General features: G+C 31.0%; 19 protein-coding genes and 1 non-coding gene across 29 annotated transcripts in view; 10 read left to right on the forward strand and 10 right to left on the reverse strand.

The window, feature by feature from the left end:
- The first annotated feature begins 1,202 nt into the window (after positions 1–1,202).
- On the forward strand, positions 1,203–2,472 carry LOC106757422 (late embryogenesis abundant protein At3g53040). Its single transcript, XM_014640091.2, has 2 exons — positions 1,203–1,993; positions 2,079–2,472. The coding sequence occupies exons 1-2, from the start codon at positions 1,295–1,297 to the stop codon at positions 2,298–2,300; spliced, it is 921 nt and encodes a 306-aa protein (XP_014495577.1). The 5' UTR covers positions 1,203–1,294; the 3' UTR covers positions 2,301–2,472.
- A 1,344-nt stretch (positions 2,473–3,816) lies between these two features.
- LOC106757412 (sulfite exporter TauE/SafE family protein 4) lies at positions 3,817–8,299 on the forward strand. Its single transcript, XM_014640081.2, has 13 exons — positions 3,817–4,651; positions 4,765–5,064; positions 5,145–5,304; positions 5,420–5,620; positions 5,749–5,810; positions 5,896–5,944; positions 6,154–6,209; positions 6,305–6,391; positions 6,477–6,527; positions 6,637–6,876; positions 6,964–7,057; positions 7,361–7,501; positions 7,594–8,299. Exons 2-13 carry the CDS (start codon positions 4,906–4,908, stop codon positions 7,674–7,676), a joined length of 1,383 nt encoding a protein of 460 aa, XP_014495567.1. The 5' UTR covers positions 3,817–4,651; positions 4,765–4,905; the 3' UTR covers positions 7,677–8,299.
- Positions 8,300–9,949: 1,650 nt separating this feature from the next.
- LOC106757111 (60S ribosomal protein L24) lies at positions 9,950–11,959 on the forward strand. Its single transcript, XM_014639697.2, has 5 exons — positions 9,950–10,077; positions 10,596–10,671; positions 10,827–10,928; positions 11,167–11,315; positions 11,627–11,959. The coding sequence occupies exons 1-5, from the start codon at positions 10,067–10,069 to the stop codon at positions 11,781–11,783; spliced, it is 495 nt and encodes a 164-aa protein (XP_014495183.1). The 5' UTR covers positions 9,950–10,066; the 3' UTR covers positions 11,784–11,959.
- A 3,142-nt stretch (positions 11,960–15,101) lies between these two features.
- Positions 15,102–17,213, reverse strand: LOC106757542 (homeobox-leucine zipper protein ATHB-22). The gene is made up of 3 exons (XM_014640211.2): positions 16,890–17,213; positions 16,079–16,401; positions 15,102–15,718 (listed from the first exon to the last, which is right to left on the reverse strand). The coding sequence occupies exons 1-3, from the start codon at positions 16,978–16,980 to the stop codon at positions 15,473–15,475; spliced, it is 660 nt and encodes a 219-aa protein (XP_014495697.1). The 5' UTR covers positions 16,981–17,213; the 3' UTR covers positions 15,102–15,472.
- Positions 17,214–24,584: 7,371 nt separating this feature from the next.
- LOC106757970 (F-box protein PP2-A15) lies at positions 24,585–30,123 on the reverse strand. 3 transcript variants are annotated; one of them, XM_014640841.2, is made up of 4 exons: positions 30,019–30,123; positions 29,591–29,933; positions 29,393–29,511; positions 24,585–25,718 (listed from the first exon to the last, which is right to left on the reverse strand). In XM_014640841.2, exons 2-4 carry the CDS (start codon positions 29,894–29,896, stop codon positions 25,256–25,258), a joined length of 888 nt encoding a protein of 295 aa, XP_014496327.1. In that variant the 5' UTR covers positions 29,897–29,933; positions 30,019–30,123; the 3' UTR covers positions 24,585–25,255. The 3 variants fall into 3 exon arrangements, with proteins under 3 accessions (XP_014496327.1, XP_022634972.1, XP_022634973.1); XM_022779251.1 differs by lacking the exon at positions 30,019–30,123 and having other exon boundaries at positions 29,591–30,011; XM_022779252.1 differs by lacking the exon at positions 30,019–30,123 and having other exon boundaries at positions 29,664–29,934.
- Positions 30,124–35,011: 4,888 nt separating this feature from the next.
- On the forward strand, positions 35,012–36,987 carry LOC106757480. The gene has a single exon (XM_014640153.2). It carries the CDS (start codon positions 35,414–35,416, stop codon positions 36,758–36,760), a length of 1,347 nt encoding a protein of 448 aa, XP_014495639.1. The 5' UTR covers positions 35,012–35,413; the 3' UTR covers positions 36,761–36,987.
- Positions 36,988–37,131: 144 nt separating this feature from the next.
- On the reverse strand, positions 37,132–37,204 carry TRNAR-UCU. Its single transcript has one exon. It is a non-coding gene; the product is annotated as a tRNA-Arg (tRNA).
- A 549-nt stretch (positions 37,205–37,753) lies between these two features.
- On the reverse strand, positions 37,754–46,126 carry LOC106757083 (pyruvate kinase 1, cytosolic). Of its 3 annotated transcripts, XM_014639668.2 has the most exons (17): positions 45,938–46,125; positions 45,728–45,824; positions 45,508–45,605; positions 45,088–45,243; positions 44,433–44,510; positions 44,047–44,178; positions 43,846–43,926; positions 43,649–43,720; positions 43,424–43,513; positions 42,542–42,686; positions 41,491–41,579; positions 40,299–40,394; positions 39,890–39,957; positions 39,575–39,674; positions 38,921–38,965; positions 38,512–38,571; positions 37,754–38,196 (listed from the first exon to the last, which is right to left on the reverse strand). In XM_014639668.2, the coding sequence occupies exons 1-17, from the start codon at positions 46,004–46,006 to the stop codon at positions 38,044–38,046; spliced, it is 1,629 nt and encodes a 542-aa protein (XP_014495154.1). In that variant the 5' UTR covers positions 46,007–46,125; the 3' UTR covers positions 37,754–38,043. The 3 variants fall into 3 exon arrangements, with proteins under 3 accessions (XP_014495154.1, XP_014495155.1, XP_022634974.1); XM_014639669.2 differs by lacking the exon at positions 38,921–38,965 and having other exon boundaries at positions 45,938–46,119; XM_022779253.1 differs by lacking the exons at positions 37,754–38,196; positions 38,512–38,571 and adding an exon at positions 38,716–38,736 and having other exon boundaries at positions 45,938–46,126.
- A 3,832-nt stretch (positions 46,127–49,958) lies between these two features.
- On the reverse strand, positions 49,959–52,476 carry LOC106757903 (leucine-rich repeat receptor-like protein kinase PXC1). The gene is made up of 2 exons (XM_014640758.2): positions 50,886–52,476; positions 49,959–50,810 (listed from the first exon to the last, which is right to left on the reverse strand). Exons 1-2 carry the CDS (start codon positions 52,249–52,251, stop codon positions 50,128–50,130), a joined length of 2,049 nt encoding a protein of 682 aa, XP_014496244.1. The 5' UTR covers positions 52,252–52,476; the 3' UTR covers positions 49,959–50,127.
- A 3,706-nt stretch (positions 52,477–56,182) lies between these two features.
- Positions 56,183–58,022, reverse strand: LOC106757543 (homeobox-leucine zipper protein ATHB-22-like). The gene is made up of 3 exons (XM_014640212.2): positions 57,666–58,022; positions 56,810–57,132; positions 56,183–56,428 (listed from the first exon to the last, which is right to left on the reverse strand). The coding sequence occupies exons 1-3, from the start codon at positions 57,799–57,801 to the stop codon at positions 56,183–56,185; spliced, it is 705 nt and encodes a 234-aa protein (XP_014495698.2). The 5' UTR covers positions 57,802–58,022.
- Positions 58,023–63,911: 5,889 nt separating this feature from the next.
- LOC106756727 (peptidyl-prolyl cis-trans isomerase CYP71) lies at positions 63,912–67,789 on the forward strand. 4 transcript variants are annotated; one of them, XM_022779255.1, is made up of 8 exons: positions 63,913–64,097; positions 64,191–64,284; positions 64,370–64,838; positions 65,041–65,173; positions 66,267–66,329; positions 66,498–66,647; positions 66,903–66,957; positions 67,593–67,789. In XM_022779255.1, exons 3-7 carry the CDS (start codon positions 64,576–64,578, stop codon positions 66,933–66,935), a joined length of 642 nt encoding a protein of 213 aa, XP_022634976.1. In that variant the 5' UTR covers positions 63,913–64,097; positions 64,191–64,284; positions 64,370–64,575; the 3' UTR covers positions 66,936–66,957; positions 67,593–67,789. The 4 variants fall into 4 exon arrangements, with proteins under 4 accessions (XP_014494759.1, XP_022634977.1, XP_022634976.1 ...); XM_022779254.1 differs by lacking the exon at positions 66,903–66,957; XM_014639273.2 differs by lacking the exons at positions 66,267–66,329; positions 66,903–66,957 and having other exon boundaries at positions 63,912–64,097.
- An 8,737-nt stretch (positions 67,790–76,526) lies between these two features.
- On the forward strand, positions 76,527–78,315 carry LOC106757430 (cytochrome P450 76A2). Its single transcript, XM_014640100.2, has 2 exons — positions 76,527–77,467; positions 77,555–78,315. Exons 1-2 carry the CDS (start codon positions 76,571–76,573, stop codon positions 78,191–78,193), a joined length of 1,536 nt encoding a protein of 511 aa, XP_014495586.1. The 5' UTR covers positions 76,527–76,570; the 3' UTR covers positions 78,194–78,315.
- A 3,639-nt stretch (positions 78,316–81,954) lies between these two features.
- Positions 81,955–84,535, reverse strand: LOC106757125. Of its 2 annotated transcripts, none has more exons than XM_014639715.2 (2): positions 84,222–84,535; positions 81,955–83,833 (listed from the first exon to the last, which is right to left on the reverse strand). In XM_014639715.2, the coding sequence occupies exon 2, from the start codon at positions 83,787–83,789 to the stop codon at positions 82,089–82,091; it is 1,701 nt and encodes a 566-aa protein (XP_014495201.1). In that variant the 5' UTR covers positions 83,790–83,833; positions 84,222–84,535; the 3' UTR covers positions 81,955–82,088. The 2 variants fall into 2 exon arrangements, with proteins under 2 accessions (XP_014495201.1, XP_014495200.1); XM_014639714.2 differs by having other exon boundaries at positions 81,955–83,857; positions 84,222–84,534.
- A 2,658-nt stretch (positions 84,536–87,193) lies between these two features.
- Positions 87,194–87,822, forward strand: LOC106757514. The gene has a single exon (XM_014640186.2). It carries the CDS (start codon positions 87,246–87,248, stop codon positions 87,684–87,686), a length of 441 nt encoding a protein of 146 aa, XP_014495672.1. The 5' UTR covers positions 87,194–87,245; the 3' UTR covers positions 87,687–87,822.
- A 3,200-nt stretch (positions 87,823–91,022) lies between these two features.
- LOC106756931 (probable C-terminal domain small phosphatase) lies at positions 91,023–95,416 on the reverse strand. The gene is made up of 5 exons (XM_022779257.1): positions 95,108–95,416; positions 91,830–91,955; positions 91,631–91,712; positions 91,475–91,541; positions 91,023–91,376 (listed from the first exon to the last, which is right to left on the reverse strand). Exons 2-5 carry the CDS (start codon positions 91,951–91,953, stop codon positions 91,176–91,178), a joined length of 474 nt encoding a protein of 157 aa, XP_022634978.1. The 5' UTR covers positions 91,954–91,955; positions 95,108–95,416; the 3' UTR covers positions 91,023–91,175.
- Positions 95,417–96,361: 945 nt separating this feature from the next.
- LOC106756932 lies at positions 96,362–97,607 on the reverse strand. The gene is made up of 6 exons (XM_014639530.2): positions 97,388–97,607; positions 97,187–97,268; positions 97,040–97,106; positions 96,780–96,950; positions 96,640–96,700; positions 96,362–96,566 (listed from the first exon to the last, which is right to left on the reverse strand). Exons 1-6 carry the CDS (start codon positions 97,605–97,607, stop codon positions 96,388–96,390), a joined length of 780 nt encoding a protein of 259 aa, XP_014495016.1. The 3' UTR covers positions 96,362–96,387.
- Positions 97,608–114,999: 17,392 nt separating this feature from the next.
- On the forward strand, positions 115,000–120,126 carry LOC106757716 (glucomannan 4-beta-mannosyltransferase 9). The gene is made up of 9 exons (XM_014640475.2): positions 115,000–115,905; positions 116,024–116,122; positions 116,288–116,540; positions 118,088–118,198; positions 118,359–118,495; positions 118,643–118,756; positions 118,855–119,054; positions 119,170–119,364; positions 119,465–120,126. Exons 1-9 carry the CDS (start codon positions 115,576–115,578, stop codon positions 119,625–119,627), a joined length of 1,602 nt encoding a protein of 533 aa, XP_014495961.1. The 5' UTR covers positions 115,000–115,575; the 3' UTR covers positions 119,628–120,126.
- A 6,498-nt stretch (positions 120,127–126,624) lies between these two features.
- LOC106756835 (pentatricopeptide repeat-containing protein At5g12100, mitochondrial) lies at positions 126,625–130,331 on the forward strand. 2 transcript variants are annotated; one of them, XM_014639436.2, is made up of 2 exons: positions 126,625–129,336; positions 129,750–130,331. In XM_014639436.2, the coding sequence occupies exon 1, from the start codon at positions 126,784–126,786 to the stop codon at positions 129,118–129,120; it is 2,337 nt and encodes a 778-aa protein (XP_014494922.1). In that variant the 5' UTR covers positions 126,625–126,783; the 3' UTR covers positions 129,121–129,336; positions 129,750–130,331. The 2 variants fall into 2 exon arrangements, with proteins under 2 accessions (XP_014494922.1, XP_014494923.1); XM_014639437.2 differs by having other exon boundaries at positions 129,755–130,331.
- Positions 130,332–130,973: 642 nt separating this feature from the next.
- LOC106757122 (peroxiredoxin-2E, chloroplastic) lies at positions 130,974–131,959 on the reverse strand. Its single transcript, XM_014639711.2, has one exon. It carries the CDS (start codon positions 131,884–131,886, stop codon positions 131,236–131,238), a length of 651 nt encoding a protein of 216 aa, XP_014495197.1. The 5' UTR covers positions 131,887–131,959; the 3' UTR covers positions 130,974–131,235.
- Positions 131,960–137,297: 5,338 nt separating this feature from the next.
- LOC106757892 (enolase) overlaps positions 137,298–138,212 on the forward strand; it is a 4,920-nt gene continuing 4,005 nt past the window's right edge. Inside the window, exons 1-2 of the mRNA XM_014640744.2 lie at positions 137,298–137,458; positions 137,726–137,789. Of these exons, the coding sequence (XP_014496230.1) occupies positions 137,393–137,458; positions 137,726–137,789 (130 nt within the window). The 5' untranslated portion in view covers positions 137,298–137,392. The remainder of the gene's footprint in view (positions 137,459–137,725; positions 137,790–138,212) is intronic.

Here is a 138,212-nt window from a genome sequence, read left to right on the forward strand (position 1 = left end):
TTCATCTTTATAAGAATTTTTTTATTATTAATGAAAGTTTATTGATAGAAATAAATTTGTTGGTAACGTAAAATTTGAATAAATGATGAAAACATGTATCAATAAATTCCGTATGTAAGATAGAAAAGACGAAAACTAAAAAATTAATAATACATACAAATACATATAACTAAAACTTAAAATTAATTTTTATTCGAAAATATTTGAATCATTAAAATTTGATTTCGTTAAATATTAATTTATACAATAACATAGTTATAACTGTTTGCACACATTATAGTTTAAATTATATTATTTATTAAGATATTAAAATTAAATAAGAATTATTTAAATATATTTAAAATAATAATTATGATTTTAAGATCTTATATAAGTTTTCTATAATATAAAAGATAGTAATGTAAATAAAATAAAAATTTGTATAATTTATTTAAATAACATTCAATAATAATATAACAAACTGTTATTTAAATAATGTCATATTTTATTACTATTTAGTTTGTTATTGTATTACATCCAATATAAGATCGGATAAACAACTTAAGTCTATATAAAGTTTAGCATAACTAAATTACAGTATTTAATGAAACCTGCTTATGTGGCTTGAGGTGTTCTACTATAACCGCTCAATAATAATAAATAAGTTGTGAAATATAATCCATCTAAATTCCTCAACTTTGAGATTTAACTTTACAAAAGATGGTGGAGAAAAATTTCAGGAATGTCAGCAAATTAGAAGAATTAGTTTAAAAGAATAAATATTCAACCAGGACAAAAATTCCTAAAATGAAACATCATTGTAACTGTTAATTTATACATTTAATGTTACACTTCACCTTAACAAGCTTAGTTAATTATTATTGTTAAAATTTAACATAATCATTTATTTTATAAGTAAATTTTATTATACAAAAAATAATTAATTAAAAGCAAATAGGCACAAAGAGTGGGAAATGGCGTGGTCTCGAGAGAGTCCTACATGAGTCAAAGAAGACTAGCTCAGCGGACGCCACGTTGCTGAACACGTGTCAATCTTTGATAGATATGAAGGTAGGAGATGGTTCGAAAGATATATATACATGTCATTAGCGAGTAGCATCATAGGCTACGTGTCACACTTCCATGTCTCCTTTCTCTCCACGCGTCGCTCTCCTCCTCAACGTTTTGCTCTTCGAAACCTTATATATATCTTCAAGCATGCTTGTTCATTCATCAACCTTCAAGTTCATTCAAAAACAACTCACAACCAGCTCTAACACTCGAGACAACATCGTACAATCAACCCATAAGATCGATGGCGTCGGGACAGCAATTCAAGGGAGACAGAGCGGAGGCAGCGGCCAAACTTGCAGCCAAAGACATCGGCGATATCAACAGAGCGAACGAGCGCAACGACAACTACGACCTTCATTCCGAGGCCAACTTTAAGCAAGCACGAGCAGAAGCAGCTGCGAAGCTCGCCGCAAAGGATCTGGAGGATGTTAACAGAATGAGGGACAACAATGCCACCACATTCAAAGAGCAGCAGCACTACGGCGAGAACAGACCCGGTGTGATAGGGTCCATGTTCAGAGCCGCTAAGGAAGCGGTGGTTGGGAAGCCTCGAGATGCGGTTGAGACCTCGCCAGGGGTTTATGATTCCAACAGAGAGAGGATAACGAAGGAGCAAGGTGGGTCGAAGATGGGGGAATATGCAGATTATGCGACCCAGAAGGCGAAGGAAACGAAGGATGCAACGGTGCAGAAGGCTGGGGAGTACACGGACTTTGCGACTCAGAAAGCAAAAGAAAGCAAGGACTATGCGGTGGATAAGGCAAAGGAAGCTAAAGATGCTACGGTGCAGAAAGCTTCAGAGTACAAGGATTATACTGCTGAGAAGGCTAAGGAAGGGAAGGACAGTGCAACGGGGAAGCTTGGGGAGTTGAAGGACTCTGCTGCTGATGCTGCTAAAAGAGCTATGGGATACTTCACAGGCACCAGAGACGAAACAAAGGTTAACTTCAACTTGCAAGACTTTTTCTGTTGAGTTATTGATTTGGTTCCTATTTATTTATTGTTTCTTCCTTTTCCTTGAACAGGTAGGTGGAACGGCGGAGGATACCAGGCGAAGAACCCAAGAGGTGAGGGTGCAGGATAAGGACTATGGAACGGGGCATGGAGGAGAGAAGGTGGTTATAAAAATGGAAGAGTCTCGCCCGGGAGCGGTGGCGGATGCTATGAAAGCGGCGGAGAGGGCCTTGGGCGGCGAGATGGAGGAAGAAGGTATCCTTCGTGTGGAGCGTCGTAGGGAGAAAATGTGAACACGTGTGTGTGTGTGTTATGGATGAAGTATAATAGTATTAGCAATAATAATGTGCTTTGTAATAAAAGATATTTGTAGTTGTTGTGGTGAAGCATCCCTCTAGCTTTCATTCCTATAGTACATATACATACATTTAAATAAAAAGTTTGGATCACTTTTCATTTTAATAATGTGTGTGTTGTAACTATATATACATCCTTGAAAATTAAAAACTTATTTAATAACTTCTACTTTTATTTTCATTTCTTTTTTTCCCCTCTCCTCACCCACTCTTACTCTTAGACTGTGTTTACTTGGGGTGATCGGAGGTGATTGGGGGAGAATGATTGAGTGAATTTGAGGATAATATGTATTTACTTGGGGTGATCGGAGGTGATTGGGGGAGAATGATTGAGTGAATTTGAGGATAATATTTTTTGTTGTTTATTTGAGTAAATTTGGAGGTGATTGGGGGGAGTGATTGAGTGAATTTGAGGATAATATTTTTTGTTGTTTATTTGAGTAAATTTGGAGGTAAACGAAAGTAGATTTTGAAGTAAATTTTTTTAATTTGTCATATAAACTAAATTTTACACCAATTCTCACAAAATTTATTTTAAAATTCACTCTTGTTTATCTCCAAATTCACTCAAATAAACAGCAAAAAAAATTATTCTCAAATCCAATCACTCTCCCCACTCCTGTCAGCCTCAAGTGAACACACCCTTAGTGAATACCATCTCAACTTTCATTATCATTACATTCACTCGAATTTTAATTTAAAGATTTTCTTACGGAGAAAAATAAGGAAAAAAGTTATATTCATCTTTTAAGTATGTGAATCAAATTTGATTTTTTTTTTTGAAAAAAAATATTAAGATTTCCAACGTCAATCGGTTTAACATTATTCCACTTCAAATATACACACTTAACAACTATTTCTATTTAGATTTATTACAACTATTTAAAAACTATATTTTACTTACGTATATATAATAAAAATTCAAATTTATGCATTTTTATGAATATTTTAATATTTATTATTATTATATTAATAAAAGGTTTGAATGATTGCCTTTTGGAAATGATGTGTGATATAACTATTCTTAACATTCATTCCACTTTGGACAATATTTAATTTCTTTGTATTATTTTTTTATAACAAATTATGAATTATAGATAATTTTTATTTATTTGGTTAGTTTTGAAAGAATCAAATAAAACAGTAAAAGAAAAAAAAAAGATATAAAAAGAGATTTTAAAAAAACATTTAAATTTGAAAGGTAAATGTGGGAAAAAAAAATCTCCTATGATACTGATATGAAAGCAAGTGAACTACAAACAAATTTATTCTACTTTTAATTTATTCTATGTGATTCAGTTCTATATCATATTTTATATTTACAGATCAAGGAGATCTTTCTAGACTTCCAAAGATTTTCAAAATAAGAATTGAATATATTTTTTGAATTTAAGAACTTATATTACTAAATTTAAATTTTAAGCATGGTGATTTAATATATAAATAAGAGTTAACTTTTAGTCTCTAAACTTCTTTAAAAAAATAGTAGATATATTAAACTGCATTACATTAATTCAAATGTTAATATTTCTTTCCTAACAGCCTATCCATATTTCTCTCTTCTTTTTCCTACAAAATAGAGCTTTTAGCTTTTAGGCTAACGAGTCATACTCGCACAAACAGACTTACATTATATTGATTTAAGTGATATTAGATTAAATATCTTTTATAAAAAATAAATTAAACTTTCTTACCAAAAAATAACTCACATTATCTTGATTTAAGTGATATTAGATTAAAATATCTGTTATAAAAAATAAATTAAATTTTACTACCAAAAAACTCATTAAAATTAACCAGCTAAAATATCTAACAAGAACTATTCATCAAAATTAATATACTATAGTAAAGGTTAGCCTTTTTAATTTGGATAAATTCTTTAAAAGAAAAATAGAGAATAATTATTGTAGAGCTGAATCTAATCAAACTTAAGCCAATCACAATTGTCAGTGAGGAATTGCACCCCGTCACTGTTTGGTTGGTGAAGCGGAACATCAATAGTTGAAGCGCAGTATCACGTGCCTGAGGTTCACATTAGGTGAACGTGAATGATAAAAGTAGTTAAATATTATGGATTGTAAAATTATAATTTATTAAAATTTTATATACGATAAACCTTTATCGTATATATAATCCACGTCCTTTCATAAAGAAGAGAAGATGTTGATGGTTAAACATTCTTTTTGCTATAAATGATCAGAAGTGCCATGATTAGAAAGTTTGGCATTGCACTCAACATACTATTTTATCTATGTAACGATTATTTGTTCAAACAAAGCACGTACCATGTATGTTTTTGTGTAGTTTTGTTAATCAATACAGTTCCATTAGTAGCAATTATTAACATTTTTAAGAGACAAAAATAGCAAAAGAGCAATGATGTCTGTCATGTTTTCTGCAGTTGTGTAGTTTTGGTGGAGAACGCCCTAGGACGCAAGCCACAACGTGATTATCTAATATCTATAGATGTATATGCATCTATCTATCTCCTTCAAGGTTGTTTATCTTTTGGGTTACCAAAATCTTGCGTTGGCCGCCATCAATGTCCACCAAACTCTTCCTTATCTATCTCCTATCCTCTTTCTCTGCCGTCGCTCTTTTCTTTGCGCTGTTCCTCGCCGGAATCTCCGACTTCAAACATGATGCGTCATTGTCTCCTCCCTCTCTCAATCATGGATCCGAAAACGACAAAGTTTGGCCTGTGTGTCACACCTTCATCTCTTCTCTGTCACGCTATCGTTGTGGGAAAAAAGACTAATGCTTTCTTTGTTGGGGGTGCAGGAATTGAAGCCGGGGTGGAGAGTTGCGTTGGCCACGGTTATTGGGTTTCTTGGATCAGCTTTTGGAACCGTTGGAGGGGTAGGTGGGGGAGGCATTTTCGTTCCCATGCTCACTCTTATTGTGGGTTTTGATACCAAGTCTGCTGCTGCTCTCTCTAAATGTAATAAAGCTCTCTCTTTTATTCTTTCACGTTGTGACATGTGAGAACGTCCACAGACTTAGGTTTTTTGGTTCTTGTTTTGTGACCGAGTGTGATATTGTTCACTTTTTTTCAGGTATGATAATGGGGGCGTCAACAGCATCTGTTTGGTATAACCTGAGAGTGCCTCATCCAACCAAAGAGGTGCCTATAATAGACTATGATCTGGGACTTATTTTTCAGCCCATGCTCATGCTTGGTATAACTGTTGGTGTAGCGCTCAGTGTTGTCTTCCCCTACTGGCTCATCACTGTCCTTATCATTATTCTCTTCATTGGTCTCTCTCTCATGTCATTTATTTTAGCAGAAAAGTTTACTTATAAAACAAACCCTGCTTTGGATGAATCAGTTCTTCGTTGGTCTCTGCTGATAAATGGTGAAAAATGTTCTTTTACCTTTTGACAGGTACCTCTTCAAGGTCTTTCTTTAAGGGAACTCAGATGTGGAGGGAAGAGACTCTTCTAAAGGTAAAGTTTCATCACTTGAGATAGCGGTTCTTCAACGGAATCATTTAACAGAGGCAAACGTAATGTTTGTGTTTGCTAATTGCAGAAAGAAATGGCCAGGCAAAAGGCAACTTTCGTTAATTCTCACGGGGAACGTAAGTAAAGATTATATACATATATATATACTTTAAACCATTTCTTTACTAAGAACAAAAAGCACTTTATTTGGGATTTACTAATTCAACCATTTTCAAATTAATCAGTACATAAAAGTTATAAAATTTTGAAATAAGAAATAGTTTTTCTGTCAAGCGTGCCCTGCGAATATAGTTCTTAAAATGAAGATATTTCATTTTATGCGCAGTTCTAGTTGATACAGAATATGAGCAGTTGATTCCTAAAGAAGAGAAGTCACCAATGGTATGCAAAGTCTCAGTTTTTCATCGAGTCATAGTAGGTGATGAGGAGAAACCTGACTTTTTTTTTTTTGTTCTCTCCCTTGAACAACACCTCAGCAAATTTTTTGTTTCAATCTCAAGTGGAAAAGGATTTTGGTACTAATGGTCGTGTGGGTTTCTTTCCTACTACTTCAAGTCATCAAGGCAAGTCCTCCTCTCTCCAATTCACATCACAAATCTGTTCACTTATTATTTCTTTGTTATAAGTCTATTTATTGTGGGTCTGCAGAATACAGTAGAGGTCTGCAGTGAATGGTATTGGGTGCTTTTCAGCTTACAGGTACAATGGGAGCATCAATTCCACTAGCACAACTTGTTACTTAACTTACTACTATGCAGTGGGGTCAAATCAAACGTATTGACATGCACCTTTCTTCTTTCTGTTTCAGTTTCCTATTGCACTTTTGGTATTTGGCTATGAAGCAGCGAAGTTGTACAGGGATTACAAAGAGAGAATGAGCACAGGAAACCTGGAATACATTTGTGAGGCATCAATTGAATGGACTGTTCTGCACATTTTATTTTGTGCGCTATGTGGCATTTTGGGAGGAACTGTGGGAGGCCTACTTGGTTCTGGAGGTGGATTCATTTTGGGCCCTCTGCTCATCGAGATTGGTGTCATCCCCCAGGTAAGTTGCATATGCAAGAGACAGTTTGATTGACAATAATGTTGAAGCAACTTAACTTCCAAAGACGTGTTCTTGTTCAAATTACAGGTTGCTAGTGCAACAGCAACATTTGTGATGATGTTTTCATCATCTTTGTCTGTGGTGGAATTCTACCTTCTCAAGAGGTTTCCCATTCCTTTTGGTAATTTTCATAATATTTTCAAGCTTACATCTCTTTGCAATCTGTCTTGCCTTTAAATTGTCACTCCCTACCATTTAAGAGTTTAAGTGACAGGTTCATGTGGAAACAAACAGGCAAAGATGGCTACATATTGTGTTCCACCATATGCTATGTTTACTATCCATTTTTCACTTGGCTTCCTTTTCAAAAAGGCTTCTTTTTCACTAGGGCCTTAGAGCTTGAACACATACTAAAATAACACCCTGTGGTGAAAATGATCTGATCTGCTCCATGCTTATTGCATTTGTCACATTTCTTTTGTAGCGTTATACCTCACTGCAGTGTCTGTCCTGGCTGGCTTTTGGGGACAGTATTTTGTAAGGAAATTGATGGAAGTTCTCGAGAGAGCTTCAATCATTGTATTCATCCTCTCAGGGGTCATTTTTGCTAGCGCTCTCACCATGGGTAAAGCTATTCAAATCCAAAGACATTTGCTGATTTATGTATATGGTTTATGCGCCAATGTTCAACTATATGTTTGAGCCATTTCCTTTCAGGTGTGGTTGGTATTGACAAGAGCATTAAAATGATCCAAGACCGTGAGTTCATGGGTTTTTTAGACTTCTGCAGCAGTCAGTGATTCATGTAGTGTACAGCAGGTGGCAAACGAAGACAACATTGTGGAGTGTGTAAAAAATGGTTGGAAATTGAGGATAGGACTATAGAGAGTCATGAATGTTGGTCACCGACAAGGAGATCCTTCCTCTTCAAGTATCAAATAATGGTAGCTTGCCCTCCCTTGTGTGAAACAATGATTGTAGTTGAATGTTAGCTACTGGCTAACACTCTTCTCATTGCAGTGCAACATTTGTTTGATATGTATATTTTTTAAGTTTCTGTTGAGCCTCCATTCAGTTCTAGACTCAGTGTGAGAAAAGCTTGTGTATTCAGGGTACGACAACAACTTTCAGGAATGTTGGTCAATGTTTGGTTGACCATCGGAAGTTCCTTTCCTGTGTAATAAATAAGGCTATTAAAGGGAAGAAAATCAGTTTGTGGTTGAGTTGTTATGCGACTGACTGATGGCAAAACATGAAGGATTTTTTATTTCTTTTGCATCGGATCTTCACATGTCCATTGGATTGTTTAAGGTTGAAAGGTTTGCTTCTGAGCGAGTAGTTCAAAGAATGTCTCTGTACTTGCTTGTATAAAAAAGTTATTATTTGATCGCTGTAAATCAATTGAATACAATTTATCGCAAAACAACTATTATCTTTCTAGCGTTTGGTATGCCCATCTGGTCAACTTCGAAACACCAATCATCAACTCAATTATCTAACTCCAAAATTAATGATTTTTTGGATTGAGTTTATTTGGACTGGAGTTCCTATAGACCGATTACTTTTGGTTGACTATTCTAAGTTGAGTTATTCTAGATCAACCATTTTTAGTCTAGTTTATTTGGTCAACCATTTTTGGCCACCTACTCTAGAAAGTCCCTTTAGTTCAACTAGATCAACTTTTTGAATATATCACTTGTGATTGACCATCTTAACTAAATAATATGGTCGACAAGTTATAAAATGGTCAGATTAACGATGATAATGACAAATCCATATGTTACTACCAACTAAAGTATGATTGAACTGTGATTAGGTTGAGAAAAAAAAAAACTCATAACAACTAATATAAATAAAGCTTTAAGGTATGACTTTCATATATATATATATATATATATATATATATATATATATATATATATATATATATATATATATATATCACTATATTAATACTATGCCAATCGATCATTTATTGAATTTAGATGGAGATGCCTTTTACAAATACTTTCTGATAGAATTAAAAGATTCAATCCAACATTCAAACAACACAAACAAACAAACTATACTTAATGTTAGAAACCGATCACAAGTCTTAGACATACATCCCAAAACAATATTGATTTGAGGTTAAGGTTTTGTTTAGTCCATGAGTGTTTGATTGTTTTGTAATTTTCTTAAAAGGTAGGGTTAAATTAATTATTTAGTCCATTGAATCATAATCCTATTTTTTGAACATTTGTAGTAGGACATTTGGAGTCAATATTCTTTCTAAAAGAAAGTTTAAGCATATTTAAAATCTTAAAATGACCAATCTAGTAATGAAGTGTTTAGATAGTTGGTATAAGTTTTGAAGTTTCAATTTTACTCTTATTATTATAAAAAAAAAATCAAGTGGGAATGATTTAATTGTTGGAATGTCATGCTATATAACTATGCAAAAATAAATAAATTAAAAACATCATTATAATCCATGCATAATAATAAGTAGTACAAAGGTTAATTTAGTATTTGAATTTACTATTATTTGATTTAATTTATTTAGATTTGATTAAATTGATTCAGGTTAAACATTCATTATATCTAAATCGAGAAACATCTCTGTAAATTAAATTTTTAAACTTATTTTAATAAAGCTAATTGAGGTTAATTTTTAAGGTAAAAGTAATTTGATTTTAATCTCATTTCTAATCACCATAATATGCTTAAATAAAGTTTTTTAACTAATCAAAACACGATACTTGAAATCATGTCCTTCTGCACCGCATTTGTTCTGAAGATTCTAAACCCTTTAGAACAATATCAATTATTCAGCCATTCGGTGGTACAATTTTGTATGCTGGAACAGTTCAATCAACACGCGTAATTTTCTTTTAATATTGGAACTTTTGGTTTTAAAAAAAAAACAGATTTCAATCTAATTAAAATCCTCCCGCGATAAGTTTTGCCTCTTTTATTAATTGTTTTATTTCATTTTAAAAAATATTTATTTTTTATTCATTATCTCCTTTCTTCTTCTTATATGGGCTCATTGGCGAAGCCCAAATGATAATTAGGATTCTTATGGACCAGGCTATTTAATTTGGGCCCAGGAGTGCATTTATATGGTTTTATATTCGGAGTATAGAGAGATTCAGGGAGAATTAGGTTTTAGGGTTTACACTGAGCAGCCACACCTGAAGCAGCAGCCATGGTCCTCAAGTGAGTTTTCATGAACACTTTCTTCTTTTTCCTTTAGCTCCTTTTGTAGGATCTCATAGCAGTTGCTTTCTTCTATAATTATTGGGTTCGGATGCATACACTTATCTGTACTCTAAAATCGTTGTTTGTTGTAGTTTATCTCGTTTTTAATCTCGTTGTTCGTTGTTTGCGTCGAAAATTAATTCCACAATATGTATATCACCATCATTCTCTGCTTACTGACTTCAATTCAATTCCTCAACCGCGTCTCTGGAATAGTTTTGCATCTGCTTCTTTAATCTGAGTTTCTGTTTGAAATCTTCTGACTTTTAGAGACATCGATAGGTTTTGAAAACATGGCGGAGAATGTGTTTTTTTTTTTTTTAAGCTTCTGAAAAAGTTCAGGCGCATAAGTCTTGTAGATTGCTGAACATAGTTTCAGCTAAACTATTCAGTGTCTTACGCATTATGTTTGATCTATGGATAATTATTTTTCATAGAGGACAATGAGTTATTAATGTTTTGTATTCCTGTATCAGAACTGAACTATGCAGATTCAGTGGTGCCAAGATTTACCCAGGAAAAGGCATTAGATTTGTTCGCGGTGATTCTCAGGTGACATATAATGTCTTGTTGAATTTAGGGTCCATTTATCACATTATTTAAATCTTGTCCTGTTTGATGCAACTTAATGGTTATTAGTTGTGACGGTTTTTGTTTGTCATTAGTTATGATATTGAAAAGAGGGTATTTGTTTGTGGAATCTACAGGTTTTCCTCTTTGCCAATTCCAAATGCAAGAGGTATTTCCACAACCGCTTGAAGCCATCAAAGCTTACCTGGACTGCAATGTACAGGAAGCAACACAAGAAGGTATTTTTTTAATTTAAATGTCTGAAAGATGCAACAATTAATGTGTATAGAGATAAAATGAGAATTTCCATTGGCATTGAAGAACCGGTCTAGGAATGAAAATGTTGCTTTTTTACCGAATTCGGTCGTCCGATTTTGCCTAGTGCATAGTTATTCGAATTTCACATAAAAACAGATTACGCATTCCTCAGTTGCTGCATGCATTTGATTCAATTACTTGTGTGAATGGGATGTGTAGGACATTGCTCAAGAAGCTGTGAAGAAGAGAAGACGTGCTGCCAAGAAGCCTTACTCTAGGTCCATTGTCGGTGCCACTTTGGAAGTTATCCAGAAGAAGAGAACTGAGAAGCCAGAAGTTAGAGACGCAGCTAGGGAAGCTGCCCTTCGGTGTGTTTTTGTTAATTCCTGCCCCTTCATTCCGTTAGATATGTGCATATTTAATAACATTTTTAGTCATTCATTTTCTGATCAACTATTATAATTACGCTTTACTCTCTGTTCACCACTCGCTTTAGAAAAGCTTAATCCTCTTAATAATTTCCTGCCTTATTTCTAGTGTTATGAACTTTTTTTTTTTTTATTTATTTTACTCACTTGCTTGAATCCGTAGTTCTGCTTCAGAGCCTTGCATTTTAAGAGCTCTTTTATTTTCAAACGTGGATTACACATGCATCTGAATCTTGGATGTTGTGGTGCAGTGAAATTAAGGAGAGGATCAAGAAGACAAAGGATGAGAAGAAGGCTAAGAAAGCCGAAGTTGCAGCTAAGTCACAAAAAGCAGGAGGTAAAGGAAATGTTTCCAAGGGTGCTATGCCTAAAGGTCCCAAACTCGGTGGTGGAGGCGGGAAGCGCTGAGCTTTTAAGTTTTGTTCCTATTTTTGCTACAATTAAAATAGTGTTGTTTTCAAACTTCTGTACCGTACTGATATTTAATTTGCATGATTAATCTTTTATTTTACTGTTTAATTAAACCTGTTTTGGAGCTTCAGAAAGTACCTAGTTATTGAATGCATTCCGCTTCCGCCTCCTTATTCACGTTATTCGTCGTTTAACCAGCTGTTTTTATTGGTTCTTTTTTGGTTTCTGAATTTGACCTAGATGGGGGACGCCCAATGACGTGGCTACTCATGTTTTGCAATTATGTTCATTATAGAATCTTCCAATTGTTTTCACCATGCACAGTGCCCGATTTGCATTGTAGGCTTGCATTACCATACCAAATTTTGATTCGAAGCAACTATTTCTTATCTATTTAACTCCTATTCATTCAATCTAGTATATGGTTAAAAGGTTGTTAGAAAACAACTATCTTAAGACATTACAATCCAATCCTGATATGGGTACAGAAAACTCCCATTTCAACATTGTTGTCGATAATTCCTACATGTTTCTTGCCTTTCATTTGATTAGTTCGTATAAGCTCTTTTACATTTCTTTTAATTTGTAAGATTCTCCGAGTTAACTGATTAAGAGTTCATTTTTAAACTCGAGGTAACAATTAGAACTCTTTTCAATCAAGGTTTGACATGAAAATTGAATAGAATTCCACTTAAATTTCCTTTTTGTTTTCTTGACGGGCTATCCTGGTATTGCGATGGACTATAATTTTCAGATTGTCTTTTCATGGGTTATGTTATGGGTTTATCTCTGCATTATCATTCTCACAATAGATACTTTTAGGGAATTACTTCCTACACCCATCATTTTTCTACCTGTACCCTAACACTTAAGGAATACAAGAACAGTTCCGGAAAATTTTTAACGGACAGCAATCACCCACTTTTATTACTGAAAAAAAAAAATCGGTAGGATTTTTTATGGGTGGATAAAGAACTGTGATAGAGTGCAGGAAGCAACACCCGTAATTTTATAATTGGATCAAGTTAGGGATCAATTTTAAAGATCATAAAATACTGAATCAAGAATTTTGTATTTGTAATAATTATAAAATGAGTGGAATAAAAGATAAAAGATTAACCTCCATATGGTGTACATTCATTATAAATCTCCGAAATTTATGTTTAAACCAATATGTCAGATGTAACATTCAAATATTACGGTTTTTGAAATCTTCATAACCATCACCAATCTTGTGATAATATGAAGAATCAATTATTAATATATTTATAAATGGGGACCAAATCTGATTTATTAAACAAGTTGAAATAATAAATAGTTCTTTTTTTTTTTTTTGTTAAAGGTCTCAACTAAGTTTTCTCTCCTACCTCACATGGAGTAAACATTAATTAGACTTCACTTATTTATCCTATTCTAGTTCTTTATTAGGTTATTCGAGATTCACTTTAAACAAACGTCCAAATGCTGGTCTATTTATTAATCAATTTTATTGATAGATCTAAATACATTACACTTTATTAATAAATTTAACTTTTAAGAAATGTTTTATATTTTTTTTAAATATATAACTAGTTTTAAACTTGGGTATATACGAATTGATATTTATTTATGTGTTTATTGAAAGAGATTTAGGGGTTGAAAATAATTATTATTATTTTCAAGTTTATACTTAAATTTTATATAAAACCAATGTGAAAAATAATTTATAAGTTTAAAAAGTCAATATGTCTATATAAGACTTTGTATAAAATATAAAGAATAAAGCATGTGTAAAAATATAAGATAGATTTTAAAAATACAAAGGGTGCATGTAAAAATATATAGAATAGACTCTCTACAAATATAAAATAGTATTTAAAGAGATTGGTCTAATGTGTATTATTAAATTTATCTAATTATTATATTGATAAATTCATATAATATGTTTTTAGACTTATCTAATTAATATTTAAACATACTGATCTAATATATATTATTAAATCCGTCTAATTAGTATATAAACATACTTTTCTAATATATATGATAAGACTCGTCTAATAAAAGAATAATAGTCATCTATTATTCATTAACTGACTCATCTAATATATATATATATATATATATATATATATATATATATATATATATATATATATATATATTTATTTAGACTGATATAGTTAAACTAAATTAAATATAATAATGTATACAAACTCACTTCAATATGTAACTTCATTATGTGCTGAGCAACTTTTCTTGAATTGCAGAATTCCATTATTTAATATTAAATTCAAAACTGCTACTTGTAATTGCAATTTCTGACTCGAGGCTGAAGAGAAAATGAAAATGTTCTTTTTTACATGCGCAAAAGTTGTGAACTAATAATATTTAGGGATATTTTGTTAATCCAAAAAGTTAATTTCAATAAACTTAGTTGTTTCCTATATAGAAAAATGATAGGATATTAAGATCTTTGATTATTTAATATATTTAATTTTTCTTAATTACTAAACATAGTTTAAAGCACATAAAATAGTCATTTAATTTTATTGTGTAAAAAATTCATTTAGATCTGAATTAAACTAATTTAAAAATTTAAAATAATGAATTTATAAATATTAAATTTATAAATTTTTATATTACATGTTTTTTTTTCTTTTAATGTATAACTTAAATTCATACTTAATTTCTACCAATTATTTATTTCATTTTAATAATTAATATATATATATATATATATATATATATATATATATATATAATATTTAGTAATTATAACAAAAATTAGTCTAAATTTAATTAGAATTAATATAATATTATCACATTTTGACTAAATTTCATGTTTCTTTTATTATTGTGTTTAAAACTTTATCACAATATACTACATACTGTTTTATTAAATGTTGTAAGTTTATTTTCTAAGAAATTAACAAAATTAATAATTAGATTATAGTCAATAAATATATTAAATTATTTATTATATTTTATTTAATAATATAATAATAGATATGATATAAAAATATTAATTTAAGTATAATAAAATTATAAAATATTAAACTATCTAATAAAAGATATAATTATATATATAAATAAATGATATTGTTTATAAAAATTAATTAAAGTCTCGTCTAAGCATCAAACCTATCTTATAACTTTATCTTTGTAACTCGAGAAAGAATTTAATCACTGAAGCTTTTTTTAGACAGGAAACCTCCTAAAATAAAAAATTTCAAGAATGGAGTAAGATTAATTTATAGACCATGAATCAAATTATCATGCAGTGATTGATAGTCAATAAATTACTCTTCTTCCTTACCAAACTGATCTGGTCTGAAGGGAGAATCCGAATTTGTCAATCTGACTACAAATGAAACCTCCAATATAAAAGTAAAATAAAAAATAATGATTTGGGACCACTAAACTACGTGGTAAGTATGATAGATAAAGTGGTAGCCACAGAAGTAAGTAGGTATAGTACGTAATAATAAGACTTTATGCAAGTCAATTAATTACTTGAAACTAAACTACAAGTTAAATTACGCATGCCCTGCTGCTTAGGTGTTTCAGGAGTCATAACTACAACCAGACATGTCTGCACAGATCCTAATGTCATTCAGACAAAGGTTATATCATCTTCTACGTAACAACACTAATACTAATGTTCGTACTTTTGGAACATTAACTATGGATAAATTATATTATGATAGCTAATAAGGCATAACAGGCCACTGGCAGAAAGGCACTGAAACAGTGTTATAATCCTCCACGCTGAAAGAGCAAAAACCCTCATCTGCGACCTGCTCAATGTTACTCTTTCCCTGTGCCTTGTTCGAACCCCTTAGACCCTCTGAAGTGCTTTCTACCGTTTCTATTCCTGATATTTCTTCATAACCACCCAATCTTTGCTTCCCAAAACCTTCCTCTTTACTTAGCATTGCCTTCAACTTCACAACCTGAACCAACCAAAAGCAAAACATTATTTGAAGTTTCTTTTCATACTTTTGCTGAACAAGACACGCTTCTTTTGTCTCAAAAACATTGCATGACGTAAATAGTAATGCAGTTAACATATAACATATACAGTTTCATATTTCTATCACCCCGGGTGTCTTTCATGGCACAAACCCTAATCTTAGAGATGAAAACCAAGGCAGGAGACAGATAGCCACTATATTCAAACTTGAAATGAAGAGAGATGTTTGAATGTATGATATGTGGTTTGCAGTTACATGAAGAGACACAAGGATATGTGTAAAAGCAACTAAACATTTATAATGCGTGTGGGAGTGTGTGAAAGTGAAGTTGGAAGATACCTCTTCTTGAAGCATTTGCTTTTCGTTGGAGATGACATCATATTGGTGCTTGAGAACATCGTATAAGTGCTCAAGCTGCTTGGTTTTCCACCTCGTACGTCTATTTTGGAACCAAACAGCGATTTGACGAGGCTGAAGGCCTAGCTCCCTCGAAAGTTTCATCTTCCTTTCAGGGTCTAACTTTATCTCCTCCTGGAAGCTCCTCTCCAATAACTCTAACTGGTTGCTTGTTAACCGCTTCTTCTTCTCTTTGCTTCCGTTGTACATTGCCGGAATAGAACCTTCTCCTGTCTCCAACAATGTCGCCTGTTTCACTTCCACTCCTGAACATATGCAACACAAAGGGTTACGTTTGAAAAGCAGCAAGGTATTTGAAGATCTGGTGGTAATACCTATTTACGCTTCTTAGTATTACAAAGTCGTGCCTCTAATACACGAAGGAAAGCATTTTAGCTAGGGTTAACCTGTTTTACGATAAAAAACATAAGTATTCTATCTTTGAAAATATTAAAATAAACATTTAGACTGTCGGATTGATCTTTTAGAGGTTGTCCTAGCTGAATATGCTTTTGCCAGTGTTTCCTATGCTAAGTATCTTCAGAAAAGCAAGAAAATGGGACAATTACTTGAAATTCAAGTTACTAATACAAAACTCAGAAATATTGAAATGGGGTGGTTGCAAAATATAGGCTGATTCTTGGAAGCTATTAACTGAGTCACGCACATATATATAGAAGCTAACTGCATTTGAAAATCGTAAAGCAAAGGAAGTAGAAAAGAAATGCAAGTTGAGATTTTGTTGGTGTTTAACCTGGATAAGGGTTGTTGTTGTTGTAGTTGTAGAAGAAGCTTAAGGTGTCTGGGTGAGGAAGAAATGGTTTTGTGGTGTAATGCCAATCCATATCTTTTTAGAGATCTCTCTTTCCATTGAATTCCATCTGCCAAACGATCTCTTATATGGGTTGATGGGTTTACTGTATATGAGGATTGACTTGGACCACGTAGGCCGATAGAAAAATGTGTGTAGGAAGTTTAGCTAAGGCAGTGAGGTGTTGCACGATCGTTCTGACTTGTTATTATGAGAAGCAAAAGGCTGTTTATTCCTTTCTCTTTTTGGGTGCCAGCTAATTAATCTTTAATTTTTCAATGCTTCTAGCTAATAAATTTCATTATGAAAATAAGATCCAGAGCATTTATTTCATCACTAGCTCCTTTTAAATAAAAGTTAACTTTAAGAGAGTTGGAGAGAAAATATAGAGTTGTAGCTATCCGGGGCTATAGAGAGTGTTACGCGCACCGAAGGAAGGTTAATTAGAGTGACATTTGTAAATTGTAAGTGTGAGGTTGTTCTTCTTTCCTTTTGAGAGCAACAGTGTCTTGTGTTAAGGTGGAAACTAAGGGAAGGGACAACGCTTGTCAGAAAAAGGTGTGAAAAGGGGGAACCGTGTGTTGAGTTGGCCACTGAGTAGCCTTCATGATATCACTCTTATACCATTTCTTTTACAATAACTCTTGTATGTTTGAATGTCATAAGATAAATCATGTGATGTAATATATAAGTCCAAATAATATTACTAAAATTGATTATGAAAGCACGTGATTACTCAAAATCCGTAGATTGAGTTTATTTGTGTTTGCAAGGACCGGTTGAGTTTTCAAGATAATTTAATTCTTTGTTTTCTTCTTCTCACAAGGTTGTCAATGATATGTTAGATAATAAATTTCTCTCATTCCTTTAATATTGGACGATGATAATTCATGCACAATATTTTTTTCTGGACAAATATTTACTTTCATTGGATGTTGACTTACAAAAGACACTTTGATGTTGAAATGGGAATTTTTTCTCTGAAAGTGTAAAGTAATTCAATTATGAAAAAAAGTGTCCATTACCTCGAAATTAAACTTGTATTTATAGGGTTTAAAAGAATATGACCTATTAGTTTACCTCTTAATGATTATTAATGCCAACATTAATCACTCATCAATAGTAGTTACCATATTGATTACGCATTAACTCTACTCAACTGCTGTCGTATCCGATCGGCTGTGAAGTTCTTTTCTGTATCCTGGTCCATTCAACTTAACACACAATCATACCCGATCGGTCAACTCTTATCCTATAATAACACATGTATTTCGATGTTTAATTCAGAATTGATTAACATACTCAAATATTAAATACAATAATTATGTAACTAATTATTTTATTTAGACTTTTTATTTATACAAATTATAAAGAGTTTTTATTTACTGTCGGCCTAATTATAATCCACTCACACAGTAATTATTATTACTAGATTAATTTGTATTAATCTTCTTTGATGATTTTAACTATGTCAACTATATCACTGCTTGATAATTCTATTGACCAATCAGCTCTCAAAAGAACTCATCATCGAAGTACAATTTCTAAGCTCTAATATTAGTTAGATTAGATTTGATTCCAAAAATTGATATCGGCCAAATCAATTTCTATTATCCTGGTCAGACCCATACTGTATAGTTTGTTTATTCTTTAATTTAGTTATATCACAATAAAAAATTTTAGATCTCAACACGTAACAATGTTGGGTTGATTTAGTCTATAAGAAGATTAGTTAACTAATATGAGATATAATGTCACTTTTAATCTAATATATTGGTGAATCTTTCTAATTATATATTATTTAACTTGTTTGTTTTGATGTTACTTTCAATTATAATTTGTCACAATCTATAAGTCTATTAAACATTAGGAACTCTCTTTCAAAATACAAGTATTCTATACACATGTTTCTTATTGTATAACACTCCTTGCTTAGGGTACCGATTGTTATAATATCAAGAAAATACAAGAACAAATGAAAACACTTTTATCAAACAAGATTATTCACAAGATAATATATAATAGATAGAAAAAAATGAAGTTTAAACTAAAAAACATTTAATGCATATATTAGACGGTCTCTGTAAACAAATACACTATTTCATTGAGTCATTTTTCGTATTCAATGTACTCATTATTTAAATATTTCTTAAATTATTGAGTCTCTTTGTCAAACTCACTTTCATAATAACCTTACTAACATAAATATCCCCAATTTTGAAATAATATCTTTAGTTCTATACTGATATTAATACTTACATTATGAATCAGATAAGTCAACTCCTTCTGTCAATGTAGAGTGTCCCAGTATTAAGTATTGGTGAAAATATTTTATATACAATTAGTTGGTCAATTAAACACGGATCTCATAGATAAGTAAAGCTACCATTAAAGTTAGTAATATTTAAAATCTAGTGTTATAACGAATTCATAATAAGGTTTTTACTAATTCTGCGACACCTTAATTAGGAAGTAGGTGATTAATTTAATATATTAGCTAGAGATGAAAAAATTAGGTGCTTAGTTTGACATAAAACACGCATTCCAACAAACCAATAATACTTTGTCTTAATAAATTCTTATTAAAATAAACAAATGAGGCATGAATACGATATGACGAATGAATTGATGCAGTGAATAATGCAGAAAGAGATTTAACAGAGGGAAACAACTGAATTGATTTCCGAAATTGTCACACCGACGATGACAAAGAAGCTGTCATAACCTCTACTGCACCATTAAATAACACAACCTGGGCTCATTCTGTTCATTCAACCTCATTTCCCTTTTTCCTTAATTATGTTTCCTGCACTGTGCAACACAGCACAGCTTCTTTTTTTTTTTTTCTCTCTCTCTCAAAAAACCCATTTAAAAAAAAAAAAACAAAAAAACCATACATAATCATTTCACTCCAAGTCTAAACCTAATTTATTCGACTCTTCAAAACAAAATTTTGAACTTGAATGAGTTATTTTATGTGTCGTTATTTAGAGTTGTTTGGATTTTGGGAGCACTAACTAGTCAAAAAACTGATGAAGGGTTCCAAAACGAGGGGAAGCCCTTTGGTTTTCCTTTGTGCCCAAAAGATGGTGAAAGTGACCATGGTCATAGATACCATAGTGTGTGTGACAAAGGTGGTCGTTGAATAGATTAATGTTCCAACTTGATGAACTAAGTTAGTTTATTGATTCATGCACCATGATAACAACACTACATACTTTCAATATCAGTTCTGTTTTGACGTACTCATACGGTACGTCCAAAATAATGAAACACTGGCGTATTCGTATATTTCCACGCTTCGAATGCTTTTTATTACTCCATCAACAGGTGCTGCAACATCTTCTTCATCATTTTTATTTTGCATATTATATATATATTTTTTTTAATTTCATTTGGTTTATATGTCTTGTCTCCTTCTATCATTTTGCTTGTTACACTTTCACTTCTTGGTATCTCTCATTCTCATCTCCACACCAAAAAGTGCATAATATTTAATGTGGCCTTTTTTCTTCTCATAATTTTGCAGTTTCTGTTGCTCTTATTCTCTTGTGCTATCTGCTCGAAACCTAGAGAAAAGGATTTGGTTGCATGGATGAATGATGTGGCGTAAGATGAGTGGCTTGCATGAGAATGAAAGGCTTAGAATAGGTTAAAATGTCAACTTTGTTACAAGAAATTAAAAACCTGCACTATTCTCCACCTACATTGTGTATAAACTTTAGTTTGCATTGTAAAGATTAAAGAATGTGAGATAAGATAGTGATAAATAGCCTTATTTTTGTTGCATGCATATCGAAGTTGAGCATTACTAGATATAAAAGAAGCAAAGATTAGCTGTTGAAGTTAAGTTCTTGGAGCTACTAGATAATTGAACAGTACTAAGAATTTTTTTATAGGAAAGGTAATTATAAAATACGATAGTAGGTAATAACTCTGGGACCAAAAAAAACGGATTATAGCTGTGAAAAAACCAGGGCTATGATGAGTAAGGGAATTTAAAATTTTCTGCAAGAAAATCCAGGATGTGATGCTCTCTATAGCTATGTTGGTGCTGTCATGGAAGGAATTCATTAAGAAGTGAGAAGATTTTTGAACGGTTGTTTTTCTGTATTGATGATTTTATGTTATATTTGTGTTCTTTAAATGTTTTGCACGTACAGTACCTGTATAGGTTGATGAAGCGTTGCTTTATATAAGAAGATAGTTGGAGAGTTAAGTTTTGTGGCGACGAGTATTGTTTTTGTGGGCTTGAGGACAATGAATGAATAACAAAATACTAATTACTCTTCAAAGGGAGACAAATGTAGGTAAAATATCTGATCCCAACTTAACTCCATCACCCAACTTCTTCAGCTTATTAAAGCTCTTTCCTCTCCTTTATATATATATTCTTCCTATTTCCATCTCAAAACATCTTCCACAAACCATTCTTCTAACTATATAAAAAATAATAAAAACCATAAAAAGCTAGGCATACCTAGAAGATAGGTAGAGAGTGGTCCTCTGTGTGCATGCCTGATGAACAACTCCATACACACATTTGAAGCTATAGCTACTTATGCAGAAGAGATTTGAAAGTATTAATTAAAGTGTTGGCTTACGACATAGTTTGGGTTTGATGATGTTTGCGTGGTCCTGAACAAGCGTTGATGATATTGTAAATGCATGTGAACTTTGTTCACTGAGGGAAAAATTTGTCACTATATGTAACCCTAAGAAATAGTTTTGAAAGATTGAAACAGAAGCAAAAGGTAACTACTATCTGTGACTCTACGCAAACGGCGCCGAACATATGGCCATGGACCATTGCGTGGGTGGGTACTTTTTCTTAGCTTCACCTCATAACACACTGCATAGAGATTCTATAGCTATACAAGAGCTTGCTTCCTCTCATATATACATGATTCTACACAGAGTTCTAATAATCAAAGACTAATGTTATGAAACAATGACAAAAATAGGTAGAAAAAGAAGCTACACACATGTTCTTACTATTTTGCCTTTTGCAGTATGACATGAGAAACGAGAAACCTAATAATTGTAGTATAAAAAATTCTTCTCCACCATCACACTATGTATATCTGTTTGTTTCTGTGGATTCACCCAAAACACGGGTTATCTTATCAGTTTCAGATTCAATTTATTTTCCTGTTGCTTCCATCTCATTCTCTGCTCAACCAATGCAACTCTTTTCTTACTTAACACTTGCTTCGTCTGTATTATTCGTTTGTCTGAATTTATTTTTAACAAAATATTCGAAAGGAATCAATCATAAACTACGTATACATTGTCAAAAAGTTGTTTAAAAGAATTCTTAAAGAAACTTTTTCCTATCTATTATTTAAATAGGATCATGATATTTTAAAAACTTTTTTTAACAACTTTTTTACAACATGACACGTGTCACCATTTTATTGGCATATTTAAATTCATTTTCGAAAAAGTATTTGAAACAGACTAATCACAAACTATCACAATACCACATATGTGTTGTCAAAAAATAGTCGTTAAAATAATTTTTTCAATTCAAATATGATACTACTCCCCTAAGAAATAAATTTCTTATATACTTTAAAAATAAAAACGAATAAATAAATACAGTAAAATGATTTTATAAGTAAAAATTAACTTTTTCATAAATTAAAAATAAAAATTTAAAGAAATTACAAAAATAACTTGTATAAACTAAAATGAAACATAAACTAATTTTTAGCTTGTTAGTTTTTTCTCTCTTAAAATACTTTTAAACAAATTTGTCTAATTATACCTTTTCATTTATTGTTAAAAAAAGTTAAGTATTTCTTTAGTAAACATATGGATTTAAACATATTATAAGTAAGTATTATAATTAGCTTATTATTTTTAAAGTTAAATATGTCTTTATCGTTAATGTGAAATTACAATTTCTTTGTATATTTAAAAAATTATATTTTGGTCTTCATATTTTAAAAATGAGTGAGTATAATCCTCTTAATCTAAATGTGTTAAAGTCTTTTTTATGTGTTGGACTAGTTAAAATGTATCATGTATCATATGGTGTGAATAATTAAAATATCATTTCAAAATATTATTTAACCAGTTAACAAAATTTACCACACAATTTGATTAAAAATATTATATTTATTTATTTTTAAAATTTAAAAAACAAATTATATCAAAGTTTAATATGAAAATGAATTTCAAATTAATACTAAAGTTTAAAAATTAAAATCATATTCAACATTTTCTTTAATAATAAATGTAATGTTTTAAACTAACATATGCTTAATGGGAAGAACGGATATCGCTTATTTTATATTTCCTGTAGCATAATACTTCCTCCCTTCTCTTCTTAAAAGTTGTTTAAGATTTAAAAAAAAAAAGTATTCATAGGTTTTTAAAATCTAAGAAAATATTATTTTTTTTAGCTTATCTTTTTCATTGTATGTGAATTAACAATATAAGTGATAAAAAATAATTAATTTTATTTTGAAATTTAAAATCAAAAGTAAAAAAAAAGTTATTTTTCAAAAACACTGCATTAAAATATCGTTTTTCTTAAATTAATTTTTTAAGGATATCTTATGAAAGATAAATAATAAGTTTATTTTATATAGAACTCAGACACAAGTCAAGTCAGTAAATATCATGTATCAATAATTTAAAAAAAAAAATGATATATATAACTGATATTACAAGTATAATTACATTTTGCTACTTTAAAACGCCTAGAGTAAACTTTTAAGTCATACAATTTTTTTGAAAAGTTGTAGGGCATTTATAAAACCTATTGTGTTTGGTTAATCCTTAAATTTAGCAATTATTACTCCTTAAATCTAGGAAATGCATGAAGTTTATTTAAGGTGAAGCTTGTTTAACACAATCACTTTGATCTAAAATTTAAGCCTTTTAAAACATGCTCTTAAATAAAACTAAAATAATTAAACAAAAAAAAAAGGGTGGAATTCGTTTAGACGTTTTGAACTTTATCGTATAAAAACCCACCTGTTTAACTCTTATATGGACATAAAATTTCAAGAACTTAAGATACATTAAACTTGAATAATTTTTATTTTAAATATTTTATTTAAACAAAAAAATATATATTTATTACACTTTTTAATTTAAACAAATAATTTTAAATATTAAAGAGTATTTAAAAATTTAATTTAATCATTCAAAATATTAATAATATTTTCACCCAAAATTATTTGTAGCTGATCTCGATTGCAATTATTTCAACTCACATCTATCAAAATTATTTTTTTCAAAGTTGTTGGTAAAAGTCAACTTTTTGATCGATCAAAAATTATCAAATAACGTCTCAAATTTCGTAAAACACATTTTTCAAGCTATAAATTCACATGTCCAAACATTTATTATAAATTATAGTTTTTATATAAATAAATCTAATTGAGCAAGTTTTTCATCTTAAATCAGTAAAAATAATCAAAATCGTGCCAAGAAATCACAAGGACAATATTAAGTCAAATTTGAGTTAATGGAATAGTATAAAAGGAGCAAGACAAATTTAGGGAAAATATGAAGGACCAAAAATAATTTAAGATCGATTTAGAAACACACCAGAGTAAGACATTTTCGTTTATTATTTTATCAGAACTTAAGTATTTGTAGTAAGGTAAAACAAATCACTACTAAGAGAATGGGTATATTATTTACTTGTGAATTGTGGTAAAGGTAAGTGGGAATTTAAATAGTGAAACATCAGTTCTGCTTCTTAACATTGCACTTAATAAGATACACCTAAATTTTCCAAGTGTATAAAAATTTGTGTCAATACCTGATCGAAGGCACAATAATATGAGGAGAGGAAAATCTACTACAGCATCACAATTAAGTTCCAGACAGAACAGACCAGCCAAAGCAAGTGTTAGCGAAGTTTGTTTTCCTGTTCCTGTATTCATCTCATCTGACAAAGGCAGAAAGCATAGAGTGGACAGACACAGAAACGGTGATTACATAAAAACTATAGAATGGGTAAAATGTGTTTTTATCCCGGTAGAATTTCTAAAATTCAGTTTTAGTTTCTCTAAATTTTTTGTCAGTTTTTTCTCCCTCTAATTTTGAAATACACCTTTCTTTCCTCCAAATGCTATCTAAGCTAACTTTTTTTCGTCCATAAAGCGTTATTTAAATCATTTGGAGAACTAATAATGTGCATTTTAAAACCAGAGAAACTAACAAAAGAATTAAGAAGAACTAAAATTAAACTTCAAAAATTTTAGACAGACTGAATATATATTTGACCCCTTCGTACCGTGCATACCAACTACCAAAAATTTTAAAAATAAATTCCTACTGTGTGGTTATTTCAGAATTCCGCTTCTGGTGCGCTCTCTCAAATGACTAGGTATAATAAATACAGAATCTACACAAAGCCCACCTTTAGAGTGTGTACAGTCAATCTGTTTCATGGAGAATCTTACTTTGGTTGTAGGTTCTGATCCCCTGACAATAAACTCACCCACCTTGTAATCTACCCAATGTCCGCACTTTTGGTTGCCGTGTGCATCATCAGGTTCAGCTTCATGCAGGCAGCACTCGAATGAAGCTCGCTGACCATCCATGGTTGACAACTCAAATTTCACTGGTTTTATGTCCCAGCCATGGGTGTGTTCATAGTTGCGCACACGTCGCCCAAGCCTCTTTGAAAATCGTCCAAGGTGAAGCCTAAAGGATAGAGTATAAATATCAGCAGGAAATGGGAAGCTGACCTCCCCGTCCACTTCAAACCACCATATTTGCTGCAAATATGCTACAGTGTTGAACCTGAAATAAACAAACAGCAGAACTGTAATGCAATCCTCAGAAAAAGGAGCTGACAGATTAAACAAAGCAGCTTCAGTATCAGGATTAAGAGTGCTACAATTTGCAGAAAGCACAAATAAGCAGAAAGTTGACATAATGTAACCAGAAGTACATTAAGAATTACACGTCCAATTATTCATGTCTAGTAACAGGTTCTGCAGACCAACCAAAACCACCTATTCATGTTTTATTCCTAGGTCGGGTCAGTTTGGTTGAATTAGGTTGACTATTTTATGGATCAGTACGCTCAAGGCTACAAAATAAGATCAACCAATCTAAGCTGAACCAAATTGCAAAACATGATTGAAAGTTAAAACGTTATTCCTAGACACATATAACTAAGGTAGAATCGCACTCCTCTCCTTAAAAAATTAACGAGTTATGTTTTCTATTTTAATGTGAACAGGCATTTAAAGAACAACTTTTCCCGTGTATGACTCATGGCATAATTGCCAGGCAGTTTTGAATGTTTTACTATTATCTTTGGCACCTTCTGTGTTTTTTGGGTAAAATCATAACAAAAAAAAAGTTAGAGCATTCAATACTTCGTTTCATTATCTAGCATGTAAAATTGATAATGGGGTTGAAATTAATTGTCAGTATTCATAGGAGGATTGTTCGTAGTTGTTCATCATCACTAAAGGTCTGTTCTTATTAAAATAGACTAATCTTAGAATTTGAGCTAAGTACTTAACCCTCAAAATCAATTGTAAGGTAGGGACTAAGTCAACTTTACAAGCACAACATCCGTTATAACTGCAGTTGATATAGGATTTCAACCAGCTTAGAGCCAACATCCCATTGGTTGTATACTTTGATGTTTCACTAAACATTTCTAATAGGCCGCAATAAGACAGCTTAGAAGTAACTGCAATCAAGGCAGGCTAGGGATGATCACAATGAAGACTGACTTCAAAAAACTAAATCACAAAAATTATTGTGTAGGTGACAGGAGTGTAATTTTTAATTTAGAGGTGAGAATAATGCTCTTCATCTCTCAAGAAGCATAGTTCAACCAATTAGAATAGCAAATTCATGCTCTTCATTCACTTTTAATACATGCACAAGTAAATAGACAAGTCTAATGTGAAAATATGAAAAATGCTTTCACACAAAGCGCTCTCTCCAACCAAAATACATACATACATACATACATATATATGTGTGTGTGTGTGTTGGACCAAGATATTTTGCTCTTCAGAGGAGGAAATTTAGCTGAGGATACCTCTGCTTACTTGCCTGGACAATACAATATAGTAGTAGGGCTACCAAGTAGTACATACTCTATACCATAGTTAATATTTGGGTCATACAAGAATACAAACCAATTAAATCATTTAACATCACGGGGTCATTTGATGTGGGTGGCAGGTATTCCCTCCTGCTCCTGCCTTGGGCTGGAGGGGGCTACTCTAGATTGATCATTTGATCCAATTAGTATTTTCATAAAATCTTGAAAATTTGTACATATTTAAATTCAAAAATTGAACATGTAGCACCTAAAAATTAAACACTCACGTTACTAATAAGGTTTGCAACTTCTAGAAGATGTACTGGACAGAAAGGCCACATAGCTTATGGAATGTTAAACCAAAACCAATACAAAAATAAACAAGCTTATATTTGAATTTAATGAACATGGCAATAGTCTAAGATAAGATTTTAATATATTCTAGACACCAAAACATTGTGATATTCTAGCCTCATTGATGATCATCTACATTACTGGTCAATACACTAAGATAAGATGTAAAGATATTAACTTGATTGGAAGAAAAGCCATATCTAGAAATGCCCAGAAATATCCATCCACAATGGTTATTTTAGGACATTGGAAAGCACGTACTCTTCAAATTAATCAGAGGGGTATTTCCCAATGAACACTTAGGCAGCCAAGTGCTAGCAAACGCAAAAGCTTAACTTTGAAAACCAAATAATACAACTTAATAAGGAAAATAACATGATCTGTATGTATGTATGCTGTTGATGACTTCCGTACAAACTAAAGTGATACAAAATCACTGACTTCCCATTCCTTTACTAAGAGTACAGGTAAGTTACTGTTCCTTCCTATTCACCTTTACCCAAAAATGAAATAGCATACATAGTTGATCTAAGGGTCGCATAAAAAGGTAAAAATGTCTAACACCTACCACCAAATTACCCCCATTCACCGAATAATGTTGGAAAAGCAAAACAATAATCATATCGTTGCTTATTATGATAACAAAACACATTTTGACTTACAACTTCAGTTCAGCATTCTGAACAAGGCCACCTTTAACATACATTCGATGGTTGATATAGGCATGTAAAATATTATAACAACAAAGCAAACACGATATTTTTTCTATTAGATCAATGAATTTGCATCACTGGAAGTTAAAATAATGAATCAAAATAGCACCAGTGCCATACCATCCATCATCACCTATTTTCCAGCCTTCAACCACAACCATTAGCATCACCTTGTCATGCAAGGATCAACTCCAACAACCACTACATCCTCTAAGCATTTTCTTTTTCTCTGCTACAGTCGTTGTGTCCTCTATGCACTTTTACTCTCTGGCATTCATCATGCCACCTGACCATTTTTAACAAGCTTAACTCGTGTGATAATGTGTTGACAGAATGTGTTGAAGATTGATTGTCACTTAGATAAGGAGAAAGTCATGCCCGTGAAATACCTATTAGATTTGTTATAATTTACTTTGTTAGCTTCGGCGACCAAATAACTGACTTGTTTACTAAGTCTCTGAAGGAGGCATGTGCTGACGACATTTGTAGCAAGCTTGTCTTGTATGATACATATGCTCTAACTTGAGGGGAGTGTTAGAGATATGATTTGATTGTATTAAATAAGGAGACATGATATTAATTGATAGGGAAATATCTGACCAAATATTTCTCATTATTAGATACTGATTTTGTTCTTTATTATCGTACCTCTTCTTATTTATAAATAAGAATATTCATGTGTGTCATTCAATAAACAAAATTCATTTTATTCCTTCTGGGTTTCTCTCTTCGTGGTAACATCGTCGGGAACCTGTTCGTCACTAATCCTTTCAACAACAGGTTAGTTAGTTAATTAATTATAGTCAGATAGGAGTTGCTTATAGATAAGAGGAATCGAGATAGAAAAGAGTTATCTTTGGGTTGGGGAAGTCTTTGGGAGAGATCCAGGTTTCTCGAATACCTAGAGTGAACATTGTTTTCCATCAATCAATAACATTTTCGTCTACAGTCTGACCCAGTTTCTATCACTTTTCAATCCTCTTGTTTTTGTCCAAACCCGGTCCAACAACCATGCACAAACTAAAACATGTTTTCTTCTAGTACATGTCCCATTGAAGCCTCACAGAAGCGTACAAACAACATTCAATAATCCAGAGAAGCATTCCGTCTTGCTGCATGCTCAGTAGAAGCATGTATAGCATGGGTTTTTAAAACTCCAACCTCAAATAGCAGCAGAAATATGATTTCTCTACAGTTGCCCCAAGTTCTCACATCATTTTAAGACCAAAATAGACACTGTCATAAATCAAAGTCACGCACAACTAACCTAACCGTACATCACCACAACTCACAACAAAACATAATTTAAGAAAAAATGCAGGTTCTGAGAATCTAACCTAGATTCTTCAGTAGGAACCCAAGTCCAGTATCTACGGTCATCAATTCCAGTAATAGACATCGCCTTCGCCGAAATTGACATGCAAACCCTTCCCGTGACCCTGTCCAGCCACACTTCCTGCAAAACCATAATCCGTCAACTAATCTCCAACGATCAATCAGGCAACTCAGTGACACAAAAAAAAAGCGCGCCGCACTTTGTTGCCGTCGTCGAACGGCACTGGCCGAGAGAGCAGCGCGAAAATGTCCTTCTTGGAGAGATTCCGGTACCTCTCGGGAGGCATCAAATCGAGCAGATCTTGGTAGTTGGTAGGCAGCTTCGTTTGCCAGACGGAATCGGCAGAGGCAGCGCCGCGAAAAGAGCGGTTGAGGCGCGCTAGGTTGCATATCTCCGGCGGAGTGAGGTGGAGGAAAACGCGGGCGACGCAATTCTCCGGGATGTCGCCGAGGCCCGGAGCAGCGGCCGAACCGTTGCTTCCTAGGTTCGACAGCGAGGCCCCCATTCCCTCCCGATCACCCGTTCTTTCCTTTCATTCAAACCTGGCCGAAGAACGGAAGAGACAATGGCAGAGTGAGTGCGGAATTATAGAATTGAATTGAAGTGAAAGGTGAGTTGGAGAATTACCTTGGAAATAGGAATTATGGGATTTCTATGTTTGGGTTCTGATGAGAATTTTCCCTCACGGGTTCAGATTCGATACAATACAATCTCTGTTTCCCCTCCACCACTTCTTTAATTCTCCATACCAATTTTACTACACAATAAATAAACAAAACAAAAACATTTAATTCTTAATTATAAATATTTAAACTATATTTAGAATTAATCGTATTACTTAATTACAGCTTTTGTTCACCCAAGTATTTTATACATCAATTATATACCAATTCATGCTTTAACAGTAATTGATCACTCGGCTACTGGTTAAAGAAATAGTATTAATTACTCAATAAATTCGATTACATTCTTTTTATCTTTGATTTTGAAATAAGTTTAAAATTAATAAAATCTTAATTTCGATTCAATTTCAACCCTTTTTTTTTAATGGATATTTACATTAAGAATGATCACGTTGAACAGACCTAAATACCAGTGGAACACTTCACCCATTCCTCACACGGTTCTACAGTACAAGTTAGTTTATCAATAACAATAAATTAAGAATTAAAGAAAGTGTTTTTCACGTTCACTTTTTCAACTCGTAAAATTGAGAATAAACTTCCACGGTTTATTTCACAACTTAAAGAAACTAATACATATCATTTTTCAGTATATTAGGGTAAGTTGATCACTTTAAACTTTATTTCTTTTTACTAAATATTTAAATTCAAAATTTTATATTATTTCTTTAATTTTATTTTCATCAATAAATATATTTTTTGTTTTTGACCTAAGGGATGAGGCATTAGGTTGATGAACCAATATTATGGTTAAGAGATATATTATATCGTTGACTATCTTTTCCTTATTCCATATTACTATTCTGTATTAATTTTAAATTAAAGTTATTAATACTATAAATAATGGATCCATTACATTAAAGTTTAAATATTTGAGAAGCAAGTTCTATGAACATGTTATAATTTTGAGAATGATAATTTTAAACGTAATAGAATAAACGTTTTAATATTAATTTGATTTTTATTTTCCTGAAATTTCCTCGATATTCAGTTATAATAAATTTCTTTTCAATTTCATCATAATTTTCGTGAATGTTTTTAAATTTAATCTTTTTTAATATAGTTTATATAATTAATAGACAAAGTTGATCTCATATTTTTTTTTTAATTTTTTAAAAAATGTTCTCATGTCAATCTAGCATTATGTCATGTGATAACAATAGTATTATGTATTATCGTAGTGTTACGTATTAATATCTTATATTCAATTTTAATTTAGTCGATTAATTTTATTCAGTTCAATCTTAATTTTAATTTTTTTAACGAAACAATTTTATTTTAGATAAATTTAACTTTTATATAAATATCATACTAGTATTTTTATTAAAATTCACATTTTTATTAAATATTTTTAATTTAAGATTAGAGTTAATTTAAAAGTAGAATGAAAATTTTAGAATTAAAACCAACACCATTTGTTTTAAATTTTAAGAGGTTCAAAATCATATAAAATATTAAAAATTAAACCACTATTAAATAAAAATGTCATGTAACATTGTATTAATCGATTATAAAATAAAATTGCAAAATTTATATATATTTTTATCTTTTGTAAAAATTACAATTTTTATTTTTTTCTTTGTTTCTTATCATAATAATAATAACAATAATTACAATGATTAATTTTAGTTCATATTTAATATTTTATGTGATTTTTAACATCTTAACATTTTAAACTAATAGTTTTGGTCCTTTCTCTTAAAATTTTTGTTTTAATTTTAAATCAATTGTAACGATAAATAAAAAATATTTAATAAAAGTATGAATTTAAATTAATATAAAAATTAAATTTGGTTTTAATTAGAGAGAAATCAAATTGATCTTTAAGAAAAATAAGACTGGATTAAATAAAAATAAGAAATAAAATTGAATATAAGATATTAACACATTATTATATTTATATGACACTGATGTTGTTCCGTGACGATAATGAATTAGTAAAAGTACATTTGTTAAATTAAAAAAAAAATCACAAACTAACAGGTCGCATACATTGTTCACTATTACATAATTTTCAAACGATTTTTAAAAAAATGATTAAATTAAATAAATTGACAAAAATTAGATTCTAATAAAAAAAATAGGACTGAACAAACTCAATTAAAATAAGAATCGAATTAATATTAAAAATTAACTTAAATAATAAATTAAATATGCAAAAATAATCAAGCATGTATCTTGAAAATTATTTTATCTAATGAAATTGAATATTCCATTCTTGAAAATACAATATAATGATTGAACAAAATAACAACAACAAAAAATTAGTATAATTAAGGTTATGATGAAGGAATAAATTAAATGAAATTTAAGTAAATCTAGTGAATACTAAATAAATTAAATAGTCGAGAAAATGAAACAAAATTAAGGGTTAATACGGAAGATAAGTTTTTAATATACTAAGAGTTGATACTGTTAAACACATGAAATTAAGAATTAGACTTTTTCATGTGAAAATTACACAATATATAAAAATATTAAATGAGTGAAAATAATGAAATATATATTAAAGTCTATTTTATTTAAGGAAAGTAATATTTGTATTCTTTTACATGTGACATACCATTTGAGTGAATAATCAAATGAGATGTAATCAAAGTTATAATAAGAAGAAAAATATATAATGAAAATGAGTGAATAATAAATTGTAAATATTAATATGACATAATAATTAAAAGACACAATGAATTATAATATAACAAAAGGATTAAAACTAAAACGAAAGCTAAAGTGATGAACTTAGACTATTTTAGTAATCTAAAATAAGAGCAAGCATACCTATACCTATAATATTCGAAGATTCCAACATAAAAAAATGCGATAGATTAAGACAATACTTAAATATATAAAGTTTATTTCCATATCTTAAAACTTTTCGTCAAAAATGTATCAATATAAAACTACTATGTTTAAAAATATTTCTAAATATAAAAATATTACATGAAATTTTTGTGTCACAAATGTAAAAAAAATAAACTACTATATTAGATTCTTTAAAAACTATATATCAAACTCATTTTTCATCCATGACAATGTAGTGGTATTATTATAAATAAGTGTCTTCAGGGTTAAAAATTCAATATAAGTTGAAATTCTCGATTTGATTAAAAGTTAATAAGATAAATATCATATAAGTATAAAAATCTTTAAATCATCTTAAATTTATAAAAAGGCAATAAAGTTGTGTTTAAAACTGAAAATAATTTATATTTTAGGATGACCAAACTGATTCAAACAAAGAAGACTATATAATTTTATAAATCAAAATTAAAATAAATCTTTCTTTTACTAGATGAAAATGTAGTTGTAATATTACTCTTATATTTATTATTATTGTCATTTCTCTTCCATCTTTTTAACTTTTTACTCCTGAATGCTTGCACATCAAAGATGATTTTTTTTATCCTAGTAAAGAAAAACTGTGAATTTGATATATTCAAAAGAAAATATTATTTTAACAATTTTTTTATAATTTTTTATAATAACTCGTGATGCGTTTCAAATATAAAAAAAATAATATACATCGTTAAAAACGAAAATTATATGATGATCCATTATAAAGAAACTTGCCAATTGGAATTAATAAAGAAGAAAAGATAGCAATTGGATAAACTGAGAACCACAAAACCAGCGGCACCGTGTCGTGGTGCGCAACGGTGCTGTTATTCGACCACGAATCTTAAAAAAAACAAGTTGAAAACTCAAGCTAGAGAGAGATATACATTTTTTAATAAAAAAAATATTTTTAACAACTCTTTTTTCACAACCTTTTTACAATGCATACCTGACAATTTGTGATTGGTTCGTTTAAAATACTTTTTTAAAATAAATTTAAATATATCAATAAAATAGTAACACGTGTCTTGTTATAAAAAAAAGTTGTTAAAAAAAAGTTGCTATGATTGTCTTTTTTTAATGCTAGAGGAAATAATATTTATATATGATGTATATATACACATTTTCTAAGCTTTTTCCCCCACTAGTAAAGTTATAAATTACTTTTTAAAGTTGCATTAGTAACAATGTTTAGTCTTTATATATTCAGAACCTTCCGTTAACTTTATAACAAATATTAATTACTTTAATATTTTTATGGAATGATATAAAAAATATATTCTTATCTTAATTTCCTATTAATTGACAATGTTTTTTTTTTGTATACTTATATATTAAACTCTGGAACTAATTTGAAAAATTGTATAACCAAACATGAGAATTTGAAATTTTATGTTAACTTCTAATTTCGGGAAGGGTTGTAGACTTAATAACACATTTAGATTTTTAACTATTATAATGGAATAATTTTGGTCTTTTAGACTTTAATTAAACCATTTTTAATCTTTCACCTATCATAAGATTGTTCAGTTTAGATTGTTTAGAATTTTTTCTATTAAATATTGAATAAATTTTATTGTCACCTAAATGATACCAGGATTGATGTCTTGCTTGATAAAGTTTAAATATATTTTTTTATCATTTATAACTATAATGTAAAAAAAAATATAATTAAATTATATCAATAGGTATAAATTATAAAGTTAATAATATTATCAAAGGAATAGTTTCATGTTTTTGTGAGCAAATATATATTACATTATAAACTTAATGAGAAAAAAGCAAAAAGGAAAAATAATTAAACTAAAATAAATGATTGAAGATGTTATTCATTGTGATGACAGAAGAAAAAGTATTTATAAAGTAAAATTGAGAAAAATAATGTTTGAGAGTTGTGTTAGATCTCTGAGTAGACTAATAATAAGCAAAAGCACTTATGCAGCCCATTTGGCACAAAACCTGTGGGTTATGTTTTTCAAAGCAGAAACAAAACCATGGGCAGTTTTCTCTCACTGCTGTAGCATAACCAGCTGCTTCACCCTTTGTATTTTATCTCTATTATCTTATTACCATATGCTACATGCTATAATCTATATATCCATCATTCTCTTTCTTCCTTCTACCCACCCATGCTTCTGCATAATCATCTTTCCTACAATATCATCTCAGCCCTTTTTCCTTTTTCCTTTTCCTCTTCACCATTGACTTCTCCATAGTCTTTCAAAATGCTCAGGAAAAATAACATGCACCAGGTCTTCGTCGAACCACATTTCATCTCATTTTCCACACGCCAAGCGACTTATTGGTAAGGTGATGAACGATGTTAATTACACTACGTCGATCTAACTATTTCTCAAAACCTGAGTCCTTTAGTCAAATTGCCTTTCACCCCTTTTGAATTTTGAATTGTTCTAACTCCAATTTCATTGTGAATTTCCACAAATATTAAGTGGGATTGGTGATTTTCGTAAATATCGGCGAAGTGTGTATATATTGAGGAGTTGATGGAACCCAATGCATTAGGGGGTGGAATATTTCCTAACATAAGTAGTGGTTTGATAGGAGTAGAAAACCTTCAAAACCAGCAAAACCCTCCACACCCTTTGCACCACCCCCAAATGGTTTCCTATGCTTCTCACCATGACACTGACACACATCAGCAACACCCACCTCAATCAATCAAACATGGCTACAACTATTCCGCGGGGAAAACCAACAAGTTACAAATCACACTCAGTGATGAAGATGAGCCCGGGTTCACGGCAGAAGACTCCGGTGATCCCAAGAGAAAAATGTCTCCATGGCATAGAATGAAGTGGACTGACACCATGGTAAGGCTCTTAATAATGGCTGTTTATTACATTGGAGACGAGGCTGGTTCAGAAGGCGCTGATCCCACTAAGAAGAAAGCCACGGGGTTGCTGCAGAAGAAAGGGAAATGGAAATCGGTGTCAAGGGGCATGATGGAAAAGGGGTACTATGTGTCTCCCCAACAATGCGAAGACAAATTCAACGACTTGAACAAGAGGTACAAGAGGGTCAACGACATTCTGGGCAAGGGCACAGCTTGTCGGGTGGTGGAGAACCAAACATTGTTGGACACCATGGATCTGTCCCCAAAAATGAAGGAGGAAGTTCGAAAACTGCTCAACTCCAAGCACTTGTTCTTCAGGGAAATGTGTACCTACCACAACAGTTGTGGCCACAACAACAACTGTGGCACTTCGAACGTGCAACAATCAAGTGAGGCTCAACCACAACATCAGCATCAACATCAACAGCAGCGGTGTTTGCATTCATCGGAGAACGGGGTGGGGGGTCTGAGAATGTTGAAAGAGGATGAGGACGAGGATATTGAGGAGGAGGATTCGGAGGATTTTTCTGATGAGGAGGAAGAGGAATCGGGAGAAGGAGCGTCAAGGGGTATGGATGAGGATGAGAATGATGTGATGAGGAAGAGAGCGAGAAAAGGAGGGTTTGGTGGGTTGTCATCATCATCATCGATATCATCACAGGCGATGATGCAGCAATTGAATGGGGAAGTGAGCGGTGTGTTGCAAGATGTGGGGAAGAGTGCATGGGAGAAAAAGCATTGGATGAAGAAGAGGGTGGTGCAGTTGGAGGAGCAGCAGGTGAGTTATCAAATGCAGGCGTTTGAATTGGAAAAGCAACGGTTGAAGTGGGCGAGGTTTAGCAGCAAGAAGGAGAGGGAAATGGAGAGAGATAAGCTTCAGAATGAACGGAGGAGGCTGGAAATAGAGAGAATGGTCTTGCTAATTCGCCAGAAGGAGCTTGAATTGGTTAATGTTCATCAACAGCATCAGCATCAGCAGCAGCATTCTTCTACCTAGAATTGATAAAATTACTGTGTAAATTTTATGTATGGTAGTTGAAATTAGTATAAGAGCATATGTAGACTTGGAGATTCTTCATTTTCTGTGGTAATCATTCCAAGTAATTTCGAAACATGTAGTATGCTTGCTTGTTTGTAGACAATTTTTGCATTCTTGTTTTTCTGTTTTGAATAAAGTTTCCACTCACATCTGAGTTTTGAGGGAGAAAATTAAACTTCTATAAACTGAAGTTGTTCATTGAAAAAAAAAAAAAAAGAAATGGGAAGAGAAGGAGAAAGCAACGTGTTATTAAGCATTCTGCCAGTTATGGCTCATGTGCTTGAAAAAAAAGTTTTAAAAATAAAAAGAAAATGAATTGAACTATGACACACGCCCGGTGGGACTCGAACCCACAATCGCTTGATTAGAAGTCAAGCGCCTTATCCATTAGGCCACGAGCGCTTATTGGTATAACAATTGGATTGCTGTAAATTAATAATTATGAATTTAACTTTCACCAATGCAACAGTTTAACGATTCAGATATTCTTCAGGCTAATGTTTTTTAAATTGAATCATTAAATGTTTAAAGATAGTAATTCATAACTTAAAACATATTGTCCCTCGTCAAAAGCAATGATTTTGCACATTTGAGAATATTGCACAATGTATTATTAAGATGAAAACCAACGTAAATTCTAGGTAGATGAAAATTTAAATTAATACCAAATGTCTTCTAAGATTAAAAAGTACATAATAAAGGTAGGTCTGGAATAACTACGAGATTAAATTATTTCGATAATCAATTATGAATAGATTTTGTTTGTATGGATAAGTTTATTGAAAACTATTTTAAGATGATCAATTTCGTTTGATGCAATAGATTAACTTTTGTATAAGAAAATGAGGAGGTGTAGTGTTGAAAAAAGAATTAGTTATAATTTACATATTTAAGGTGTGAAAAAAAAAACAGTTCATTGACGATTTTAGAAACAAGAGTTTAAGAACATACTTCAGGGGTAAAATAGTTGATGATTAGATTCATTCACACTGCTGACAACAGTAAGACAACTACTCTTCCTTTCAAATTGTCTTTTGAGTAAAACTTCCTCTGATTTTTAACTATGACAGACTATCGTATATAACTATTCTAACATTCAGCTTCAATCACAAAAATATAAACTAGTCAGCAAACCCGGTGGAGACAACTCAAAAGGTGGAAGCTGAATGATCTGCCACTGCCAAAATCTTAGTAGACCAAAAAAACAAAACGCTTGTACTGTAGTTAGATCAATGCAACACTTAATCTTCAAGCTCGATAATCTTAACCACAGATGAATCACCAACTTTCTGGCAAACAACTACACGATCGTGCGACTTTATAACCCCAGCTGTTTTTCCATGATCAAGGGCAACCTTTAGAATAGACTCGCTTGAGGCACTAGTTGACTCGGCCTGCAGGCAGAGAGTATTAGATCAAGTCTGGTAAGTCTCCGATCATTAAATGATGGGGTCATTGTAAATCAGTATGTATCACACCGTAGCCATGAAGTTGACTACTACATGGAAATACCTAATGGAAACTACCAGGACTCAAGGAGCTCGGGAGTCGCGATGCATTGAATTGAAGGTAAACAGAAATACCCAACCCCGATACTACAGATACTTCTAAGCTTGATCAAAATTCAGCAGTCAATTCCATTTCCTTCCCCCAAAAGAACAATGCATAATAATAATAATGCAAATAGAGTCGTGAAACAATTGACTTACAGGATGTCGAGGATCGGCAAGTATGGGAAAGAGACATCTTACAATAAGTGATTGCCTAGCCTGTGCCAACAAATTGAATTATAAGTTGGTAAACAAAGATATTTGAATATGACACTATAAATCCTGGTAAATATAAGCTTCCAATCATTATACGGAACAAATGTGTCCAGACCCAGGTCAATACAGCATCGTCTTCAAAAGTAAGTCAGTACGTACTGTTCATGGCTGTATTTCCAGTACAAAGGATACAGTACAATTAATTACGGCTGAGGAAATTGGAGTAACATTAGATGGTTTTATAAATGATGTGTAAAAAATGTCTAATACATAAAAAATCGAGAATACTTACAGTAAAACAAGATTGCAAAAAATAATAAATATATATAGTAGGGAGAAGTAAATTAATTACATTAACTGTAAATAGGCTTTCCCACAAATGAGTTGGCAGTTGGTCCTGGAAACGGCCAGGAATAAAATGTTCTTAGCAAAGCAAAGCATAAGAGAAATGATTTATTTAATGGCTACAATTTAATTAGAAGTAGTCATATATGTATCTAAGGGGTCAACTAGTTCCCCGTGATCTCTTGATTCGAGAGCCAATCCCCGCCACTCAATAATTTCTTAGAGAAAATTATTGGATCAACACATTAATTATAAAATAACTAATTTTATGCAGTGCTTGCACATATGAATTCAGAAAAGTTAAACAAAAATCATTTTTCGATCTAATTCATGGTTTTCGTTTGCTTGAAAATGAAAAACATTAAATTTTAATACATTTCAATAGAGCAAAAAATGAATTTGGATTATATGAACAAGATATTTAACAAAACACGTTATTCGTTAATCATTAGTGTGATGCCGAGTTTTACTAAAAAAAGAATGTCCTAACTCAATTACATTAGCAAATCACATCCTTAAAAATAGGCAATGTAGTTTAGCAAAGCTATACCGAAAATCATATCAATAATATAATCCCGACTGTGTGTAAACCGGAAAAGAGGATGTCTACCCGATCCACGTACACCAAACAAGAATAAGATGCAAACACAAAATATCTAACCTCAAAAGCTCCGCTAAAGCTCCATTTCAGCTGATTTGTCTTGAGTCGGGGGATCACAACAGAGAGAACTGGCATGGTTGGCCTATATTTTGCTATCAATCTAAAAAGTGCATAAACCCTATTAGAAAAGCCTCAAAGATTAATCTAAAAACTGCATCAACACAAGTAGAAATGCAGGGCAGAAAAATTGATTTTGATATTATTTCATTCATAACATTAATTTTCCAAGGATTGAATCTAATTTAGAAGTTGGGTAGTTTATCTCTCCAGGATATTATATCAACATTCACAACAAATTATTCATCAAGACAGTACCTTGCGGCCCTTCCAGATGAAGTGAAGCAAATAATAACAGAAGCTTTCACCTTAATAGCTGCCCGTACCTAAAAAGTATGATTTGCATATAGGTTTCAAAGATGAAATAAAAACAACCACTAGTACAAGAAAACAAGATCCGTAGACAAACTATACGTTTCCAACGTAGAGAGGTAATCACTAGCAAGAAGAAACTAAAAACTGGCCCACAGCACAAGGCTACCTCTATTGAGGGGTCAGGGATAGTCAGATGCATGCAGCCTTACTCCGTGAGCAGAAGCTGATATTGCAACAAAAATCCATGACCACCATGTCATGGGACAGTAATCTTATTGTTGTACGATGTCTCCCTATTCCATGCACTGGGACCACATATAATAAATAAGAGGAAAGATTGAGATGAAATTACCGCAGAAGAGGCAATAGATTCCAAGTGGGACATGGGTTCTCCAACATATTTGACAGTTTTCTTAAAATAAAGGTCTTGATTAAAAACTTTCTCGGCCTGAAATAGAAGATGGAGATCTCAGTGTCAGCATTTTGAATGACATTTCAAACACGAGATCATTTGATGAGTCAAATCAACTCTCACAACAAAGGATTCACATTCACAACTAATGCCACACAGATATTCTTTAAAATATTCTTTTAAAACCACCATAAGACAGAAAAAATGCTAGGAGAAATTGGAATTCGGAAAAATAAAATTAGTGACAACAACATACTTTCCATCATTTGGTAGAAAGCTTTATCTAAATGAAGTCAATAGTACAGAAAATTACAGAGATCTTGATATTAAGGTAAAGAAAAGTGGTGAGAATAACGTAGTTGTCAGATTTTCATACTCTTGCAGAAAACTTTATTAAAAATAAATCATACAGTTCACATTAGTAAATGAAATGAAAAAAATTAAAATACTACATGCAGCCAATGGTCTTATCAAACTACTTTGAAAGATTTCAAAGTTTCACTCAGCTAGTTTTTCATGACAAATGGATGAACATGGAAAGATAAAAAGAAATTAGATATCTGGCTAATCTCAGGTCAAGCACACTATGGTATCTTCATCTGGTTACATGCCAGAAAATTAAATTTTAATTTTTATGTAATAGTATCTTCAGCCATAAAGCACACACACATGTAAAAATTGGTAATGGAAGCACTAAAAACTAGATCGAGCAAGAGAGGATATTTGGTAATAGCAATTTGTAGTCAAACAATTAAGAGAGTAGACTAACTACTATACAACCAAAAAGACCAAAAACAATTTGTAGTTAAACAATTAAGAGATATTTGGTAATAGCAATGATAATAAGTCAAATACAGCAGTTCCGGAGATCTCAATGAGTGTCTTGAACAATATTTAGATGCAGCCCAGGAATTCCCCCAATCATGCAATTGCAAAATCAGAAGTAATTGAATTACTGAAGTTGTCAAACCACAACACCATAGTATACCAATTCCAAATTATTTAGGCAACAGATTTCACAATACACAGAACAGAAGAATTTCATCAGAAATGTTCCATAACATACAAAATTAACTTATTAGAGCAAATTTTAAGCATCAAACGAAATTAAAGGGCAATGAAGTGCACTTACTTCTGCACAAATTCTGCCAACTGTAGAAATAGTCTCAACAGGGTATAACCCACGTAAAGTCTCAGCACCTAGTAGTATTGCATCACTCCCTGTATATTTATTAGAACAGTTCAACAAATACCCAACAAATGATTCTAGCAAAAACATGCAGAACAAACACTAAAAAAATTCAATGTGCACAATCAAAATCAGAAAATATAATCAAGGGATAAAAATTTATTGAAGTTCCGTAACGCAACCAATATCAAAAGCACAGCAAGATGCACAGTTATATATAGTCACCGTCACCAATGAAATAATGACTAAATTATTGAAGCAGGTCTAAATCTGAAAATGAAGATAGCAGTAATTCAAGTCTTTGATAGTCATCTGCAGAAGTTTTGAAGTTACCATGCAAATCAAGGTCGATGACTCCCTAGAGACAACTTCAAGGCTCAAGCACACAGATAAGCACTAACAGGAGATAAATGACATCAGTGAAATAATAAAATAGTGCCATAATTTCCTCTTTCCATATAAACACTCTCCTCTCTTGGAACCCTCTCACTGTTATCAATGGTGGAAGACCAAATTTCATCATATAAACATGCAATTGTGGCCTAAAGCACTGTCAGAATGAACCTCCATTCACAAACCAAAAACACGATGTTATGGCGTAATGGCAGCACTACGATGGTTATTTAACAACATTGAGCCCCTCGTCACACTTTGCTTTGTGTTGATCACAGAAGATATGGCCATTTCTCCACTTCTTACACAAGCACAACAGACCTGTTGCTGGTTGAATTTCACTATTTTACAATACCCAGAAAATTTCAATGTAAATCATCTTAACTATCAATCTCTTAAATCTACAATATTCTAGACCATTGCACCTCCAATGGCTACTTAAATGAGAACTTTGGGGGTTTAAACATTTGGTTATGACTATTCTAATATGAAAATTTTAAGCTATATATAAATATAAACTTAATAAGAAGATATAAATTTCCTGGACATCCTACTAGTCACCACCGCCCTAACTAGCAGGATCATGTGACAGGTGACTTACCATCTAAAACAGCATTGGCAACATCAGTGGCTTCTGCACGAGTTGGTCTTAAGTTGTCAGTCATGCTATCCACAACGCGTGTAAGCACAGCAGGTTTCCCAGCCATATTACACTTGTAAAGGGCTGATTTTTGAAAGAAAAATACCTACAGAAGCACATAGTAGTTGATTAACACCTCTGCAATGGTCTGTCTATGAATTATGATCGACATTACAAGCATTGAAATTAATTAACAGTTCAATACACTGACTCGGGTCAAACATCCCATTCCATTCCAAAAGATATATTCCCTTTCTCAGCAAAAGTCTCGTTTATTTCTTTGCTCAAAGTTTGTGGTTTTAATAGCAAACCCCACTCACTCATTAACTATCGAAACATTCAATTAGACTTATAAACAGATGAAGACTCAAAATATCAGCGTTATATACGTTTATGGTTCAAAAAGAGACATTTGGAACATTTACAAAAACTTGGTAAACTGTGTTGCTTTGAAAACAAAATCTAGTTAAGTTATTAGAAAAAAGGTACTCGGGAAAATTCTTAATTCCATAATCAAATATAATATAAGACTCCATAGTCGGGATATATATCTACTACCTAAAACTTGTTCGAACCAAACAAGTACCAACCCCATCCATTAAAAGAAAAGTGGGCCAGATGATCCAGGAAACAAAAAATCGATTCAAGCATTTAAATAAAAAACATCATTTCAAAAGAGACCAAGAACAAAAAGTAGAATTGGAACTATTTTGTCTATTATCAGCTCTTACTCAAACATTTTGAAGCATATACTTCTTTCAATTCATTGTTAATACAAATCTATAACACACAAGTAGAGCTCTATAGTCCATTATTAAAATTCAGTTTAACAAATAATCTAACCTTCTCTGGGGGAAGATCAATGCCCAAATTCCCACGGGAAAGAATAATACCATCTGCTTCTTGTAGAATTTCATCAAAATGGGTCAATCCCTAGAAAACAATATAGGTGTGATATGCTTTTCAATCAGAACTCTGACAGGAATTTAATTTACAAAAAAAAAAAAAAAAAAAAAAAAAAAAAAAAAAACTAAACTTTGCAGTAAATTATGAAAAATTGAAGTTCACCTCAACATTTTCAATCTTTGCAAATATATGAGTCTGCCTTAGATCTCCTAAATTAGAAAGGAATTCACGGGCCTGCATTTCAAGCACACAAGAGTTTTTTAATAGAAAACCTGAAACAGCTTTAGAAAAATTAATTAAATGACCAATTATGAACTCCAAAAAACTAAACAAAGCAAAGAATGTGGAAGACAAATTACCTGGCGAACATCTTCAGCATGCCTAGTATATGACAATGATAGAAAATCAATTTTGTTTTTTACTCCCCAGGTGCTTATAACCTGCAAGGAAAACAAAATAGCCCAAAACTTTTAAAAATCCTATATTTAGGCACATGCAAACTATAGATAATTGATGGTAAGTGACTCGTTCAAACATGCAAGTAAAAAGGTAGAAATTACCTCCTTGTCTTTATCTGTGAGGGTAGGCAACTCAATATGAACCTGAGAGGCATGCAAAGTGAACAATGACCCTGCTAATGTTGCCGAATTCTTTATAGTACAAACAACGTCTTGACCTGTAACTTCGGACACCTGCATAATTTCAGCATAACTACTAAACATGCATGTAGGACTTCAGCTCTTCCTACTTAAGTCAGCCTATGCCATTGCCATAGATTTTTGAAAATATCAACGAAGTTTTAACTTCAGTTATATGAACAAGATCACAATATAACTAACACAAATGGTTAACAAAGATTAAAAAAATATAAGAACCCGCACAATAACAAAAACAAAAAGGGGCTTATTAGAATTTTTTTTTTTTTTCTTTTGTAACCAACTCATACCTCTAGCCATACAGAAGTAGTTTCACTGCCCGTGAACAAGTATTGACCAACAAAAATTGTGTCACCCTTCTTCATTGACTGTGAACAATCCAAACAAGATTAGGGTTTACCAATTCAAGCGTTGCATTAGGAAAAATGGAAATGAGTCCACACAATAAATGAGTTGCAATAATCATGTAGCGAATAGAGTAACAAATTACAATTCGATCAAGGGCCCTCCAAAGAAAAATCATGCAAATGCAATTTACTACTTATAAGTTCTAACGCCATAAGCAAGAGCAAAATTGCTAACACTGGCAAGAAGGTATAATAGACTCCAAATCAAATACTATCACATGCAATGAAGAGTAAAAATGACTAAACTAAACCACCGAGGTTAATATTCCGAGAAAATATGTAGAAGAAAAGCAAGTCTTAATTAAAATCCTAACTCGGTCTCACAATCAAGTTGTAAGATGAAAGTTGTTTTCCACTTAAATTATTTTGGTCTTATGACTAGCCATGTAGAACTAAACCACCAACAGCCTTGAGACAGCCATTTGGAAATGCCAAAAGAGGCCAAAATTAAGGGGGCTAGGGTTGATCAGAACCAAGACACTTTCCAATAGTAAGTCGATCACAGAATATCACGACAAGACTGAAAAGTCTAATGAACCTTTGCCAGCCCATCATAATTGATAGGCAGTATCTGTGAAGATGCTTCTTGTCCCCGGTCAGGAGTCAGAACAACCTGAGCATCAGCCTGTAGCGAGATAGATTTCTCACTTTTGTTAACAACCTGCATCTCTGCTCCCACAGTGTCCAACATTACCTGTTAAAGACAACAATAGAGTAACCAACCAAAACTCAGCACCCTTTCCATTACATTAACAAATTCAGCAAAAAGCCTAAACAATAGAAATGCATGCATGAATCCCCCACGCACTCAGCAAACTCTTAATCCCAACGGAACGGACAACAAAGATGTGAAACACAAGGGTTTCGTTGGTAACTTCTAACCTAAGCAATCAAACATTTTGAGAACGTCTGAACCAAAAAATGTATCAAGCAAAAAAAATGAAAAAGAAAAACTCACAGCACAGAGTTTCTTAGTAGATTTGATAGCGGTTTTCAAATTCTCCAAAGTCTCTTGGTGATATTCAGGATAGCCCCAAGAGAAGTCGAAACGAGCCACTACAGCAGAAAAATAGAAAAAAATATCCAACAACAAATAAGCGCGCAGGAAACGGTGGAGAATCAGAAAAAGGAGAGAAATATTAGAACAACAACAAAGCAAAAAGAAGAAAAATACACACCTGACATTCCAGCTTTAAGACAAGCAGAAATAACCTCGACCGATCGAGATTTGGGACCGAGCGTTCCAACAATCTTTGTCATTGCGGGAAAGAAACTCTGAAAACGCAAAATAAATTTAAAAAACAAACTAATAACAGAAATGAAAAAAGAACGTCGAAAAATAATAATAATAATAAGACGAAGAAAAAGAAGAAGAAGAAGTTACTGACGGCCTTAGATGGTTCGAGAATGGAAACCATACGAATGGGTTCCTCGAGAAGTAAGTGACTGGAATGCATCTTCGCTTCTTTTCCACGCACACAGAGTCAGACAGAGAGGGGAGAAGATGAAGTTGTATGAGCACAAGAAGCTGCACTCTTATAATGCCTTTTTAAACCGCTTTTTTGTTTGTAGCTCTTTCTGGTAAATAAATCGTTGTCCTTAGTCCAAGGAAGAAAAAACTGAGAGGCCACGATGACCTTTAGTAAAACAAATTTACCCTATTATAAATTTTAATTATTTTCGATAGAAAAATAAATTAATTTAAATTTATTATTTTCCCATCTTTATTAGGTGCAGCACATGGTATTCAACTTAGGAGTGCGCTAAAGCTGCAATTTCGAAATTAAATCAATTTTACCAAGCTCTTTACATTATAAATAAATAAGATAATATAAAATTAAATTCAAACAAAAGCGTTAATTTTTCCAACAAATGCAGTGTGATTAAATTTTTATTTTTTTTACTTGGAAATATACGATGCAGCAGATCTTATAAAATGGACATGTTAATTTAATTAGATAAAAAATTCGAAGGCCCAGCTTTTTACAGTGGCCCATTTGATTCTTAATTAAATGTCAAATTCTGTGGGTGGTGCTTTACCACTCATGACTTCATTTAACTCTTTGTAAAGCAAATTACTCTGATAAAAATTTCACTTTAAATTCGACCCTTTTTATAAAATAAAATAAAATAAAAAATCTCATAACAACATAACAAAAACTTATAAAAATATTTTCTAAAAATGTGTATTTTGAAAACATTTTCCAAGTATCTCAATATTACATTATTCTAAAAAAGGTTTCATACCTAGTTAATATAGTTTCTTAAGTGCTTTTCATCATCACTTTAACTTTTGTAATGTAGGCATGATTTTATTTTAGACTTTTGATATTTTAACGAATAACATGTCTAAAGCCTTTTGTACCAAAAATGGTTTGGCAGAAACTTCTAGAATACTTGGCAAGATAGGAAAACTTAAAGTGTGGTAGTGGTTAAGGTCATAGAAATAATTAATGATGTATTAGTTGGCCTTAACAATTACCGTAGCATGCTTTATGCAGGACCATTAACAATGGAAGTTTGGGTTCAAACCTTCAAATTATCATTTACATATTAGGTTATATAATTAATATTGGTCCAAAGAGAACAGGATTCTAATTTAATAATAATGAAGGAGGGAGGTTAAAAAGGAAATTACCAGACAGTCAAACCTAACAGCCGAAATTGTTATGTAAAAAAAAATATTAAAATTGTTTGCATACTAAACTTCTATATTTTTAATAATTTGTTCAGTAGTTTTATTTATTTTTCGACGATATTGTACTTGTAATGTTTACTTCATAATACATAATTTAATATTATTTGCTTATATTTTTAAACAAGAAAGGATAAAAATAGTCTAAATATTAAATAAATTTTGTATTATAATTTGTGAATATATTGGAGGAGTGAAGGATATAGTCACGGTTTTTGTGTTATGTGTGTAATATATTGGTGGAGTGGAGGGATATAACCACGGTTTTTATTTATGTGTGTGTAATATATTAGTGGAGTAAAGAGATATAGTCACGTTTTTTTATGTTAAGTTATGTGTGTAATATATATATATATATATATATATATATATATATATATATATATATATATATATATATATGGGTTTGTTAAGACGCGTACGCCTGTTTTTTGGTTGGTACGTTTTAACAATGTGTACCGGATTATAGTAGACAAAAATACCCTCATTTATCATGGATTATAAGTTTTAAGGTCAAGGATATTTAAATAATTTTCATTCTAAAAAAAAAAACCCTTAAACTCTTACTCACCTCCGTCATTCATTTCTCTGTCATCCTACTGTTGTCCCAATTGGAAAAAAAAATCAGAAACTCTTGCCTAACCCTAATCCACCTTCCTCACTTGTCCAATTTGTTTCTCTCTCGTCTCCATACTCTCCCTCAGCCACACGCAACAACCCGTGACATCGTAATTTGTTGTTCTTGTTCGGTTCGTTCATTTGAAGGATGTGTTATATATTTTCCCTTCTTCTTATTATTAAATTTCATTTTTAAATTAAATCATGTAAATAAAANCTTCATAAATCAATTAAATTTTCATACATTATTTACACATTTACACCACATTTCATTATATTTGAAAAGAACAACATATTTCCCTCTATTGTCCTTTTCCCTTTACACAAAGTTTTTCTTTTTCCTTTCTCGTATGGGATACATGATGTAAGATTACAACCTAGAATTGAAAGAATTGTACTCCTAGGAAGCTCTTCTATAACTATTTCTTTAATTTCCTTATGTCCCTTCTTTATCATTGAATCAACTTTTAGAAGCGTTTAGAATAAATTTTAACCACTGTGCAAGATAAAAAACAGTAAAATCATTTTTTACCTTTGAGATTTGGAAAGAGTAACATAAAGTGAAAAAGTTTATATTCATTTTATACACATTAATAAATATAAAATGATTATAAAAGAGTAAAATTTTTCAATTTTTAAAATATCTCTAATTCAAATTACCACCACCATCTTCAATTGGGTTGAGATGAGAGAAAAAATGTTGGAGTGATAGACAGAGAAAATGTTGAGACGAGAGAGAAAATATTTCTGATGACAAAGGGTTTTTGATTTTTTTTTTAATTGTGGCAAGAATAGGGATGACAGAGAAAATGTTGAAGTGAGACAGATGAAAGAGAAAGGGTTGAGAGGAAAGAGGGAGGTGAGTAAGGGTTTGGGAGTTTCTTTTTTTTAATATCCTTGACCTTAAAACTTAGAATCGATGATAAATGAAGGTATTTTTGTCTACTATAATCCAGTATACATTATTAAAACGTACCAACTGACAAACAGGTACGCGTGTTAACAAACTCCATTAGGTGTGTTTTTATGTTAAATTAGGTGTGTTTTTAAATGATTGAATAATATGTTTTCGAGCCTTTTACTTTTATTGGTGGGATGTTCTCAAAAGATTATATAATATTTAAATCAGGTTAAAGTTTTTTTATCAAATAGTAAATCATTATTAATGTGTTATTTATAAATTTACCTAATTGGTTATGGCTCATTCGAGTGAGTGTGTCTATATATATGTTCTTAAAGAATTGAATGTAATTAACAAAAATGTCTTTTCTCCACATTATATGGTATTTATCATTCAAGTGTCCTCCTTTTACTTCGGGATGCCTGCAAAAGATTATCTCAAATCAGCACTTAGTTAAAGCTCTCTCGTCAAATCTCAACTAATGCCAAAACTGAATAGTAAAATATACACTACTTATAGTTTTACCTCTTTGATCATGAGTCCATTTGAATGAGTATTAACCTAGACTCAATGGTCAACTACTGGAGTACCCTCAATAGACAATAAAAGATCAGTACGCGAAGCTTTGTATTTGGCATTCAACATAATCCTTCTTCGAAGCATCTCGGAATTTTCGTGTTAATAACAAGCTATCCAATAACAGGAAATTGATACAAACTTCAATTAGATAGATCTTCAGTTATATATAATACACTAGTCTTTAGTCTACTTTTCATGCTTTAGAAGATATGTAAAAAATAATAATACTCTACTTGTAACTAATACGAGACATTGATGTTAACATTCAGTAATAAGAATGCTTTTGAATTTGAGAGGAATTTTACAAGAAAAAAATTGTTATATTTGTAAAAAGAATTTTGTTAATAATTTTTTTTAATAATTGTGATAGTTTGATACTTTTAATTTTTATTACATCTTTAAATTATAATTCTATAAACTATTATTTTATTATAACATTTTATTGATATTTGTTATTATCATTATATGATATAATATTGTATTAATAATAGTGGTGAGTATAGATAAAAAGGGGTGTAAAATTATTATTATTTTTTATTTCAATAGGCCCAGTGGGATGATACTAGCAGCTCTGCTTAGGAGGGGGCATAGTTTAGGAGAACCCAAAAAGACAGTGTACACAAAGGCGTTCATGGCCATTGATTAATTAATTTAAGAGAATTAACAACAGCAATTAACAGCATTTAACAAAGAAAGCAAGAATTAAGAAACACAAGAGAGAGACGATAAACTAAAAATGATGAGGAGCATGCATGACACAATCATAACAAAGAACGCTGTTACGATTAAGCAAGGCCATCTTCGGTGGTGGGGAGCGACGGCGAAAGCGAATTGCGTGACCGTGCCTCATCATAATCCTCTCCCAGAGGAGACTGTTCCACCCTCAGATCCTCAACCATCTTCACAACTTCCATCATACTCGGCCTCTTCTCCGGTTGCGCCGCCACGCACGCCACTCCCACGTGCAACATCGCCACCAGCTCCTCCTCGATGTTCTTGTACCGCAACAGCTCCTCGTCGAACACCTCAGCGGTCCATTCCTCCTTCACCACCGAACGAACCCACTTCGGAAGATCCACCTCACCCTCATCCTCCACGCGTGGACGCGCCGCGGAACTAGGGTACTGAGTCGACGGCGCCCTTCCAGTCAACACCTCCAATACCAACACCCCGAAAGCGTACACGTCAGCCTCCTGCGACAGCCTCTTCACTTCAACCTGTTCCGGCGCTCTGTACCCTCCCAACCGCGCGATCGCGTGAGCCGGATTCAACAGCAGCGATAACCCGAAGTCGGAAATCAATGCGACGCCGTTTTTGTCGAGAAGCACGTTGGAGGATTTGACGTTCCCGTGGGGTATCTTGGACGCGTTGTACTCTGCATGAATCCTAGCCAACCCTCTGGCCGCACCTAACACCAAGCTTATTCTCGTTGTCCAATCCAATGGAATCCTTCCAGGTCCACGGTTACCTATATCATTAACATCGAATCGTTAAATTTCAACTAACCCTAATAAAGTACAGTATATTAGAGGAATAAACTAACCATGAAGAAGAGCATGCAAGCTTCCATTGGGGAGATAATCATACACAAGAAGCTTTTCTTCCTTGGCATAGTAATAGGCTCGGAGTCTGACAATGTTGGGGTGTTTGAGCTTCCCTACAACGTCCATGTACTGTTCAAACTCGTTTCTCTCGCAGGGGTTTGCGTCTTTCAGTCTCTTCACTGCGACGGTGCAGCCATCGTCGAGCACCGCTCTGTAAACCGTTCCCAAGCACCCTTTTCCCAGCATCTCCGCCGATGCTCGAAGCAGATCCTCCAACTCAAACTGGTTCCTCCTATCGAAAAACACCAGCTTGCTACGTTCCGTCTCAGTGTTCGTCCCATCGCTATCTCTATCGAAATTCCCACCATTTCCATACACCTTCTTCTCGCTCCCAGAACTACTCCCACTCTTCCTTTTCCCACTCTCGCTCCCCACCGCCGACCCATAGCCTCCCCCTCCCCTCGCGCAGCAGTGCGCCACCACGAATGAAATCACCACCAGCACCGCCACGCAAACCGCCACCACAATGGCCACAATGACACCCGCCCTCAGACCTTTCTTCTTCGGAGTGTCAGAGAGAGTCACACTGCTTGTTTGAGGGAACGAGCTCGGTTTTGAAGGAACGGTTATTGTGGTCTCCGTGTCTGGTTCGATTTCGGAACATTTGGGCAACGGATTGGACCCACATAAAGCGTGGTTTCCGGAGAAGCTAGCGTTGCCGAATTTTGAAAGCATGGAATCGGGAACGTGGCCACGAAGTTCATTGTTGGTTACGTTGAGTTGGGTGAGGTTGAGGAGGGAAGCGGAGATGTCGGGGACGTGGCCAGAGAGGGCGTTGTTCTGCAACCGAAGAGTGAGAAGGTGGGTTAGTTTGGCGACTTGGTTGGGGATTGGGCCGCGGATGTTGTTGTCGGAGATGTCAAGGCGGAGAAGGAGGCGGAGGGAGGATATCTGCCGCGGAATCTCGCCGGAGAAGTCATTGTGGGAGAGATAGAGGAGTTCGAGGGAGGTGCAGTTTAAGAGGGGGTAAAGGGTACCGTTTAAGCGGTTTTCGTGGAGGTCGAGGAAGCGGAGGTACACTAGTGAGGAGAGAGAATCAATTGGACCACGGAGGTTGAGGGAAGGGAGGGAGAGGCCCACCACTCTGCCGTTTGGGGAGCACTCGACGCCGAGCCACGCGGCGGAGCAGGCGTCGGCTCCGGTCCAGTTGGAGAGAAGATTGCCGTGGGTGTCGGTTTGGAGGCGGAATTGGGTAAGGGCGAGTGTATCATTTTGCCATGCAGTCTCTGCAACACAGAAGATGGTGAAGGCCAATGCCAATGGCAACAATGGCAGTGACAGGTTTATGGAAGAAGGGTGTTTCATGTTATGGTGTGGGAAGGGAGAAAGAATGGCTATGTTGTTGTTTTTAATTTGAAAAGAAGGGTGGGATTTCAGATGGAGTGAGAAGGAAAACGTGGCATGATTGGAGAGAGCGAGTGATTGAAGAAAAGTGTTGCAGTGTTATTATAAGTCCCTGAGAGGTAATTAGGACTAATGTGATGATTAAAGTTTGTGGGATTTGGAAAGGGTGGTACCGTTTATGATTGCTGTTGTCGCTTACTCACAATATATGGAGGGTGTTACTAATTAATGCTTTTTTCTTTTGCTTGCCTTATTACGCTAAAGAGAAGAAGAAAACATGGTTCCTTTGCAGACAAATGTACAATGTTAATAGTGATGATAAATAATGGAAATGATGCAACTAATAATGTTTCAATTTGTTGAGTTACTATGGAAGGGTAAAAGGAGTTCAGTGTTGCCAATCATCCTCTGCTACTTTTATTCTGTTTTATTCTCCTTTTCCTTCTCAAGAATTGACTTCCTCAGTTTTTACACAAGGTTTGTTGAAGTGTGGACCATTGTGTGTTGACAATGGATGCAGTTAACGTGTGGAACTTTAAAAGGATTCATCCCTCTCATGATAATTTCTTAAATATGTTTTTTATCGGATAAACAGAGTTTAATACGAGAGATGTTCTTTAATTTCCTTGAATGAGTAAAAAGTGTTACTAACATAATTAATTTTATATATGTATGTACAAACAGAAGAAAGTGTTCATTATTTGGTTTGGTCACAGCTCATACTTTTTCCATGTTGAGGAGAAAAGAAGGGTCCTCTGCTTTAAGTCATAAACAAGCAAAGTTTTTCTCACATCACACCCTCGAGTCAGGCATAGAATTGAATGATAAAGATGAAAATGCGAGGGACATGACTGGAATTAAAGCTTTAGTTTCACGACAAAAGTTGACCAAGCTAGTCAAAACACACCAAATATAGTACACCACTTGTTCCAATCACTTTGATATTTGAAATTGTCGGTTCCTACAACAGTACAAACCCAGCCCAACCAATTACTTCTTTTTCTTTCTGTTTCCATTTTTTTTATAATCTGATTACTTTTCATTTATCAGCTTTATACTTCTTATTATAGCAGAAAATTGCTGACACAAGTTAATCAATTGGAATCTTCGCAAATAACTCTTATGTATAATTATAGAATTTGCAGTGAAGAAATTTGAAGAAAGGCAAAAAGCATATTTAAGCTTTACTTGTATTTTCATTTTGTAATTTGATGATTGAGGATATAAGACGATGGTGTGATGGGTAAATGGCACATGGGTGGGGGCAATGGATGGTACACTGTTATTGCTTCCCATCTCCATTGGAAACCTTCGGAAGAGTTTCCACCATTCTGCTAATGTAAGTTGTCCCAAAAAGTGAGGGAATTATTTCAGCTTTTCTCTCTTTCACTCTTCATTACCCTCTAAAGCAAAAGCCTTCAAAAAGAAGAGAGTTTGAAGCCGAGATTGGCGCTCCAAATTTAAAAGTACTCTTAACATTTTCTTATTTAACACACCTTTTCTATTAGTTTATCATTGGAAAATGGGGCAAATAACAGAATCTGAAATTTAACAACTTTCACTCTAGATAAAAAAGGCAAAGCTTAAATTTTAGTCTGCAGGATCTCTTTTAGCATTTTGGCCACAGTATTTTGCAGTATACATATACATACACATGCATATACTTCTACTGTGGGAATAGAGACCCCAAAAACCGTGTCAGATTGTAAGGATTATCGATTTACATATAAAATTGGAAGGATGTTTAGAACATAATTTTTTCAATTTTTATTTGATAAAATAATTTTAATTTTATCTTAATTCTTAAATATTTGGGCTTCTATTTTTTTCCCATCTTTCTACCTACGTCTTTTGCCCTGTTCCAAAGAAAGTGTTAGTGATACAGGTACCACGTTTGGCCATGGATTTGGAAAAGGAGCAAGTAAACAAAGATGGAAGACATGGCGACAATATCATAGTATTTGTGACAGGCGTGCAACAACATATACAGACAAAGACAAAGGTGCGCAATTGGATAATGATACTTTTACAATATTTAAACATGATCTCTCATTTCTGTGTCATTTTGTGATTGATTCATAGTGGTGTTTATGATTATTATTATTGATTGTGAACTAATTTTGGACCAATTATACATAAATCATGTTTAAATATTATGAAAAAAATGTTGTGTAAATATCTTTGTAGAATTTTATTATCTTTTTGCGAAGGTAACGTTTAGTATGGGAGTTATGAACCTTGCTAAAGAAATTTTTTTGAAATGTCTAATCAACCCACCAAGTATTACCTATAATGTTTACAATAAGGTTATAAATCATTATTCTAGAATTTAAAGTAGAGTAATCATTTTTTTCACACATCAAACATATTTTCTTCAAAAGAGACTAATTAAGAAGATATATTTGTTGGAGAATAAAATAATAATTAATTATCATTATGACTTCTTTTTTTTTACTTCAGTGTGAATTACTCATCGTTAAAAATACTGATTTTATTGTAGAAGGCTTGGACTAATTCCAGATAATAATGTTTTTCATGAGTGATAAAATCAACAGACCAATATTTGTCAAAAGATTGAAGCATTCAAAATTTTGATCCTCAGGAAAAATCTAAATCAACATATTTCGGTTGAATAATGTCAGTCAAAAAATTTGGAACTCAAGACCCTTTTGTTACCAAAGTTACTATCATTTGAGCTACCACATTTCATTGTATTACCATTTTTATAATATTTAACTGTATTCTTCACGTTTCAACCCATAAAATATTACTACTAATAACAACAATAATAATAAGACTATTATTTACTATTTATAAATATTTTGTATGGTTTTAGATTTAGTATATTAAAGGTAGTATCATATATTTTTATAAAACCAACTTATATCTCATTCATAATAAATATGTAAAAACTGAGTTATATTGATAAAAAGTAGTATTTAAGGAATATTATTTACTAGAAGTTAATATAACTCTAAAAGTAGATTCAATTAATTGGTTTTTTTTTTTTAATTTTAGTTAACTTTCAAAGGTCATTTCAATATATGAGACAATATCACTTTTCAATAATAACCACATTTTACAGGAGAAAATTCAATTCCTACCATTTTCCTTTTGAAAAAAAAAAAAACTTATGGGATCTTCGTAAACATTTTCATGAAAATAAAAGGAAAATGAAATATTTTCTTATTAATTAAAACAAATTTATAAACGAGTTAAAGAATTTTTCTTCTGGAAAAAATTAATACGAAAACGTTTTTGATTAGTTTATATATAAAAAAGAGTTTCACCTATAAAGATTATTTTGTTTCTTTCTTTCTTAAAATATTGTTTTAAAAATTATTAAAAATATATTTTAAGTTGCTAACCTGCAAGTGACGTTAGTTATAACTTACTATACATGCTTTGCAGTATATGATTGAATTATATTCAGGTTCATGTCCATAATCTTTTTACACCAATAAAAAGATATATCGCATTAACATTTATGATTAATAAGCATTTAATCACTATTATATCCAAGCAATGCTATTTATTTGCAGCTAATTTTTCATATTAAAATAAGATAAAAAAATAATGATTTGTGACCAGCAACTTCGTCACTCTAAACTACGTGGTAAGGTAAGTATGATAGATAGAGTGGTAGCCATAGAAGTAAGTAGGTATAGTAGGTGATAATAAGACTTTATGCAACTCAATTAATTACTTGAAACTACACTACAAGTTAAATTACGCATGCCCTGATTAGGTGTTTCAGGAGTCATAACTACAACCAGACATGTTTGCACAGATCCTAATGTCATTCAGACAAAGGTTATATCATCTTCTACGTAACAACACTAATACTAATGTTCGTACTTTTGGAACATTAACTATGGATAAATTATAATAGCTAATAAGGCACAACAGGCCACTGGCAGAAAGGCACTGAAACAGTGTTATAATCCTCCACGCTGAAAGAGCAAAAGCCCTCATCTGCGACCTGCTCAATGTTACTCTTTCCCTGTGCCTTGTTGGAACCCCTTAGACCCTCTGAAGTGCTTTCTACTGTTTCTACTCCTGATATTTCTGGATAACCTCCCAATCTTTGCTTCCCAAAACCTTGCTCTTTACTTAGCATTGCCTTCAACTTCACAACCTGAACCAACCAAATGCATATTCATGTTCACAGCCAAAAGAAAAACATTATTTGAAGTTTCTTTTCATACTTTTGCTGAACAAGACACACTTCGTTTGTCTGAAAAACATTGCATGACGTAAAATAGCAATGCAGTTAACATATAACATTTACAGTTTCATATTTCTATCACCCCGGGTGTCTTTCATGGCACAAACCCTAATATTAGAGATGAAAACCAAGGCAGGAGATAGATAGCCACTATATTCAAACTTGAAATGAAGAGAGATGTTTGAATGTATGATATATGGTTTGCAGTTACATGAAGAGACACAAAGATACGTGTGAAAGCAACTAAACATTATGCGTGTGGGAGTGTGTGAAAGTGAAGTTGGAAGATACCTCTTCTTGAAGCTTCTGCTTTTCGTTGGAGATGACATCATATTGGTGCTTGAGAGCATCGTATAAGTGCTCAAGCTGCTTGGTTTTCCACCTCGTACGTCTATTTTGGAACCAAACAGCGATTTGGCGAGGCTGAAGGCCTAGCTCCCTCGAAAGTTTCATCTTCTTTTCAGGGTCTAACTTTATTTCCTCCTGGAAGCTCCTCTCCAATATTTCTAACTGGTTGCTTGTTAACCGCTTCTTCTTCTCTTTGCTTCCGTTGTACATTGCCGGAATAGAACCTTCTCCTCTCTCCAACAATGTCGCTTGTTTCACTTCCACTCCTGAACATATGCAACACAAAGGGTTACGTTGGAAAAGCAGCAAGGTGTTTGAAGATCTGGTGCTAAATAACCATTTACACTTCTTAGTATTACAACTCCCGTCTCTAATACATGAACGAAAGCATTTTAGCTAGGGTTATAACATGTTTTACGATAAAAATAACATAAATATTGTATCTTTGAAAATATAAGTATAACATAAACATTAAGGCTGTCGGATTGATCTTTTAGAGGTTGTCCTGGCTGAACATACCAACTTAACTAGTGCAGCTTTCAAATATATGCTTTTGCCAATGTTTCTCCTATGCTTATAAGTGTCTTCAGAAAAGCAAGAAAATGTGGGACAATTACTTGGGATTCAAGTTAGTAATACAAAACTCAGAAATATTGAAATGGGGTGATTGCAAAATATAGGCTGATTCTGGGTAGCTATCATTGAGTCATACACATATATAGAAGCTAACTGCATTTGAAAATCGTAAAGCAAAGGAAGTAGAAAAGAAATGCAAGTTGAGATTTTGTTGGTGTTGAACCTGGACAAGGGTTGTTGTTGTAGTTGTAGAAGAAGCTTAAGGTGTCTGGGTGAGGAAGAAATGGTTTTGTGGTGTAATGCCAATCCATATCTTTATACAGCTTTAGGGCTAGGTCTCTCTTTCCATTGAATTCCATCTGCCAAACGATCTCTTATAGAGTGATTCTTCCTACACCTCACTCGTATCTTCCTGCACCTCCTTTGTCAGATAATCATTAAGTCTTACTTTTTTTAGTCACTAAATAATTAGAAGAGATCATCCATTCCTCTCTCCTTATTGATATTTTCAGACCCTGCACCCCCCTTTTTCTTCTCTCTTCTCTGAGTGCTTCTCCTCCTCTCCTTCATTTGCTTCTTACAGTCTCTTTTTCTCTTTCGTTGATTCTGAGTTTCGTACAGTTTGTATGTGATAGCCTTAACTTGAAACTGTGGTTAAGAACATAGTGTTTGAACTGTAGTTAGATAACTTGTGACACTTGAAAACGCAGTTAAAAGTTCACCGCAGTTGAAAATGCGCTTTAGCAATTGGAAATGCAGTAACCGCAGCTTGAATTGCGGTTCATTTCCACCGCAGCTTGAATTGCGGTTCATTCCCACCGCAGCTTGAATTGCGGTTCATTCCCACCGCAGTTTGAAGTGCGGTTCATATTCCCACCGCCACTTGAACTGCGGTTCATTCCCACCGCAACTTGAATTGCGGTTCATTTCCTACATGTATTTCCTTTCTATTTTGAAAATTTTTTCACTGTTAGAGTATCATTTTCTTCACTGTTTCTTTGTTTAAGAGAGTTTCGAAAATATTAATGGAGTAAAAATATCACATTAATTTTATATCATAATTTAATATAATAAACAATTAACATTTATAATAAATAACCAAATTATTATTTAATTCTCAAAAAGTTATATAATATTCTTAAATATTTAACGTTAATTTTACGCAGTTCCATAAAAAATAATTATATTTCCCTCCCAACCCCACCAAACAAATGAGACCAAGAAAAAGAATGAGAAGAAAAAAAATAAGTATTTTTAAATTTATTATTCTAAAAGAAATAAAAAGAGGACCTAAATTTTTTTCTAAAGCTGGTGCACAAGTAAAACATATGGACCAATTAAAGAAAGTCCTTTATATACATTTAAAAAAGTGGATAGAATATAGGTAAAACCACAACTCGAACAGCGGTGGAAATGAACCGCAATTCAAGCGGCGGTGGAAATGAANCGCAACTCAAGCTGCGGTTCCTGCATTTCCAATTGCAACCAATTATAAAGCGCATTTTCAATTTGCAGTGAGCTTTTAACTACGTTTTCAAGTGAGGCTAGTTATCTAATTATACTTCCAACACTATGTTCTTAATCACACTTCCAAGTTAAGGCTGCAAGTAGCACATACAAGCAGAATATACAAATATCACATACAAACTTACGGAATACAGAATCAATGGAAGAGAAGAAAAGAATGTGAGAAGCAAATGAAAGAGAGGAGGAGAAGCACTCAGAGAAGAGAGAAGAAAAAAGGAGGTGTAGGGTTTGAAAATATTAATAAGGAGAAAGGAATGGATGATCTCTTTTAATTATTTAATAACTAAAAAAAAGTAACACTTAATGATTACCTGACAAAGGAGGTGCAGGAAGAGATGAATGAGGTGCAGGAAGAATTACTCTCTCTTATATATGGGTTGATGGGTTCACTGTATATGAGGATTGACTTGGACCACGTAGGCCGATAGAAAAAGGTGTGTAGGAAGTTTAGCTAAGGCAGTGAGGTGTTGAACGATCGTTCTGACTTTTGTTATTATGAGAGGCAAAAGGCTGTTTATTCCTTTCTCTTTTTGGGTGCCAGCAAATTAATCTTTAATTTTTTAATGCTTCTAGCTAATAAATTTCATTTATGAAAATAACACCCTGAGCATTTATTTCATCACTTACTCCTTCTAAATCAAAGTTAATTAACTTTAAGAGAGTTGCAGAGAAAATATAGAGTTGTAGCTATCCGGGGCTATAGAGAGTGCTACGCGCACCCAAGGAAGGTTAATTAGAGTAACATTTGTAAATTGTAAGTGTGATGTTCTTCCTTCCTTTTTGAGAGCAGCAATGTCTTGTGTTAAGGTGGAAAATGAAGGAAGGGACCACGCTTGTCAGGAAAAGGTGTGAAAAGGGGGAACCGTGTATTGAGTTGGCAACTGAATAGCCTTCATGATACCGTTTCAAAATACCAATAACTCTTGTAGGTTTGAATGTGATAAGATACATCATCTGATGTAATATATAAGTCCAAATAATAATACTAAAATTAATTATAAAACCACGTAATTACTCAATATCCGTATATTGAGTTTTGTTTGTGTTTGTAAGATAATTTAATTCTTTGTTTCCTTCTCCACACTTAGCTATCAGGTTATATATGATATGTTCAGTCTAATACGTCTCCAATGTTACCTATAAAACATATTTTTAAACATATTTTGATGTTTAAGTTAGAATTAATCTCCACACCCATCAGATATATTAATACAACCATTAATATATAATGAATTATCTAACTTGAATCTCTTATTTATTTATACAGACTGTAATGAATTTTTATTTATTATTAATCTAATTTCGATTCACTCATACATTAATTACAATTAATTATTCGACAGGTTTGTATTAATCTCTTTGATGATTTTAATTATGTCATCTATCTTATCAATCGATAATTCTATTGACCAGTCGACTTTCAAAAGGATTCCTCTTCAAGATACAATGAACTTTCTAAGTTGTGATCTCAGCAAGAGTTATGTTAGATTGGATTTGATTCCAAAAATTGATATCAACCGGACCAGTGTCTATTATCCTGGTTAGACCATACTATATAATTTGTTTATTCTTTAATTTAGTTATATCACAAAATAAAATTTTTTAAATCTCAGCACATACCAATGTTGGTTTGTTTTAGTCTATAAGAAGATTAGTTAACTTATATGAGATATAATGTCACTTCTAATATAATGTATTTGTGAATCTTTCTATTTATATATTATTTATCTTGTTATTGTAGTGTAACTTTCAATTAATGTGTCACAATCTATAACTCTATTAAACATTAGGAACTCTCTTTCAAAATATTCTATCCACATGTTTCTTATTGTATATATATAACACTCTTGCTTATTAGGTGCTGAGTTTGACATAAAACGCATTCCGACAAACCAACAATACTTTGTCTTAATAAATTCTTGTTAAAATAAACAAAATGAGGCATGAATACGATATGACGAATGAATTGATGCAGTGAATAATGCAGAAAGAGATTTAGCAGAAGGAAACGACTGAATTGAATTCCGAAATTGCCACACGGACGATGAAAAAGAAGCTGCCATTAAAAGGGCAAGTGAAGGACGATAAATAAAACAACCTGGGCTCATTCTGTTCATTCAACCTCATTTCCCTCTTTCCTTAATTATGTTTCCTGCACTGTTCAACGCTGCACAGCTTTTTTTTTTTTCCTGTCTCTCAAATTTATTCGACTCTTCAAAACCGAATTTTGAACTTCAATGAATTTATTTTCTGTGTCGTTATTTTGAGTTATGTAGAACTGTTTGGATTTTCCTTTGTGCCCAAAAGATGGTGAAAATGACCATGGTCATCGATACCATAGTGTGTGACAAAGGTGGTTGTTGAATAGATTAATGTTCCAACTAATTAACTAATTTAATTTATTGATTCATGCACCATGATAACAACACTACATACTTTTCAATATCTGTTCTGTTCTGACGTACTGATACGGTACGTCCCAAAAATAATGAAACAGTGTCGTATTCGTATATCTCCAGGCTTCGAATGCTTTTTATTACTCCATCAACAGGTGCTGCAACATCTTCTTCATCATTTTTATTTTGCATAATATTTTTTTTTTCATTTCATTTGGTTTATATGTCTTGTCTCCTTCTATCATTTTGCTTGTCACACTTTCACTTCTTTGTATTCTCGTTTCCACACCAAAAAGTGCATAACATTTTTCAAATAATTTTGCAGTTTCTGTTGGCCTTCTCTTGTCTTATGTGCTCGAAACCTAGAGAAAAGGATTTGGTTGCATGGATGAATGATGTGGCGTAAGATGAGTCGCTTGCATGACAATGAAAGGCTTAGAATAGGTTAAAATGTCAACTTTGTTACAAGTCATTAAAAACCTGCACTATTCTCCGCCTACATTGTGTGTAAACTTTAGTTTGCATAGTAAAGATTACAGAATGTGAGATTACTAGAGGTATTTGGTAATTGATTATCAGTGGCATTTTCACATGATTTTTTTAAAAAACTTAGTTACTGTTTTAATGAATATGGATTAAATCATTTTCTAGGTTTCTATTTTTGTTTTGTAGTCTCAAATGGATCCTTTCTTTATTTTTGTTGTAAATTGGATTTTTATTTATAAAAAATTGATGTAATTGGACATTTACCATTAAAAATATGTTGATATGGCATGTTAATGTGTTTTTTTTAAATGATGTGATATCAGTGACGTGGATTTTTTATAAAAAAATGGGAAATACGTTTTAATCCACTTTAATAGAGACAAAAACAACGATGTTGTGTTCATTCTCTTCTGTGTTTGCGCATCTTAATTCTCTCTTCACTCTAGGTTAGGGTCTCTTGACCTCTCTTCTCAATCTCTACAACCTTCTCCGACTTCACCTCTCCCCTCAACCACTTGTGACAAAAGTTAAAATAAATTATTAACATTTTTGAAAATTTGTGCGCTTCAAAATAAAATTGCGATTTGGTAGATGAAATCATATTTGCAATTTTTTATGGGTCTCTAATAATAGTTAGATACTTGATTTATCAAATATGGATGATGATTTATTCATTAAGATCATGGTATGACATGGAGGACAATGGTGGTTTGATGGTGATGAAGATTGTGGTATGACATAAAGACGAACTCGCAATCTACGGTGATTCTGGTTGAAGGCATAAAGAAGGAGATGCAGGTGCGATGTTATGGGATTTGTGTTTTTAACATTGTTGGCATGGTGATTAGTACAGAGGAGGCCATAGATGCGGTGGCTCACGATTTTGCTATAGTTCTTGGAGTTGTTCGAACAAATAGTGACATAGCAAAATAGGATAGTATGACTCCTTCTACGATTAGATATCATAGATCTCTTTATGACTACAACTTGTACAAAACTCTCACCTCGATATGTAGATATACTTGTGTTTTTGTCATTTCTATAACAAACAAATTCAAACTAAGATTAAAACCAACACATATAACAAATATCTAAGTTTTTTAATAAATAAATAAACAAACAAAACAAAACATAAACTCTAAATCATAACAAATAATTAAAGCCTAAACTCTAAACAAAAACACACAAAATAAGTAAAATTAAAAAATAAAACAAAATAAAACAATAAAAAATAATAAAAGAAAATTAAAAATCAAAAATAAATATATATATATATATATATATATATATATATATATATATATATAATTTTCAAATATAATATATTTATCAAATTTCAAAATTTGATTTATAATTTATTATATTTAAGTATAATATCGGATTTCAAATTTCAATTAAAAAGTAATTAAAGTTTAAAATCTGATTAAAGAATTAACTAGATTTAGTGAATTTTTTAATCACATTTTAAAATTTGACATTGAATCAAAGTTCAATAAATTTCTTTATCGAATTTGAAGATGTGGTAAACTTTTCAATTGAATATCCAATACAATCTTTAACTGAATTTTAAATTTTTTAATATACTTCTTAGCATCATTGCTACGATTTTGAAAATCAAATATTCATTTCCAAATTCGGAGCTATCGTGAGCTTACGGATTTAGTTTCAACATTAAACAAAATTATTATAATTTATTATATTATTTCATTGTATTTTTAATTGAAATTCAATAATAATTAAGTTTCTGCTTAAATTTTTAATTACTAGTTGGAATTGTTATTAGTATAATTGATGATTAATAATATATAAGTAAATAATGTATAAAATCTATTAATATTTCTGTAAGCAATTAATATCTCAAATAATCTCACTATAAAAAAAAGTTTATTTAGAGGGAGTTATTTAGCAGAGGTTATAAAAAACCCCTCAAGTTGACATGATCTAAGATGAGTACCTTCTATTATCTAATTGACAAGTTGACATGATCTAAGATGAGTACCTTCTATTATCTAATTGACAATAATAACGGGGGGTTTTAATATTTTTTTAAAGAGGTTTATAACCTCTTCAAATAATAATGCATTTTTTACATCTTTTCTCTCTTAAAATTTCACCTAAAAGTTCCCCCCCTTCCTCCAAAATGTTTCACTTAAATTTTTTACGCTCCATCTTTCCCCCCAAACCTCTTCCCCTCTCTCAAAATTTCAGACTCCTCGTTCGTCCCTCTCAAAGCTATCGTTCTCCTCGTTCGTCTCCTTTCTTTCTTCGTTGTCATTTTCTCTTCTAATGCATTTCTTTCATTTCTCCTTTCTATTGTTCATCTTCCATTTCTCTTTCAGATTTGCAGTCGTAGAACCCTAGGCAGACGGAGCGGCGGTTGTGTGGACCAGCAGAAAAGTCGGAGCTCCCAGTCATATGTTGGAATGACATCAGGTTCATACGTTCGTTCATTTTATATTTCTTTTCTCTTTTTATTGATGTGAGATTAGGGTTTCGGAAATGACTCAGAACAAAACAGGAATGGGCTCAGAACTGATTTTCAGAGGGCATGAGGCCTAGCCCGTCGACGACGCCTACTCGCCGTCACTCGCCCGATTCACTACATGCTCCGTGAGCAGCCTATCTGAATAAGGNTTACAAACAGTCACTCCAATTCCTTCTGTAATACTAACTTTCTGTTTTATTACTTTTCCTTCATTGTTCGCTAATACATGAGGTGGCTAGATGGTGCCCCTTTTCCCTTATTTGTTTACATCTTCCATATGTTTAATTGTTAATCTACACACCAATAAAGTTAGTCGNATACTTGGAAAGGTGGAGAATAATGATAGGTTCTTAAGAATAGCTTTATATCAAGGTGATCGGAGTAGAAAAAGAGTAAGAAAGATTCCTTCAGCAGCTGCAAATGTTAATGAGAGTAAGGAGCCTTTGACAGATCCCACTCTCCTGTGTTGTGCCTTTAAAAAGCACAGGATATATTTATTCAGGTAACATTGTACACTCTACTGACCATTTGACCTCTGTTATGAAATACAAAGTCATATAGTTTTTCTATTTGATATCATATACGGATATTTTGTTGGTTGTGTTTTTTACCTTGGTACATCTTTTTAAAGTATGTCATCATTAGTAGTATCTCATGCAAATGAAAGTCACGATATCTAAGTCCTGAAATCTACCATGTATCAGTCGAAGAGAACCGGAGGAGCCTGAAGATGCAACTAAAGGAAGAGATGTGTTCAATGAAAAACCTCCTGCTGATGAACTTTTGGCANTTTCAGACATTGGAAAGTCAGTTACAACGTCACTTCCTGACAATGTGGTGAGTTATCTTTGTTTGCCTTTAAAAGGTAGGTTGAGAATTGACACTTATGTTCTAAAAGCTTACCTTTCTTATGTTATTGAAGGGGTTTGGTTCTTCAAGTCGTAATNTTAATGGAATAATTAATTCCTATTCCTATGTTTTTTTTTTGTATTTGAATTATATTGTTCTGTGTAAGAGATGGAGTTAGTAGAGAAGCTATGCAGAAGGAAAAAGGAAATAAGAGCCAAGGATAGAAAATAAGTTATCTGCAAGAAATTAAAAAAATAGGACCTATCCTTATTTAGTTGTCTCTGTATGTTTGCGAATACCTAAAACAACTTTGTACAGATATGTTCTCTTCTTTTTCTGATGTAATTATGTTTATAACGGTTCTGGTATTTCATCATATGGCTAATTGTGGTTACATCAATATATATGTCTAATCCTTAAATAAGTGGGTTGATGTATGGTGAAGTGCATAGTGGAGTAGTGCTTATAGGTTAGTTAAACCAAATTTGAAGGCTGTCAAGCTCTGTACAGTTTGAAATNGGTTGTTTTTAATTGGATTCATGTAGGTTTTGTTTGATTCGTGATNTTTAGATGTTTAAATCGAGCATGTTAATGGTTGTATCGAGNTGTTGATACTTGGAATCATGTTATTTAGAGTTTGACCAGTAATGTTTTAAGTTGAATCCATGTTGATGTTAAAATTGAATCTGTGATGTTTTTAAGGTGAATTCGTGTTGTTAAAGATTTTTATAACTTCGTAAATCATAATTCGTGTTTTTAAGATTTTTTTTTATAACTTTTACACAATAAACTCATGTTTTTCTTTATAGAGAAAGGTATAAATCCTATAAAACTAATTGATAGATGAAAATTATGAAATGAAGTTTCTACTAAAAAATTCAGTAACCCTGGAAACAGAATAAAAAAACAAAGCCCTCGTTTAATTTGTTTGCAACAAAGTTGTTTTCGACTCAGATATATTATATATCAAGTTTCTTCTAATAATTATGAATATGTGAACGTCATTAATAATCATATGTTAATATCATTAAATATTTTTGATATTGCTAGTTTTATTTTCTTACAAATCTTATAGTTATAGAAGGTTCTCTATATTACCACTTGGCGACGAAATCATCTTCACATGAATCGGAACAGGGTCAAGGTATGCTGTTAATTTTGATCTAATTGTTATCCTTTATGGTTTTGTAAAATACAGAAAAATCAATAGGGTGGCCAATATTCAATAATATTTTTGTTTTTCTTCCTTCAGTACGTTTTCTTTTCTCATNTATTTTCTTTTCACTCATTCCCCCTTTCCTTTAAATTGCAGATTATTGAAACATGCCTTGTATCCATTTTAACGTCAGTGATTTCGTTTGGCTTGCCACCTCTAAGAAAATGTANTCNTTGTCCTGAATCTGATCCTGCATCTGGTANTGAATGTCCTCGACCTCCTGGAATGTATTGGAATTATGTAAATGTAAGAGCCTTCTTCTTCTATAGTGTTTCTTTGATGTGCTTTATCTTCATATTTATTTTGTTTTTACTGAATTTTAATTATCTATATCCTAATCTTCACATTTATTTTCACTTTATTTCTCATCTATTTGAATACCTTTTTTGCTTACACTCTATTGATCTTATTGGGCTGTAAAGTATTTATTATTATTTGTGCAATTTTCTGTTGTTGCTTTCATCTCTAAATTGTACTAATGTGTTGTGTTGTGCACGGCAGAGGCAGAAGTACTTACAGCTCCACCAAGATTAGTATATAACAACTTGATTTTGAGGTAAACATAGACCCTTTACAGCTGCATTTCGTCCTTGAGGCAATTCCTTTCTCGTACCAGTGTCTCGAAATATTTCTCTGCTATGAGAATGTTGGTGGGACTTGGATTTCCATCCCAAGGACCCTTTTAAGGATGATGGCATGCCAGATTTCATTTATTTAATGTTTTTAAGCCTTTCTTTTTCACTTAATTAGTGGTATTGTTTAAGATTTCCCTGCATGTGCACACTTCATAATACACTTTTCCACCATTCTAATTGTTGACCTTGCTAAAAGCTCCTTCATGTTAAAACTCTCCCTCCCATTTTGCCTCCTTTATCAAACATTCAAACTTGCTTTTCCTCTTGTTTTTGGTGCTATGAATCTATGCAGTAAGCAATTTAAAATCTACCAAATGGTGATCCTTTCCTATGTAAGTGATTTACTTCTATTAGATTTACTTTTACCCAAGTTGTGTTGTTGGGTATTTGATGCTTTAATATGTTAACATGTGAATTTTGTTGCCTTAACTTTGTGTTTTCATTATTGAATAATGACTTTTAAAACTGAATTTTATTTGATTATTTTTTTATATATTTAAAAAATGTGAGTACATGTAATTGAGTTTATTTTATTAATTTTTTTATATTATTTCAGCAAGCTCGTGATGCAAATGAGTCAGAGTCTCCTTTGGGTACAAGACAATGATATGAAGGAAGTAACATTTAGAAAGTTTATGATATTGTTTTAGGATAAAACTATACCTAGTTTATTATGAATTGAGTAACATTTCTTTCTTTGTAACTACTTCTGTGATGAGATTACATTTTGTAATGAGATTACATTGACTTCTAGTCTATCTTGATGTGACTATANAATTGTTTCTCAATTTATTTTTCTAAATTTCTTTTTAATTAGGGGCTTTTGTTGTATGGTATCATTTTTTATTCAAACGAATCATATTTGTTTGGTATTTAATAATTTTAAAAAGAAATTAAATTTATTTAATTTTGAAATTGAAAAAAAAAGAAGCTAATGGAAATAGATAGTTATTATATATTTTAATCATCAACAAACAAAAAATAATATTATATATTTTAATAATCATCAAACAAAAAAGTGACAAAATAAATATAAAGGAGGTTAAAAACCCCCTCTATTAAACCCCCTCAAAATAATAGTCAGTAATAGAGGAGGTTTTTACCCTCCGCAGAAAAACCCCTGCAAATTGAATGTGATACCAGGGGGCGAAAAAAACCCCCGCAGATAGTTTGTGGCGACTCAAACTGCGGGGGTTTGAAAAACCCCCGGAATTCATTTAGCGGAGGGTAAAAACCCCCGCAAATCGAAAAAAAAAACCCCTCTAAATAAGCTTTTTTTTGTAGTGTCTATTGTAATGCGATATTTTGTGTAATGTAGAAAAGGGTTGTTGTGGTGCATGTGTAAGAAAAGGAAATGTTCACATATCGAAATTGTAGACTGACATATCGAAAGTGTAGATTGACCTGTAGGATGATTTCCTTTTTTAGTTAAATGAGATAATGTATTTTTTGAATTTTTACGTAAATTAAAGAGAAGGGATATGTGTAAAAAATTTGCAATTTGTGTTTTCCAATTTATTACATTTATAGATTTAGACTAAATATATAAAATTAAATAAAAAAATAAATTACTTTTTAATTAAACACCTTTTTATCTTAATTCATATTTATTTTATTAAAATTAAATTGAAGCTATTATTACAATTTATCATATTATTAAATAAAATTATAATAGTTAAGTTTATGTTTGAATCATTAACTATTAGTTGGAATTATTTATTATTAAAAATAATATATAAATTAATAATGTATATAATCTATAAAATAGTTACATAAGTAATTAATATATCGTGTAATCTATTATAATGCAATATTTTGAGTAATGTATAAAAAGATTGTTGTGGTGCCACGTGTAAAAAAATAGATCGTACGCAATTAATATCCTGTGCAATCTACTATAATGCAATATCTTGAGTAATGTATACAAAGATTGTCGTGGTGCCAAGTCTAAAATTAAATTTATAACAATTAATATTAAATTAAAACTATTATAACAGTTTATTATATTATTACTTGAAATTCTGTAAAGGTCTGAAAAATTATAAAGTCATTGGGCCTTATATGGAAGCAGCTAGGCTCATAAACTAAGGATACCTTAGCCTTAGAAGGGGGCTTTTTCAGAAATCAAATTTTTCATAAGCCAGTTTTCCTTTCTCTCTCTAGAAACCCTTTTTCCCTAAATTCTTCCTGCCTTCTCTCTAGATTTCCAGCTAATTGAACCGTTCAATCTTGGATTTGAAGGTGCTCAAGCGTTCACCACACCGAAAACTTCCTTTTGATCCGATTATATTTTCGATTGGATCAGTAAGTAATTTTCTCCTGGCGCCTGCGACGGCGACGGCGAAGGATGATCGGTGGTCGACGGCGAGGGAGAAGACGGAGGGCGAATGAGGACTCGAACGGGTGACGACGACGGGGAAGGGTTTCGTTGCTCCATCTTTCAAATGTCAATGCCTTCTCTTCTTTGCTCTGCAAGATTTCGATTTCCAGCTTCATCCCATTCTTGGCAACTTAGGGAATGCCTTTTTCGGGCTGCAGACAACTAGGAGCGTTCTTCTTTTTATTCCTGTTTAAAGCTTAGCTCTAAGAGCTTATTCCTCCACCATTTTGGTGATATATAGATACTGTAAATTTCTGTGCTGCATAAAGTTGTTGTGAGAGCGTCTCTTGTGAATTGTACTGTGAGAAACCAAGGTAAGGGGAGCTAGTTATATTTCTTTGAATTATTTATATATTATGTATGTATGGTGAATTTTATTTTGGTGTGTTGTTTTGGAAAATGATGAAAAATTAGTATGCTTAATCTATGATGGCTTGTCAAGTAGTGATTTTATTGAATTAAATGGTTGTAGATTGGATTGTTATGAGTTGTTTGGAAGTAGAAAATTCTATTCTAGTACTGTTAAAAGGGGGAATCAATTTCTGGAGTAGTNCTTTATGGAGTAGTTCATGGTGGTGTTGATTGGGTTTCATTAAGTATGGGAAAGTAAAAATTTTAAACTGTGTAAATGATGCAAGTTTTAAGAAAGAAATAGAAAATAAAAGAAAAAAAAAATGGGAGAAGGTGGGCCGTGAGAGGAGGGGAGATTTATGTTTCTAGAGTTGAAAAGAAGAGGAGGAATTTCCAGGGAGTTAGGTTTTAGAAAATTTAATATTTGGAAGGCTTTAATGGATTGGATGTAGATTAAGTTAATATAATATATTATGTAATATATATAAGAAAGAGAGATTTTCGGATCTTAATATTAATATAATATATATATATATAGATAATAAGATAGGACTTACGTAAGTTTATGTCTAATATTATTTATTATAATAATAATTTGAAGTTTGGTTGCAGAGATGTTGGGTTCATAGTTTATTATTTATTTAAAAAAAAATTGTTGTATTGATTAGAAAATGAAGATTGATAAATAATATATTATATTTTATATTATATCTAATGATTATTTTTTTTATTATGATTCTTGTATATTATATAATAATATATAACTTTTATACAAAATATATATATGTATATTAAAATTTTTAATTGAACATTAAACTTTTAGTTAGAGTATTTGTTATTTCTGTTAGCCATAACAGTCACGAGTTGGTATGAAAGGGTAGAATCAGAGTAGGGGTTCTGGTTCCTTTTTGTTTGTTCCTCATTTTATGGTTGATCAAATGATAGTTACTTGGTTTATGGAGCATGGTTTAATATAAGGCCTTGTCTTTAGAACTTTAACATGTGTATTGATTTTAATCTAAAGTATGGGAGTTCGAAAGCAAAGAGGTATGATTTCCAGGTTGTTCATGGTATGTTTCAAAGTACATTATAATTCGAGTTAGTAAGTGTGATTCAAAGTTTCAAATCTCTTGGTGAGATTCTTAGTGTTTTAAAATGAAAGTAGGGGCTCAGCCTTGGGAGTCATTCTGACGCTTCAATGGTCAATCAAACTCACTTAGAGAGGTTGAACCATGTGGTGAGAAGTAGCAGGAGGTCCTTAGTCTTGGGGGCTCCCAGTATGCCTCAAGGCGTGGAACGGACTAACCTCGTGAGTGTGGCAGGGTGGGGAACCCAAGTTACATAAGTCACCACGGGTGCAAGACTCGCCATAGCCCGACTCTCATTTTAAAGTCCGGACGAGTCAAGTCTAGAAATTGCATGGTTAAGTGATATTTCTGAATCTGTTTGATATAAGTTGTTCTTGTATGTTACATGTTTAATACAATTGTACGAATTTATATAATTAGCTCACCCTTACCTTTGTTGTTGGTGTTTATGTATGTTGTTTGATTCCCTGTTGCAATGATCATCCATTCCCGGATGTGAGACGTCTCCGTTGAGAATGCTTTGGAGGAGAACCACGACACTGCTGCTGCTTAGTTCCTTAGGATTTTTTTTAAAAACTGTTAAATTTTATTTGAACTCTGATGTATTTTGACAAACTTTAGTATCTTCCCACGTGTTTTAAATTTCTTCTAAATTTCCTGGATTACTGCAATCCTAACTTAAGTACCTTGACACTCTAACTGCTTTATTATATCATCTATGGTGACGTCTTGATTTTTGTATACATGTATGTTATAAAATAGGGATGTCACAAATTCAATAATCATTAGTTTTTTAAATTATTAATTATTAGTTGAAAATATTATTCAATAATTAATAATGTATAAATTAATAGTATAAATTTTATTAAATATTTACTTACATAATTAATATCTCATGTAATATATTGGGAATTCAAGTATAGATTTAAATCATAAAAAAGAAAAACCTAAACATTAATTAATAAATATGAAGATCTTATTGTTTTATTGTTTTTATTGAGAAGAGTATCAATCTCTTATATATGTTAGACTTAAAATTTATTTTCTAATATAATATAATTTAATATTATGTGTCGTGTGAGAAAAAAGGTGTTAAAATTATACACTATAATAATAAGATTGAGTTTTTCTTTTAGTTAAGTAAAAAAAATTTCTTTTTTTAAACTTCAAGTGAACTAAAAAGTGTTATATGTCAAAAATTTGTTATTTTAATTTTGTAATTTATTTCATTTATAGAATTAGACTAAATATATAACATTAAATCAATGCTTAAATTAATTATTTTATCATTTAGACTAAATATATTTTATATCATTAAATCTCCATCTTGTGTTGGGATCGTTGTTTCACCATGGGTATCAGCATGCGAAAGCTTCAGCCCTTGCTTGCTGCGCCTAAATTAATAGCATCTTCCTCTTCCATCTTTAATGATTAATACATAATAAAGATCTGCTATTTCTTTATTTTGAAATAAAACATATCACATGGTTGATGTGTAATTGAAATGTTTAAGTTTAGAAGATGTCTGACTGCAATTCTAGTGTAAGAATAAATACAAAATATAATTAGTTTTTCGCACTGTGAAGATAATTCTACTTTCACGTATTCTATTAATAATTTTTTTTATTTTCTGTCATTGTTATCGTGAGATTTTCTTTTACTCTTTTAACTAAAATTTTCTTTTAATTTATAGAGTGCAATATCTCATATGTTTGTGAATTTTATTTTTTTTTTCATTTAAGAGATTAAAATGTTTTTATTTTTATTTAGATATTTTGTCATTTAACTTTTATCATCAACTGTTTGTGATTGTTATTTTTGTTTTTTATTAGATTGTATATTACTTGTTTGTATTGTGTTTGTTTATGATATTTAATAATATTAACAATTATGCAAGTGTAAACTTTTATTAAAAAGGAGAGTATATAATAAAATCCGCATTAGTGATTTTATGATGGCGAGTTTGTAATGAGTTTATTAGGAAAATGTATAAATTAAAGACTCTAGACGATTCTGAGAGCAGATTTCGAAAAGAATAAAGAGAAGAGGTCTAGGAGCATAGAGCAAAAGTCGAGAATAAAGGATGAAAATTTAAAGTTTATGGAAGAGTTTCGGATAAACTTAAATTGTAGGGTTTTACTAATAATTTTGTTTAAATCTTATTTTATTAGTTTTTGGTCTAGTAATATTTAGTTTGATTTAATAGACATAAAATAAGGATGATAGTTATGATTTTTTGTTTATGTAGGTAGAATATTATTTTATGAAATTTTATTTTTAAGTGAGTTGATATTTTATTGTCAGCTTTTGTTATTTGTATTTGACCTAAGACCCGATTTGTATCTATTTAAAAGTTGTCAAGGTTTAATGAAAATTATCCACAATAAATTGGAGAGTAAAATTATTTATGTGAGTAAATGTTTTTTAACACTTTCTTTTTTTATAGAACGAACAAAGAAAATAAGTTTTATAAAAGCACGACTTTGTTTTTGAAGAAGTCATCATATCTATGAACGACTTGAAGTATGGAAGTAAAGTCATCTAAGAATATAATGACTTTTGTATAAATTAAAATTTGAACTAAAGTGATCGTCTCTTGCGTTAAGTTTTGTTATAAATATTTGTTTCAAAATTCAATTACCAAAAAGAAAAATAATAATAAGGGAATTAGAGTAGCGGTGACAAAAATTGATAAGACCCAAAAAGTCAACTCTGCAAAAAAAAAAAAGGCATGTTGCTCACACTGTGCTCTCAGAAAAAAAAAAAGATGTATATGCTTAAAGGATATGATCTGTTGTTAACTAAAAACAAAGGCCCATTTTATGTTTACTATATTTGAAACGTTATGACATTGTGAGAATGTAATTATGATATTTTTAATCCAGCATCATGCTTAATTTCAATCTACCAATGCTTAATTTTACAGTATCATGTTGTTATTTTACGACAATGAGCTCCAGTCCCAACACTGAAACATAGCGTCATTCTTAATTTTACTTTTGTTTCTCAATGTAGGATTGAGACATGATCTCAGTCCAAATTCTTCAAACAATCTTTAACTTCTTGTCTTCAGTTGTCATTAATCCAACGTTGTTCAAAAGACACTCGTAAAAAAATATTTCAATATTAAAATCAGTTTAAATTTGACATTTTAAATATTTAATATGTATTAAATGTGAATTTGTTTGAATTTGTTTCAATAATTAAAATATTTCAATAATTTTTTTTAATAATTTTGTGAATCTGTTTGAGTTTATTTTTAAAAAAATATTTAAAACACATCAATCTCAAACTAACACGTATGTGTTGTCAAAAAATTATAAAAAAAGTTAAAATTATTTAGGCGTCCCTATTTTGGTAAGGTATTTTCAATTTGGTCCCTTTCTTTTAAACCTTCCTAATTGAGTCCTTATAAGTGTTAATTTCAGACAAATTAGCCTCTGCCGTTAAGAATCGTTAACGGTGCTAAAACTGTGCAGGGATGGGTAGATGACGTGGTTAAACGTGCACAATTTTAACACTTCAAAAGGAGAATTTTAACTACGTCATTTACTCACCTCAGGTACAGTTTTGACACCGTTAATAATTTTTAATGGCAGGAGCTAATTTGTTTCAAATTAATACTTATAAGGACTCAATTAGAAAAAATTAAAAGAAAGGGATCAAATGAAAATAGGACCTAAACGGTTTTAACCTAAAAAAATTGTTAAAAGAATTTTTAAAAAAGTTATAATATAACTGGAGGCATCTGCCAGCCTACCATGTTGTGAAACGGATTCTATGGTCCAGTTTGTTTCTAAAACACGATCAACTTAATCTGATCCATTTTTGATTGACCACTGATTGGATTAAAACGATATCCTAAATAAAAGAATACTGAATATTTGAATCTAAAACTCCATGTCTCATGTTGATGATAACATTCTACAAAAGAAGGAAACAGTGAAAAGTCTAAAGCCTCACCGTCACTATCACCATACTTTCTTTGATGAAACTTTTATAACAATACGAATACTTGATAAATGGACAAACAAGCGAGAACTGAAAAACGATAATGAAAAATTATATAATAAAGCCAAAATGAATTTCGTTAAATTCAAATGAAACGCCATTTCCAAAATAATCCAACCTTATATATATTATGGGAAAAAACTGACATTCTTTTAACAAAGTCTTTTAATAATATTATATTTAATTGATATTTTAATTTAATGTCTTAATTAATATTTTAATTTAATGTCTTAGTTAATATTATAATTTAATGTCTTAATTATTATAACTATCATTACTCTTTTCATTAATTCTTATTAATGAGAAAGAGTAAATAAAATGTTTTATAACCCTTCATCTCAAAGACTTTATTATAAGGATAATTATATTAATGTCAGTAACGTTTTTAGAGATATTATCTTTTATTATTATTTACTTTTTTTTCCTTTAGTAATACAAAAGTTAATTTTTGTTAATATTATTTTACTCTTATAAACATGGTCAAATAGTAATCAGATGACGTCAAATAATTTTTTTCCTTTAATAATAAAAGGTTAATACTGTATACAGAAAAAACTTAAAAAAGAGAGTTTAAATAAAGTTTAAAAACTTTTCAGTGTTTAATTTTCTATACAAGGATTATTAAACACGTGAAACAATATTTGAAAAAAAGAAACATTAAGAAAAATTGTTTTTATAGTAGTTTATTTTTAACTGAGTTAAATTCAATTCTCTTTTAAACGTTTATAAACGAGTTTAACTATTCTTATATATAACTAACTCAACTACGAATATAATAACTCATAGTATGAATTAGTCTATCTGATTAGACATCTAATTTTACTGAGTTAATCTTATAAATGATTATGAAAAAAATAACAGAAGTTTTATAGATTACCAGAATAGAATATTAACTCTTGTATGCAATATAATTTTCCTTTTTTATCCTCTTCATTCTTTTTATATAGATTTCTTTTTTGAAGATTGTTTCTCAGAATTTTTGACTTTCTAATAAAGATATGTAACCTTTTCTAGGTCAGAAGCTATTCCGCATCTTAAGAAAAAATTGACACGTCAATATCAAATTGGTGTAAAATTTTGGTATAGGACCTCTGCCAATTTCAGTGCTGCAGTAAAAGTAATGCGTCACTTTCTTCTCAATCAATACTTCACCTGTATAATTACTGAGTAAATTTTATAATTAAAAAAAAAAAGAATAAAAAATAAATAAAAATAATATTAAATAATTATAAATAATTTAAGTATATTCAATAATTTTTTTTTTCAAGTTATCACATAATATCAACTAAAAAAATATACAGAAATCCACTATCAAGGCACAACAATATACAGAGGCTTACCTATGTAATCTGGGAAGGAAACAATCACAATCCTGAAGCCTTAGTTTTGTATTAATTAGCAGTATCCACATCAGTTACCCCTTTCAAATTGCAACTCCCGGATTTATCTTTATTGTTACTCTCTTCCTTATGACATTAGGATCCACAGATGTAATGTAATATATATATATATATATATATATATATATATATATATATATATATATATAAAGAATAAATTTTGTATTTTTTCTAAAAAGAAATAAAATAATAATAATCAAATGCATATAAAAAAATATATGTCTTTCAAAATATTATATATATGTAGGAGGAGTAGAGACCAGAAACAGAGAACCTCCATCAGACAAATTGGTTCCTAGAAAGCATGGCGTTGACTTCAGAATATTTTTCACTCTTTCTCCTCCTACTCCTGTCTGTTCTGTTTATCTTCCTCCTCCGTCGCAAAACCGCAGCAAGAAACCGCCGTCTTCCGCCAGGACCACCGGGATGGCCCATATTCGGAAACATGTTTCAGCTCGGAGACATGCCTCACCGCACCCTCACCGAACTAAGGGCCAAACACGGCCCCGTTTTGTGGCTCCAAATCGGAGCCATGAAAACCATGGTTATTCTCTCAGCCGAAGCCGCCGCCGTGTTCTTCAAGCATCACGACCACGCCTTCGCAGACCGCACCATAACCGAAACCATGCGCGTCCACAACTACAACAAATCCTCCTTGGCCTTAGCCCCTTACGGCCCCTACTGGCGCCTCATGCGGCGCCTCGTCACCGTGGACATGCTGGTTGCGAAACGCATAAACGAAACCGCTCCAGTGCGGCGGAAGTGCGTAAACGACATGATAACATGGTTGACCAAAGAGGCTGAGAAGGTGAAAGAGGGTGATGGAGTCCACGTGGCGCGGTTCGTGTTCCTGATGTCGTTCAACCTCTTAGGGAACCTGATGCTGTCGCGGGACCTTTTCGACCCTGACTCGGAAGACGGGTCTGAGTTTTTTGCTGCGATGATGGGTTTGATGGAGTGGTCAGGGCACGCTAACGTCGCCGACATGTTCCCGTGGTTGAGGCGGCTGGACCCGCAAGGTTTGAGGAGGAAGATGAATCGAGACATGAGCAAAGCTCTGGAAATCGCGTCGAAGTTCGTGAAACAGCGTTTGGAAGATAAAAAAACAAGGGACTTCTTAGATGTGTTGATTGACTTTCAAAGCAGCAACAGTGAAGAAGCACTCAAAATAACAGACAAAGACCTCAACATTTTCATTTTGGTACAAAATATACAAATATTTTATTTCAGCATTTTATATATGTATAGATGATGGTGGTAGTAAGCAGTGTTATTAAACAATGTACAGGAAATATTCTTGGCTGGGTCAGAAACAACAAGCAGCACAATTGAATGGACGATGATGGAGCTTCTGCGCAACCCGGAGTGGCTGGAGAAGGTGAAAAGCGAGCTTGATCGGGTGGTTGGGCGTGAAAGAAAGTTTGAAGAGAGTGACATAGACAACCTTCCTTACCTACAAGCCGTGATTAAGGAAACACTTCGATTGCACCCTCCCATTCCGTTTCTTGTTCCTCGGAAGGCTATCGAGAACACAAAGTTCATGGGATACGACATTCCGAAAGACACCCAGGTTTTGGTGAATGCCTGGGCAATAGGGAGAGACCCGAGTGTCTGGGAGCAACCCCTTGAGTTCAAACCCCAACGGTTTGTCGATGATTGCAAGAACATTGATTACAAGGGAACTAATTTTGGGTTGATTCCTTTCGGAAGTGGACGAAGAATGTGTGCAGGTGTGCCCCTAGCGCACAGAATTCTTCATCTTGTGTTGGGATCATTGCTTCACGAATTTGACTGGAAACTTGAGAGTCATGTCACACCCTCCACCTTGGATACCAGGGAAAGGCTCGGTATCACCATGCGAAAGCTTCAACCTTTGCTTGCTGTGCCTAAATTAATTTCCTCTTCCTCTTCCACCATTAATCATTAATTAATACCTACTAAATACAAAATATAATTAGTTTTTCACACTATGACAATAATTGTACTTCCACCCTATTCTATTCATAAGATTTTCCTTTACTCATTAAACCACATTGTAGTAATATGATCCTTATGGATGTGTGTATTTTATATTAAAATTTATTACACATTTGTTTCATTTTTATTTAAATAATTTGTCATTTAATTTTTTTCAAAAAATTAATTATGTGATTGTTATTTTTTTTTCTTTCCATCTTCAATTTATCGATTAAATTGTTTGTTCTCCCTAATTTATTTAAAATTCGTTAATGAATTCATACTTAAATAGAGAATGAGTGTATTGACTGACTAATTTGAGAAAATTAAAAACTAAAAATATTATTACTACTTCAGTTCATTGATGAACTCATACTTAAATAAAGAATGAGTGGGTCGAATTACCAATTTGAGAAAATTAAAAAAATAAAAACATAATTTTTGAATCTCATACTAGAATCAATAATATTAAGATAAAAAGAAAAAAAAAATATTTTACATATTTAAATAAAGAAAAATATTTTACTAAATTCAAATAAAGATACCAGAATTTATAAATTAATTAAAACTTAACGAAGTTTCTTTTTTATGAATGGATGTCTTTGTTTGCTAATTTCATATCATAGGAAAGTTAAGTTAACTCAACATTTTCAAAATTGATACAATATTTTTTCAATTTATTTTTCCCTAACATTTTAATTTTATTTGAATAAAATAAAATAAAAATAAAAACAGACATGTTTTCATGATATGAAAACTGTTCAAACAACATCTCAAGATAATAAATAGGCCGATATAATATACACAAAGGAATTCTATATTCAAATCTTGTTCACATGAGTGGGTTATGTTATCACTAACAATCTTATCAAAATTTATGGATCTAACATTTTTCATTTAATTTTGAATCTACATCAAAATGTCTTAATATGTTTTGCAATCCTAGGTTTTTTTTTTTTCTTTTCATATCAGATCTTTAATGACATTCTTGCCTCTTTATTTATTATATATTATTTAATTTTCTATTTTACCAAGCTTAGATTCCTAAAAAATTATTAGAAAGATATTCTCCTTACTATTCCATTGATCTCTTAATTGTTTGATTTTTTATATTAGTTAAATGTTCATAACCTATTTCATGCCTCTTAATAAATTCACGTCATAAACTACTCTATAACTATAATATTTTTTAATTAGCAAAGATGCTTGTAATATTTTTTCAATAAAAGATTACGATCATATATTTTTATTATTAAAAATTATTTTTCATTCAAATTGACGGTGCCCAAGTCAAATATAATCTTGTTTAAAAGTCATGTGTTAAATGATGTTCCTATTATAGGGTTGCTTCAAAGAATGGGATCTCAATTTTTTAAGTGCTTCATTGCGAAAGACCATCGCTTATCTCTAAATTCAATAATTGTTCTTGCCTATGCAAAGAAGAATATTCATTATTTTCTTCCACGAAGAAAGGAAATAATCTTAAAATACTGTCACGGCATACATATATGTATATACAAAAGATGCCATTTTGAGGAACTAGTGTACCAATTGCTTCGAGATGTGGTTTAATTGAATTAAAATTAAAATTAAAGATTCAAACTCTGAGCAAAGACAACCCACTTAGGGTTGGAAATGGAATCTCCTGTAAAACATTGGACCTGGTTCCTCATATCCTTTTCATATTATGTGAGATTTAATTGTTATTTTTATTGCTGTTTGATTAGTCTATACTCATGGAAATGTGTGCATAGATCCAAGTTATAAGTGGACTATAAATATTTCAATGTATATGTCGCTTATTTTCATTGGCCTTGGTGTAAGTTCTCTTTGAAAAAAAAAAAAAGATAATGATATTTAGATAACAGTTTTTTTTGACAACATTTGAACATCATTTACGTGTTTTTATATGATTGGTTCACGGTGTTGTTTATGATTATTATTATTGATTTTTGAATCAATTACAGAATAACAGATATATAATGTTTAAATGTTGTAAAAAAAATATTCTGTAAGTACCATTATTCGAAAAAAATAAATTTCACTTTTACCATATTTTGATTGTTATGGACTCTTATAATTTTAAACTTGTACCATACGTCTGCATGGTTAACCACGGACAAAGGATTAAAACGTATTATTTCAACTAGTCGAACAAATCTAGAGAGTCCTAAATATAACTTATAATTAATTGGACAGGTCAATGAGACGACCGACCGACTACTGCAATTAAGATTGTACTAATTGGAATCTTGTCTATAAACCTATAAATACAAGTATAAAATAAATATTTAGATTTATTGTAAAGTAAATACATTGCTATGATAATTAATTCACTGAATTATTGATTTAAACTTTTTGACAAGTACTATCCGTACTGTTTAGAGTTGAGATATGAAGAACTTAGTTACCCACCCACAAAAGAGTACTGTTTCCTTAAATTTTATGATATGATTTTGTCAAAATTTAAATGACAATACTTATTATAACATATTTTTAATTCTTGTGATAAAATTCAAAGTACAAAAATCTTATACATTCTTATACGATTATTTAAAATTTCTAAGAAAAAAAATATATGGCAAAAATAGTCTTCTAAAATCTCAATTTTGCTGTGATGTATTTTAAAACAATTTTTTTTGGTGCATATCAATATTTAGTTTATTTCCCCCGACATGGATTGATGGTTTTTGAAAACATCATACCAATATATTATAAATGGAGCAATGAAATTGATGGTATCTAAGAAATTATTTATGAAATATGATGTAAAAAAGAACAAGATTTCAACGACTACTATTATTTTAGTTAAAATTAAAAATGCATTTAGCAAAAATTAAGATACCATATGCATAAATATTGGAAATATTAAATTATGAGTCAAGCCCATTGGTTACAAAATACCTTTATTCATGACGATTGAAAAGGAAAATATTTTTTTACATCAAAAACATCACTTAATAACACACTCTTAAGATAATTTATACATTAAAAAGTAATTTTTTGTATTTATAAAAAAATAGAGTAAAATAATAGATATAAAGCGAGTATAAAAGTTTGCTGGATATGAAAATAATAGTGAAATTTAGTACAAAGAATACATTACATTCTTGAAAAGAATAAAATAAGAGTGAAAAATTTTCGGGTTTGGACAAATAGAATAAAATTTTGGGCATGTGAAATTTTAGTGTTAATTTGTAATTAGGGGGAAGATAAATGTAAAAAAACTTTTTCATTAAAATTGATTCTAAAATATCATCAGCATTTCCTTCACAAATGCAACTTTAGGAAGAAAAGGCTCACAAAATACTCTCAAAGCACTAATTAAGAAATTAAAAATATTATTAACAAACTTTCACTATGACATGTTTTAACCCTATATCGCTTTACACTTTTAACAATTAATTTGCATTTATTTAAATTTCTGCAGTTTTTTGTTTCATTTATTTGATTTTCAGGACTCGATCTCTTTTCATTTATTCTATTTTGCCTTTATACTTTTTCTGCATTAAATTTTATGTGATGATTTTAATTTCTATTTTAACTGAAATTGCTTCATCTATCTACCATGGTTGATATGTTTCGTGTCTTTGGAAGTGGACGATCCGCTTTCAGAGCGTTTCAAAGTAATGTATGTCAAACTAAGACAGTTGAAAAAGAAAAGTCATATTCATTTTATATGTCATAAAATTACTAATGAATAAAGTTTATCATTTATTTTGAACAAATTAATTGATGTGAATACCTTATAAACTAAATTGATTCGATCAAACGTAACTTTCCAAAGAATAGAATGAACATACTAAAAGTAAATGCAATATACAGAGTTAATGCCACTAACCCTCAGACGTTGTTAATGTCATAGTCTATAAAATTTCATTGTACATTCCATTCTTTCTTAAACGAACACCATTAAAAGTTCTAGTCCTTGCACAATCCAGTGTATCTCTTGTGCCAACTTTTGTATCAATTCTGCACACATAGTTAAGACCAACAAGAAGATCAACTATTGCAGCCTCGGTTCTTGCTTGGTTTGCAAAGTAAAGAGTTTGAACAAGTAAAACATTTGCGCTAAAAATTGAGTTCTCCTTCTCAAAATTTCTCACAGAATGCCAGTTTATCATGTTATGTGCCAGTGGGGCCAACCATTCCAACATCTGTGCAAGTAGCATACTCCATTCTGCAGCAAGGTTTGCATCATGATGATTGGAGGAAGATTTACTTTTAAGCTTAGCCCTTACAGCAGTTCTTACGGTAGTTGGAAGCATACTGTATAGATCATCTCTTGTGGCAAGATCAACCAGGTGCGGTGATGTCACCATCCTCTCAATCAATACAATCATGTTGGCATAATGCAGGGCAAGAGCTGCATCACCAAGGGATTTGGAAGCAGGCTTTAACAGGTTATTGATGGATAACTTAGAATATATTCTAACTCTGTTGGGGAGAGATAACTCATTCACGGTTTTCATTTTATCAACAGATTTCAAATGACAATCAGTCAACCTCATGGAGCCACCATTTGTCTGCATACAGCTCTGTATGACAGGAGAACCATCTGCAGCAGACATACAACCTTTGAAGCCCATAATATGTCCTAAGTGCTTGCTTTCTGAATGTGTGTTCTTTCTGAAGAAAAGAGGTTCTTCTTTCTGGTGCTGTCTCTTCGTTCTTTTCCCCTTTCCTACTAAAAAGCCCGAGTTTAATACCGGCCTCCCCCCAACAGTACCTGAATTCAATCCGTAGAGATTATTCTCTGAAGGATAAACAGATGAATGCATAACAGAAAAGGAATGACTTCGCAGAAGATTGTTAGAACTCATATGCATAGAATCATTATATGGTTGGACAGTTGGTGGGTGTTTGTTTTCAAAGACAAGTACAATCCTCTCCAGGATCGTAAATAGTGATCTCGCCAACAACCGGACAACATAATCATAACTTCTATTCCATGGAGACATGTCTCTGAGATTTCTCACTTCCTGCCGCTGCAACATAACCTTCTTCTGAAACTCAAGCAATTTCACCCGATGCAATTCCGGATTTGCCTGCATTCTTCTGAAAGTCTGTTCAACCTCTGCTAGCACCTCAACCTCTTCGCAAAAATGTGTCGTAGCAGCAATAATTTTTTCCATTTTCTTCACTTTCCTCTCCATCTTTTTCCACCTATACTCCCACCCAGACCATTGCAAATAATTTTGAGCTGGGTTATGAACAAAATGTTCAAAACGATGATAAACCGGATCCACGCATTTCTTACCCAACCTAGCCACCGAGCGTGCAAGAGATTGAAAGTTATGAAGTATCTCATTCATCGCAAGTTCCATCAAGTAATCATCATTGTCAGACACCAGCATTTTGACTCCAATTGAATTCACAATCCCTTCCCTCAGACTCAATACCTCCCTATCACTCAAAGACTGCCATAAATTAACCACCTTCAACATCAACCCTGTGACTTCTAATGCCAAAATTCCCACCACAGCCTTGTTATCGGATGATGTACTCTTCCGAGAGACTGGCCACAAAGAACTGAACCATGAGCCGTTCACCGTTTCACCCCCCATCGACACTCAATTCCCCAATCCAATGAACTCACCTAATCAACAATCTTAATGCACACTTAATCAGTATCCTGTACACCATCAAATCCACTAACTCAAATTAGAAATCTAAAACACACCGGATCAAGAACGAACCAGATATAGCAAAGTCCAAACCATGGATTAAGACAGTAATATTTGCATAATAAATAAGAACAAAAACAAAAGGTAAAAAAACCCTAACCCCCCAATTGTCGTCTTGGTCATGAATAAGCCAAAACCAAGAGGTCAATATAGACTCATTCAAACTCACATGGGGGAATACAGGAGCCTCCAAGGGCCCAAAACCCACTATTCAAAATTCAAAATTTTTGTCCCTTTTCTTGTCATCAACACTGACCTAGTAAGACGTGAAAACAACAGCATATAGGGAGAGAAAAGAAATCATCAACATACCGTGGTGTGACATTGAGTTGAAGGAGAGGAAATTGAAAAGCGTAGAAAGAGGGAAGATGCATAGAGGCATCCAAGATTTACAAAGGTGAACGGTAACGGAAAAGAGAGTGATGTTGGAATAGGATAAAGAGGAGAAAGAGAAAGGGAAAGAGAAAGAGAATTCGGTCAAAACGAGGTGTGTGGGGTTTGGGTAGAACGTGGAAATTACGTTGACAGTTGAGGGACTTGATTGGATTTGGTAATTGCTCCAACGTTTGAGTGTGTCTCACGCTGGATGCGGATAAACCACTGTTGTTGTTTTCTTTACCCCTTTTAGCTTTTTTCCACCTTCGGGTTTAGATTTAGTTTGATTTGGTTCGGTATGGATGAATTTTATAAAATAAAGTGTAGTAGGTTTCAACAAATTCATGTTCAAAAAAGTAGTTTATGTTTAATAATGTTATGGAACACATATAATGACTTATAAATCTTGAAAGGACAATGATACTTTGACAACTCTTTTTTAACAACTTTTTGATAACAGGACACGTGTCATCATTTTATTGGTCGGTTTGAATTTATCTTTAAAAAAATATTTGAAACGGACCAATCATAGACTGCCACGTATGCGTTGTCAAAAAGTTGTCAAAAAAAAGTTGTTAAAGAGACTTTTTCCATCTTGAAATTTGGATAAGTGTGGAGGAACTAAATGATATCTATAATAATCAAGGATATACGTAGTTTCAAGCAAATGTATTGCCAAAAACATCCTCCAAATCTTTTACTTTCTAGTTCAAACTTAAATTTTACGTAACATTGAAGTTAATTCATTATTTAATGAGAAAATAATATATGCATTACTTATATGTAAAGGGTTCTTTTGTTGTCATTTAATTTCGATTTATCTTATGAGATAACCTTTTTAATTTCATATTGACCAACTTAAAATAAGATTTTATGATTAACCAGCTGTTGAGAGAGCGTTTTTTTCTTGATTTCTTTAACTTCTCCGTCGTCTCACTCCAAAGCCACAGTTGGAGTTGGAGAATTTAAAGGAGTGTGTGTTGTAACTTTACAAACTTTTGAATTTTAATAATGTCTTATTTTTTCTCCTTTTGAAAATTCACAAGGCTTTCCATTCAACATATTGAAATTGTAAAAGGATACAATGCTTTGGAATTACTCTCTTGTTTTATTTCTGAGACTATTAATTCACTTTTAGTTTACTCCGATGTTAGCTAACAATATCTGTATGCACAAGGCACAGTGAAACAACAATGTTTATTGAGAAATACTATGAAATAATAGCACGATCAAGTTTTGACAGTAAGATTTGGTACTGGCAAAAGCTACAAGAACTGACTGATACTTTCAAAGGTATATAGTTCGAGTTCCACAACCAAACCAAACAACTTGGTTAATAGTTCAAACCTAACAACCAAACCAAAGTGAATGTTGGTGGAATGTATTTTCACTCTTAAAAATTGTCATTCAATTATAAGATGAAAAGGTGGAAAAACTAAAAATTTATTTAAAAATTATTACTATTAATTTGTTTAATTCTTCTTAAGTTAAATACTTTTTTTTTTTATTTTAAATCTTTACATTGCTACGTGAGATTAACTTATTATAGTATTAACTTGTTCACTGTATGTCCAATGTAGTGATTTTGCTAAGGAAATTCATTGTGGTAGCTTTGTTCTTTCCGTTTCTAATAAATTTGTAATTTTACTCCACTCAACCTTTTATGATAGGTTTCTTCTTCTCATCAATAAAATCCTTGCATTTTGGTGTTTATTGTGATTTTTTTAATTATTTTGTTCAGGGATTTTAATTAATGGATCAATAAAATTCCTTCATTTATGTTTTTATGTAATTTTCATTTTTCTATAAACGAATAATAAGAAAGTGAAGTAACTGTTGTTTTTTTTTTTGGAAGAAGTCAATTCACGTTTAATTGAAAATACCTATTTAATTCAAGGATTTTATCTAATGGGTCTTGTTAAATTCTAACTTTTACTATATGCATGACGACCACATAAATAAAATTTGAAAATCATTATCAACCTTAATAATTTATACAATATCAGAAAACAAAAAATAAATTAAACATAAATTACAAAAATTAAAATCACATTAAATATTTTAAAAAATTATATTAAATAAAATCGACAAAAATAAAGAACAAAAAGAATATTTAAACCTTTTCATTTCCTTTTTATACTGTTTTTTTTTGGCACATAACAGCTTTTTAAAATCAAAGAAAAAAGAAGTTAAACAACAAAACGCCAAATAGATAACAAAAATTTCAAAAGAAATCAAAGATAAAAAAAAATTAATGGAAGCAAATGTGAAGACTTATTTTTACATTTAGTTGAAAACATATGCACCGACTCTTCAACTAGTATACGAACCAACCAATGTGCATGATAAAACATTGACATTAAGGAATAATACTTGTACATTAACATCTAAACTACCCAATTTCTATAGTAAAATACGAAATTGAAATTCGAATTAAGTTATTTTAATTAATATCAAATCCTCTAATTGAAGTTCTTTAATTTAAACACTAACTATTTGCCCCAGATTTCAAAAGTCACAACCGTCTCTGTCTCAGAAATTTCGCTTTTGTAAAGCAACTACACTTCTCCATAACGTTTCCACCACCGAAAGCAACGTTGAGATTTGTCTTTAGTAGCGGTTGGCAATGAAATTCGGCGCTTAAGCACTAATTAAAATTACTAATTCGAATTAAGAAGTGCTTAATAGTAGGAAAAGAAAAAGCTGAAGACAAATTAATTAATATATTTAAAAATGAGAAATAGCCTTACGCGGCTTACAAAATTGACACGTGTTAACCCGGGGGTGCAGCACGTGACAGAGAGTTCTAGCAGAACCGCGAGTGCTCCATAGTTGGAACATATCCTCCTGAACTTCCAGCACTTTCCAGTGACCAAAAGTTTCCGACACTATAATATAAAAGCACTTCAGACATTGAAGAACATCACTGAAGAAGAAGAAGAAGAAAGATAAAACTAAAGGATGAAGCCAATTGACGATAAACAAGAGAAAGTGACGATCAGAGCGGTGAGCCGCGACGAGGAAGGAAGAAAGAGGGTGGAGAAGAGAGAGGTCAACACTCACAACGTCGACACCCTAAAGTACGTCGAGAAGAAGCTCATCAACAAGGGTATCCAGCGCCAGGACCGCCACCCTTCCGACGGCATCGGCATCGGACGACCGCCTCCGAAATCCGGCCACGGCGGCAAGTTCACTTGGGAGGGCCCCTCTGACATGGCGGAGAACGAGCTCATGGCGGCGCCCGCGGCCATCGACGAGGGGGATCCGAACTATGAGGATGGTGAAGAGAAAGGAGAGGAGGTGGCGGAGTTAGTTGTTGGAGAGGTTGAAGTGGCGAAGGTTGGTCAGGAACACGACGGAGTTGCTAGGGTTGACATTGATCCTCGCCTGAAAGTTAACTAATTAACCATCATGTGTTGTGTTTTGATGTTTTCCTTTTACATAATCTAAATTTGTCATCTTAGATCAAACTAGTAAATTCTGTTATTTTGTTTTTCTATCCAAAATAAATCGCATACTAGTGTTTTTCCTTTTATAACACTATCTTCATTGGTTTTAAACTTCTCTGTTTTTTTAAAACAAAACGTTTAACCAGATATTATATATAGATATATATATTTCTGATAAAACAAATATCATACGTAATATGGTCGGATATTTTGATTTTAGTCTATTTTTAAACTATGGTATAATTTAGTTTTTCGACTTTGTTTTAGTCTTTTTTTATTAATTTTTTTTAATTTTATTTGTTGTTTCAAATATGTTATTTAACATTGACAGTGTAAAAAATTCATCCAAATGCTATAATGAAACGTACTTTATAGACCGCAAATAAAGTTAAAAAAATTGGTAGAACAAAGACTAAAATCAAAGTTTTTTAAAGTTGAAAAATTAAATTGTACCATATTCGAAAATAAACTAAAATCAAAATTGTTCAAAATTGTTCTAAAACATAAGGACTAAAAACATAAGAACTAAAAACATAATAAGGACTAAAATATAATATTTTAATTAAGACTATTATAGGAGTAATATGGGTATTATTTTGTCTAGTTTTTTTATATTAATAACAAGGATTTAATGAAACTTTTTCTTTCTTGAAAATTTAAAACAAAGTTTTTAATAATATAAAATAATAAATATAACTTTAATTAAAGAAACGGTCGTTGTCGTTTATTCTTGTTACAACCATTTATTCTTATAAATAAATAATTTTATTTTAAACTCATTTATTCCTATTGATATAGAATTAATAATTACTTCAATAAAAAATTCTGTGTATAAATAACTTTAATTAAAAAATCCTTGTATAATAAAATTGTTATTATTCATACTTATGATAGTGATAATGATAACTTTTTATTGAAAATGATTTATGATTGTTGTGGGTAGTAATATGAAGGTAATTAAAATCATATGAGAATTTTTTATCTAATTGAAAGTAAAAAAATTTAAAATTATTTTTGATCCTATATTAATTTAAATATTATTTTATATTCAATAATTTAACAAGAACTTAACTTAGTTAGTTTTTAATTTTTTTTTAATATAATTTCTTAAATATCCGTTATTTAAGAGACAAATTTCGTCCAAATCCAAATGCGTTGTCCATATGTAGAAGTTCATTGATCATTATGCTAACAAGAACATATTTTTCCGTTTTTATTTTCTAAACTTCCATCCAAATAAAAGCCCAAGTTAACACAACTATTATCATTTTTCCAAAATTATGAAATATTATTTTCGATAAATACCATATCAAACTTTCTAATATCTTTAAATATTTAACATAAAAAATTTATAAATAATCATTATTATTTATAAGATTTTATAAAAATCAAAGTTTTAATTCAATAAGCAAAAGAATCCCATGTAAAAATCAAATGCGTAAAATATTTACATTAAATTTTAGCATCTTTATATATAAACACCTAAGTTTAATAAAATAAAAATCTTAAAAAACTGTAAAATACAAATTAAAAAACTGAAAATAACAAAAAATGAAAATTATATATGCAGATTTTTGTTTAACAAAATTCACTCACTCAACACACACAACTTATTCAATGAATTTAACATTTTGTAAAAGTAAAATAAAATTATAAGTTATATAATTTCTTAAAATATTATCAATTTTGCTTCTGATTTTCATGTTTTTTTAAATTTTCTCCCACTATAAGACTTAAGGAGACATATTTTTATCTTGAACTTTGTCATAAGTTCTTTGAATTGTAAATATTCTTCTTGAAATTTTTCTCATATATGATTGAGGAGATAGTTCTCTATTATATCTTTCTTAAAGAGAATTTGTCTTCAAATTTATACCACTTAAAGTTTATTTATCTCTTTCCCCTATATGAAGAGAATTTGACCCCAAATTCTAGAAGATCCTACTCACAAACACAAACAGGTACAAATATAAAATAATCCAAAATAGAAATTATACTATAATGAGATTTGGATCCTTCATGAGGCTAATCTCAGGTATGTCTTTATAATCAAATGTTCACATGCAAATATCATCAAACAATTTTAAATTAAAAATGCAATGTTCAAGGAAGATCAAAAGAATATTTTCCAAATAAACAATCAAACTATAAGTATGGTTTTGATTATGGATAAGTTGCTTAGAGATAGTCAAACAAACTTACTTATGTGCATATATTTCTAAGTTCTTTTAATGGCTTTGAATATCCAAATAAATTAACAAATACTTAATTGGTCCCAAAATTCAGGGGTTAGTGTCAAGTTGGTCCTCTCTTTATAATTTTGTGTCTTCCTTTTCTATCATTACGTCTTCCTTCCATTGTTGATATCATGGTTTCTTGATAAAAAAATTCTTCCACAGACAACAAAACAAATAGAGACAGTTAATATTTTATTTTAATGAAATGTTATCTTCTTTTTCTCTCTTTTCTTTATTGAATACTTAATTTATTTTATATAAGTGATATGGATATTATTTTATATAGTTTCTTATATTATAAAAAAGAAAATGAAAATTTGTTTTTCTTTTAGTTTAAAAAAAATTAAAAATTTTAATAATATAAAATAATAAATAACATTACTTAAAAAAACCGGTCGTTATCCGTTATTCTTGCTAACCAACTATTCTTATGAATATAAAATTATAAAGAATTTGGTTTAAAAATCATTTATTCTGATTGATGTAAAGTGATATATTAATTTAGTAAAAAATTCCTTGCATATAAGTTCAATTAAAATCTTACTGTATGATAAAATTATTATTATTTATATTTATAATAGTGATAATGATAAAAAAAAGTATTCTTTTGTGATAAAATTTTTATTCTTATAGGTAATCACTAATTTCTTTTTAGGGTTAAATATGTTTTTAGTCTCTATACTTTGGGACGATTTTGGTTTTAATCCCTCTTTCAAACTAATGTACAATTTAGTCCTTCAACTTTAGAAAAATCTGGTTTTAGTCATTTTTGTCAAATTTTGTTAATTTTATTTGTCGTTTCAAACGAAAATCGTCCCAGAGTATAGAGACTAAAAACATATTTAACCTTTTTTTTTTTTTTATCAAGATTTATTGCATAATGGAGGCATTCCTGCATAAATGTTATTATCCTGTTAAAAAGTAATAAATAAGTCCCATTTTTCCATATGTACAACTTCAATGAAGTTATTTTATTGCATATATTCATTTTTAGTACTATTTTTTCTACGTTTTAATTAGATTATTAAACTTTCTATGACAATGAATGAGAATTTCTGAAACATCGAAAAAGAAATCATTTTGAAAACACTCGTAACCGTTACAATTAGTAATGCACGAGTTCCTGAACAATAATTACATAATCCACTGAATTTAGATGTTCAATAAGTATAGTTTGTATAACACTGAAGACACAGGCAAAAAGTTCAGTAAAAATATGAATTCCTTCTACTTACAGGATTGAGAAAAGCTTTGTAGGGTTTGTCATCAATCATCAGAGTATTTGACACATTAAAAGACCCACTTTTCTTGACATTTTTCCACATTTTATTGAATTCCTTGAAAAAAAGAGGCTTGTTACGTCTTTCCAAGGATGGGTACCCAGAATCAGTACAATGACTTCGATCCTAAACAAGTTTAGGAACCATTTATGAGAAAAAAAAAAAAAAAAGAGACAAAAAGAATCACTACCTTAGTTAATCATGCAAATAATATATATACTCACCAACTTAAATGAGATATTTTCTCTTATAGATCCCATCGCAATAGCTAATGCACCATCTATGTTACGTCTGTTCACATAGGAAAAAATAGTACATTTAAAGCATAAAAACGCAATAGGTTTAAAGGAAAAAATAAATATAAAAAAATATTCACTTACCCTTTTGAAGAAGACCAAATACCAACTTCAAATCTTTCTAAACAGAATTTCATAAACTCTTCACAAAAAGGTCTCTTGAAAACTACAATAATAATCATGTTTAGATTGTTCACTAAAAATGATATGAACAAGTTGTACATTTAAAGTAACTGGTGTGATTGATAATGTTACATAGGTTTGAGATTGTATATGTCCATACCCGCAAATTTTCCGGACCTTCCGTAGACCCCATTAGGAGCACGTATATACTGTAAATTACGATAAGGAACTCTATGCATCAGTAAGCCATTAAGGTTCATAACAAGCAACTTCTTTCCTGCCATATCTGATAGAGAAACATCAACTCAACAACTTCTATGTTTTGCTAAAACAAACAGCAGTGGTACTTTGACACAATAAAACGACAAATTAACAAATTATGCTCACTTGACACAGTTAAATAATAATATTTTGAATATAATTATATTATTTTTTAATTTAAAATTATAATATATATTATTATATTATGAAAAGTAGTGTCAATGAATGTTTTTTAATCCATGTGAAACTAACTTTTTCCTAAAACAAAATATCTATCCAGATATTATATTTAGATACATATTTCTGATAAAACAAATATCATACATATTATGGACGGATATTTTAAAATTATTATAATAATCTTTTAATTAAAACTAATGTATAGTTAAAAATATTATTATTAAATAAAGACTAATTAACTTTAGAATCTTTTACATGAGTAATATGGGAATTATCGTCTAGTTTCTTATATTAATAAAAAGAATTTAATTATTCTTTGTTTTTCTTTTAGTTTAAAAATTTTGAAACAATATTTTTAATAATATAAAATAATAAATATAAGTTTAATTAAATAAACGATCGTTATCATTTATTCCTATTAATAACCATTTATTCTTATAAATATATAATTTTATTTAAAACTCATTTATTACTATTGATATAAAATTAATAATTACATTAATTAAAAATTCTTTGTATAAATAACTTTAATTAAAAACTTCTTTTATAATAAAATTGTTATTATTCATATTTATGATAGTGATAATTATAATTTTTTTATTGTTATAGGTGATAAGATGAAAATAATTTATGATTGTTGTAGGTTATATTACATGAAGGTAATTAAAATCATATGAGAATTTTGTTATCTAATTGGAAGTAAAAAATTTAAAATTATTTATGATTTTATATTAATTTAAATACTATTTTATTTTCAATAAATTAACAAGAGCTTAACTAGTTTTTAATTTTTTTTTAATATAATTTCTTAAAGATCCGTTATTTAGGAGACAAATTTCGTCCAAATCCAAATGTTTTGTCCATTGATATAGAAGTACATCGATCATTATGCTAACCATAAAATATTTTTCCATTTTTATTCGTCAGGTCACAAGTTAACATTCCAGAGTTGTAACATTTCTACTCACTCACCGTCAACAACAACTGGACAAGCAGTGTTCACACCATACATATACTTCAGAATGAATTATAGTTAGTAATCATTCAATCCAACTCTATCAAAATCAGCAAATCACATTCCCTCCGAACATATTACCAATTCTTCCTTTAAAAAACAGATCATTCATCATCTTTTTAATTTCCAGATCATTTTCATGTCAATAGTAAATACCCCACTGAAGATACCAGAACATATAGCACTCGCATTCTGCATAATCTGCTTCCTTTAGGTTTCTCGGCCCAACCCAAAAAAAAGAAATAAAATAAATAAAAGCCACAAAAAAAAAAAAAAAACTACTTTCCGTCCGGGTCCGGGTCCGGGTCCAGGTCCTTCATGCCATCCACAAACATCACACAACACATACCACATACACACCACATTCCACTATACACACCACATTCCACTAGGCCAAGCTCAATTCACACATATCTTATTTTGCTTTTTTTCACATTTTTTTAACTCACAATTTATTTTTCACACCACATTGAACATATACACAACTTTACCTCACTATACTTACTAATTAAAACACATGTTACTTTTATAAACAAATCTTATTACTTTATTAATAAACAATATTTCAATCATTAATTTATGAGTTGTATAAATTCCACGTCTTACATTCTCTCAATTTCAAAAATTTTCGTTGATAATTTTTTTTTATTCTGTATACTCTTGGTTCCTCACCATATACCATTTTCCAAACTAAGCATCATAGGTTCACTCATCACATAAGCAGATAATCATGACACGCTTACCAATAACCAACGGCAGTAATACATATACAGTTGCCAGACCTTGGGCTTGAACAGCCCCTACAATGCCAACCCAGCGCATAAAAAAATAACCAAACAGGTGGCTCTTCCACCCTTAAAAAAACAGCATTCCCACGTAAAGGTTAAGTACCTAGTAGCAACTAATAAGCCCAGTATTACTCACATTCAAGGAGATGCGGGTAAACAAAATATCCAATCAGATTTTAGTATCGGGTAGCAAGTAACATGTCCAACCAAATGCAGTACATCAATGTCAACCACAAAGTTAACCTCAACCGATTCTGGCCCACCAGCCCTTATTATTTCATTATAAGACTTCATTCAGTTTTATCCTACTTCCCAAAACAGCCACATTTCATTTAACCAAACCTCTGTTGATCCTGATTTACCATGAACCGAACCCCAAACTTACCTAATACACCTGTTAATTAGTTAACACAGAGTAGGACAGAGTAAGGATAATGTAGTTATTGGGTTATCATGTTCATGTACAGCCTAACCAGATTCAATTTAACCTATTTCAGTCCATACAATCATTCCTATTTAACTCTAAAACACATGCCCATTCATCTATAAGTGCACATCAGACCTCTCAACCACATGAAACACAAACAGTTTATAAAATATCCCCAAACAGAGTATTGACTGATCAGAGTAGGCATTTCATTGCATACAGGTTTATTCTTAATTCAAAATAGCACGTTCCTAACAGAACAAGCATATATTGCATCACAAGGTTCCAAAATCACATAATTCAAAGTCTGCAAAGTCATTACGTAACCACAAATTACTACCTCTATGCTATTTCTTGTTTTAGACCAGTATGTTACTATCTTCCTACAATATTCATCATTTCACAAGTTAACATTACTCTATCCACAACCAAATTTCGAAAGCAGTGTTCACACCATACATTTTAGCAATCATTCAATCTAATTCACTATCAAAATCAGCAATCACATTCTGTTCGAACATATTACCTATTCTTCCTTTACAAAACAAAACATTCATCATCTTTTTAAAATCCAGATCATTTTCATGTCAATAGTAAATACCCCACTGAAGATACCGGAACATATAGCACCCGCATTCTTCATAATCACATTTTTACCCAATCATACAAGTAAATATCAGCACAGCAATACATTCCCGAACCAAAAACGAAGACAAAATCACAGTTAATTACACCTAAACAGACAGAAAGAGTTTATCTTCCCATACCTGGTTTGATTCCTCTTCACCGTCAACTCTCGACTCCAATCGACTACCACGTTCTCGCGTCTTTCGTTCACTCTCTGACCTCCAACGGCTGACTTTTACGGTGCTCTCCACTCACCTCTCTCAGCCCCTAATTAATCACTCATCGAACCCGCACTCAAAACCCTAAAAGCCCCAAAGATTGCGTTCAAAACACACCGCAAATTTGCCCGGCTCAACCCTTCGACAGAGCCCTTAAGGTTGGCTGAATCAAAAAGGAAAAAGAAACGAAGGGATGAAGGTTAAATTCTCGCGCATGGTGATATATATGATAAAACAAATATCTTATGTATTGTGGTCTGATATTTTTAAAGTATTATAATAATCTTTTACTTAAGAGTAATGAATAGTTAAAAATTGAAATAGAGAATTAAGTTTATAATCTTTTATAGGAGTAATATGGGTGTTGTGCCTAGTTTTTTCAATATCTAGATAAAACAATTATGGTTAGATATATTGAGAATATTTATATTTAATAATCTATTCGAAAAGTTATTATTAATAAAGACATAATTAACTTTGGAATATTTTCCAAATTTGTATTTTTTATTTTTTTATTTATTGTAGTTTAAAAAATTTTGAAACTATATTTTTAATAGTATAAAATAATAAATAACTTTACTTAAAAAACAGTCGTTATAATTATTCTTACTGATATTTTTATTAATATAAAATTATAAACAATTCGATTTAAAAGTCATTTATTCTGATTGATGTAAAGTGATAAATTGCATTAGTAAAAAATTCCTTGTATAAATAAATTCAATTAAAAATTTCTTGTAGAATAAAATTATTAATATTTATATTTATGATAGTGATAATGATAAAAAAAATTATTCTTATAAGTGATAATTATTTTATTCTTATAGGTAACCACTAACTTTTTATCAAGATTTAATGCATAAATGTTATTATCATGTTAAAAAAATAATAAAACATATATATGACAACGAATGAAAATTTCCGAAAAAATCGAAAAAAAACCGTTTTGAAAAGAACAATCAAAACCGTTATAATTAGTAATGCACGAGTTCCAGAAGAATGAAAACATAATCTACCGATTTTAGATGTTCAATAAGTATAGTTTACATAAGACTGAAAACACAGACAAATTATGTCCTTATTGATAAGAAACTTCAAACTCACTTTAAAACATACAGCAGAACAATTATATATAATACTGGTTACTTATTATAAAAGAATGGAAGAACAGAAAAAGATGAAGTGCTTGATTTCTTTATTCCTTAAACTATCTTTGGTGCACGTTCTTTGAGAAGAGATTGTTTGACTTCAGAATAAAACTTCCAGTGAGGATGAGCAGAAGTAATAGGAAGTTGTCCAAAAGGATGATCTTTCACATAAGAAGGAACATCACGAGCATCAGCAACAGCTTCCAAATACGAACACAGCTCACCTCTTGGATCTACAATTACAACACAACAAATTACAGAATATTGAACAAACCAATTATTTATATATGAAACGTATATTCTTACCAAGTCCTCTATCAGTAACATCATTCACATCATAAGATTCCGGGAAAATTGCGGTATTATCCTGTATTCGTCAACAAATATTAAAATACTCAAATGTGAATTCAAAAAGTTCAGTAAAAAAACGAATTCCTTCTACTTACTGGATTGAGAAAAGCTTTGTAGGGTTTGTCATCAATTAGCAGAGTATTTGACACATTAAAAGGCCCACTTTTCTTGACATTTTCCCACATTTTATTGAATTCCTTGAAAAAAAGTGGCTTGGTACGTTTTTCCAAGGATTTGTACCCAGAATCAGTACAATGAGTTTGATCCTAAACAAGTTTAGGAACCATTTATGAGAAAAAAAGAGAGAAAAAGAATCACTACCTTAGTTAATCAGGCAAAATATATATATACTCACCAACACAAATGAGATCTTTTTTCTTATAGATCCAATGGCAATGGCTAATGCACCATCCATGTTATGTCTGTTCACATGGAAAAATAGTAATAAAAACATAAAAACGCAATAGGTTTAAAGGAAATATATATATAAATATTCACTTACTCCTTTGCAGAAGACCAAATGCCAACTTCAAATCTTTCTAAACAGAACTTGATAAACTCTTCACAAAAAGGTCTCTTGAAAACTAGAATAATAATCATGTTTAGATTGTTCGCTAAAAATGATATGAAAAACTTGTAGATTCAAAGTAACTGGTGTGGTTGATAATGTTACATATAGGTTTGAATTTGTATATTTACATACCAAGAAAACTTCCATAGACCCTGTCACGGGAACGAGACTTTGATACCTTCCATAGATCACGAAGATGAACCCTATACATCAGTAAGCCATTAAGGTTCATAACAAGCAACTTCTTCCGTGGTCCAAGGTTCAGTTTCTCCAAAGGAAGCGTCAGTTCTGTTGCAGAATCCTGTTTTTCATGTTCACCTTCAGGCTCAATAACCTTGTTCTTTCCTCCCATATTTCCGGACATGATTTTTCAGTTTAAACTTGGTGACACAAACCATTTGCAGTCACTGTTCTTGATTTATAGACTTGAAAACATGGCTGTTCGTATTCCAATATTCTTCATGGGTGCAGAAAGAAATATGCTTTGGACTTTTTATATGTACAATTGGAAGCCCAACCCAGAGAAGATTTTGAAGTGTTTACTATTTGTATCACTGTACTAGATTTATATAGATGTGGAAACATGACTGTTCTTATTCCGATATTCATGAATTGAATGATGAACATTAAAATCATTCAATTCTATTTACCCTTTTTTATTTTGGAAATCTAAACATACTCTCTCTCCTGTGTATTGCATTTCACGTCTTAAAACGACAATGGATTCCAATGTACTATGGTACTTTAAACTTGGTGCATTAAAATACAAATAATAATACTTAAAAAATTTTAACTCACTTCATAATTCACTTTAATAGTAATATAATAACGTATCTCAACCTGCAATCTTAGAATATATTATATTTAAAACTGTTTTTATACATAAACTTGTGAATATAAATGTAAAATATAAAAATTTATTCTAGCTCAGCTTAACTTTCATCAATACAAGTATGTAGAATTATTATACTTTTAACTTCTCATATGCTGCTTTTCATTTTTCTTACCTTTTTTTATAACTTATTTAATCTAATTTTAAATTTAATACTTTATATATTTTATAAATTTTATCAAATTAAAAATTTTAAAATAATATATCTAAATTACAATTAATAATTTTCCTATTAATTACAAAAATTTTATATCTTTAATTTATTCGTATAAAAAACCTTAATTATTAACGATAAACAATATTTAGTGTATAATTTAATGGATTGAATTGTAATTTACAATTTATGTTGTTGATATTATAATTATAATAATAATAATAATTATTATTATTATTATTTTAAGACATGTTGAGCATATATGATTTTCATAAGAATAAATATTAAAATTTGAAGTTAAGGTTATTATGTAAATTGGAAATCTAAATCATAGTTTTATTGTATAAATTTCGTAATATTTTAAAACTTTTTTTTTTCTCTTATTACCATCTATCTAATATTTTGACTTCATTTATCAACTTTCTCCCAATTAGAAGTCTCTTTTGTAAAATATAATAGAGAGGAGAGCAGAGTCCATTCATATCAAAATTTGTTTTAGAATAAATCTTGTTTTCCACCAAATCTAAAAAGTTCTCGTTCTTTATATGGTTTGTGTGAGATGGTTAAAAGTCTAACACGTAAGATCTAATTAATTAAATTAACCTCTAAGCAAGTTAAAGTCGTATAAAATTGAAGTTATTATAAATGCACATGTCAATACAATTCAAAACATTAATCTTCTTCATCTTTCTAAAAGAAAATATTTAACGCTAAGAATTTTTGTAATTATCAAATTTATTGTGAATTTTAGAATTTAAAAGTTATCCACTATACTATTTTTGTTAGTAATTAATCTATTAATAAATTAGAATTTATAATATTAACATATGTTTTCGATAGTAATTTATTTGACAATCAACTTATTGGTAATTTATATCAATTCTATTTTCAAAGCTACAAACATTTTTAAATACATTCAAAATGTTATTATATTTGTAAAAATACTAAATTAAGAATAGGAGACCTTTTACGACTACATTTCTCTGTAATATCTGATGTCATAATTCAAACAAACAAAAACATTTAATCTTTTTTCACATTTGAGTGAAAAAATATCACGCATATAAAAAAAAGTTACTAAATCATATATTGTTTTAATTTTGATAATATTGTTTTAGGTATGTGGAGTTTGAGAGCAACAGATAAGAAAAAGAATAGCATAAGAAAACTTGCTATTCTTATTTGTTGAAGGCGGTTAAATGGATCTAGGATTTGATGAAGTTTTAAGGATTTGAACAATTAGTTGGAGGTGAGCTTTCTATTACATTAATGAAAGGTCTGGTTGGGAAGATGAACTGAACTGAAAACTTGCGATTGAAGAACTTTGAAGTTTGAACGGTTGAAGACTTGAAGTATAAAAAAGGACGTGTTGGAGATGTTACGGAATTTTCAATGTGGTTGCACTGTCATCTTTTGCAGAAGCAATTAGTTTCTAAATGTTAATGATTGAACTGCAGTTCCCACATTCATTTGCAACGCTTTGTTTCAACCACGGAAATGGAATTCGCCGCTATTTTTTATTGCTATCTTCCCACACATCGCATTCCAAATGCATTCCATGTCTTCCGATTACTCGCTTTTCAAGAAACGGAATCCTTGTCTTAACAGAGATCGTAAAGATTCCTGTTTTTTTTATCATAGATTTCTTATGAAAAATATATAGATTTTTCTTTCATAATACTTAATATAATATCAAACTTAAACTTATTCATAGATTTATTTAAAGAAAAAGAAAAGGCAACCGCACATGAATTATGATCTGAGCCACAAAAAAAATGGATGAAATTGATACAGTATATTTGGTTAATTGTTCCTTTATGTCTTAGGTACATGAGATTATCGAGGAAACTATCTGTTTTAATCATCACCATTAGGTTGATAACTAATCATAATCCGAGGTTGATTAATCGTAATGTTCTCACTATTTACGCTAATTAGTGGGTACTGATCTATTGCTAACCTATATGTTTTAAATATTAATCATTCTGAATATTATTTACTCAATGTTTTTGTATCGATTAACTTAAACAAATCAAGGAAGAAGAAGGAAAACTTATTATTTTGACTTGGACAAATTGAGGAAGAAGAAACTTGATTACTTTGACTTAAATAGAAGAGGAAGAAGAAGAAGAAGAAACTTAGTTAATTTTACTTGAATAAACAAAATAAATATTTAAAATATGTAAACGAAACTATTTAAAAGAATAATAAATGCCATCTTATAAAATAACAAATTTAGTAAAATTAAATACAATAAATAAATTTTATATTAAACTCGCTACTATAAAAAATATATATTTTACAATGCGTCGTTTAAAATAATTGATATATAAAAAGAATAAAGTGATATTTTTCAAAGACATAAAGAACTTTATATTAACTATAAATTTTATTAAAATAAAAATATTTTTTTATATGTATTAAAAGTTAGAGTCCTGATAAAAGTATTTATTACTTCAATTAAAGTTTTAATGAAACAAAAATAGGCTCTTAGGTTTTTTATCTCCGTTAAATTTTCATCTTTACCTCTTAATTCCTTCAACCTAACCTTACCATTGGAGCAGTTCCACGTATTACCACTTGCTTCTTATTGGTCAGGATTTTCTTATCCCTCAAGTCTTCCACTCTCAATAATATTAAAATAACAAATTTCTGACTTTTTTTTTCTCTGTATTTTTTCATTCCTCTTACTTTTATTTTTGTTGAATATGAAGCTTTTAAATTTAATTATTAACATAAACGACAATAACCTATAACATCCTCCATCATACCAACGACAACCACTCATATAGCTGCCAAGATGCAATTATAATATTTTTTTTCTTCTTAATATTGTTATAGCAATTAAAAATATCTCATAAAATTAAAATTTAAAAATACTATTTTAAATTAGTAATTATATTGTTTTTATATGCGAAGCGTGGGACGAGAAACGTGGATAATTTTTTTTTTTTGGAAAAACTCTAGTTATTATTTGAAATTTAATAAAAACAATAAATTTAGGTTCCCTCGATATTTAATCAATCATATTTATAGTTTTCAATAATAATAATAATAATAATAATAATAATAATAATAATAATAGTTATTATTATTATTATTATTATTAAAAGATGTGTGTATTTATGTTTGTATGCGGAGTTTTCTAAAGATATAGAATGGATCCAATGGGTCAATATGCATGGTCAATGAACAATGTTATTTCATACTTAAAGAGAAAAGACAATAATTTAAATACAAATAAAGTTGTTTAACTTTACTTGTTTGCTCTTATATCCATATGGACAAAAGTTGGATTGATGCAAAGGATAATAGTCTAACTCGTGTATTTTAATATATTAGAAGGTTTGCGAAGTAAATAAAATATTAAATTTAGTATTATATAAAATATTTGTACATTTAAAAGTGAATTAAAATATTTGATCTCGACAATTAAATTAATAAACTATTAAGAATGACGAACCGTTAATAAAATATTAAGAATGAAGAAACTCGTCTTGTCAATGAATTAGACATACAATTTGTTATAATTTTAAAAAAATAATAATGAAATTTTTTTAAAATATTTAAGAAAAAACTAAATATATCAGTTTACTTTCATTTTTACATTAATTTTTAAAAGTTTTTTTAAATTTTTTTACTTTCATTTTAAAAGTTTTTCTAAACGTTCTTAAGAATACTTAAATATTTTAATACTTTTTATAAACGGTCAAACATCTTAAAAAACACTTAAACTCTTATTTAAAATAAATTTAAAAAACTCTATCCAAACTTTTCCTTTCTAGAATTTGTCCTGTATTTTTCTTGAGATTTTCTTAGAATTAATTATTTATAATTATATTTAATTCAAAATACATTATGTTATTAGATAACATATTTTATTGTTAAATATTAATTTCTACAGTTTATTGAATAATAATGTATAATAAACTTTTGTATGAATAAGTTATATTTTTTTCTTAATTTAATTACCTCGAGGATGATTTGTTGGTTTCTAGACCAAACTTATGGTCAATTTTGTCAAAAAAGAAAAATCACAACCCATTTTAAAAGGTGAGACTAAATATTAGTTTTTTAACTTAGTTTATAAAATCTTATGGTCAAGTCGGACAAAAAATCAGAGTAAAAGGTCACACTAAAATATTATTTTTTTCAAATCAGATTACTAAAACCAAGTGTTGAATTGGATTTTCTTTTATCAACATCATTTTATAGATGTTGAATGAACATTTTTTTAATTGATATTAATTAAAAAGAATCCTAATTAAGAAAGGTTCGTAGAAAAACTTCCAATTAACATTATAAAAATAAAACTAACAAACTATTAATAAAAAGAAAATAACATCTTCTTTTGATGATAAAAAAAATTACTATAATCTTAAAAAAAATCATCACAAATTTCATTTTTAAAAAAATTACATATACCCAAATAAAAAGTCTTCCAAAGTAACAAAACCATAATAGTAGTTTTCAAAATATATAACAAGCTTAAATAATAAAATATCCACCTTCTATTAACATTAATGAAAAAACTTGAGTGGACACAAGTAATGTTAATTTGGATTATCTTTTATTATAAAACATTCTCGAATAAAGAGATCATTACTATAATAAAATCATTTATTTATTATTGAAACTTAAAAAAAAAAATATAGCTTTCAAGTTAATACTGTTTATCAAATTTTCATGAGGGTTTTGTTTTTAAATATTTTATGGTAGTTAACAGTTCTCCATCATTTAAGAATCAAGATCAAATATAGTTTATATATTTATCCTCTTTTCATTTTTAAAAATATTTAAAAAAACGAAAATTTCTCTTGCCCCCAACTAAAAACTTGTTTTAATATATTCAATAATTTTATGTCGCTTAAGAATCAAAATCAAACCTAACTTAAATACTTACTTTTTTTATTAAGATATTTATATATATTATTTTTTCTTCACTTATCAAAACTTATAAGAAAAATAATAGTCATTTTTTAACAGATAAACTTATATCTTTATATACAATAATATTCTTTTAACTGGAAAAATTGTTAATATAATTCAGCATTAAAAAATGCCACAAAATCTTTTTTATCACATACATTTGGTTGGACATGAACTTGATGAAAGATATTTTAACGGGCATTGAGGTGAAAGTTATATATATATATATATATATATATATATATATATATATATATATATATATATATATATATATATATATATATATATATATATACCCCTCAACATTTTGTAAGTGTTGTTTTTTTTTTTTTAAGTTAAGAAATAAAATAAATTTGACTGGTTTCAATAAAGTATTTATATGATTTTCTATTTTATCCTCTCTCTCTCTCTTTTTTTTTTTTTTCATTTCTACGTCACAGTAAACATATGTGTAAATTAACCAAAGATTAAGTGAATGGTAAGATGTAAATAAATAAAAAATAATTAATTGAACTTTAAAAATGTCATTGATTTTTTAAGAATATTACAAAGGTGAAGGATATATGAAATTGTTTAAATATAGATAATTTCTTAACAATAAAATGTAGTTGAAGTAATAAGTGATAAATTGACGGGAGAGGAGTTGAGTAATTAATTACTCTAAAGCAAAGAAATGTATAACACTTGAAGAAAAAGAATATGAATAATATATTATTATTATATATGGCTACGCGTCAAGGATGAAAACGATTTTCCTTAGGTTATAATTAGACACGATTGTTCATGGTTGGAAAAGGAAACTATCAGATTGGTTGGAGGAAACTGCATATTCATCTGAAGTGATTGATCCAAAGCAGATAAACAAGAAGTTTAACTCTCAAGTTTTAACAAATAAGTACATGACAATAGTCATTGAATCTTTCATCGGAGTATGGACACATTCTAGCTATGTGTATTCTATTGGAGTATTGCCTGTCACCAATCATGGGTAACAGTAAGAACAATCATCAAAAGAAGAATAATAATGTGAACAAGGAAAAATATATTTATGTATGAATCTGGAAAAGCTTTGTCAATAAAGTAAAACCAAAAAATTGATTTAGCTTAGCTGTTTCCATGATCTTTCACTGTTTTTCCTGCGAGCTTGTAGCACACCTCATTTCCTCGTCTTGTCAATTTATCCAATTCGAATCACTTCTTTCTTATGCTTCTCTCTGTTATCTTTTAGTACAAAAATAAGTTTACCAACAATTATATACAGACACATATGGAACAAACCATTATCACAAAGTTACGTAAAAGTTATAAAATAGTTGGAATGCGATAAAGCATATGAAAGATTAAGGTCTTGTTCACATGAGTGAATTTGGAACAGAGTAATTGAAAGAAAAGGATCTGAAAGTAATTTTTTTTGTTGTTTATTTGAATAGATTTGAAGGTAACTAAGAGTAGATTTGGAAGTAAAATTTATGAAAATTAATATAGAACTTAATTTATGTGACAGATTAAAAAAAATTATTTCCAAATTCACTATTACTTACCTCCAAATCTATTCAAATAAACAATAACAAAATTTATCATCAAATCCTCTCAATTACTCTCCCCTAAATCTACTCAAATAAACAAGACTTAATAGAAATATCCAACACTAATTCAAACATGACAACAATAGTTCCATTTATGTATGATATACCGCAAAACAATGTATTTTATTTAACACAACAATTAGTAAGCTTTTTTAGCTTGCATACTTCAAGCATGCTTGTGGTTATAATATTGCTTTAGTATAATATAACAACAACTAGACTTGATTTGACTTTTTTTTTTAACAAATTTCCCCGGTGATCCTCATTGGTCGAAACGTTGTTAAATATTGTCCTAAATTATTGAACTTCAGCATTTTTTCGGGGAATATGGAGCTTTTTGTTATGCTTAATAAGATTAAAAAATTACTTTTCTTTTATAGGGTATACTTTTGCTAGGGTGTTGCTTCTTTAATTTTAAAAGGAAGGGTTTTGTTACTCTTAAATTCAATTATTTGTAATGATTTTATGTTTCTCTTTTTATTCCATCCATTGTCGGATCGTTATTAGACCATCCAATTTTTAGTATCACATACGAGATGTTTATACTTCAATGTGAAGGGAGATGTTGGAAGTCTCACATCGACTAGAGATAAGACCAAATTATAATATATAAGTGAGGTGCAATCCTCATCTTACAAACCAGTTTTATAAGATTGAATTTTTAAAGTGGATTTTAAAGCTAAAAGAGAAGAAGTATAAAAGTATTTAATATAATAATTTATTGAATTATTGAGAAGTATAAAGTAATTGGCAGTAGATGATAGTCAATGGTGTGAAGATGAAGACGTGTGGACAACCTTAGGATTGAAGTGTAAGAAGGATATATTGCAGAATGGGGAGAAGGGTCAAGAAGAAGGTGCAATGTCTAGTCTTAGAAAGGCACACCCACTCCATTCACATGCAAATTTGAAAAGAATGTGAAACTTCTGAAACCAATCGTTACCCAACTCAAATGGGGTCTCTCTGCTGAACCATAATACTACATCAAACGTTTACGACATAAAATAGAAGAAGGAGCATCAATCACCCCACAGAATATCATTCATCAACACGTACAACATTAATAAACACTTCACATACAAGTACACAGAGAATAAAAGTTATATACTTCATGTAATAAAAAAAGAGATAAAATAATAAATGATTAATAACTATACACAAAATAAAAGAGTAGATGTATATCATTGTTCCTACCCCACGTATGATGTATTATGGCATCATAACATAACATCACCACTGAATTTCCACCCAAGTTAATGCATTCTACACGGTTGGCCATTGCACTGTGTTTTTTTTTTCTACAAACAAATAAAGTTTTATTTTATATTAAAAAAATGGATCCCGTATAAATATTTGTTAGAAGACCTGCACTTGCTCGTGTTGGAAGCACAAAGAAGAGTATTTTTTTAAAAACAAAATATAAATAAATATTGGCTTAATCCGCTTTTGGTCCCCAATTTGGGAGGTTTTGTTCAATATGGTCCTACCTTTATTTTTTAATAACAATTGATCTCACTTTTTGAAAAAACTGTTCAATTGACTCTTTTTTGGTTACGACGTCAATTTTCTAATGGTGCTGGTTACGACGTCAATAAGTTCTTTCATGCATTCACCTATCCAAATGTTATTTTAACAGTCCTGACATAATGCTATGTTAAAAATCATGTCATCATCGTATACAATAAGGACTATAATAAACAATTTAAACTTGAATATGGGACCACTATGAACAAAAAGAACTCAATTGAACAGTTTTTTCAAAAGATGGGATCAATTGTTATAAAAAAAAAAAAAAAGTAGGACCATATTGAACAAACCCTCCCAAACTAGGGACCAAAAGCGGTATTAAGTCATAAATATTATTAATTATATTAATTATGCCTTTAGAGATTATAAATAATTAATAGACAACAGATTAAATAAATTGAGAATCTCTCTTGGTCTGCCTTTGACAATGAAAGTTATTAAGACACTAGTTGTTGTTTTTTTCTTTCCAGAATTTAACCAAGACATTAAAGGAATTAAAATACACATGCATGTGTTATATATATATATATATATATATATATATATATATATATATATATATATATATATATATATATATATATATATAATACTTTGTGGCCTAATTAATAAATGCCGACGCTTTTGTTTAGCTGTTAAAGACAGAGACATGAAACTAAAATGATAATAATGTGTTAAGGATAATCGATATGATTCACACTTTTAAATTGGGTTTGTAGGATTGATTTGTGTTTTCATAGATTGGGAAATTTATTTTTAATTTGGTCAATGCATAAGTGGTAGGTAGGAGATTATAAACTTTTGAATATTTATGTTGATTATTATATCTTCTCTAGAAATTCCCGAGCTTATTCTACACAAAAGCTTCATTGTATAGCTCACGATTTCCTCACAACCTTTTAACAGCAAAATATTCAGAAGAAACTACAGTTATAGCAACAACGTCGTATTAAATCATCAAATCCTTTATTTCTTGATAATGCTTTGTTGTCTACATGAGAAAGACTTAAAACTAAAAGATCATGCTATAAATATTAGTCTAGGATAATTATAGTTAATGATGCGATAGAAGAGATTGTTGAGAACACGACTTTAATAAGAAAAATAATCATTTTTTAATGCTAAAAAAATTATACATTATTTGACTAGGGAAAGCGTATTAGGTGAAGATATAGAGAGATTTATGACTATTGGTTTCCTTTTGGCTGTGATAATTTTTTCTTGTAGAAGATACATTACACACAAACTTCCATTCTACTACTAATCTATAGAAATACCAACCAATATCAAAATATATTACGGTAATAATGTACTAGTACCAGTGGAAAAACGTTGTTTAATGTCGGTTATTTTGGATTTTTAACGTCAGATTCCGAATCGACGTCTATTCGAGTGACCTTAAATGAGACGTCGAACCTTATAGGTCAAACGTCTATATAGACGTCGGACTATATAGGTCAGACGTCTATATAGACGTCGGACTCTATAGATCAAACGTCTAAAATGTCGCCGTATTTGATAAGATCTTTCTCCGCTTGAGGCCTCTCGAGTTGTTCCTAGGTCATGGTGATTCGAGTTTACAACTTTATATTTTAGTTGAAGAGAATGGATTGTATGTTCTTATTTTATATTGGACGATTTTGATAATGTAGTGAAGGGAATTGAAGGAGTGCAAAACGCAAGAAATCGCCGTCCAAGAACGCTGCCTAAGGACATGAGCAAAACTGCACAAAAACTCAATGAAAACTCATTTTAATCGGTTCAAATGAAAAATAATTCATCAAACAGTAATGTAATCGGAGTATAATTAATTTTAAATAGTGCAAAAGTGAGAAAACGAACCTGAAAAACATAGCCTGTGCAGAGAAAACGCGAGGAAGATGATGAACAATGAGTGTGCGTAACTACTGCCTCGCGTTCGCAATGTTTTAATGCAGACATTTAGACGTCGGTTCCCCTTACAACAGATGTCTAAAGTGCTTTAAAAGTCAGAGTGGCGGGATCAAATGTCTAAATGGAGTCAAAAAGTGACTTTTTAAATTTTTGGATTTAGGGTTTCGACATTGGTTCCCAGAATAACAGACGTCTAAAGTGCTTTAGAAGTCGGAGTGGCGGGATCAGACGTCTAAATGGAGTCAAAAAATGACTTTTTAAATTTCTAGATTTAGGGTTTAGACATCGGTTCCCAGAATAACAAAAGTCTAAAGTGCTTTAGAAGTCGAAGTAGCAGGATCAGACGTCTAAATGGAGTCAAAAAGTGACGAAAAGAAATGACTTTTCACTCACCTGTCAGACATATAGACGTCAGTTAAGAGGGACTCCGACGTCTAAAATATTATAAACGTCGGGGCACCTTTTAACTGACGTCTATATGACCAACTTATTTACGAAAATGCCACCGGTCATCAATATACGTCGTGCTTACCTTTAAGCGACGTCTAAGGAGTGACGTTAAATAGCGTTTTTGCACTAGTTTAGGTTGTATATTTATAATAGGATGAAACGATTGATTATTGGCGAATTATTAGGATGTTGACAAAAAAAATTTAATTTATGGATATCATTTAATTTGTCTTAATATTAACTAGTTTAGGTTGTATATTTATAATAGGATGAAACGATTGATTATTGGCGAATTATTAGGATGTTGACAAAAAAAATTTAATTTATGGATATCATTTAATTTGTCTTAATATTAATAATAGAGCTATAAATATGAATAATATATGACTCATTAAATTGAGTATTTATATAGGAATGAGTTATTGGTGAAAATTTTATATCGAACAAGAATAAAATTACCTTATATATTACCCTCTTAATTCTTTGACGTTGTCTTTTAAATTGTTGCAATCGTAACAAAAAATAAAACGTACCTATTGAAAAATATACCCATTTTATATTTTTTTTCTTTTAAAGAAATATAGACAAATTTATTGCATCGGGTTCTATTTCCTACCGACAGCATTTACTCAATCAGTATGTTTCTTGCATATTTTTTTGTGGCATTGTTAAGGACAGAAAGCTAAATACTAAAGAAAGTCAAACAAAGAATCTGGTAAATGTGTACGCAAAAAATTATTCAATTTATATAACCTGTTAATATATTTGTCAAAATTGATAGTTAGGCTGTATTTGTACACTCGATGCTGGTTGTCAACAACTTTTTATTTTAATTGCTAAAAGCATATTATTATTGATATTTTCCTTTTCTTATGGCGTATACCTTTAATAAGGGTTTTGTATTTGCAATTAGAATATAGAATATATAAATAACATTTCACTTTGTTTTAATTGTAATTAATAGTTAAAAATTGAAGGGCGTTGAATAGTGCATGATTATCTTAAGGGAAATAGAAGTAAAGAGGTTGTTAATAGAAAGAAGGAGAGAAGTGAGCATAAAGAGATGAGTTTGGTTGGTGGACATTTAAGGGTACGAAAGAGACACCACGAACCTTCTTATGCCATTACACCGTCGCAACAAAATCACTCTCTTAATAAAAGAAAAACAAAAACACTTTCTACTTTTAGGACACCTCATTTCTCTCTCAATCAATTTGCGGATTAAAAACAATAAAAAAATAGACACGTCTCATGTTATTTATATACATAATAAAAATAATTAGAATTAAATTAGAGTTGGCTAATCCGTAATTAATGTCTAATATTAAACAAATTCTATTTTTCATAAAGCCTATATTTTTCCAGTAAACCCATACTAATAATAATATTTTTTCAACTTAAAAGCTAGTGTTGTCAAAACAGGTCATTTGATTCGATCCGACTCGGTCCATCACATGTTGGTAACTTAGTGAGTGAATTCAACCCACTCATTTATTAACAAATCAGAAAAATTTAAACTCGATTCGACCAACTACGGATTGGTGGGTTAAACGGATTGGCTCACTAGTTTCCTTAATTACATTTTTTTAAAATAAACAAAAAATTACAAACTTTTTGTAATTCAAATCTAAATAAAATTTAATCCTAAAATAATGTTAAACTCAAGACAATTTAAAATAATAGAAAAAAGTACAACACTATAATAAGCTGGATAATATTTTTTGGAATTTTATAAAATAATAAATTAATAAAAATAAAATTAGGTAGGTTGGTGGACCAACCCAGTTCACCACACATTCAATCCAAATAAACCGAATTTAAGTTAATCGAGTTAAAAATTGATTCACATTAAAAAAAAATACATTTTTTTACAATCTACTAAAACATCTCATAAACCAGATTGACCTGCGATAAACCCAGCTCTAGTTAAAGTTAAATAAACTTACTAATGAACCTCGATTTATCTCTCGCATATACCATTTACATCACGTCAATAATTTATAGTCATTTTCAATAACATATTTTCAAAATCCAACGTGGACCAGCGTATGTGTGTCCTTTTTAACTTAATGAAGCTCACCTTTTATAATTCTTATGTAAAGTTATTTCTCGTTCTTAAATGTTTTTTTTTTAGATGAGAAAAATATAAAAATATGTAAAAAAGAAAAATTTCAAGTTTTCTCTTATATATATAAGTTGACTTTTTTAATATTAAAATAAAATTTATTATAAATGGTATGATATTATTATGTTAGGTAAGATCGTTGTTAATTTTTTTTCACAATAAATATAAACTTCATATATGCAATTGTTTATTTATTTTTTTAAGAAAGTTTTCTATGTGTGTTTTGTGCATGAATTTAATATGATTCACATGTTGTTGTTGTTATTTTTAAAATAATATTTTTTATGTGATGATAAATGATTATTATATATTATTGTACTCAAGTAACAAATCAAAATATATTTTGCAAGGATTAAAATCGATATATAATTATTTTTACAATACTTTTCAAATAAAAATAAAATATATATATATATATATATATATATATATATATATATATATATATATATATATATATATCTTTAGATGTATCAAATTTCAGCAATACAATGTTACAATCCATAATAATGTCTAACATAACTTAGAGAAAAATAAAACTGACATTTTTATGTATTATAATTTGATTTATCTTTTATATTGTAATCTCAATTTTTCGTATTAAAGATTCTACTTATATGATAACAATTTCTAGTTCGTTTACATGAGTTCGATTTTACATTCTTGCCGTCATACACTTTTTATAAGTTGTTTACATGGCTTTTAATGACATTTAGGTAGATAACATAAGATGTTATACTCCAATTAGCATTTTTTGTTTCATGTTTTCATTATCATAATTTTAATTATTTTTTTAAATAAAATTTATAGTTAGTTTTAGAAATAATTATTAAGTTTTTAATAATATGACAAAGCATTATTAATAGCAGTACACGTTGTAAATAATATATCAAAATCAAATCTAATATAATTATAATTTTCGTAGGTTGTTGCCTCAAATTTTTATCCTTAATAATGTCATTTTAATTTTTTATTGTTTAATGATTTAATTAGTTAAAGAGTTTAATACAAACTGAGTTATAAATCCACGTTTATTAGGTTTTGAAGGCACCACTAGGACTTTTAATGGTGACATTTATTATCATAACTCATTGTTATATATTTGAAACCACTACTTTTATTTTAGGGAAAATTTGCTTTTTATCCATGATTTTTTTTTTTAAATAAAAACGTGATTTTGGGTTTTGTACTTTGAAATCAATAAATTAGTCCTCAAAGATTTTTAAAATACATATATAGGTAAGTTTAGTCTTTTTCTCAATTTTAGAAAGATGAAAAACTACAGTTATATGTTAAATTTAAGTATAGAAATAATTATAATCATATATTCTTAAAAAAAATAGAGGAATGAAACACCAATTTAAAATTAAAGGGAAAAATAATTTTTTTCTTCATTCTCTAAACCGTGCAAATTAATATATTTTTCGTATATATAAAAAATTAATAAATATTACATTTAAATTTTTAATTAATATTATTAAAATAATATTTTTACCATTACTTTAATTGAGATAGATAAAATATAATTTATACTTCATTCAAAACTAAAAACATAAAACATAAGCAAACTGGGTTGTCATGATTATAGGAGAGATATATAGCATCATATACATCATTAATTGCTATGTGTATGGCATAGTAATAAAGATAATCCTCAACATATGTTTTTTAGATTTTAAATTGACTGGTTATTTATTTAGTCGTTCTATAATAAAAAATAATTTTTAATTCAGAGTTCGATACATATGTTCTTACACTTCAGCTTATACATTCTTGTTTGATGTTCTCATTTAAATTAAAATAAATACTTTTTACTTTTTGTTTAAGTTGCAGTTGTGTGTATTCAATAATAATAGTCAACTATGCCTCTCTATCTTATTTACTAGCACGAGGTTGTGAGTTAATGTAACAGGAATGAAGAGGTTATAATTGCTGCACATATGTAATATTTTTTTATATTGTTTTCCAATATTAACATAATGTACTTTTTTTAGGTTTAATTTTACTTTTAGTTTTTTAAATTTTTTGGAAAATTTAAAAACATTTATAGTTTCTATTTGATACAATAATTTCACACATCACATTTTTTTAAATAAAAAAAATACTGAATTAATACATGATGTGACATCTAACATTTTTTAAATTAAAAAATTAAAAGAATATACATTATAAATTGACACGTAATAAATAAAAACAAATTAAATCACTTTTAAAATTGAAAAACTAATTAAATCATTTTTAAAAAATGTGAAGACTTGATTACATCAAATAAAAATAAAAGGAGTCTTTTTTTTTTAATTTTTTTAATTAAAAGAACAACTTATACTGTAGTTAATTTTTTAATTAATCTCTATACTAGTAAAAAAGAAAAGAAAATATAAATAATTTTTATAATTTCAATTAAATAAAAACATATAAAAACAATTCTTCTAATTTTCACAAACATAATTAAGAAGAAAAGAATTTGATCCATTGTAAAAAAATTTCAATTAGTTGTTTTCCTTTCCGTAGATAATATACAAATTATCAAACAAATCTTTTTCTGTTAAAGTCAATATTTCTCTCCTTTTTCAATAGGGTAACCCTAGTTCTATGTTTCAAAAACGTTTTTTTATCGACTTTAATAGAATATCAAAATATTATTTTAAAAGGGAAAAAATAAAGTTATTTTAATAATTTTAAAATAATCATTATAGTTTTAATATATTTATATTTTAATAATCATTAGAATCTTTATATTAAAATTATTTTTTAAATTACATGAATAAAATATTAAATTAATATAATTTAACAGATAACTTGGTGAAAATGTTGAAAAGCTTGATGTTTTTAAAGGTAGAAAATCAAAAAAGCTATTAGGAAGAAAATTACTTGTGTAATTTGTAAAAGCTTAATTGTAAAAAAAAAAAAGGGGGAAAGAGAGTTTCATGATTTAAAACTGACGAATCTCGTCTTAATTTTCCGGGACAGGGTATTAAGTCCACGATAAAGAAACAGTATGTTTAATGGAATAATTCTTTAGGTAAATTCATATAATTTAAAAAATGTGATTTTACTAAAATATCTAATTTGTTTGTCCCATACAATTATTGGATAGGAGTGATGTGATATTTTTAGTAAACTTTTCATTTTTACTTTATAAATTATATTAACACTCTTAAAGAAAAATTTATTGATAAAAAATAAAACTAACGACATGCATGTAATCTATATAAAAAATTAACAATAATGTTAATCCAAATCTTTAAAATAATAAATTTATTAATGTTTAGTTTTTTATTTTCATTTCATATAAAACTTAAATTCATACTTCACATTCATACCCTTAACTTTTAAATTTAAACTTTATATTTATAACATTCAATAATATCGTTATCTTCTATATTTATTATAAAAAAATATGTTATTGAATATAATTATTATACTAAATTTATTCTCAACACACAATAACCACTAAATATAAAAAATATATAATTTTCCATTACAACTATATATTTTAATAGGAAAAAGTCTCTTTAACAATTTTTTTTGACAACTTTTTGACAATGCATATGTGACGGTCTAAGATTGGTCCGTTTCAAATATTTTTTTAAAGATAAATCCAAACATACCAATAAAATGATAACACGTGTCCTGTTGTCGAAAAATTGTTAAAAAAGAATTGTCAAAGTATCATTGTCCATTTTAATATTACTCAATAACTATGAACATTATGAACATTATAAAGATACATCAATTTCATTACTATTACATATTATATTATTTATAGTTGATTTTTTTTTAATTTTATTAACTATTTCTTTTCATATTATTAACCTTTTGGTTTAAACATTAAATCTACAAATTGTAGAAAACCATAATACTTAAATATAATAATACTAAATAAATATTCTATTAAATTAAAAAACAACTATATTAGAAAATAGATATTTAAAATATATAAAAAAAAAAGTGGGTTTATGCGTAAGGAGGACGGGGTTCGGACTGGTATTAGTTGAAATAGTCACTAAAAAAAATAAAGAGAATGAAATGTCATGTGCCGGGAAAATTAAGGCAAATGATTATAACGTTGTTAATATTCTATTATAACTCGTGTGATTTCCATAATCTTTGTATTTTGATATTCCCATCCTACCTTGCCAAGGTGCTTCTTTTTTTATAAAAGCCACATACTCCTGGTTTTGCCTCCACAACTTACCACTAACATTAATCTCAACATTATAAAAACCCACACAGAAGAGAAGAGAATCTCTAAAAACAAAAATAAAAACATTCTCCTTCCTTACTTCTTCTTTCTCCATTTTCTGTCTTTTTTTTTTCTTCCTTTCTTTCTCCTTCTATTTCTTCTCTGATTCTGCATTTCGTACATGCTGTCTTCTACTTCTCTCCTGGTTTGATTGCTGAAGCAAAACAGGATTTGTCACAACTCTTGTGGCCTCCCATTTCAGGAGAATCACTCATTGGTTGTTAAAAGAAAAAAAGAAAGAAAAAAAAAGTGTTTTGAGATCTGGCATGTTATCCTTTTCTCTCTAGCTTTCTTTGTGGGGAGTGTTTGTGCTAGAGTGACTGACATTCCAGCTCTGCTTCCTTTGTTTTGCGTGGCCAAGAAGCAAAACAACAATCACCAAAAGAAAAATATATTCCATTGAAGTCATTCTTTTAAGCCCTTTTGGATCTACCACTCACACCTTGAGCTTCGCCTAGCTTTGCTTCCCATTACTCATCACTCTCTTTTCTTCTTCTCACATCAAAACGCTTCCGATGGATCGTTTTTCTTCCAGTACCGTTATCCCTGAAGCGTTCCAAGGGGCCAAAGATGACCTCACCACACAGCTTGCATTGGTTTGGAATCAAATCAAAGCGCCATTGATTGTCCCGTTGCTGAGACTGGCAGTGTTTCTGTGCTTGATCATGTCGGTGATGATGTTGGTTGAGAGGGTCTACATGAGCGTTGTCATAACTCTGGTGAAGTTGTTTGGGAGAAAGCCCGAGAAACGTTACAAATGGGAGCCAATGAAGGACGACATAGAGTTGGGAAACTCTTCTTACCCAATGGTTCTCGTTCAAGTCCCCATGTACAACGAAAGAGAGGTACATACTGCACAGTACTTAGCTCTTTCTTTCACCACTTTTAACACTTGTTATCATGTACAAAACTTTTTACTTTTGAGCCTCGATCTTAGTTAATTTTCCTTGATTTTAAATGCAGGTTTATCAGCTCTCTATTGGAGCTGCTTGTGGGCTTTCTTGGCCTTCGGATAGGATCATCATACAAATCCTTGATGACTCCACTGACCCAACAATCAAGGTTAACATTAAAACTCAACATGGTTTAGTTACCGGTGTTAGTTCCATTCGTGTGAACGATGTTACTATCCCGGGAACGTACAAAGCCTGGATTGGACATACTCAAATGAAGTGATTGTTCTTTGCGGGCATTCTGAAACATTTTGTGGTGACTTCACAAATGCAGGAGATGGTGCAGCTTGAATGTCAAAGATGGGCAAGCAAAGGGGTGAACATAAAGTATGAGGTTAGAGACAACAGGAATGGGTACAAAGCAGGGGCTCTCAAAGAAGGCATGAAGCGTAGCTACGTGAAACAATGTGATTGTGTTGCAATCTTTGACGCTGATTTTCAACCAGAGCCTGACTTCTTGTGGCGGACCATCCCATTCTTAGTGCACAATCCCGAACTAGCTCTCATTCAAGCTCGGTGGAAATTTGGTAATCTATTAATTTTGTTTTTATGTTGAGTTGAGTCTTTCTTAATTAACTCCTAACATTCAACATCAGTGATCACAGGGACAACAACCCTTGCTTAATTTAGGTTTCTGGTTTTCTTGATGGCGGCTTTCGTTGCATTAATCTAGACTAATATCTTAGATTAGACAGCGAGTCCTAAAATCAGAACTTGCTCTTAAAAACTGTCGGTGGGTTTTTTGTTTTGAACTTGTTTTCAAGAACTAGTTTGTTTGTTTGGTTGGGGAGATAGGTCCCACTTTGGGGTTGAACGACCGTGTACAAATCGCAGTCTAGCACCTTGAACTTTCGTGGTTGCCTTTGATTCAAGCCACGTATTCTTTTTCCTATCGTTTTTTTCACTTCTTTGTGTCTGTGGGGCTCACTGTTTCTGCTCCCCTCCAAAAACTATAATGCAGACTACAGGGAGCAAGTGTTCCTTCTCCTTTCCTTTTTCTTTTTCTTTCTTTTAGTTGCATTTTCCGTGGCTTTGATTTCTTTTGAGTTTTGTCCCGTGTTGTGGAAAAAGGTGGGAATGGCAGAATGGTAAACCTTTAAACTTTACATTATTTTTGGGGACAGTCTGTCATGAAAAGTCATCTATGAACTGTTAGATGATTAACCATGATATAATAATGGTTGTCACGTATATATTGTCCTGACTAATGAATTCATTTATGGCTGAATAGGGTTTGGTTGTGTCATTGTGTGGCCGAAAAGTCTGATATAACGATGGACCACTGCTTAATGCGGAAAAGGGTAATTAAATTTTAGAGGTAAAATAGATCTTTGACTGGATTAGTAAGTAACTAAGAAGGTAAAAATAGAATGTTGAAAGAAACACAAAATTTCATTGATCCGAGTCTCAAAAGTTCGTATTTGACATCTTTTTCTTCATGTAGTTCGTTTTACCAGCACTATACATGCGTGTATTCTGCAACATGCTATATAATTTTCGTGAAACAACAATGATCACATAGACTCGATTAAGCAAAAAGAAAATAAAACAAAAAGAAGATGATAATGAAATAGAAAAATGTGGTGACTTTCAAGAATGCTATAAATTCTAAAATTTGAACTGGTGAAGGGCCATATTTCAGTGACATAAAGAGTAGTTTCAATTGAATATTTGAGGGGTCCAAATATTATTATTGCTGATTTCTGCTACCAGATAGGAGGGCAATACTTGAAAGCTGCAGTGCATGTATGTATAGTTCAAAGGGTATTTCTGACTTGCGAGAAACAACACCGTTTGTGATATTATTGTGGTTGTTGTTGTCATCATTGTTCTTATTGTGCTACTTCATCTTCCTTTTTTTCCCCCTTACTTGTCTTCTGCTCCTTCCGGCAGTTGCATGTGCAAATTTAATGGTGGACCTCATTTCGTAGTCACTGTCTATCTCTACTAACCGACAAGTGGATCTCTTTTTAACTCCTGCAAAATCAATTTATTTACATAATGCCATTGCAAATTTCATGCCAGCTAAGGAAGCAATTTATTCATTTATTATTATTATATTCTGTGATTCCAGTGAATGCCGATGAATGTTTGATGACCAGAATGCAAGAGATGTCATTGGATTACCATTTTACTGTGGAACAAGAAGTGGGGTCTTCCACTTACGCCTTCTTTGGATTCAACGGTAATATGGTGCCAAATGTTTCCAACTTTATATCTGTCCATTTTTCTTCTAAGGAACAAAAAGACAACAGGGACTTTTGTGAAATAGTGGAAGCTAGGTCTAGTTTTCATGTAGCAGGAAGGTTTAGTCAATCTTTTTCTACTCTTTAAAAATGCATTAGGGACTGCGGGAGTGTGGAGAATATCTGCATTGAATGAGGCTGGTGGATGGAAGGATAGGACCACAGTGGAAGATATGGACTTGGCTGTGCGAGCCAGTCTCAAAGGATGGAAATTCTTATACTTGTCTGACTTGAAGGTTCGGTCACTCCAAACTTAAGAACATTTAATCCATTTTAAGAATACAAAAGATCATGGTTGTGAGAATTCCATGTTTTAGTGAAAGTTAACTTCTGCTTTAGTTCATGTTTATGCTGTGTATGTGATGTCAATTTTATTTTGACAGGTTAAAAATGAATTGCCAAGCACTCTCAAGGCCTACCGTTACCAGCAGCACCGTTGGTCTTGTGGTCCTGCCAATCTTTTTAGAAAAATGGTCTTGGAGATCATAAACAACAAGGTTAGTTTGTTTTGTTTACTTGAATAATAATCATGAATATGCAGGAGCAGGACAACATATGTTGACTAGTTCCAAATTCATATGTATGTCCATTGCAGAAAGTGTCATTGTGGAAGAAAATACACGTGATATACAGCTTCTTCTTTGTTCGGAAGGTCGTAGCACACATCAACACCTTTGTGTTCTACTGCATTGTATTGCCTGCAACAGTTTTGGTGCCTGAGGTTGTGGTCCCAAAGTGGGGAGCTGTTTATATCCCTTCTGTCATCACTATTCTAAATGCAGTTGGAACTCCAAGGTTTTGATTTCTCTCAAGTTTATCTCTATGCTTAAATGAACAGAGTTTAAAAGAAATAAACTTTTTTTTCAAGTAAACATTGTTGACTTTATTCCTTGTCTTTTCTGTGTTTCAGGTCATTCCATCTGCTTGTGTTCTGGATTCTCTTTGAGAATGTCATGTCCCTGCACCGAACCAAGGCAACGATTATTGGTCTACTAGAGGCTAGTCGAGTGAACGAATGGGTGGTCACAGAAAAACTTGGTGATGCTTTGAAGGCTAAAGCAGGAGGCAAAGCACCTAAAAAGCCTCGATTCAAGATTGGAGACAGGTATGACTGAGTATTCTTGCTTCACTTGTTTGATAACTTAATGTTGTATGATGTTGAGTTTCTTACCTACATTTGTTGTTTTTGTTTTAAATATCATCAGAATTCATTTATTAGAACTTGGGGTTGCATTCTACCTCTTCTTTTGTGGGTGCTATGATGTTATGTTCGGGAAAAACCACTTCTTCATCTTCCTCTTTATCCAATCTCTTGCCTTCTTCATTATGGCATTTGGATATGTTGGCACCATTGTTCCTCAGTCCTAGAAGGACTTGGCATTTCTTCATTCGGCTTCTTCACCTTCCATGCCTTCATATCAAAGTGTATTATACTGTTTTCAACGTGGTTCTGGCAAATTACAAGCTTGTTAGTGTAAAAGAAAGGGTGGTCATTCTTTAAGGTGTTGCATAATCAGAGTCAGTGACTCTAAAGAGTTAGTTTTCTTGTGAATATACTGCAAAGATATATAAGGAAATTACGGAAGTTCTTCACATTAAAAGGGAAGCATACAGAACAAGAAGGCATAAATCATGTGGCATTCCTCAGGAGCAAACATCTTTGATTGGATGGATTGTTTATAAGATTTTGTAGTTTTTCTTTCTATTTTTAACCTTTCTTTACATTGTATTTGTTTGAAGAAATAAACAACTTCAAGAAATGGGATAAAATAATGACTTCCATTTTGTATTTCCAAATATAAACAAAAATGTTAACGCTATACCAAAGAAAGTTAATTGAATTGGCTGCATTTAACTGTTGATTTAATTTATGGGAAATTCGATGGCTGGCAAAGGGATTCCCTGCTATGTATCTCAAGAAAACCTAGCAAAAGAACATGAAATAAGGGTTAACCATGTTTTTTTTTTATACTATAACATGATTTTAGTTTTTCTCCTTGTCTTAAATTTTGATCTTGCAAGATTTTCATAATTGAGAAAGGCATGGATGCAATCCTCCATACAGTATTAACTCCTTATTAGCATGACAAAAGACGAATCAAACTGACCTTTGGAGATGTAAAAAAAAAAAAATTGTAAATTGCATCTAATGTGATTTGTGTTTGGCACGTCAAAAAAAGTTAACGTTGTTGGACGAAAAGAACTGTATCGATGTATTTCTTAAATATGGACCTAATAGAATCAAAATTTAAAATAGAGATGAAAACCAAAATCACATTACAGTTTAGGAAAAAAAACATAATTAATCCATAAAATAATGAAATAATGTGACAAATTTTCTAGTTGAAGTTTTAATATACTTTTTGATTTTATGCTAAAGCTTGGCACAATGTGACAATATACTTTTCCTAGATGAAAGTTCACTTTAAGTAAGACTAATATCATTTTGATAGGGATCAAGTAGTAAACATTGGACCGGAAGAAAGGATTGCCCAAGAAGCAACCACAAAGCCCAAAGAAAGGATTGTTTACAAAAGAAAAGGAAAAAAAAAAAAACTAGATATAACAAAAGGGAATAATCCCACTAATTACACTATGTTTGCTTACAAGTGATTGACTGTTTTCAAATATTATCGAAGATGGATTTGCAGTTAAAATTATGTTTGTTTTGACATATTTGAAAGGAGAGAAGACAAAGATTTGCAGGATTTAGTGCTTCTTGAATCCCTTCTCAAATGCACTTATTTAAGGATATTATGTATGAAAATACATTTTTATCCTCAACATTTTTTGTTGACGAGCATCTTTACTCTTTGACCAGATAGAGAATCTCAACTTAAAACACACTTTCTTCATGTATTTGAAGTGAGTTATTGGTCTCAATTGAATTTTATGGGTGTGTGGTGTTGATGGAGTAACCGTAAGGGAATAATTATGGCGAGGGATGGAGTAACCAATAGAGAAATAACTTATTCTCATGATATTGCAACTGATTCCATGAAGTTGTAAAGGAAAAAGGGAATTGGTTCTTATGCCCCTAGAACCAATTCGAGTGAGAGAAAAAGAAGGTTATTTTGTTTTGGTTTTACTTTTTATTATTAATAATAATAGTAATAATAATAATAACACTAATAATACTAGTAATAATAAAAATAATAATAACATTAAATAATAATAATAATAATAAAAACATTGAGTTGTTTATCCTGACATTTTTTACTTTCACCAGTGTATCTTTACTTTGACCAGATAGAAAATCCACAAGCCAATGAGTCACAGGGAGATTCCTAACATGAATGAGCACACATTTTCCTTTTCAAACCTTTTTACTAGACCGTTCATCGAGCCATTAAATATGGTCAAGGTGATTGGTATAGGCGGTTGAGTTCATTTTGTTTTCACTGTGGTGGATAGAGTGATGTTAAAAGTTTTTTCATATGAGTTATTTGTGTGTGTGCGTGATTCATGGGTCACAAGTCTGTGTTCAATGATAGGAAGTGTGTTACTAAGTTGTGATGTGTGATGCGGAGGTGTTAAGGCGTGGTGTTGAGTTATTAAGGCATGTTATCAAGTTGTTAAGGTAAATTGTTTAACTTTTAAGGTGTGTTATCTAGGAATGCATATTTGTGCCTTCATTTTTCCTTTAATACTTGAATTCTTAATTGATTTTTGTACTTTAAAACAATATTTTATTTAGGATTTGTTATAATTGAGTTTATTGAGCATGAAATACAAAATCATGATAAAAATAACTTTTTAGTTGTATAGATGTTCTTTAGATATTTTGAGGTGTATTAGTGCAACTGCAACTAAATTGAACTCATGAAGATGTAGAAATAATTGGTTAAAGTTTCATGACACCTTAAAGATAAATATATGAATAACAAATAATCAAAATCACAGGATGTCAAACCAACCATTGCATGATTGCATGACGAAGACAAGAAAAGCATAAAAAAAAGTGAAGAAATTTGGGTAAGCTAAGAAGAGGGAATAAGCAACAAAAAAAATAATTTTTTATCATCTCTAAATCCTTTAAAATAACTATACAGTATAGTTTACTTAAATCCATTGAATTACTTTTACTCAAATACGTCTTCCAATTAAATAAGAGTTGGAGGAGAGGGGAGAATGGTTGACGTTATTATGGTAAGACCGGACAATGCATTTCCAAATCCTTTCACATACTTCTTTTCTATACCTATTTTCTTTTATTCTTGGAGATCATGCTCATTCTATATCTTCAACAAGAAAGTGAAAAGATGTAATTTTCTCAAAAAGAACAAAGAAAAGATGTAGTAAGGAATCACCAATCAGGTACATTTGTTGCCTCATTATGTTTTCCAAAATTGGTTTCTATTATGTTACCTTATTTTATCTGATACTGCTATTAGTTCTACTGTCGTGTTTGGGTATTTTTGAGGATAGAAACTTCACATCACCACTTGCTTAAAAACAAAAAGTAGTTACTTATTTTGTTTTTTCTTATCATTTTCCTTATTTCTCAGTATGGATTTCTTTGCTCTAAAAATACTCTTGTTCTTTCATTTACTACTTTTCCAGATAATTATCAACTATATTTCACTTTCCAAATGATGTCTTACTATACATTATACTAAAAAACACATTAAGAAAACAAATCACATTATTTACTTATCAATTAACATATATTTATTATTTGAATGTAGCTTTTTATTTCGTGGAAGGGCCTCAAGATACTTCAGGTAATTGTAGAACCAATTGATAACAATTTATCATTGAAATTGAATTCTATATTTATCATCTCAAGTACTATATCTTTCTCTTTTGTTTTTAGTTTCAAATAGTAAGAGAAACTTTAATCAAATAACTCGAAAATCCCATAAAACTCTATGGTTGATCTGGTAGTAAAAGTTAAAAAGAATAGTAGAAGAGATTATTGAAAAATCTCATAATCCCTCGATTACTTAATATTTATTAATTTTATGTATGTATGATGATGCTATTGCTGAGATGAAGAAAGTACTTTATAATTAGTAACACTTCATTATTGAAATTAGATTCACTTGTACTTATCATATCTTTAATGGTTTATATGGTTATCAATGAGAGTTACAGAGTGTGTGGACTTTACCTTTTTTGTTTCCTTTGTTCTGTCGAAATCACGGCATTGTTCTTGATATCCAAATCAAGGAACTTTCAAAATCTGGATTTGATTTCTTGAAATAAAAGTTTGAAGTTTGCAGTTCCAAAATCAAGAAGTATTGATGACTATTAGAAATTTAGAAATTAAAATAATATGATATGCTATTTTTTAAAAAAATAAAATTTATATTAACTAGTAGAATTTATCTATTATTTTCTAAAAACTAAAAACACTAGTTTGTTAGTGGTTATAGATATCAACATTGTACATTTACGTTCAGTTATTTGCTTTATAAAATTCATAACACTTCTCAATAAAAGTTATTTGCTTTATAAAATCCATAACACGTCTCAATAAAACATACAAACAGTTTTATATTTCTCTGTTCCACTCTCTCAACCTTTCTTTCAATAAAATAACTTACACTTTTTTATTGTTCAGAGTTTTCAAGTTCTTGTATGATTGGAAGACTCTAAATTTTTTGAAGGAAATAAACTCAAGCTGTTCTAGAAAAGTTATCACCAATAACAATAAAATACATTGTTAAGTGATGGTGACATCATTGATAAACAAATGTCAACCTAGATTAACTTTGATAAATCTTTATCTTTCTCTGTTTTGTAAAAATAGTAATGACTGACACATACATCTTCATTTAATAAACATTCTCTTTGCGTGTTTGAAATTATATACCATTTTATCAAATTTCTTACTAACCAAGTGACTATCCGCAGATGATGAAGAAGGGATCTCATCCTTCTTTTAAAGTGATAAATATTGAGGGAGAAAATGAGGCAATTGCTGTAGATCCAAGAATTCACAAGAAGCATCCTGAACAAAATCATACTGTATGCACCACCTTCTTCACCTTAGCAATGCCCATGCCATTTTCTGTGGACAAGTTACGCAAATTGGTGAAGGAGAAATCACCTATAAATATTGGAAAAGCAGATCTTGAGTATACTCGACACAACATTGACTGCAATGTTCTTCCTGGCCATCATTTACACAACCATTCTTATACCACGTGCTTTTCGTGTGCATGCAAACTCGCTGCTACTTTTGATGTATTACATTTTTGAATTATCAGAAACATTGTCTGGTTGTGGTGTTGTCTGGGCTTCCACTGAAATCCCTGCTCTTTTGTTTGTCTGTGCAGGGACAATTTGCCCATTGTTGTTTATGGGCTCCATCATCATGGGTGAAGTCTTACTTCCTCTAAGTTAAATCTTGGAGGAAACTAGTTGAATAGACTTCCACTTAGTTTGGAGCATAAGTACATGAACATTTGCAATGAGATTAATGTTCACTAACTGAATAATACGCATTTAAACACTCATGAAGTATTTAAACCTTCGAGATTAGTTTTATTTAATCATTAATTATTACGTCTCAAACGTCTAAAATTACATACTATGTGTAAATACAAGTAGTTGTTGCTATGCACCACTCCTTAATTAAGATATTGTTCTAAAATTTCAATTTTTTTTATCGTTTTTCTAATCAATCATTTGCATTATTTACTTTAGACTAAAATAACCTTAATTATATTATTTTATAAACAATAAATATCATGAATTATCTCTTTTTCTCCCTTATATAAGAGAACTCAAGGGTTTTGTTTTAAAAATTAAAGCTTCTTACTATTATTTTTTTTCCACCGTATATTAGGTCATTTTGAAAAATACATGACAATAGAAAAAAAGTTAATTATATTAAAAAATTAACAAACTTTTTTTTCAAGCTTGAATTAATTATCAACATTTTATGTTTAATTAAGGATGGAGTAAGTTAGTAATATTTCAGAGAATTATTGGTTAAGAAAATGTATCATCTAAATTTAAAGAATCAACCAACACCTTATAAAGAAAAAGTTGTGCATTAACCAAACCATATATTCATCTAATTCCAACTTCCTAGTCATTTCAACAAAATATAATTATCAGATGTTGTCTCAAACTCGAAATTTACATTTCTTAAATATGAAAGAATGTTGATTTTCTAAGACAAACATAAATAAAATATATCTTATCAAGATAAACATGAATTGATTTGTCTACTAAGAAAAACACTTGACCATTGTTGGATTTGCATTGTACTTTTAGGTGCATTACGTCTACAACCACTTGCATGGAAATATGATGGGGATGTTTTGGCGAGCTATAAACCTCTAGGATAGGTATATATGTCTCTTTATCACACCATGATGACAGTGTATAGAACAAGGACACATTTTAATATATATATATATATATATATATATATATATATATATATAAACATTTTATTTATATCAATCTGATGTTATTTTATGGGAAAAAATTCTTTTAACAATTATTTTTTGACAATTTTTTAACAACGTCATAACTTGTGATTCATCCGTTTCAAATATTTTTTTAAACATAAATTCAAACAGACCAATAAAGTGATGACATGTGTCCTGTTGTCAAAAAATTGTTAAAAAAACGTATCATTAACCTTAACAGTGTTATTTTAACATATTAAAATAGATTTGATATGAGAATAAATAAAAACAATAAAAATATGTCTCTAAAATATGTTAAAACATTTTTTGAATCTAGATGTTTTAAGTGTGAAATTAAAGGTATATTTGGTCGAATTTTTTTATAAGAGTTTTAGGAGAGAAAAATATAAAAAAAAAATTAAAATTATGTTTTCTTTTGTATGCTTAAAATTAATTTAAAGGGTTGCTATGATGCTAGCAAATAAAACTTTAATGAGTAAATTTATAGGGATAAAAAGTTACATTGAGCATAGTATTGAAAAATTAGTTTCATTAATTATATGTTTCTTTGATATGGAAATTATAGGCATGTATGTTTTTTTCTACAGGGACTCTCTTTTGGACATTATTAACATATATGACAGCTCACATAAAAAAAAGCTTTCGGCCACTATTGGGGTGTCACATATTCACATCATTCACATTTTTCATTATAGAATCGAACGACCAAAAATAGTGAATAAATTAGGCATTGCTACTTCAACTATATAGTTATGCAAATGAGGATTTTGGAATCACTTATCATTTTTTAAATTAAAATTACTGTTGAAAAAATATATATATTCTATTATAAACCTAACATAACTCATCTCAAAGACATTTGAGTGTAGAAATTGAAAGAATGCGATAATGAGTAATAGAATTATAAAAAAATTGTGTATCAAAATATTATTTTTTTATGAACCTTGTGATATAAAAAAATCACTTCACATATATAATGAATTAAATTTTGAACCTAATAAAAGAAAGTGATGGGTGGGTATAGATATAAATTGGGCCGAGAATAGAGCCCAGCAACAATAACAAGAGTAATTTGAGATATGAACAATTCAAGCAGCAACGTGAAGAATTGAGAAGTGGTTTTTGAGAGCCATATGATGGTTCTGGGAAGTCGTTCTGCTCTTCGCATTCTTCCCAATTCGCACTTCAACAAATTCAGTTCCTTCTTCTGCTCCCAATCTCTCACAGTCTCCGAATCCCCCTCAGTAAACCAGCGTCGTCTTCAAAAGGTTCAAAAACTCGAAACCTTACTAAACCGCGGTCGCACAATCACCGCAAGAAGGTTCCTCAAATCCCTTTTTCTCTCCAAAACCACATTCTCCTCTCTCTCAGAACTCCATGCCCACGTCTCCAAACCCCTCTTTTCGGACACCCTTTTATGGCTCTGCTCCGTTTCCAAAATGCTCAACGAAGCCACCGACTTGTACTTTTCCATGCGGAAAGACGGATTTCTCCCCTCCACGCGTTCCGTCAATCGTTTGCTCCGAACCCTGGTGGCTTCCGGACATTTCGAGAAAACTCTTTCTGTCTTCGCTGACGTTGTGGATTCTGGTATTCGACCCGATGTTGTTACTTACGGGAAAGCTGTTCAGGCCGCGGTGATGTTGAAGGACCTCGATAAGGGTTTTGAGTTAGTGAGTTCCATGGAAAAGGAAGGACTGGGTCCTTATGTTTTTGCTTATAACTTGGTCTTGGGTGGATTGTGTAAAGTGAGAAGGATCAAGGATGCTAGGAAACTGTTCGATGAAATGGTTCAGAGAAATATGGTTCCGAATACTGTTACTTACAACACGCTCATTGATGCGTACTGTAAGGTGGGTGATTTAGAGGAAGCTTTTGGCTTCAAGGAGAGGATGAAGCAACTGAATGTGGAGTGTAATCTTGTCACGTATAATTGCTTGTTAAATGGCCTTTGTGCCTCCGGGAGGATGGAAGATGCGAGGGAGGTGTTGTTAGAGATGGAGGGCTGTGGCTTTTTGCCTTGTGGGTTTTTGAGTGTTGTGTTTGATGGTCATTCGAATGGCGCAGGTGATCGTGGTTTATTTGATGGAAAAGAAATAAGGATAGATGAACGAACTTATTGTATTTTACTGAATGGACTTTGCAGGGTTGGAAGGATTGAAAAGGCCGAAGAGGTTCTGAACAAACTAGTGCATAATGGAGTTACTCCAAGTAACATTTCATATAACATACTTGTGAATGCATATTGTCAAAAGGGTGACGTGAAAAAAGCTACGCTGACAATTGAACAAATGGAGGAGCGAAGGATGCAGCCTAACCGCATCACTTTTAATACCCTCATTAGCAAGTTCTGCGAAACTGGAGAGGTGGACCAGGCAGAGACATGGGTTAAGAGGATGATAGAGAAGGACGTTTCCCCCACCGTGGAGACTTATAACTCATTGATTCATGGTTATGGTCAGAGGGGCAATTTTGTCAGGTCTTTCGAGATTCTCGACGAAATGGAGAAGGCTGGGATAAAGCCTAATGTCATCAGCTATGGTTCTCTAATAAATTGTCTTTGCAAAGATCGTAAGCTTCTTGATGCTGAGATTATGCTTGCAGATATGATAGGTTGTGGGGTTTCTCCGAATGCAGAAATATATAATATGCTCATTGAAGCTAGTTTCTCACTAAGTAAATTGAAAGATGCTTTCAGATTTTTTAATGAATTGATGCAAGGTGGAATAGATGCAACTCTTGTGACATACAATACGATGATAAATGGACTCGGAAGAAATGGAAGGGTGAAGGAAGCTGAGGATTTGTTTCATGAAATGGCAGGCAAGGGCTGTAATCCAGATGTAGTGACATACAATTCCCTGATCTCAGGATATGCCAAGTCATTAAACACCCAGAAATGTATTGAATTGTATGATAGAATGAAGATGGTAGGCATAAAGCCTACAATTGGGACTTTTCATCCGTTGATCTGTGCATGCAGGAGGGTAGGCATGGCGGAAGTGGAGAGAAGGTTTCAGGAAATGTTACAAATGGATTTGGTTCCCGATCGATTTGTGTATAATGAAATGATTCACGGTTATGCTGAAGATGGAAATGTTCTGAAGGCAGTGTCTTTGCACCAACAGATGCTTGATCAGGGAGTTGATTCGGACAAGGTGACTTACAATTGCTTGATTCTAGCATATCTTAGAGACGGAAGGGTTTCCGAAATAAAGCATATTGTTGAAGATATGAAGGCTAAAGGGCTGATTCCAAAGACTGATACATATAGCATTCTGGTTAAGGGACATTGTGACTTGAAAGATTTCAATGGTGCATACTTTTGGTATAGAGAAATGATTGACGTGGGTTTGTCTTTAAATGCTCGCATTTGTTCCCTGCTAATTTCCGGACTAAGGGAGGAGGGAATGCTGCCAGAGGCCCAAATTGTATCCTCAGAATTGAGTAGTAGAGGACTGAATAACTAGAAGACTTAATAGGAAAATCCTTGCGCCGTTGTTCAATGCATTATGATTGGAAAAGGACAGGTGCCTAATATCAGAGAGTATGTGATATATGTCTGCTCTACATTATAAAACTCATTTTTTCTGTTATTATATCTAAAAGGGGGTTGCTAAACCCCCCCTGGCGACGAGACGAAGTTAGATACCAGAGAAAGAGGAAGTTAAATACAAGCTCAAATGGTACATGACTAATCCCAATTCTAATTTTGTATTCATAATTCTCCATGGATTTTAGTTATTGATAATTGAACGTTTGGAAAAGTTTGCTTGAAACTTTGAACATATGCATCTTTTTGAATTTTGCTATAACTAGCCTAAATAATGACAGTTTATTGAGTGTGTGTGTGTGTGTAAATACATAATTAACACGTTACAATCAGATTCTTTAAAGACACATAATATTTCTGTTTATACAAAGTCAGATACATTGACCCGTATAAACATTGCGGATGCTTGATATTTCTTTATTTGTTAAAACATATAGTGTTTGTTAATTATATCCGCAATCTTTTAGTAAAAAGTTATATGAAGGTTAAAGGGTTGGATCCAACGTATATATGCATTCAAATTTTAGTGGAGCGTATTTTTTTTAGTGCAGGGACATGTTCGGGGGAGGTTTTCATCAATATCTACTTGAAAGAAATATCGTGGGTCGTCATCACTTGGTTAAGGATCCTGCAGCTCCTAGTTGATGTCATTGTTGGTGATTCTTTGTGGGGCTGAAATTCCACCAGTATTTGCCACAAAGAAACAAACGGGAATATGTTCGTGGCTCAAAAAACCGAGGCATGGTGTCGCTCTCTTTCCCGAGTATGACAGACCGGAGATGCCAGAAGTTTCAGCATGAAAGAATAATTCCAGGCTTGTGTTTCACATAACCCTAGCACCCTACTTTTGCGTAATGAACCGGCGTTCAACATTTTTTGTAGTGGTTATTTAACACTTTAAGGATGATATCTGCCGAACAAATTTAGCACGAGGTTGGTAGAATTAGTTTATCAAAGTAGAGCTTAACCGCAAAGGTTTACTTTTAAAGGCCTGTGACTAGTGGAGGTTGGGTTGTCTTGTAAACATTATTACCGACAGGTAGGATTGTCTTGTGATTTAAGTAAATTTTATGTATATGCAACTATGAAAATAATCTCATGTGATTTTGAGAACCTTTATCAATTTTATGTTATCTTGTACACGATGAAAAGGAACAAAACTCTGATTCCGCTTTTACACCAGTACCCCATCCATTTTACATCGTTCCAAAGACAGAAATTCCTTTACCTCGTAACTTACTAATAATTTGAAACCTGGACAAAACTCATTTTGGAAGCAATAATGGTACATAAACTACTTTTATTGAGACTTTGTTTCTATTTATTTTTTTGTTTTTAATTGGTTGAGGGCTCTTTTTATCTTGGAAACTTATACAATTACCTCTATAAGAGACTTAGTTGGACCCACAAAAGATATATGCGAGTTTTGGAAAGAAATATCAGCATATAACGATAAATTGAGGATCAGCCACGATTCATTATTGAACATAAAACTAGGATGCGGATCCCCTCAAAACTATATATAAACACAAAAGCGAGAAGATGAGTCTACTTTAACATCAAAACCATGATTAGTTTAGCAAGTTGTACATGTAGCTATAATTTGAGGACCCATCCATCTGATTTCAACAAAGAAAGTAGAGCTACCTAAACTGTGCGAGGTTACTTAACCAGTGCGGACATGATTTCGACGTTACTAAACCATCAAGAGGAACATCAAACAAGTCAAAGGTTATTTTCGCTTGCATGTCTACCAGGAAGGCCAAAACGTAAATCCATCAACAAGAACTCTTCAATCAAACTCTAATTTACCCATTGTTTAAAAAAAACGATAAAAGAAGAAGATCAAAGCCAATCGCCACAAAAGCTGGACACCAGCACAGGGTTTTATTATTACAGGCAGAGATAACACTATTGAGGTCAAATTCATCGACATTATTAACAAAACTCTAAACCAATTAAAAAAAGGGTAACTCGTGCGAGGAGAAAACGAAATCCGGAGAAAGAGGAAGAAGAATTACGAGAACCGAGTTCAAAGGACATCGAGAATGTCCTGAGCGCCACTGAAAGTGAAGGCACCCCCTTCCTCCAAATTGAAGAGCTTCACAACCCCATCCTCGGCCAAGAGAGCGTAGCGCCTCGACCTAACCCCCAACCCAACGGGCTTGTCGCTGAGATCGAGCTCGCACCCAATGGCTTTCGTGAACGTTCCGTTTCCATCGGACAACAGGAGCACCTCGTCGTTAACCTTGAGGTCCTCCTTCCAAGCCTTCATCACGAAAGCATCGTTCACCGAAATGCATGCAATGGTCTCCACCCCCTTCGCCTTCAGCTCCCCCGACTTCTCCACGAACCCTGGCACGTGCTTCTGTGAGCACGTGGGAGTGAACGCACCCGGCACCGCGAACAACACCGCCTTCTTCCCCTTCGTCAGCTCCGACACCGTCGTCGTCTTCACCTCTCCATCCGAATCCAGGTAGGAGAAGGTGGCCTCCGGGAGCTTATCGCCGACGCCGATGGCAGCGGTGATGGGGGAGGAGGAGGAGGAGGAGAATCTGAGGGGCTTGGCTTGGCGGCGAGCGGGAAGGCGAATAGAGATTTTGGAAGTGAGGGTTTTGGGAGGGAGGAGAGAGACGGTGGTGGAAGAGATAAGCCTGGAGAATGTAGTTAGAGATGCAGCCATGGTGATTGAGTTGCAGAGAATAGATGAGAGTGTGGCAGTCAGTTGATGAAGAAATGAAATGTGTGTTGGGTAAGAAAAGGGGGTAGCAGCGTTGTTGGGTTCAGAGTCCACAATCATGGAAAGGCCTCTTGCGTTGGCCCAAATCTAACTACGTTTGACCATTCCAAAAGTATCTATTGTTTTCGAAGAAATAACTCTAAAAAATTAACTACTTTTCACATTTATAGATTCTTTATTTTAATCTCACAAATGCAAGATCAAAACAAATTAAATATATATGTAGAGATTAAAATCAACAGTTTGTTATGCATGATTAAATCATTCACAATATATAAAAATAGAAATTAAATAAGACAACAAATGTTTCTAAGTACTGTATGGTGAGTCGAAAAATGCAAAATAAATTGGTAATTTTTAAAAAAAGTTAAAGAAAAATGTAAGATGGAAGTGTATGAGCTGGAGAGTAGCTGTTAACATATTTTACGATGTTTTACTTGCGAAAGATCCAAGGGCCAATCGATTGGGCCATCCGTCTCCTTCAGTTTTTTTTATCCACTCGTACTCATTGGTTTACAATTTTTCTTTCCTGTTTTATCTTTTATTTTAAAAAGATAAATAATCAGTTCAATTTTTTTTATTATAATATTTTAATTTTGATCATAAGTTAAATCCTTGCATGTTTTTTTATTAAAAATAAAATCAGTTTACAAAACACATAATAAATGTTAGCATTGTTTCCATTTCCATTGTGAATTTTATAAAATTAAGTTATTTTTTTAATTTAATAATAAAATAATAAATTAAAATTTAGTTTAAAAATATTTATTATTATTTTTTCATTACGTCATATGCTTTTATAAAAAAATTTCATTTGGACTTGTCGTTTCACTCATTGTCCAATCGGTTTAAAATCTACCTTTTTAACATAAATAATAATAATATATGTTTAAAAGTAAAAACACAAATTAATTAAACAGTTAAAACAAATTAAAAAAACTAAACCTAACCCCCAAAATTGAACTTATGTCTTTGGATCCTCTTTTTTGGGCTGTACTTTTGTATTTCAAAATCAGTGTCATAACATAACTTATATGTGGCCTCTAACCAGTGGTCTATAGCTCATTGTTTTTTTTCCTTTGAATAGAGAACTTTAAGAAAATAATAATTTTAATATTTTATTTTTCATTAACAGATATTTAATTTTCTTTTATTTAAAATATCAAACGTGATCAGTTTTTGTTTAATCTTTATTTAAAATTTAAAACAAAAAAATTATGTCAACCAAAAAGAAAATTAGCTGGGTTATGAATAAAATAAAGAGTGAGAAGTAAAACAAAGAAAAAGGCAAAAGAAAATAATGAAATCTTAATTAATTAGCTGTATCTGAAATTTTCAACTGGCTTACTATTTGCCAACAATAAGACTGTATCCCATGAAATTATCCTCACTGGATGATTCTGTCACATTTAGTGTCATTGTATTCACCGATAATTTATATTGTTTGTTAGAAAATAAAAAGTGGAAATAATTTAAAAATATGTTTTATTTTATCATTTTTTTTAATTTTATTTAGTCTTCACAGAAATATATTTTATAATTTATCTTTTCAGTTCTTCAAAGCTTTTGTGTATATTTTCGTAATATTTCATCAATGTATCTAGCACACGAAATCACAGAAAGTCAATATCACAATCATAATGAAATACAAAATATATAAAAAAAATAAAAGTCTACAGCATATTTTTTATTTATTAAATTGTGATATAGAAATATGGTTAGAGAATTAAAGAAGACATAAGAAGAAAGAGGCGTGCCTAATGACGGAGAAATGCACGCTACAGTTCATAGATTTGTACTACCACTCATTAATTAATGATAATATAAAATAATACAAGTAATTTCTTCTTAACTAAAATGATTTCGAATTTTGAATACCTGTAAATAAGATTGAATAAATATTAAATAAATTATAATGTAATACTTTTAAGGTTAAAACCATTTAGGCGTAGTAAGGTATTTTCAATTTGGTTCCCTTCTTTTAAATCTTTCTAATTGAGTCCTTATAAGTGCTAATTTCAAACAAATTAGTCCCTGTCGTTAAAAATCGTTAAGAGTGTTAAAAATTGTGCAGTGGGTAGATGACGTGGTTACTGCACAATTTTAACACCTCTAAAGGAGAATTTTAACAACGTCATCTACCCACATCTGCACAATTTTAACATCCTTAACCATTTTTAACGGCAGGGGCTAATTTGTTTGAAATTAATACTTATAAACAATCAATTGTAAAGGTTTAAAAGAAGGACCAAATTGAGAATACCTTACGAAAATAGAAACATCTAAATAGTTTTAACCTACTTTTAATAAATATTAAATAAAATAAATAAATAAGCTTTTGAAATTGAACACGCATGGCTGGTGGTGACTATGGTCTAAGCATCTTAGGCAACAGGATCGTCACTGGTCCATGGAATATTCCATGTAATATTCTATTTGGTCTGTATACTTTTTTTTAACTGAAAAAAAATTGTCTTACTCCTGAAAGTTACTTTGTTATTATTATTTTTTACAATGAAAAATATATAAAAAACTCTATTACAAGAAGATTTATTGAAATTTATCTTATATCTTATTGAATTTTTTTTATGATTAATCTATAAGATAAGTTTTATTCTTAAACATTACTACTCAAACACACTACTAAAGTGTTTGAATTTCACTTACAAAATAAATTAACTTTTGTAGTTGATTGAGTTTCAGTTAAAAAATTAAACTATTTCTTTATTTTATTTTAATAACAAATATTTTATTATAACTTAAATTAATTAGAAATTGTAGTAAGAAAGAATTTAGGTTGATCAGGAATTTGGCAAGGAAGATCGGGAGAAGTCTTGTGCCGATGAGAAAGGATATGATAGTCACTAGATATATAGCTGACATAGTATGCGAATTGAGTGAAGAGAAAGTTGAGTGGATTGGGAATACCACAAGGAAGATCGGGAGAGAGAGACATTACGCCAAGAGGGCAGAAAGCAAATGTGATGGTTGTTGAATAATTAGTGGAGATAGTGTGCGAATTTGGTGGAGCGGAAATCTAGGAAGTAGGAAGCAGTTATGACTGAGAAGAAACTGATTAGAGGAAGGAAATTACAGAGTACCTGGGCCTAGTCTAACGTGACTCTTATTATGGTGGAATGATTCCTCTATAAATAAAAGAACATGACTCAGGTATGTGGTTAGATTGTTTTTCGAATATAATTGCTTGGGTAACTTTGCTGATTTGAGCGTTTGAGTGCTAACTTGCATGTACTCACTCTTGAGTTTCCAAATCATTACTAAGTACATTGTGAAGTGGATCATGATTTTAGGTTATGAATTGTGGTCTCATTCCAACCGAAACAGAAATAAATATTTAAAAAAAATATATTTAAAAATGTTAAAAACAATATTGAAATATATGCATCGGATTTGACAATTGAAGTGAAGTTCGATTATACTTCTCATTTCTGCAACGTGCAATGACCCACCACTCTTGCATACCAAGTAAACTACACAGCAAGACAAAGAGTCAAACATACGACCAGACCCACACAATCACCACTGTTCACGTTTTCTTCATCATTACAAAACAACATCGAATAATAATAAAACAGGTTCTAAATACTGAGGTTTTTTTTTATTTACTGAATATGTTGTCATTTTGTTATTTCTATATATTCAGACAATGGGGTAATATATGATAATATTAACCTTACTATTTTAAAAATGTTTATTAAATGTAAAAATTTACATTAATTAGCTTGAGTAGTTCCTAAAATTAAAAGCAGTCAGATTCGATGTTCTTAGGGTACCTGTTTGAATAGGACTTTGCCGATGTGATGCCTGTATCCATCCACCAAATCATTCACCTTAGACTCTTTTATTTATGCTTTTCACTTGAAAATATAAATATTCGAATGCATATTTTTTGTTTGTTAAAAGATTATAGAAATATATTTTTAGATGTGTTTTATTCTGAAAAAAAAAACTATATTTTGTTGATGCAAATTTGTTTCGTACCAAGGAGTTAAAAAGTTATATTTTACATAAATTAGTATGTACCCTTCATAGTAATTATTATTATTTTATGTGATCAATCTAAGTTATATTATTTTTCTGATTATTAGAATATAAAAAAGAAAAATTCCTCCTCACATTTTTTGTGTGCCCGCTAGCTTTGTATTGCACTTCAAGCAAATTAAAAAGTCCACACAAAGAAATATATGTCGGCACACTTGCCAGTTTGCATGTAGTTATAATTTTTCACCGATTATGGTTTTCCAAAGAAATAAATACACAACACCTACATTAAAAATTTGTATCTGTAAATTTAATGTTACATCTAATAATAAATTAGGCAAAATTAAATTTCGGAAAAATCCTTTATATACTTTCTAAGTTTACTCTTTTCGAGTATTTACTTAGAACTCGCCTTGATTCAAAAAGCACTTTTAGAATACATATTCAACGTTTAGATCGAAATTTATATATTTAAATTTGAGTTGAGCTTAAATTTTCAAACTGAATTTTCTAAAATATTAAAGTTTTTTTTTATAGAATTAATTTTCCCAAATTTTTTTAGCGTGCATTTCCCTTTTGAAAATAATTAACTATTCCATTTAGTACTTAGTTAAAAAAACCAGATGTAACAATGATTCTTAAGCAATATGAAATTACTTAATTATACTCAAGTATACAGACATTAACTATACTCATAGTTAAGCATAGAGACAGAATGTCATTTCTAAGCCCTGTTTACTTTATTTAATTTAAGAAAAAGTAGGGAATAAGAATCAAACCCAAGAAATACGAAAAAAAAATAAAAAATTAAATATATCACTAAGATTTGCATAAAGAATTATATACTTTAACATTAATTAAGTATATTGGAAATATTCTATTAATATTTAAATTCTTATCTTCTTATACCAATTTAAGGAGAAGAAAAGAAAAAGAAACAAACTTAAAAAGCTAAAGTAAAAAAAAAAAAAAGACATCAATAAATATTAAATATCTCACATAAATAGAAAGATATTTATATAATCCATTTTTACCAATTATATTATATCAGATATTTTATTTTCTTTCAACCTTTCACTCTAGTTATTCAATCTGACAAACGTTGTGCTTGTCTTGGAAAACAAACAGCTAAGAACACTTGTTTATGACAAAATATTGAAATTTTTACCGTGAAACTGGCTGAAAGATTAATCTCTGAACTTGAAATACGATGTCTAATACATGAAAAGATTAAATACAGTGAATAATTAAGGTATGGAAAAGTTGTTTTTCCTTAAAGTGACATGTGACTAACAAGAAGCATCACAGGAAGTTTAAGCTTGGTAAACCTAAAAGTGAGTGAGGCATAGTTTGGGGATATAAATAAACCCACACAGCACTCAGGCCTCCTCAAACTCTACATCTTTTTTCCAACAACTCACTCCAGATCTCACTCTAATCGCAATCCATGGCAACCATCGTGAGCATCAAGGCCCGTCAGATCTTTGACAGTCGTGGCAATCCAACCGTAGAGGTTCACTTTCTCCCCCTCCTCTCCTCTTCCATTTTGATACTTCCAATGTTTCTGTACCATATTCACTTTTCCGCCTAATTTTTCTGTTATTACTGTTTCAATCCTTCTCGATATTTTATTTATGTATTTATTTTCGGATGGATTTTTTATTTTTACAATCCGCTTGTTTTTTTCTGTTTTTTTCATCACTGAATTTGAATCTGACTAGATAGAGCCTTGGTTTGTTATCAGAAACTTTTCTGATGTGTTGGATGGTTCCTATGTTAGGTTGATTTGCTAGTCTCGGATGGTACTTTTGCTAGAGCTGCTGTTCCAAGTGGTGCATCCACTGGTATAGTTCATATATTTCTCTCAACTATGATTTGTCTCTGCAAAGTTGTTGGTGTTGTTTTCCTACAAAGTTCCAATAATAAAAAACGTCATTATTATAGTGTTTTTGTAGTATGGTACAGCTATCTTTTTGGACAGCTTCCATTTTTATTTTTTTAAACAGAATGTAGATTTTTTTCACTTGTGTACAGCCCATGTATTTTTGGTGGCTTGCGTGTTCGAATTATCGCTGAGACTTTCTTGTTTTTTTTTTTTTTTTTTTTTTTTTTTTGAAAGAGGTTTTCGAGGCTCTTGAATTGACAGATGGCGAGACCGGTTCTCTTGGAAACGGTGTATCAAAGGTGAGTCATGTATTAGTGTACTAAATAGTGTGAAGGGGTTGTCTTGTTAGATTGATCTATTCGTGTGATTTTTACCTGGTCTT

The sequence above is a fragment of the Vigna radiata genome, chromosome 3, assembly GCF_000741045.1.
Source record: "Vigna radiata var. radiata cultivar VC1973A chromosome 3, Vradiata_ver6, whole genome shotgun sequence".
Classification (NCBI taxonomy): Eukaryota; Viridiplantae; Streptophyta; class Magnoliopsida; order Fabales; family Fabaceae; genus Vigna; species Vigna radiata.

Excerpts from the sequence above, each read along its gene's own strand:
- LOC106757422 (XM_014640091.2), top strand. The coding sequence starts at position 1,295 with ATGGCGTCGGGACAGCAATTCAAGGGAGACAGAGCGGAGGCAGCGGCC. Across the intron at positions 1,994-2,078 it reads GCACCAGAGACGAAACAAAG|GTAGGTGGAACGGCGGAGGA; the intron begins GTTAACTTCAAC and ends TTCCTTGAACAG.
- LOC106757412 (XM_014640081.2), top strand. The coding sequence starts at position 4,906 with ATGTCCACCAAACTCTTCCTTATCTATCTCCTATCCTCTTTCTCTGCC. Across the intron at positions 5,945-6,153 it reads CGTTAATTCTCACGGGGAAC|TTCTAGTTGATACAGAATAT; the intron begins GTAAGTAAAGAT and ends TTTTATGCGCAG. Across the intron at positions 7,502-7,593 it reads TGCTAGCGCTCTCACCATGG|GTGTGGTTGGTATTGACAAG; the intron begins GTAAAGCTATTC and ends ATTTCCTTTCAG.
- LOC106757111 (XM_014639697.2), top strand. Across the intron at positions 10,929-11,166 it reads ACAGGAAGCAACACAAGAAG|GACATTGCTCAAGAAGCTGT; the intron begins GTATTTTTTTAA and ends TGGGATGTGTAG. Across the intron at positions 11,316-11,626 it reads GCTAGGGAAGCTGCCCTTCG|TGAAATTAAGGAGAGGATCA; the intron begins GTGTGTTTTTGT and ends GTTGTGGTGCAG.
- LOC106757542 (XM_014640211.2), bottom strand. The coding sequence starts at position 16,980 with ATGGATTGGCATTACACCACAAAACCATTTCTTCCTCACCCAGACACC. Across the intron at positions 16,402-16,889 it reads CAACAACAACCCTTATCCAG|GAGTGGAAGTGAAACAGGCG; the intron begins GTTAAACACCAA and ends GCATATGTTCAG. Across the intron at positions 15,719-16,078 it reads AGCAAATGCTTCAAGAAGAG|GTTGTGAAGTTGAAGGCAAT; the intron begins GTATCTTCCAAC and ends TGGTTGGTTCAG.
- LOC106757970 (XM_014640841.2), bottom strand. The coding sequence starts at position 29,896 with ATGGGGGCCTCGCTGTCGAACCTAGGAAGCAACGGTTCGGCCGCTGCT. Across the intron at positions 29,512-29,590 it reads CGTTCGACGACGGCAACAAA|GAAGTGTGGCTGGACAGGGT; the intron begins GTGCGGCGCGCT and ends ATGGTTTTGCAG. Across the intron at positions 25,719-29,392 it reads GTTCCTACTGAAGAATCTAG|GTTCAACACTGTAGCATATT; the intron begins GTTAGATTCTCA and ends TGTTTATTTCAG.
- LOC106757480 (XM_014640153.2), top strand. The coding sequence starts at position 35,414 with ATGGAACCCAATGCATTAGGGGGTGGAATATTTCCTAACATAAGTAGT.
- LOC106757083 (XM_014639668.2), bottom strand. The coding sequence starts at position 46,006 with ATGCATTCCAGTCACTTACTTCTCGAGGAACCCATTCGTATGGTTTCC. Across the intron at positions 44,179-44,432 it reads CTACTTCTGTATGGCTAGAG|GTGTCCGAAGTTACAGGTCA; the intron begins GTATGAGTTGGT and ends GAAATTATGCAG. Across the intron at positions 39,675-39,889 it reads TCATCTGGAAGGGCCGCAAG|ATTGATAGCAAAATATAGGC; the intron begins GTACTGTCTTGA and ends TGCACTTTTTAG.
- LOC106757903 (XM_014640758.2), bottom strand. The coding sequence starts at position 52,251 with ATGAAACACCCTTCTTCCATAAACCTGTCACTGCCATTGTTGCCATTG. Across the intron at positions 50,811-50,885 it reads CTTGCATGCTCTTCTTCATG|GTAACCGTGGACCTGGAAGG; the intron begins GTTAGTTTATTC and ends TTAATGATATAG.
- LOC106757543 (XM_014640212.2), bottom strand. The coding sequence starts at position 57,801 with ATGGAATTCAATGGAAAGAGAGACCTAGCCCTAAAGCTGTATAAAGAT. Across the intron at positions 57,133-57,665 it reads CAACAACAACCCTTGTCCAG|GAGTGGAAGTGAAACAAGCG; the intron begins GTTCAACACCAA and ends GCATATGTTCAG. Across the intron at positions 56,429-56,809 it reads AGCAGAAGCTTCAAGAAGAG|GTTGTGAAGTTGAAGGCAAT; the intron begins GTATCTTCCAAC and ends TGGTTGGTTCAG.
- LOC106757430 (XM_014640100.2), top strand. The coding sequence starts at position 76,571 with ATGGCGTTGACTTCAGAATATTTTTCACTCTTTCTCCTCCTACTCCTG. Across the intron at positions 77,468-77,554 it reads ACCTCAACATTTTCATTTTG|GAAATATTCTTGGCTGGGTC; the intron begins GTACAAAATATA and ends AACAATGTACAG.
- LOC106757125 (XM_014639715.2), bottom strand. The coding sequence starts at position 83,789 with ATGGGGGGTGAAACGGTGAACGGCTCATGGTTCAGTTCTTTGTGGCCA.
- LOC106757514 (XM_014640186.2), top strand. The coding sequence starts at position 87,246 with ATGAAGCCAATTGACGATAAACAAGAGAAAGTGACGATCAGAGCGGTG.
- LOC106756931 (XM_022779257.1), bottom strand. The coding sequence starts at position 91,953 with ATGGCAGGAAAGAAGTTGCTTGTTATGAACCTTAATGGCTTACTGATG. Across the intron at positions 91,713-91,829 it reads AAGGTCCGGAAAATTTGCGG|TTTTCAAGAGACCTTTTTGT; the intron begins GTATGGACATAT and ends TTATTATTGTAG. Across the intron at positions 91,542-91,630 it reads ATTTGGTCTTCTTCAAAAGG|ACGTAACATAGATGGTGCAT; the intron begins GTAAGTGAATAT and ends CTATGTGAACAG.
- LOC106756932 (XM_014639530.2), bottom strand. The coding sequence starts at position 97,607 with ATGGGAGGAAAGAACAAGGTTATTGAGCCTGAAGGTGAACATGAAAAA. Across the intron at positions 96,951-97,039 it reads AAAAGATCTCATTTGTGTTG|GATCAAACTCATTGTACTGA; the intron begins GTGAGTATATAT and ends AAACTTGTTTAG. Across the intron at positions 96,567-96,639 it reads TGTTACTGATAGAGGACTTG|ATCCAAGAGGTGAGCTGTGT; the intron begins GTAAGAATATAC and ends TTGTAATTGTAG.
- LOC106757716 (XM_014640475.2), top strand. The coding sequence starts at position 115,576 with ATGGATCGTTTTTCTTCCAGTACCGTTATCCCTGAAGCGTTCCAAGGG. Across the intron at positions 115,906-116,023 it reads CCATGTACAACGAAAGAGAG|GTTTATCAGCTCTCTATTGG; the intron begins GTACATACTGCA and ends TTTTAAATGCAG. Across the intron at positions 116,123-116,287 it reads CCACTGACCCAACAATCAAG|GAGATGGTGCAGCTTGAATG; the intron begins GTTAACATTAAA and ends TCACAAATGCAG.
- LOC106756835 (XM_014639436.2), top strand. The coding sequence starts at position 126,784 with ATGATGGTTCTGGGAAGTCGTTCTGCTCTTCGCATTCTTCCCAATTCG.
- LOC106757122 (XM_014639711.2), bottom strand. The coding sequence starts at position 131,886 with ATGGCTGCATCTCTAACTACATTCTCCAGGCTTATCTCTTCCACCACC.